The sequence below is a fragment of the Malania oleifera genome, chromosome 6 (assembly GCF_029873635.1).
Source record: "Malania oleifera isolate guangnan ecotype guangnan chromosome 6, ASM2987363v1, whole genome shotgun sequence".
Classification (NCBI taxonomy): Eukaryota; Viridiplantae; Streptophyta; class Magnoliopsida; order Santalales; family Ximeniaceae; genus Malania; species Malania oleifera.
The window spans coordinates 36,680,688-36,824,866 of record NC_080422.1 but is presented as its reverse complement, the minus strand read 5'-3'; the positions used below and the strand labels follow the sequence as shown (position 1 = coordinate 36,824,866).

Sequence of the window (144,179 nt, the reverse complement as noted above, 5' to 3'; positions counted from 1 at the left end):
CTTGTAAACCAAAAATTTTAAAAAAAATATTCAAAAAAGAACAACAATCTGAGTTTTTTCCATTTTTAATTTTATTATTTAATAAAATATTAAATAACAGTTTGATTAGAACAAAATTTTCCGTTTTGATGTGTCTGAAATCTCATTGGATGGTCAAACAAGATTTAAACAAAACTGGCTAGAACATCCAACAATTTTTAAACGCTAAGGGCTCTTCATGTGGTGGCGCGTGGCACTTAAAACCTGTTCGATGGTCCAGCGAATTTTTCTTAAATCTCGCTAAACCATCTAGCAAAATTTGCTTCGGAAATGGAGCAGCATTTGACGCGTGGCAAAACTCGTTGGACCATCCAGTGAGTTTTGCTTGGGCATTTCAAGTCTCTTTCCTCCTCCATTCCTCATAAACTTGCAGAGAGTAGAGGGCAATGGCTTCTGTTTCAGAGAGGACAGTAGCAGCAACAAGCGATTGAACTCGTAGCAACAAGTGACTGTTGGAGGGAGGGAGGAGGAACTCGTACAGGTGACTATTGGAGGGAGGAGGTATAAAAAAGGCTCCATGAGGTATGTCAAAGCTCTAAACACTTTGATTGAGAACTCTTTCAATTGCTATTTTCATTCAAGCATTCAATAGTTTGATTGGATTCATAAATTTGTATTTGGTTTGGAAGATTTATTATTTGGATTCTTCATCTGAAAACCCCCCCAGTTTGAGGTTAGGGTTTCATTCCTTGTTTGTATTTGAATTTGAATTTGTTAATTTGCTATATATATATATATATATATATATATATATATATATATATATATATATATATATATATATATATATTATTTGTTATATATTTAAGGTGTTAATTTGTTGTTATTTAATGTGAGGTTAATTTGATTAACTTGCTGTTAATTAATATGAGGTTAGGGTTGAATTCCTTATTTGTAATTGAATTTGAATTTGTTAATTTGCTATATATTATTTGTTATATATTTAATGTGTTAATTTGTTGTCTTTATATATATATATATATATATATATATATATTATTTGTTATATATTTAAGGTGTTAATTTGTTGTTATTTAATGTGAGGTTAATTTGATTAATTTGCTGTTAATTAATATGAGGTTAGGGTTGAATTCCTTATTTGTAATTGAATTTGAATTTGTTAATTTGCTATATATTATTTGTTATATATTTAATGTGTTAATTTGTTGTCATTTAGTGTGAGGTTAATTTGGTTAATTTTATGTTAATTAATATGAGGTTAGGGTGGAATTCTTTATTTGTAATTGAATTTGAATTTGCTATTTGCTATATATTATTTGTTATATATTTAATGTGTTAATTTGATGTTATTTAATGTGAGGTTAATTTGGTTAATTTGATGTTATTTTATATGAGGTTAGGGTTGAATCTGTTTATTGAATTTTACTTAATTCAATTTTACTTTATTATTCAACTACACAAATGCTCATAGTTCAAAATATTTTGTAATTGCTTAATTATAAATACGCATACTAATAAATATATATATATATATATATATATATATATATATCAAGTGCATTGTACATAATTGTATGTGAATAATATTTATAATCTTAATGAAGTTTAGATATAAAATAATATACTGATATATTGTCATAATTCGGTTTTGAAATATTAAAATATAACCATTCACAATTTTCTTATATTATATTTTGTTTCAAATTATAAAATACAAATATAGATATAAGATGCTATCATGAGATTGAATAAAGTAATAAGGAAGATCTTTTAAAATATAGGATATGGAATATTCGAAATGCTCTAATTAAAATTGTGTGAACTATAAATTTTTTAACATTCATATAAAATAACGTAAAAGTAGATAGTAAGAAAGGACTAAATAGCATTTAAAATAATGAATGAAAGTGCATTTGGGTGAATTGACCAAAAAAAAAAAATCTTATAATCAACCCCACTTACTAGACTTAGCTTAGTGTTATTGTTGTTGTTGTATGCATTGCATCACCTCATCATGGTGCTAAGTAATGGTGGAAACTATAGAGATTTGATTCACGTGTTTTTCTAAATACATGTTATTTAACTAGTAGTTAAATAAGTAATGGTGGAAAGCATTAGATTTTCAAGCAACTTGAAAATCATGTTGAAATTCTAAATGTGGGCATATTACAAACACTAGTTAAATGGTCAAGATTTGATTTTTCAGGTTACGAGTTTTTATTTTAAATAATATTTTAATATTTAAATGAAAAAAAATAATAGAGGAATGAGCCAATTATTTTGATGAATGAGCTAATTGTCACAATAGTTTTACTTCTTAAAATTTCAAAGTATTTCTTTTACAACAGCTATGTTAGAAAACTAAACCTTGAGTTTTTAAATTATAATAAAAGTATATTCAAATCAATTTGAAAGTTTTCTCTAAACCTAAAAGAGGTTTTATGTCATGCGCTTATATATACAATTTTGTTTTTTGTAGGTTTTTACTATTTCCTAAGGGTCGATCGAAATGACAGGAAGCTCAAGTAGTGTTCCGGTGACTGTATTGTTGTATATGGCATCGGGGGGAGTCATTACCGGAGTATAATGTATTAGTTATAGTACTAAGCTGGTTAGACCAATTCGAATTGGCAATAAGACTAAATTAAACATATTGTATGTGAAGATATATAAATATTTGCATATTGATCAAAACCAATATGCATTACGAGTGACCGCAAGATACCCTATATGAGGGTTCAATGATATAATACTCTATGAGGTTGTTCCCGTAATGGATGACTGTGGTTTGCGCATTGTGTTGGATGCACACTGCGCAAGCGTGACATATATAACTATGCAGTTATATGTGGAAATCATTCCTCAAATGAGTGTTGCCGCAGATAGGCGGACGGAGACGCCTGCCGAACATGTGGTTGAAGTGGAGGAAGACACCCAACAAACACCTCATTATGAAATGACTATGTCTGGTTGTATTGAACCATACACGAGTGCGAAGGTTGGTGGGACGCCTGCTGTGGATTTCAATGAAGGTCCAGGAACATCGTTCAAACTACCGACGCATGACTGACCTATTTTTCCACATGGATGAACAGGGAGGTCATGAAGAAGTTCCCACTGAAGGTCCATGATCGTTGTTCGCCATTGCGAATGTTGTGTTATACGAGGGGATGAATATTACGAACTATGTTAATTTAGAAGATGAAGAAATATACGAGTAAGAAACCGTTGAAGGGTTAAATGAGTTCACCGATGATGTGAACCCACCCCTTGTGAAATGAATGATGCCATCTACAACGCCCAGTTTATGGACGAACCTCCAATGTATGCTCAAATTGATGTAGATGCTGCAGATTTGTCACACGAAGAAGAGCTTCCTATACAAGTGACTCGTTGGGATTAATCATCCGAGCTAGGTAAGGGGATGTCATTCCGGTCGAAGGATCAGTTGATAATGGCAGTGCGGATTTATCACGCTCGAACCCACCATGACTTGCACGTTGTGCGATCTAATCTAGTGTTATGGGTTGCTAAGTGTAAGGAGTTCGACTGCAGATAAAGAGTGCATGCAATGCTTTGGAAGAAACACAGTTTATTCGAAATCATACAATATGGTAGTTCGTACACGTTTTTGAATGAACTTCTCTCACAGGATCATAACCAAATCACATCGTCCCTAATTACTAGGGAGATAGTGAATATAATAAGGGGAGATGTGTCTACATTAATCGCCACATTGAAAAGTTCATAGATCATCGCTTCAGCTATTCGATCTCGTATAAGAAGGTCTAGTTCGGCAAACAGAAGGCAATTTCCAAAGTCTTCGGCGATTGGGAGATGTCATATCAAAATTGCTGAAGTGGATGGAAGCGATGTGCGCATACAATCTTGGTACTATAGTGAAGTGGAGGTGGACTCCTATTCAAAGATGCGAAAACATCACAATGTTTGTATTTGTAGTTTGGTCGTTTGCAGCATCCATTAAGGGTTTTTGGCATTGCCCTTCAGTTATATGTGTAGACAGGACACACCCGTACGGTAAGTACAAAGGTAAACTCCTAATTGCGACATTCTCGGATGCGAATAGGCAAATCTTTCCCCTTGCATTTGCTATTGTCTAAGAGGAAAGTCTGGACACATGGAATTGGTTTCTGTATTGTCTTCGTTCCATTACTAATAGGGACAACATTTGCCTGATATTAGATAGGTATCAAGGAATTCATGCTGCGGCGCAACATAATCCTGATTGGCAACCACCACGTGCCCACAGCCGATTCTGCTTTTGGCACATAATCAACAACTTTAATACTAAAGTACAAAGTGTCAATCTAAAGCGTATGACAAAGCGAACGGGAAGGGAGCATCAAGTAAGAAAATTTGACAAGTGGGCGGAGATGATATATGTTGAAGGTGGAGAACCAACAAAGTCATTTTTCGACCAAATCTTGCGTTATATGTGGACTCAGTGCCACGATGGTGGATGAAGGTATGGGAACATGACCACTAACCTTATGGAATGTTTCAACGCTCTCTTGAAAGGAGTTCGTAACCTCCCAATTATAGCCCTTGTACAACTAACATTTTATTGCATTGCACATTATTTCAATAGCCGACGGGAGGCTGCTCGTAAGGTAATAACTAGAGGAAATGCATTTAATCCCCATATACTGCTAGCAATGGAAAGAGGGAAGCTTAAGGTGACTGGACATCGAGTCACGACGTTCAACAAGTCCACTGGTACCTTTAGCATCACAGCTGCGCAACAAGGGCTATATAAACGAAACAATGTCCAAAATTTAAGCATAAATGGACGTAAATGCTTATGTGGGAAGTGACAAGCTTTGCAATTTCCCTTCTCCCACCGTCTTGCTACATATGCTGAGACACGGCTAAATGGTGTCGGGTATATTGAGTCATGCTGGAGCACTACCGAGCACTATGCGACATACATAGTGAATTTTAACCCAATTAGGCACAAGGTATATTGGCCAGCATCGTCGTTTCTGACTTTGCACGCAAATCTTGCGTATGCTAGATATAAAGATCGACCTAGGGGCTCACGTCAACATAATGAGATGAACGCAAGGGAAGGTAGGAAGAAGAGCACATGCATCATATGTCATGAAGAATGACATAACTGCACAAGGTTTCCGAGAAAGATGCAACCTAGGGATGCTACTGGCCCATTGTATTGACTTATTAGACACGTATAGGACTGTTACAACTTTATACGATTTCATTTATGTATTTATTGTATTTCATTAGTACCTTTTGTATGATCGATCCAGCGCCGACCAATCGCACTGTATTTACGATGGGCAAGAAGCACTAGTCTCACAGAGCATGGGCTGAGGGTTACACTAAGCCTTTGTACTGCCGAGGGGGCACACAGAACCTAGAGTGCCTTTTCGATGCAGATGACCGCATCGTTAGATGGATTCGCGATGCGGGATTCTATGGGATATATTGTATTGCCCATATCTAGTTGGATTGACATTTGGTGACCGCTAAGTGGAGTGATGGATACTGAATATGCATACGTTCCACCTACCGCACGGTGAGGTGACTATCACACTCCAGGACTTTGCGGTTTTGTTCGGGTTGCTCATTGATGGGAGGCTCGTCACAGGTCATACTGCTGGACCAGCTGACGGTCCTGCAGAGCGTCAGGGAGGACTCACACTGCGGCGTATGTGTGAGCCTTTGTTAGGCGTCATGCCACCTGACACCAAGTTGGTGGGTGCCTACATCCGTATGCGGTAATGCAGATGCGGAGACTATAGCACGCTACGCACGAGGCCAAATTTTGCGTTTAATATGTGGGATGTTGTTTTGCGACCTATCAGGGAATTTCACACATCTAATGTTCCTTTCACTCCTAGAGGACCTCACACAAACTCGCACTTACAGTTGGGCATCCGTGACTTTGGTGTGGCGGTACAAGGAGATGTGTCGTGCCGCACACCTGTCGAGGCATGAGATATCTGGCGTACTACTCTTACTATAGATTTGGGCCGAGGAGAAATGCCCCTCCTTAGCTCCCTCATGCCTTGGTCAGCTGGAGATTGAGAGGGACAAAGACGATCGTTTGGTTGACCCAGTCCCACTCGCATATCGGTTAGTAACAACATGAGTTACAATGAATTTGTGCTCTAAGTACTATAAATACTAATTCGTAGTACTTATTGTTTGTTACATTCAAATACTTACGCTTTTATTTTGTATAGATGGAAGGCCTACTACGCTTACTATAGATTTGGGCCTAGGAGAGGTTGTAATGACCTGCTTATCTTATCATATAATAACATATTTAATAATAAAGTCAACCCAAACCCATGGGTAACAGGGACACATCTGACATTCACAGCGGAAACCTAAGCAACAGTAAATATAAATCACATTCTCATAACCATAAAATGCGTAATACCAAAGTCAACTACATTCCAAAAATACTGTATTTATATATAATCTTCAAAAATACAAAAATATTTACATATCTAGGAACCCATAACATAAATTTCTTGTCCCTTGATCAAAACATACCCTCCTAGTGAGGTAGTATCAACTTATCTCAACGGCGGCCTCGCTCCGTTGGTTTTTCTGGTTTTCTTGAAAATTATTTAAGTTTGGGGGGTGAGGCACTTTTCAGTTGGGAAAATAAACTAAATACAATTGTGTGACAACATGAATATTTAGTGTTATAATACATATACAATGGAGTACTGTAACCATGTTCGGTCGACTAAGGAGAAAATGAGCTGAGATGGTCGGTCGACCGAGAGGGAGTACGGTAACCATGTTCGGTCGACCAAGGGGAAATCAAAAGGTTCGGTCAACCATAGGGAATATATTCAATGAGGTTCGGTCGACCAGACGGTCAAAGTCAATGAAGTTTTGGTCGATCGGGAGCTTTTACTCATTCAATGCTTGGTCGACCGAGCATAGTAAATCTTCCCGATTTTGCCTCATTTTGATCCAAAGTTCTTCCTTAGGTCCAAATTTGATATATTTCAACAAAAACATGATTCTTAGGGATTCTTGGTGAAGAGATATTACACAATTGAGGTACGTACCAAGACTTGACTTATTGAATGCAGATTACTTCCCTTTAAGTCCAAACTATTTCGACACTGAGCACTAAGGAGTATATGGCTTTTCTTAAACTATGCTCTTTGGTGATTGGAGAGTATCCTTTAGAAACATAAGGATACAAACCAAGGAATGGGTGAAACCTCACAAAGTATGATCGTCGTTTGGTAAGGATTCCCTATAGATGAGATAAACCAGAATTAAAGGTTTTGCAATTTAAACTCAAAGGGACCAATTCCCTAGAGGATACCTTTAATTTGAGTTATAGCTATGAGAGGCACTCAATATATATTAGGCATTTATGATTAATTGTGCTTTAGGCCTAAAGTGATGACTTCAAGTTGTTCAGGGCGTCAAGTTCAAGAATGGGTTCAGGATAATATGGTATATAATGTGAAATGGATTCCCTAAACCACAGACTTTTGCAATGGACAACAGTTGCTTAACTTTCGAGATTTTCATGATAGCATGGGTTAAACATTTAGGATTAAGTACAAGGTATAGATGTCATGTCCATTTGGAAGTGGATGAAAGTCTTAGTATAACAAGATGGTTTAGTGAGTGTGTATACTAAAAGTTTCGTTTTAAGCATCAATCGCTTCCCAATCCTACAGTAATTACAACCCCTACGCCTAGGAACAAAGGAAAGATAACTGGGGAACAGTTTCTATTTGAATCTGTTTTTCCTTAATTCCTACGGGGTTTGCTTCGCTGATTATCCATTTCATTTCCTTTTCTAATCCTCTGGCACTTCTAAGTGAGCAATTAGACCATATGTGCCACACAGTTTTGCTAAATAACCAGGTATTGAATATACGTAAGAGATTGTGCTTATTTATTCCATTTTTCTTCAGTGAAGCTAGATTGTTGGTTCTATGTGAGCAACTTGAACCCTTTTTAGAAAGAGTTTTCTTTTTAGGTCCGAAGGGGTTGTTTAGGTTGTCTTTATCACTTGGGGATTTGAAAAACATTTCAGAAAAGTTTTCACTTTTTCTTTCTGAGCAAATGATTTTCAAAACCTTCTCTATTTTTCTCCTTTCTAGTGTGGCCAGATATTCCTTCAAATCATTTAAGTGCTTTGCCACATTTTCATTTTCATTTTTCAAAAATGTTTTCTTCTTTGATATTTCGACTATAATTCTATGCATTTTAAATGAGGTATTTTCTAGTTTTCCATATGAAGGCATCTCATCAAATGATTCATCACATGATTTATCAAAATGACAGATACATGAATCATTGCATTCATACCATTGTCATTACAAGAAACATTTGAAGATTCATCACAAAGTATATTATAGGATTCAACAGATGAATCATCACATGCAATATTAGTGGAACTATCATTTTGTTCAATGAATAATTCAGCATGTGATACAACATGGCACATAACACAAGAATCATCAATCGATTTATCATTAAATTCAGTGCCTGTTATATAGTAGCATTCACAACAGGGGTCATCAAAATATGTAGAGTGAGAATCATATACCTCTTCAATGATTTCTAGCTCATGATTTACCTCCTCCTGATCACTTGAGCTCGGAGCATTCAGAGGGGTTACTATCTCCTTTTCTTGGGATTCTCCATATTTCTTCTCTAGTTCATCCCAGATTTCTTGTGCAGTCTGACATGCCATGAACTCAACAAAAATATAAGAATCTAATGCAAGATATAACATGTTCATGGCATTATAATTAGTCATATTAAAAACATTTTCATTGATTTGTGCACATCTTCCTTTAGCAGTCACAAGCCAGACCCTCCAGTCCATAGATTTCAAAAATATGGTCATTCTAACTTTCCACGTGGTGTAGTCGACACCACAAAATAATGGAGGACTAGAAAGTGACTGTCCCTCTCCAAATGGGGATACACCAATGTGAGCCATTGCGATCTTTTTGCAAAAACGTTTAAGTCAAGTGCAACGAGGCTCTGATACCAATTGTTACAATTGGTGTATTCCCAAGAGGGGGGGTGAATTAGAATTTTAAACTTTTCTCTTAGGTTGAACTAGATGTTAGCAGAATATAACAACCTAGGGTCTTTCTATGCAGTTCCAAATACACCGATAAATGTAATATATGGAAATTTAAATCAAGCGCATCATTCACATAATAACATACACGTGCGGTAAATATAAAGTGCGAAAATATAAATAAACACACGATATGTTATCGGGGTTTGGCCAACTGTGCCTACGTCCCCGCCTCTAACTCGCAAGTCCGAGGATTCCACTAATAGCTCACTTAAGGGTGGAGCGGCACCGATTACAACCAGGTCATTTAGCACAGGGCTGACCTCAACCTACACGCCTTAAGAGGATGACACACTTAGCTTTCCTAACCAAGTCTAAGCCAATCCAGGACTATTCCAGGGCTAGTCTCCCTCTTCAGACCCGTCCCCGGAAATACAACAAATTTTGCAATCAAATGAAATGGTACAGTGATTATGCTTTCAAGCAAAGCAGATGTGTACCCAACTACGTGCAATTACTTACACCACAATATGATTTAATATGTAAGTTCAGTGTGATCTAGTATTTCAACTCTCAAATATATATTTTTACTATCAGTGTAATGAGTACGTGAAAGTATCAACCAGTATAATCTTTGTATCACATTATGTGCTCAATCTAACAGCTCGCACAAAGATACTAGCTAGACAATATATATGTATATTTCAATCAGCATATTTTCTCAATTGTATGATGCTCGAGTAATATGTATGTTTTGTTTGCAAAAAGAGTTTAATATTTGTATTCAACGAATGATATGAATCAGTGAAAATTGCAACAAAGATTTTTGTCACACAAACAAATATCTCTTCAAAGATTTATCAAGATGAAACACACTAGACATTTCAAAGTGATTTAGAAAGAATTTTTACAACCAAAAACAAATATAAACTTCTCAAGAAATTGCAATGACGATGCAATACTCAGAAGCTCCAACAAAGTCTTCTTAGGAAAGACTTATGAATAAAGTCCCCTAAGAACACTTGAGGATGTGCTCTCAAATAAAGTAATTTCACACACAAGCACAATATTGATAGAGCAATCCTTAAGAAACAACAACACTTAAATCACACTTACAAAAGTATTTTGAGAAGTAACATCCGGTAAGAATAAGTGTTGGAGGCTCAAAGATGAGTATTATGGGTTTTGGGATTTTCAGAGAAATTTTCCCTAATCAAATCTGCTAATCTCATGCTAATCCTAGCAAATGATGGGCTATATATAGACATTGGAAGAATTATAGCCGTTAGGACATGTAGGGTATTATTAATATTGTTTAAGATCATTTTAACCCTAATTAACCCTGTTTAAAAATGTTTAACCGCAGTAAAAATCAGGGCAACCCGAGAGGTCCGATCGACCAAAACCATTTCGATCTACCAGAGTTCATATGGTTCGGTCAACCAGGACACTTTTGAACAGAAGACTCGGTCGACCGAAAGTGCCTGTCCAAAGGGCGATTTTCCATTTTACCAAGGTTTGGTCGACCATGACATTTTGAACTGAATGGTTCGGTCGACCAGACAGTTGGGATTTCTCCCGAAGACCCTCAGTCGACCAGGTAGTTGGTATCCATTTTTGGCCCGGTTGACCAGATGGTCAATTTGTTGACCTCAGGGTGTTTCGGTCGACTAGGGGATTTGAACAACACTGGTTCGGTCGACCAGGACCTTAGTCAACTGTTGACCCAGGCCGGTTTCGATCGACCAGGGCAGAATGAACTGCTTTGGCCGGTCGACCAAAAGTGCACAATGTGTGCATTTCAGTCTTATTATGAATCACACAAACCCTATTCAAGTACCTAACATTCATAGGTACAATGATGTGTGTCCTAGGGTCATTTATGTCCAATTAAAGACGCCGAAAAATTCGGTGTCGGTCGACTAAGGTCTTTCTAAGGTCACTTTAGGTTGTATTTGTTTGAGTTTACGTATTATATCATGCATGTGATGCGTGTGAGCTTATTACAAACCAAAGACCCTAACTTACTATTACAAACCAATTACACAACTGAATATATATTACAATTGAAAACAAGAATTGGTCTTCAAGTTTTATTTGCTTTTACGTACATGTGCATCATAATCTTGACAATTTAAGTTTCTACACAAAATCTCAAGTACCCATTAGATATAATGAGTATTTGTCATAATCAAAATCGGGCGTGACCTATAAGGTCAATATAATACTTTTCACGTAAAATAATATTCATGCCACACAATGCTGAATAAAACCATACATTCTATTCTAAAATCATATTTTCAGGCATTTCTTACTAATACATACATTTCAGTACCATAGTAGTATTTTCCCAAATATGCATTTTCTTAATAATATACAAATATAATACATACTTTCTAGAACATAATTCTTCTATTTTCATGAAAAAATAACTGCTTTAGTTTATTCCCTTACTTGATTACTGAAAAGAAATCCCCCCTAAAATTCACTGGTCCTACACTCGCAAGTTTCCCTGTTCAACACCTTGAAAATGACAACTTTCAGTACCAAACCTCAGTATTTTTTCGTGAATAACATTTCCTATAACTATGGGAAGACCAAATTCTGAATAAATAGTCTTACCTTGAATTAGAGATGAATTTCAAGCTAGCCCCACTGACGATCCACTCCAGTAGATATGTAGAGAACTTCCTTAGGAGTGTTGTGGTGGCTTCAGATCATCAAACCGGCGTAAATCCGACCCAAAAACTTAGAGAGAAGGGATAAAAACTGAAGAGGAGAGAGAGGAGACGGTTTCTACGTGAAAATTAGCTAAAAAATTGCGTTTAGGGCTATTTATACACTGGCCTTCATCGACGAGCGACGTCACCTCATCGACGAGGTCAATAAGGCAATTCGTCGATGAATACTATTCCTCATCGATGAAATTCAAAGTTGAAAAAAAATAGCCTCTCAATATCTTTTCATCGACGAAGCACACCCTCGTCAATGAGCCCAAAGTGCCACGTCGTCGACGAAGTCTGCTACCCTCTTTTACTATTTCCATTTTCCTCTCTCTTTATTATTTAAATACCATTATTCTTCGAGTCATTACATTCTCCCCTCCTTATAAATTTTTTCCTCGAAATTTACTATTCATATAACTCATCATCTCTTAAAGGCAAAACGGCTTACTTATTTTATTACTTTCCCTCACTTATGGCGGAGGAATATCGTGGTTACATTTCAAGTCCTGGGATTTTACATAAATAAAATAAAAATTTCCCCCAAAACTAAAATATTACTTACTAACTAAATTATTACATATACCTTCAAAAGAAACATTATACAATTACTTACATTTTCTTTTATCATGACTGAACCTCGAGGAACAACTGCGGGTATTTCTGTTTTATCTGTTCCTCGAGCTCCCAAGAAGCCTCTTCTATCGCGTGATCTCTCCATAGAACCTTTACCGAAGGAATCTTCTTGTTATGCAATTCTTGTTCCCTTTTATCTAGTATTTGCACTGGTACCTCCTCATATACTAGTGAATCACTGAACTCTAATTCACCATAACTGATAATATGAGAAGGGTCTGTGATGTATTTTATCAACATGGAAACATGGTATATGTCGTGCATCCTGGATAACGTAGGTGGTAAAGCTAACCTGTAGGCAACCAGTTCTACTTTCTCTAGAATCTCAAACGGACCAATAAACCTAGGATTAGGTTTACCCTTCCTTCCAAACCTCATAACCCCTTTTAATGGAGTTATCTTAAAAAATACATGATCACCAACATCAAATTCCAAATTCTTGCAGCGATTATCAGCATAACTTTTTTGTCGGCTTTGAGCTGCATTCATGCTATCCCTAATAAGCCGAACTTTATCATATGCTTGTTGCACTGACTCTAGTCTCACGACTCGCTACTCACCCATCTCGTCCCAATATAGAGGAGAACGACATCTCCTACCGTATAGAGCCCCAAACGGTGCCATGCCAATGCTGGATTGATAACTGTTATTATACACAAACTCCACCAACGACATAAATTGAGTCAAACTACCCCCAAAATCTAATACACAAACTCAGAGCATATCTTCTAGTATCTGTATCGTCATCTCAGTCTGTCCGTTTGACTGAGGATGGAATGTCATGCTAAAAGACAATTGAGACCCTAGAGCCTCCTGCAAACTCCTCCAGAAACGTGGCGTGAAACGCGGGTCTTAATCTAACACTATGGACACAGGCACCCCATGAGAACGAACTATCTCCTGAATGTAGATCTCTGCCAAATAGTTGAGGGAGTAGTTGATCCTGATATGGAGGAAATGGGCAGTCTTAGTCAACCGATCTACTATCTCCCAAATTGCATTCTAGCCATGCGATGTTAATGGTAGCCCTGAGACAAAATTCATAGATATATGATCCCACTTCCACTTTGGGATAAATAGCGGCTGCAACTGACTTGCCAACCTCTGGTGCTCAACTTTTACTTGCTGGCACATTAGACACTGGGCTACATACTCTACAATTTCCTTCTTCATACCACTCCACCAGAAAAACTCTCGCAGATCCCTAGACATTTTCGTACTGCTGGGATGAACTGTGTATAAAGATCTGTGAGCCTCCTCTAAGATAGTCATCCTGATGTCAGCATCAGCAGGAACACACAATCTGGAATAGAACCGTAAAGCTCCGTCATCTGAAATGCAGAATTCCTCTCCTTGTCTAGTCTGCACTCACACCATCACCTCTGCTAATTTTGGATCTTCCTTATGAGCGACTTTAATCCTTTCCTATAGGGTAGGTTGCACTACTAAACTGGCGATATATACCTGAGGATCACTCTCGACCAATTCGATGTCGAGTCTCTCCAGATCCATCATGATTGGATACTGGATCCCCATAGCTGCCAATGCTGATTCCACAAACTTTCTGTTCAATGCATCAGTTACCACGTTTGCTTTCCTGGGATGATAACTGATGGTATAATCAAAATCTTTAATTAACTCTAACCATCTTCTCTACCTCATATTTAATTCCTTCTGGGTGAAGAAGTACTTTAAACTCTTAAGGTCAGAGAAAATCTCACATTGCTGGCCATATAGGTAATGCATTTAAATCTTCAATGTATGTACCACTGCAACCAATTCAAGATTATGGGTAGGGTAGTTATTCTCTCACTCTTCCAACTGTCTCGAAGCATACGCCACCACCCTGCCATGCTGCATCAATACACAGCCAATTCCTTTCAAGGATGCATCACTGTAAATGACATAACCCTTACCCCCTGATGGGATGATCAGTACTGGTGATGTGACTAGCCTCTGCTTCAATTCCTGAAAACTCCACTCACAGCTGTCGTCTCATTCAAATCTGACGTTCTTCCTACTCAGTCGTGTCAAAGACCCTAATAAAGCTAAGAATCCCTCAACAAAATGACGATAATAACAGCTAACCCCAAGAAACTCCTAATCTCCTAGACGTTTCTTGGTCTAGCCTAATTCACTATCGCATCAATTTTACTGGGATCCACAGAAATTCCATCCCTTGAGATAACATGCCCTAAAAACACAACCTTCTCGAGGCAAAATTCACATTTACTAAACTTGGCATACAACTTCTTTTCCCTAAGTGTCTACAAAACTTGTCTCAAATGCATCTCATGCTCCTCATAGCTCCTCGAATAGACCAGTACATCATCAATAAAAACAACAACAAACTAATCTAAATATGGATGGAAGATCCTATTCATCAAATCCATAAATATTGATGGAACATTCGTCAGACCAAATGGCATAATAAGGAACTCGTAATGTCCATATCTGGTCTTGAAAGTCGTCTTCAATACTTCTTCCGCTCTTACCTTTACTTGATGATAGCCTGATCTAAGGTCGATGTTAGAATACACCCGTGTACCTTGGAGCTAATCAAACAAATCATCTATGCAGGGTAGAGGATACTTATTCTTGATTGTTACTTTATTAATTTCCCTGTAATCTATGCACATCCTCATAGACCCGTCCTTCTTCTTCACAAATAGTACTGGAGCTCCCCACGGAGATACACTAGGTCATATGAAACCTTTATCAAGTAAATACTGCAACTGATTCTTCAGTTCTATTAGCTCTACTGGCACCATTTGATATAGTGCTTTAGAGATCGGTGTTGCACCTGGAAATAGATCAATAGGAAAATCTACCTCACGATCAGGTGGCAGACTTGGTAATTCATCTGGAAACATATCTGTAAATTTTTTTCAGTACTAGCATATTAGTAAGCTTCATTTCATTCTCTGACATTTTCTTCACAAAAGCCACGAATCCCTGACAGCCACTCTGAAGTAGTTTCCTCGCCTGAATAGCCGAAACTAACTGAGGTAGAGATTGCACTCATGACCTTATAAATCTGAATTTTGGTCTTCCTAGAGGTCTAAATATCACTTTTCTCGCACGACAATCTATAATGGCAGAGTTAACTGCTAGCCAATTCATGCTTAAAATGATATCAAACCCATGCATGTCCAGCACCTCCAAATCAGCATATAAAATTCTCCCCCGAACATTAACTGGACAACCACGGAGTACCCTACTACACCTCACTGCTGACCCGGTCGGTGTAGCCACTAATAATTCAACATCTAGTGATTAAGTTTCAGCCCCACACAATTTAACACACCCCATAGATACAAACGAGTGTGTGGCCCCCGAGTCAAATAGTGCAATAACTTTAAATAAAAACATATTAACCGTACCTGTCACCACGTTTCCGGTTGTCTCAGCATCACTTGACATCAGAGCAAAAACCCTGGCTGGAGTTATATTCCTCTGTTGGCCTCCACGTGGCGCTTGATAACCTCCTCGAGCAGGTCTAGGAGTAGGAGCAGCACCAATCTGAGCCTGACAAACCCTCATCACATGTCTTGGCTCCCCACACCGATAGCAGATACCTTGCTCGGCACGACACTCCCCTGGGTGTCTCTTCCCACAAGTCAGGCAAGCTGGAATGGCTGCATACCTTGAAAACCACGATTCCTGGTCTCCTGCCTCTAGTCTTTATAGTAGCCACCTCTCTTCCACAAACCACGACCAACCCCCTACTGGGAACCAGACGGTGTGGATCTCTTCTTCTATCTCTGCTCCTCAGCCTCCAACCACTCTCCAATTTCTGCTATGGTGGCCCTATCTACCAACTCAGCAAAATCCTGCAACTTCAGTATCGACACCTACTTATATATTTCTCTTCTCAAACCTCTTTCAAACTATCGTACCTTTTTCGCCTCATCTCGAATAATATACGGGGTAAAGCGAGATAGTTTGATGAATCTCGTTGCATACTGTTGCTCCTTTTGTTGTCCCTACTTCAGATTCAGGAACTCCTCAATTTTAACTTCCCTAGATGAGGCTGGAAAATACCTATCGAAGAATATCTCCTTAAATCGCTCCCATGTCATTTCCATAGGTACTGTCCTCTGCTGCTCTAGGAGTTTCACCACCGCCCACCATCTCTCGGCCTCTCTAGTCAATTTATAAGTAGCAAACAACACCCTCTACTCCTCTGTACACTGTAGCACTGCAAACACTTTCTCAATCTCCTGCACCCAGTTTTTAGCGACTGCAGGATCAGTTCCTCCTGAGAAAGCCGGAGGATTCATCTTAATAAATTTCTCGATCAAGCTACCATGGCTTGCCAACGGACCACCTTGTTCTCTAGAACTCCTAGCGATTTCAACCATGACTTGCTGTGCCACGCTGCACAAAACTGCATCTGAATCACCACCTGCAGCGCCTGAGGGTCCAACACCCTTATTTCCACTGGCATGGGCACTACTACCACTAGGGTCCGTCTTGAAAAACAAATAACTTAACTTAGAACCCCTTCACTATACATATCATCTAACCAATATAGTATATTCCTAATTAATTCATCTCTCCTAATCTTAATTCAAGATTCAATCCTACAACCTAGATACCTAACTCGACGATAGTTTACCATGACTTTCCTGAAATCATCACCCCAGGAAAATCACACAAACCACCATGGAAGTCCTGCATCTATACTACAAAAATAAACCTCAAATTTCCTTATCCTATACTCTAGTATTATTACTGCTGCATTTTAGAGTCTATAGAACCTTGCATCCTAGACTCTGATACCAAACTGTAAGGACCTGCTTATCTTATCATATAATAACATATTTAATAATAAAGTCAACCTAAACCCATGGGTAACAGGGACACTTTTGACATTCACAGCGGAAACCTAAGCAGCAGTAAATATAAATCACATTCTCCTAACCATAAAATGCGTAATACCAGAGTCAACTACATTCCCAAAATACTGTTTTTATATATAATCTCCAAAAATACAAAAATATTTACATATCTAGAAACCCACAACATAAATTTCCTATCTCTTGATCAAAACTTACCCTCCTAGTGGGGTAGTATCAACCTATCTCAACGGCAGCCTCGCTCCGCCGGTCTTTTTGAGTTTTCTGAAAATTATTTACGTTTGGGGGGTGAGAAACTTCTCAGTAAGGGAAAATAAACTAAATACAGTTGTGTGACAACATGAATATTTAGTGCTATAATACATATACAATACATTTCACATGCTAGAAAACACTCATCATAACATATTGAATAATGATATACTTTCATAATTTCTAATAAGCCATACTGATTATGAAATGTCTAATATAACTGATAATATTGAAATTTATCCAGGATGTATAGTTAGCTGATGTCATGTACTACCCCCTATGACGGGTTGTGCAGCCCGAATGCGAGACCCAACAATGGTTGGCCGACTACTGCTGAGTTAAAAATGTCTGTAAGTACAATGGGCCCGCCACACTCTAGTCCAGACTGCCACGTGGACGTCTACAACTCTACACTGAAAGCCACATCGACTATCCATCTCCTACCGCTTCTACTTGTAGGGGCGGTTAGCACAAGTCTGAACATAATAATCTGATCTGTATAGTTACGGTACAGTGCTCCTAAAACTGAACTGAACTATCATCCAGGTTCTGATAACATATAATAGATGATAATATACTTGTCTAACATAAATAGATTGATAGCATTTTTTGTAATAACATACATACATACATACAACCATGTGTCGAATTCTTTCATATTTGTGGCCTTGCGTCGGACATTCATAAATACGACCTTACGCCAAAATCATACATAACACGCGGCCTTGCACCGACTATCAATCACAGCCTTGCGCCGAACATTTCATACATATTATTCTGAATAAATAATTTGTTTATCATGTATTTTAAAACCATAATGTACTGCAATATTCCATCATTTCTGAAAACATACTCTATTCATAAAATTGTCATAACATAATACTTTTCACGTAAAATAATATTCATGTCACATAATGCTGAATAAAATCATACATTCTATTCAAAAATCATATTTTCAGGCATTTCTTACTAATACATACATTTCAGTACCATAGTAGTGTTTTCCCAAATATGCATTTTCTTAATAATATACAAATATATACATGCTTTCCTAAACATAATTCTTCTAATAATTTAATAATAATTTTCATGGAAAAATAACTGCTTTAGTTTATTTCCTTACCTGATTACTGAAAAGAAATCCCCCCTAAAATTCACTAGTCCTGCACTCGCAGCGTTCCCCGTTCAACACCCTGAAAACGACAACTCTTAGAACCAAACGTCAGTATTTTTCTATAAATAACATTTCCTATAACTATAGGAAAACCAAATTCTGAATAAATAGTCTTACCTTGAATCAGGGATGAATTTCAAACTAGCCCTACTGACGATCCACTCCAGCAGATATGCATAGAACTTCCCTAAGAGTGTCGTGGTGGCTTCAAATCGTCGAACCGATGTAAATTCAGCCCAGAAACTTAGAGAAAAGGGATGAAAATTGAAGAGGAGAGAGAGGAGAGGGTTTTTGCATGAAAATCAGTTGAAAAATCATGTTTAGGGCTATTTATACATTGACCTTCGTTGACGAGCCACGTCACCTTGTCAACGAGGTAAAGAAGGCAATTCATCGATGAATACTATTCCTCGTCGATGAAATTCAGAGCTTAAAAAAAAAAAACCTCTCAGTATCTTCTTGTCGACGAAGCACACCCTCGTCGACGAGCCCAAAGTGCCACGTTGTCAACGAAGCCTGCTGCCCTCTTTTACTATTTCCATTTTCCTCTCTCTTTATTATTTAAATACCATTATTCTTCAGGTCAGTACAAAGATGCCCCTCCTTAGCTCCTTCACGCCTTGGTCGGCTAGAAATTGAGAGGGACAAAGACGGTCGCCTTGTTGACCTAGTCCCACTCGCATACCGGTTAGTAACAACATGCGTTACTATGAATTTGTGCTCTAAGTACTATGAATACTAATTCGTAGTTTTTACTACTTGTTACATTCGAATACTTACGTTTTCATTTTGTATAGATGGAGGGACGAGTTGAGGGCGCCGTCAGTTTCGCAACATTCCTTGCCGTGGTACAGGTTTGAGTTTGACATACATCGAGAACATGAGGTATGATCCGATTAAAGTCTAGCATCATCTTAGGTTTTTTCTACCAGATATGTATAGTTCGCTTAAATTTTACTTCAGTTTAAGTGTAGCTCATTGAGGCCCTACATGAATGATGTTATAGCCGACCTATCCATCGATTATGCAGTCAGGAGTGAGTTGTGGATAGCTCGAGTGCCACTCACACACAACTATTCCTAAGCCCGGGTTAAGGAGGAGGGTTGCATTAGGTAGCTGACAGCTAGCGTAAAATTTTTCAGATCACTATGATATGAATCCTTATCGAATATTTGTTGGGGTGTCCCCTACGAGCGACGCGTTGCACTTGAACCACCCGGGTGTAGCGAAAAGTGGGCGAGGGTGGGCTAGGTTGTCGCCCCGAAGCGACGCGCTGTGTCGGCACCCGGGTATGGTGTCAAATATGTGAGGGTTCCTGCATCATTTTGGACGTGGGCAGGTAAAGACGTTAGTTCAGGAAACTAGGATTAGATTAGCAACTTGGAATATAGGGACACTTACGGGTAAAAGCATGGAAATTGTGGATACAATGATTAGAAGAAGAATTAATATAATTTGCCTGCAATAAACTAAGTGGGTGGGGGAGAAAGCTATAGAAATCGATAAATCAGGATTTAAACTATGGTACACTGGAAAAGAAAAACATAAGAATGGAGTAGGCATTATTATAGACAAAAACTTAAAAGATAGCGTTATGGATGGAACAAGCGTAAGGGATAGAATTATAAAAATCAAGATGTTATTAGGACAAGAGATAATAAATATCATTAATGCTTATGCTCCTTAAGTTGGCCTAACATAAAATCTTAAGAGATAATTTTGGGAAGATATGAATAGTATTATACAAGGCATACCAAGAACTGAGAAAATATTTATAGGAGGAGATCTGAATGGATACTTTGGAAGAGATAATAAAAATTATGAGAGGATACATAGAGGATATGAATATGGAGACAAAACTGAGTCAGGGGAGATGATCTTAGACTTTCCTATGTCATATGATTTTAGTATAATGAATACTTGCTTTAAGAAGAGAGAAGAACACTTAATAACCTTTAAAAGTTGACAAAATAGAAGTCAAATAGATTTTTTTTAAACTAGGAGGGTAGATCATTTATCATGCAAGGATTGTAAAGTTATTTCAGGTGAAAGCCTAACCACACAACATAGAGTCTTAGTGTTATATATATATGTATTAAAAAATGGAAGAAAATTGATAAAATAAACTAGTGTAGGAGAATTAGATGGTGGAACCTAAAAGGAGAAAACATAATAAAATTTAAAGATAAAATGATCAAAGATGGGGATTGGACCTTAGAGGATGGGATAGATGCAAATACTCTTTGGAATAGATTAGCTAGTTCTATTAAAAAGATAGTAAAAGAGATTTTAGGTGAATTAAGGGGAAGATTCTCGAATAGTAAAGAAAGTTGGTGGTGGGATAAAAATGTACAAAAAATCATAAAGACAAAAAGAATTTTGTGTAAAACGTGGCAAAAATGTAGAAATAGAGATAACTTTGAAAAATATAAGGAGGCAAGAAAAGATGCAAAAAGGGCTGTTAGTGAAGCTAAATATAGATCATTTAATAGTTTCTATGATAGATTGGGTACAAAAGAAGGGGAAAGAGATATATTTAAATTTGCTAAAGCTAGAGAAAGGAAAAACAAGGACTTAGGAAATGTAAAATGCATAAAAAGTGAGGATGATATTGTCTTGGTTAAGGATGGAGATATTAAAGAAAGATGGCGAAGTTATTTTAGTAAGTTGTTTAACGAAAACCAAATAGAAGGCTTAAATTTAGAGTTGTTAAATGAGGAAAAGACTAAAAATATAAGATTTATTCACAAAATTAGAGTTAACGAAGTTAAGTTTGCACTAAAAAAGATGAAAAATGGGAAAGCTATGGGACCGGATAACATCCCAATTGAAGTTTGGAAATGCTTGGGTGACAACAGAATTATATGGTTAACTAATTTATTTAATACAATTGTAAAAACTAAGAAAATGTTAGATGAATGGAGGAAAAGCACTTTAATACCTATATATAAAAATAAATGAGATATTCAAAATTGTAATAACTATCGTGGAATTAAACTTATGAGTCATACGATGAAACTATGGGAAAGAGTTGTTGAACAAAGATTAAGGTTAGAAACGAAGATCTCAGAAAATCAATTTGGTTTTATGCTTGGGAGATCTACCACAGAAGCTATTTATCTTTTAAGAAGATTAATGGAAAAGTTTAGGGAAAAAAAGAGGGACTTGCATATGATATTTATTGACCTTGAGAAAGCATAAGATAGGATACATAGGGAAGTTCTATGGTGGATTTTAGAAAAAAAGGGTATATGTTGTAGGTATACCAATGTCATTAAGGATATATACGATGGAGTAATGACTAGTGTAAGGACTATAGATGGACAAACTAGAGAATTTCCAATTACCATAGGTGTACATCAAGGATCTGCTTTGAGTCCTTATCTTTTTGCTTTAGTGATGGACCAATTGATTAAGAGTATTCAAAAGGAGGTTCCATGGTGTATGTTGTTTGCAGATGATATTGCATTAATTGACGAAACTAGGGATGGAGTAGAGGCTGAGTTAAAATTATGGAGAGAAGCTTTGGTATCTAGAGGCTTTAGGATAAGTAGAAATAAAACAGAATATATGAAATGTAATTTTAGTAATGATAGGAGGAATATTGGAGACAAAGTTAAACTTGATGATGAAGAAATAAATAACACTTGTAGATTTCGATACCTTGGATCTATTATGCAAGCTGAAGGAGAAATCGAAGATGATGTAATGCATAGAGTTAAAGCAAATTGGGTAAAATGGAGAAGTGCTTCAAGTGTGCTATGTGATCGTAGAATACCCTTAAAATTGAAAGGGAAGTTTTATAGGACAACTATAATACCAGCTATGCTATATGGATTGGAATGTTGGGCGACGAAGAAACATAATATCCAAAAAATAAAAGTTGCCGAGATAAGGATGCTTAGATGGATGAGTGTTGTAATATTGAAAGATAAATTAAGGAATGAACATATTCGTGGTAAGTTAGGTGTAGCTCCTATAGAAGATAAGATAAGGGAGGGACTACTCAGATGGTATGGACACTTGCAATGTAGGCCTTATAGTGCACCTGTGAGGAAGAGTGACTTAGTTACTATGGGGGGCAGTAGAAGGGGTAGGGGTAGACCTAAAATAGCTTGGGAGGAGATAGTGAGTAAGGATTTAATATGCTTGAATCTATCAAAAGAAATGGTCCATGATCACATAAATTGGAGGAAAATGATTCATATAGCCGACCCCGCTTAGTGGGACTAAGGCTTGGTTTTGTTGTTGTTTATCTCCCCGACCGAGTTCTATGACAATTTGGCTATTGCCAGGGCATTCTTGACCCCTTCTTGACGTTGGGGGTAGATGTAGATGGGCAGGACCTACATAACATTGATGGACACGGTCGAGGGGTGATGAACTGGATGGCTGTGCACAAGATGTATGTGACAACATAGGAGCATCGGCGAGAGCATATGATCCCAGTCGAGGCGGAGGATGGTCCTTTGCGTGTGGATGACCCGCACTTTCGTTGGTATAGGTCCATCACTCGACGCTTTGTGGGCAGCACCGTTGCTATATATATGACCCTCGTAAGAACACATTAACCCAAACATTACATTTTTTTATGTGTACGTTACGATGTGAATGTATTAACCAATTTTTTTCCTATATTGTAGGTTGACGTACTGCATGAGGTAGATCTGATCTCTCCAGATCCTGCAGTACAGGGTTTAGTGAGAATTGGATTGGACCTTCTCTACGAGGATGGACAATAGACGTATAAACCTCGGCCTGACCCGAATGCACAAGGAGGTTGATCAGCTCTAGTACGAGGGGGTTGAGCAGCTCCAGTATGAGGAGGACATGCTTTGTATGCCTCCGGTCGTCCATTGAGCCACTCTGGGGAGTCGCCTGCTGTATAGGTAGAGTATGTGTTCGGCTCGTTAGCACTATACACATCTTCTCCAGGAGTTGATATTGCGGGACCGTCGAGTAGACACCCAGATGCCTCGTCTGACTCTGCTACCACCCCATCCATGTCATACATGTTGGACGACATTCTTGATGCGGAGGAGGTGGATGCACCCTCCATGCCAGCTCATTCTTATCTAGATTCATTATATGAGTCATCTCCCCATCTGCTTTGCATTGATACTGATTATGCAGTACCTCTTAGTGGAAATGATAGACATATAGAACGATGACGTGACGGGACACTAGATGCAGATGACTAGCAAGGAGAGGACCAACACAAACGGCAGCCACCTCGACATTGGAGACGACCTCCTTGCGGAACTGAGTAGTCTCATTCTTTTGATTTCATTTGTATAACATTGATTATTTTTATTTCATTTGTATAACATCGTTGCATTATTTATGTATAATTGGGAATGTTTATCTATTTTCCCCAACATGTATATGTGAATAAAAGTTGTGTATGACAATTGTGAATAAAAGTTGTAAGTAAACGTTGTGACCATACTAGTATTGCCGATTAAAATTATTTTCTTTGAGCAGGTGCAGGAATTTGAATATGTGCCCTTATGTATTGTTTCCAAATATGTATATGTGTATGAAAGTTGTGAATAAAATTTGTGAACATACTGGTATCGATTGCCGAGGAAAAATATTCTCTTTGAATAGGTGCATAGATGGATATTGTCATTTTTAAAAGAAGACTCTCCCGAATTTTTTTACAGTAATTTGATACTTTGAATGTGTAAGAAAGTTGTGAAATACAAAAAAAAACAAAGGGTACTGGGGTTTCTCATATCCTTGCACTCAATTCTCTTTCCTCCCATTAAAAAATGAAAAAACCAAAACAAAACAAAACAAAACAAACAATAACAAAATAAATTGAGTTTTCACTAGGTTTTGCTTTCTTTAAATAGCTTCTCTTCATTACATCCATTAACCACATCACATAGAAACTAAACAAAAATAAAAATAAAAAACATTCGTAAGGATAAATAAAAATTATCCTAAAGTGTTGAAAAAACCTACTAAATCATTGATATTTAGAACTAAAGTTCGATAAATTAAAACAAAAGTTAATTAAAAGTCATTGAACCCATTGAAAGTGTCAAGGATGTTAGAAGAAATAACTAAGTTAAAATAAAATTATAAGAATTATCTTAGAGTGTCCAGTAAGCTACTATGAATTTAACAAGGTAAATAAGTGTTCAAAATCTTAAAAAGAAAAAAAGAGAATGGAATATTTGGGTTTTTTTTTTTTTTACTAATTAACTTTTTTACAAAAAAATTGCAAAATCTCCTTGAATGGTATGAAGCAAATTTTGCTAGATGGTGCAGCGAAATTTAAGAAAAACTCGCTAGACCATCAAGTGAGTTTTACTTGTCACGCATCAACACACGAATGATCCCGACCGTTTAAAAGTCCATCGAGTTTTGCTTAAATCTCGTTGGATCATGTAGCGAAATTTGGACGCATAAAAATGAGAAAATTTTTTTCAATCAAATTATTATTTAATATTTTATTAAATAATAAAATTAAAAATGGAAAAAACTCACAACAATCTTCCATGAAACAGCGACGACTCAGCGCAGTTATGCTAAATTGTTAAGACGGTCTCCATTGTCATTTTAAAGACTTGCAATTACGAGAGAACTCGCTTGGTTTTTGCAATACAGAAACGTGCGCAAATTAATTCGCATTTGCCTTCTGCTTCTCTTCTTCGATTGAGAGAGGGGTGAAGTCCCGGCGACGGCTATAGTTTTTGATTCGGATTCTTTTTATTCCCTACTCTTCTTCTTCAGATCTTATCTCAGAAGTGAGGATCGAGAATTTTCACCATTTGATCGTCCAGAAAGTTTCGATCTACTCCTGTGCTTTTTTAGAATCTTTTAGATTCGGATCCACGCGTCGTTGAATTCTTCTTGTAATATATAGGAGGACGAAAGGATTTGATCTGGTTTGATTTGTTTTGATTTGATCTCCCATGGCAGCTCCCGTGCCTCCTCGTGGAGCACCTAGGCCTCCCAATGCACCGCCCAATTATAACCCTAATATTCAGAGAAGTTCTGATCCTCTTGCCGATGATATGCCGAACCTGCAAATCAATCGTCTGACATCGATGCCCAATTCTGCCCCTCGGCCGCCTCCTTTCGGGCAACCACCTCCGTTCCCTTCACAGTCGCCGGCAGTTCCCGTGGCTAGACCTGGTCCACCTCCCGCTGCCCTTGCAAGGGGTCCAGTGCCGCCTTATGGCTCTCCGCAGGCCTCATTAGCTCCTAATATGGCGCCGAGTAGGCCATTGGGACCTCCTGTTAGTCAGCCTCCGCCGCTTCATGGATCGAGGCCGTCATCTGCGCCTCCTGGGTCTTTGCCGCCTTCTCCTTTTGTGACAGGTCCTGTTTTTCCTCCTTCTGGGCCTCCTCGCGCTGCTTTCCTGTCTTCGAGTGGCCAAGTTGTGCCCCCTCCAGCACCAGGCATGGCACCTGGATCCACACCGGCACCAGCACCTGGTGCTCGTCCTGGCGCTTTTCCGTCTCCGCCTTTGACTACGGGTCCGATTGTTCCTCCGTCGAGCTCTCCAGGTCTGGCTAGTAACGGGCCTCCCATGTTCACATCTGGGCCTTTTCCAAGTGCGGCCCCTCTTCCTTCTTCTGGCAGTACGCCCCAGATGCCTGTTGGACCACCACCGACGATGCCAATGAGGCCTCCTACCCAAGTGCCGACAATGCGTTCTTTCATTGCAAGTACTACCGCTAATGCTCCTGCAGGTCCTGCCGTGCAACCGTCCTCTCCATTTTCAGCAGCATCCTCCCCCTTTTCGGCAGCATCCTCCCCCTTTTCAGCAGGACCACAACCACTACCTTCAGGCTCTCCATATGGAACTCAAACTTGGCCGGTGCAACCCCAGCAAGTGAGTTTTAAGAGTTCACAACATAATTTAGCCTCCTTTGCGAGTTTTTAGAGTTCACAGCGTAATTTAGTCTCCTTAGTGAGTCTGGAGAGTTCACAGCTTAATTTAGTCTCGTTGGTAATTACTGTACTGATTGGTATAGTGTGTTTGGAATATACCTTAAGTACAAAGATGGTGCATACCCAAGGCATCTATCACCTTAGAGTTTACCAGAAGACAATAGAATTAACAACAGGAAATATATACAGTATAAGAGGCCGGACGAACAAGCAGACCAGCAGAACTGATTCATATAGCTGGAATTATTCATCTTAAGGCTTTGTTGCATACTAAAAAATCTGTATGTGGATATTTGGGGAACCTGCATTGGGGTAATCTCTTTTGGGGTTTTGAGAAGAGAATCTCGCTTAGGGCTTTTGAAAACAGTGTTGAATTCTTTTGGCACTTCCTGAGAAATTACTATTTTTCTGGTTAATATTGAATTTGTTGGGGGTAAACTGTAGGCCTGTTGATATATTAATGTCGCTAGTTTATTAAGAATAGATGGAAGTGTTGATTACATGATAGCCTTTAACTCTTGGCCGAGTTAATCAGTTTGGATTAAAAAAAACGGATGATGTGGCATTTAAAAACCATATTTGCATGTAAAATATGTTAGTAAACTTTTTTAAATATCTATTACAGTTTTAATAAAATATACACATTGTATGACACAGTTTTCCTTGTTGGATAACTGAAACATGCGTATTATTGTCAATATTTTCATTTATCTTTCTGTTAATGTAATTTAATTTATCTCTTGCATTATTATTATCATCTTGGAAGGGGAGCTTAGGCGCAACGGTAAGTTTGTCGCCGTGTGACCTGGAGGTCACGGGTTCGAGGTGTGGAAACAGCCTCTTGCAAAAATGCAAGGTAAGGCTGCGTACTGTAGACCCATTGTGGTTCGCTCCTTTCCCGGATCCTGCATACGCGGGAGCTTTGTGCACCAGGCTGTGCTTTTATTTATTTATTCATTATTATCATCTTGCTGTTAACATATATTTTTTTTGTACTTTTCTCTTTCCCTCTCTCTCTCTATCTCCCTAATAAAATTCTATTTTATAAAAAAGAACTTTTTAGACAGTAACAAAAACTTTATTTTTTTATATACAAATGCGCATTAAAGTTTAGATCACAGAGGTGCATCAAGTTGCGTCTTTATTTTGTTTTTGATATGACAAAATAGGAATAGATCGGTGCTGAATATTTTGTTCTTTGTTTGTTAGAACTTAAATTGTGGTGTTAATGTAACAAGTTTTTCTTGTCAAGAATTTTGTGGTGAAAATTTACAGATTAGGTTGTATTTTGACTATTGGAAAATCACTGAATAGCACCTGCTGTTTTCTGCTTGACATATAAGACAAAAATTGATCTTTTGGAATGGAAATCTACAGCAAAGGCATTACTTTGAAGGCTTTAACTCTACTAGAACACTATATATGCTCAATTCACCATGTTAGAACACCATATACTTTTTTTTTTTTCCCGGTGGTAATCTTGAGCTTTTGCGACCTTTGAATTTGAGATTTATTGAGAAACATAAGGCTGTACTTCATTTCAAATTTCTCTCAAGAGAATGGACCCCTCAGGGTTCATAAGCTTCCAGAGTGATGGTCCAATTCTATGTTTTCTTTGTGATGATTGCAATATTATTATCTTCTTGTTTTCATTACTTTAGTAAATATTAAGTCATCACATTACATTATCTTATTATTTTTATTACATCGTTTTAGTCAATATTATATGACGATCATATGCATGCACTTGATTTGAATATTGAATTTCATGATTTTGTTTTAGGTGGTTCCTCCTCCACCAATTCCTGGTTCAGCACAACCACCAAGAATGTTTGGAATGCCACCACCATTGCCAAATCAATCCATGGCTACTATACCTCCTGCTATGGGTCAAGCTGGAGCCTCTATGTCAGGGCCATCAAAAATTGATCCCAATCAAATTCCTCGCCCAATTCCAAGTTCCTCAGTGATCTTGTACGATACTCGTCATGGCAGCCAAGCCAATCTCCCACCGGTATTCCTTTTTGCTCTTGCTTGAGCTGAAGGAGGTTTCTTTATTTGATTTAATTTTTCAAAAATTTAGTTGTATCTTCTTAACCTGGATTTGTCATTAGGCTTTGTATTTTCTGCATATGCATTTCACTTTTACTGCCTCTTGCATGTCTTTGTGCCTTGATGCAATTCATGCTTGTAAGGGTGGGGTGTAATTTTATTTTTTCTCCTTTGATGATTATATGTTTTATTGTGTTATAGGAATATCTTATGATGCTGTTTGTTATTCTCTAAATACTTTTTTTTGGGTGTTTGTGAAGCCTGCTACAAGTGAATATATTGTCAAGGACACTGGGAATTGTAGTCCACGTTACATGAGGTGTACCATCAATCAGGTAATTATTAAGAACTTAAAATGCATAAATTCATAGCTCTAATAGTTTTAATCATTGGAACTTAAGAGTGCATAAATTCATGGATTTTAGATCACTATTTTTTTTGGAGTAGTTTTAACTGTTGATTTAATTATTTTTCCCTTCTGTTGATTTAACAGATCCCATGCACTAGTGATCTTTTGACCACGTCTGGGATGCAGTTGGCATTGTTGGTTCAACCTTTAGCCCTTCCTCATCCTTCTGAGGAGCCTATCCAAGTAATGCTGTCATTTTTTTCCCTAAACTTTTTGTGCTGCATTTTTGGTCTTGTTAAGTAAAGTTTTCTATAATTTAAACTTGTTTATCTTTATTTTATTCCAAAAACGAAAAGTTGAATTTGTTGATTAGTTAGTGATGGATTGGAATATGAAGGCTACAACTGTAATAATATGCGTTAGATTTATAGCTGAGCAGTTGGAGTCCTGCTTAAAGCAATGGTTTTTCATGTTTGAGTGATGGGTTTTGGCGTGTTTTGTTTGACATATTTTATTGTGTTCTACTGTTATTTTTTTGTAGTTATTTTGGTGTTTTTGCATAGGAGTGAAGGTTGGTGGCAGTGTTTTTAAAGGTGTTCCTGAGGTGGATGTTTTGGGTTAAACGCACTAAGGTGTATTTTAAAAAGCGTAAATTCTAAAATGCGTACACTTTTGTGATGGGGCGTATGGTTCAGCTGCAAAAGCAGCGTTTTTTATGCCTCAAGTTGGAAGGTGTATGCCTTTTAGGTCCAGCAATTAAATATCCTTTTGTTCGTGCACCCCTTTGACGAATTGAAGAGCCTCTCCTCCCTTTGAGGATTACTCCATTCCTTCAATAGAGAGCCAATTGATCGTCTTTGGTGAGCTCCTCTGATGGGAATGGGAAGAGATAAACTGCCATCACCCACCCTTTTCTCTTTTAGATGGTTGCATGTGAGTAGTTCCTGCAACAACCTCTCTCGGCCTTCCTCTTTCTTTGGCCAGCTTGTTCGATCGATCCTCGTCGTACAATGCTTCAAAAAGCAAGTGTCTTTGACGGTGGCTGACACACTAATTTGACAAGCCCTTCTCTCGCATTAGAAGAGAGAGCCGAGAGAGATGAGGGATGAAGTTTGGATTATTAGAGTTATGTAATGGTCTTGGCCCAACTTTGGTGAAGTATTGTCTGCTTTGGTTCACTATCCTCACGGTTTTATTCTATAAAAGGCGCCTCACATGGTTGGAGCCTAAACTATCCTTATAAGCTGAAGATTTCTCTAGTACATGCCTGGTGGGGGATCATGATAGTGGGCAAAGATAGCTGGAGTTGTGTGAAGATTATGAACTTTCCATATTTCATTTTTTGGATAACAAAAATTCCATTGAAGACCAAAAGAGTACAAAAGATGGCAGTCTATATTTTATATGAGTCTATATGTGTTTGAGAAGTTTGCTAATACAAAAAATGAATTCATGAATGCAATGTCCGTTACCCGTTACATAATATTTGTGATGGCGATAACCCTTACACCACGGCTGCTACTATTATCGTTATTTAAAACAATGGTTGGGATTACTGGAATACTATTTAAGACACCAGTAGGTGGTCTAAGAAGGCGGGCTACCTTGTCATTGGAATGTATGCATGGTAGTCATAGTTGAGAAGGGTGTAGGTTCATTTTATGCATAATTCTTAATGAGGCTTGGGATCATGTCTACTATGGAAGTTTTGGAAGATAGCGTAATTTGGTGGTTGGTCGGACGAAGTTTGGTTTAGGACCATTTGGTGATGTGATGACCGATGAGGATACGAATTGTGGTAGATCCTCTACATCTTGGCAATTAGTGGGCTGTTCATCTTGAGTTGCTATCAAGTCTGTGCAAGTGGAGAGTAGAAGATGGCACATCTGGCTACTGTTCTGTCCTCCTCCTACTTACCCAAATAAACGAAGCATTCTGCAACTGGATATTTCTCAAACCACACACTAATAAAGTTAAAAAATTGCATACCAGATGATAACCTCCCACTACCTTTTTTCGTCTATGGGAATCTGACAGAATTGAAGTCACCTCCAATCACCTGTTTGGGGCAACACAATGCATACTTCCTCTCAAAAATGAGATCTTAAGGTAGGTGTAGAAGGACCAAAAACCAAAGTATCCATCACTATTCCTTACCCTCCACTTCCAACAACACTGACAAGGAAAAAATCCCAAATACAGTCCACTAAGTTAGCCACCTGATTGTCCCATATGAGCAAGATACCACTGGAAGCCCCTCAAATAGATAGAAAATAGCCAAAACTTTGCCTCTATCTAGCCACCAAATTTCCCTAATAATGCCCCTATTAACACATTCTAATTTTGTTTCCTGTGACATTAAGATCTCGTGAGAATATCTAACCATCACTTTGTGAACTAAACCTTTTTTTTTCAGAATCTCCATACCCTTCAACATTCCAGCTCAGCTACCTCATATTTTTAATAATTTTTCCCTGTTTACAAACTCCCCCTCCCTCTCCCTCTCCCACTCCTCCCCCCCCCGGACCAAAAAAAAAAAACAAAAAAAAGAAGAAGAAAATATTGAGGTTATTTTCTTCTTCCTCACATGTCTTTGGCGAAACAGCTACTTTAAGCTCTTTGCCTAAAGGACTCATCAATTTAACCCCATCTTGGATTTGATCATCTCTCACACCCTGAGAAGGGCAAGTGGTTATACTGTTTCATTTTAATTTCCTCCCTTTGGCGCATATAAAAATTCAATAAATTAGGTCCACTACTTGGAGCGGGAAGAACACCTTTCACAGACTTAGAAGCTCCCTTTTGCAGTTATAGTAGAGATCACTAGAGATTTACTCAAACCCCTCTCTGTACTACCCTCAGGAACATCAAAAGCTGAATGTGAGAACAATGGCCAAGGATCATTCCTCAACTACAGCATTTTAAAGGCCAGCATCTTCCTTTAAATGCCAAACACCAACCTGTGTATTCTCATATATCCCTGCAGAGTCCACTGTCATCCCCTCTTGCTGATTAAAAAATCACATTTCCCCATTTCCACAATGTCAGTGCTTGATGCGTCATTATCTTTAAAGCTTCTGTATTTACACATTCATCTCTGAAACGAAAATTTTCAATTAATTAATCCCACAAAGGGCCTCTTTTCACTTCACTCATGCTGTAAAACTCCTCATACTCAGATTCAATGAACTCTTGGGCCAATGGAGAATCATAACCACCATCCCCCAGCATCACCTCCTTCCTTTTTGCTTTCATCACATCTATCTCTTTCTCTTCAAATTCCCTTGTTTTGCCCTCTCTTATTCTTACGATATTGTGATCTAGCTGTTACTCACTGGTTCCTGAATATTTGTCTACATGACTACATCAGGCCCTTGAAAGTGCAAAACATTGGGGGGTAGAATAATCTATACTCCCATCTACCTTTTCCAGATCATCTTTCAAGATTAGACAATCTCCTCCTCTTCGTACCTCTTCACATTCTTCTTCACAAACCTCTTCAGCAACTTTTCCTTGTGCCAGTACGTCATCTGCCTCATTATTCTTTCACAAGTTTAATTACTCTTGCCAGTAGCTTTAGCTGCTTCTGAAAAACTGCTACTGATCTCCGATTTAAGAGAATCCAGCCCAACTTGCACCTGCCTTAGAAAGCTTCTGTTAGGCTTAGACAATGTTTTAAAAGGCGAAGGCGTAAGGCGGGGCGCTCTAACCCTTAAGAGGCGAGGTGTAAGCCTTAAGATGTTGGGGTGTAAGCCTTTTGAGATTTTATTTTTAGGTAAAAATATGTAAATAAGTTATATATTTTAAGAATAAAGAAAAAATTAAGAAAAGAAAAAATATAATGTAAAAACAAAAAATCAAATATACAAAAAAAATTGCTAACTTAAATTCATTATATAAATCATGACAAGAGATAGCTATAACACTACAAAGTTCAAATTATTTTTCAAGATCTAAGATACAAGTATACAACTCAATTTTTTTAAAAAGGTTGAGGTTCAAGAGTTTTAGAAATCAACTCATATTATGAAATCCCTTTTATATAAACATGGAATCAATATTTTCTAGCCAAATATTACTTGAAAATTGCACCCCCAAAATGCATTAGTCTCAAGTAAAAAGGCATAAAAGGCGTGCCTTTTGTACAAATGTGGAAGCTTCAACGTGTAATGTGTTAGCCTTTTTGGGATTTGGTATTTTAGATTGAGCCTCAAGGCGTTTTAGGCATGCCTTGCCTTAAGGCGAGCTTTGATTAAGACTTTTGAAGAACAGCAAGCCTAATACCTGTTGGGCTTTTGTGGAGCCTAGTTGCGTTCAATCTGGATGATGACCCGACTTTTCTTTAATGAGAGATTTCTATCCTAAGGCTTAGTTTTTTGAGCCCGTTTTGTAGCCCATTCGGAACCCTGTGCGCAACATATAAAATGATTGTTTTTGGGTGATTAGGGTTGGTGGTCACACTTCGTGAGAGAGCGAGAGAGAGAGCATTGTACCGCCGCACTCTCTGTATTTTTCTTCCTGATAATAGTGAAATCCCTGCAACTCTGTGGACGTAGGCAAAATTGCCGAACCACGTAAATACTGTCTTGTGCATGTGATTGATTTTTCTTTGGCGTGTATTCTTTCTCTATTTTGTTTCTCACAGGTTTCGGGAATTTGTTGTTAATTCCCAACAATACCCTCATTAATAGTACATGACTGTGGGCTAACTCCTCTAGCTGGCAAGCCCACTTTGTGAAGGCTCATTGAAATGACCAGTAGCAGTTTTTCAGAAGCAGGTAAAGCTACTGGCAAAGGGTTACTTGTGAAAGAATAATTCGGCTGATGATGTACTGGCACAAGGAAAAGTTGCTGAAGAGGTTTGTGAGGAAGGATGTGGAGAGGTACAAAGACCTTGGGGGGATTTAAAATTGAAATTCCTTTGTCATTGTTCCCTGGGCAAATCTCTCTCCTTCAAACTGAATTCTCAGGCAGTATTCTTGTCCACCTTTTGCAAATCCTGGGCTAAGCCTCCTGGCTAAGCCCCCTTCTGTTTCCAGTTGATTCCTAGCTTTGAGGATAGCCACAAACAAATGATTATTCCCCATTCCTTGAAACACACCTGCTCTTGAACTTCCACGATCCAAGGAAACACATTTCCTGCTTTTCAATTGCTCCTCCTGCCAATTATTTTTTCCTTGTCCTTCTGAAATTTCAGCCAATTTGATATAACTTCCACCACCCAGACGCCTCATCTCAAACCTTCTAGAATCAAAAACCTTCTTGACAGAAATTAATTTTCCAATTTTTTTTTGCCAGGAATCTCATTAAAATGACTTCATTTTGGAATCTCAATTTCTTAACCGACGTGTAAACTGATTTTCTGACCAGATTTCCCGAAGTTAATCCTTGCCCAACAAAGTTCATTCATCCCTAAAACTGAAAGAGATATTTTCCCCCAGAGTTGTCCAAAAGTCGCAGCGGATCTGACCCATTTTCTCTCTAAAAAGGGATTATCATCCCATCTGTGTTCATGAAATTGGAGAACACCATGAAATCTACCATCGGAATCAATGGATGCTTCCAGATAAAATGAACTACCTTGCGCCAAACCACTTTTAGCTAATCACTTACCACAAAAATGAAAATCCGCATCAACTTGATGTCAAATTGCTCATTGGATGACACGAGCTCACACCCAAACTATCTATTGGTGTCTAATATGCATGTTCAAGTCCTCCTTAACTGGTTTTCTCTTATTTTACCTTCAAAGTTAACATATCCAAGCATTCTGATTATGTTATTTAGACAATGCCCTTTGATCATCACGACTTCTTCATTTCTGCTTGTGCTTATTCTGTATATTTTTAATTAATTGTGGTCTGGGGATACCTTTGTTTTATTTTTTATTTTTTATCTGTTGGTGTCTAATATGCATGTTCAAGTACCCCTAACTGGTTTTCTCTTATTTTACCTTCAAAGTTAACATATCCAAGCATTCTAATTATGTTATCCATACACTGCCCTTCGATCATCGCAACTTCTTCATTTCTGCTGTGCTTATTCTCTATATTTTTTATTAATTGTTTAGTATTGTGATCCATGTTGACAGAGCTACAGTTACTGGGTATTCTACAGCCGTATAGCAAGCACTATGGATGATTCTCCATTGTAACCATTTGTTTTAATTTTGTGTATACTGTCCTCAATCTCTCGTTCCTGATGAATTGTTGATCCCAAGGAACAAAAAAGATTGTTTTTTACTAGTAATTATTACAAATTGTTGTATGAATTCTTCATTTTACTAAATGGACCCATATGATCTGTCTTGTGAAAAAAAAAAGTTCCTTATAAGCTGTCTCATCCCTAATTGGACATCAAATTTAGCTCAAAGCTTGAAAATTTTGCATCTTTTTTAATAATGGTTATGAAATATCCAAATTTTAGAAGAGTAATAATGTTTTGCATTTGCCTCCATGTACTATCTGGGACAGTGGCTTAGAGTATATGATGCAGGTACTCACAGTGCTTGTTCTTTTTGTCTTCTTTGAGGCCTGATCATTGGGTTTGCGTTTTGGATAGCTCTGGGGTGTTTTCTCATATATCCTTTTTGGAGCATCTCACCTGCGATTCGATTGGTTTTGGGTTCGCTTACGTACCATGATCTGGAAAGCTTAGACCCTTTTCAAAAATGAGGGCTTTATGTGATATGTGGTTCTTAATAGGATCAATACTAATGAGTAATGACTGCTTCTGGTTAGAAGACCCGTTAAAGTTTTGTCTCTCAATCTTTGTGCTCTGTGCTATTAGAGCAGCAAAATGAATGCACATTTATTTTCGCACTTCACTTCTGTCATGGAGCCTCGAAGCAGGATTTTTCGTGTGTTTGGGGAGCATTGGGCATCCTTCTTTTTAGAGTTATTTCTTCAGAGATTTAAGGGTTTCAGAGGTAAGGAGGAGAAGGAAATATTTTGGAGGTGCATAACTTTTGTTGTGGTGTGGTGTGTTAGATTGAAAATTTGTAATGCAATTCTATCAATGGTATGATGATGGCTCCTGAAGGTTTGTTTTTGGATATCACTAGTGTTTCAGCACTTGGTTGTTTTCTTGGATGTGGCTGATTGATGTGCAATGGGACTGCATTATTTTAGTTATTTTTCCGTTTCTTAATAATATGTTTAATTTTATCTAAAAGTCTCGGTTACAAATTTCATGAACTATACACCTGAATGAAAACTATTTTTGCATTGTTAAAGATGCAATCTATAACTCACTTAACCTAAATTTCTTGTGTTGTAGGTTGTGGATTTTGGTGAAAGTGGTCCTGTTCGATGTTCTCGTTGCAAAGGCTATGTAAATCCCTTCATGAAGTTTATTGATCAGGGCAGGCGGTTCATCTGTAACTTGTGTGGTCAGTCAGTATACGTGATAGCGATTTTTCCATTTTCATCTATATTGGATTGCAATTTAATGTATTAGTTGGTTACATAAGTAGTTGTCAAGACTTGCTTTTGTTTATTTTTGTATATGGGAGAAACCTGCATTTTGCTTCCTATTTTGTCTTGACTTGGGATTTGGTGCTTGTCAGTTTATTGATGATTCAAATGTTGTAGTCAAGTTGTGCAGACATTGTTAAAGATTGATATGCATTTTTGGCTCACAATCGAATAACTTAAGCTTTTAGGTGAAGTGTTGTTCTAACATTGTATCAGAGCTGGTTAACGGGAAGTTCTGGGTTCTCGTTGTGTTGCCTGCGCTTATTGTGTGGTGTTTTAAAATTATTGTATTCCCTGTAATGAGTGTTATTTTTTGTTTGTTTATCTTTCCATGTGCTATTGGGCTGCACGTGCAGGGGAGTGTTAAAGTTTGATATACACTGTTGGCCCACAATCAAATAGCTTAAGCTTTTTGGTAAAGTGGTATTCTAACAGACATGTTGTATAATAATATGCTGCAGTGTAATTTAAGGTATAATCTTATAGATAATCTTCTTTTTTGATGAAAAAAGAAAATGTGTTGAGGAGAAGAATAACTAGACAAGGACAGTAAATCCTAAAAAAAAAAAAAACAAAAAAAAAGAGTGAAAGAAACAAACTGTGAAACACCTCTTCAACCCATTCCCATCATAATTTATGATATTTACCAAGCATTGCAGAATAGCTAACTCCTGTTGGCCCATTTTCGTCTTCCTTTTACCCTTATGTAACTAAACTTGATTACCATTGCCTACAGGATTAGACAGCCACATGCCCACATTATCCAGTAGTTTCTGAGCTTCTAAGTTTTTCCCATTTTTCTCTTCCACTGGAGTAGGCAAATTCCTGTCTTTGCACTGCTGTTTTTTTCCCATTCCATCATCCTTTCCCACTGGGTAGAAAGAGACTTCAGTCGGTCTAGCACCCTCACCAGAACCATTACTGTTCTGTACTTTCTCCTGCCCCGTTGTGTGTATCTCATCATTATTCAAAAAAAAAAAAGAAAAAATTGCCAATGGCTATTTACTAATCCCATCATGGTAGCAGTCTTCTCCCACTGAGCAAAAAGAAACTTAAGCCGGTCTCACACACTTGACAGAACCATTACTATTCTGAACTTTCTTCTGCCCTGTTGTGTGTATCTCATCATTAACCCTCGTCCACAAAGATGAAATGCTCTTAGGGGTCGTTTATTTGCACTTAATAGGCTCTAGATAGAGGCGGCTCTAAACAGTTCAAAAAATAAGTCAACTGGATGTGTTTGTTTAAACCTCTTAATAGCCTCCTAATGCCTGTAATTCGGTCAGTGATTCTCACTTTGTTAGTTTGGTCAGAGCATTCTCTGAATGGGTTTTTGACAAATTTACCCCTAATGCAATACACTTTCATCTCTCCCTCTTTCTGCTGTGTAAACAGATTCATGATTCAACGATTCATCTCTCCTCTGTACTGTGAACAAACTCTCCGTCTCCTCTATTTGCTGTTGATGGCCAGTTGGTCTGCCTCTATTCAGTGGAAGATTAGTTAATCACTTCTTTTGCGGGCTTTGGAAAGAACGATAGGGCAGCTCTATGGAAGCGTAGTAAGTATGCTTTATGGGATCTTTGGTTGGAATGTAATGCACGGAATTTGTTTTTGGGAAGAAGTTGAATTTGTATTTGGTGTGGGAAAAGATTGAGTTCCTGACTTCTTTATGGTGTATTGGGTTTGGAATTTTTGGAGAAGCTAGTTTTCAGTATTTAAATAGGGATTGGAAGAATTGGTTGGACTGATTTCTGTTTTTTGATGTTTTAGTTTCTCTCTGGTTTGTTCCAGATTTTTTTGGGAGATGGCTTTTTCCCCCTCGTAAATTCTTTTCCTATAATTGAATGTCTTTTTCTGTCAGGAAAAATAATGGCAAACTCTCATTCCAGATCAAAATTTTATTCCAGATCTGGCTATGGGAGCTGTTGTGTGTCTCCAGAAAATAGTGGGCCAGAACTCAGAAGATAGGGAGGAGAAGGGGAAGAAGGAAGAGGAAGAGTGGGGAGGACCGCTTGGAAAAGTGGAGGCGGGGGCCAGAGTGACTGTCTCTCTTTGATAGTGTTTGTGTTCAATGGCAGCATCACATTTTGGACGACTATGGCGTGAATGATTAACATATTCTTCGAATTACTTCTGGATTTTTTAGGCCTGTTTTAATTTTATTTTTTTTATTTTTTTCTGATTCCAATATTTGATGCATTTTTTTTTATTATCTTTAAATTTAACTCTTGCCATTCTAAAAGGTTAAAATGGGAAAAAAACTTTTATTGAGAGCTTAGTTACCAAATGACGAAAATAATTCGGTACCCACATGCAAAAATTGGTTCTAATTATGTTCCGAACCCAGTATCAGAGATTCTGAACTGTATGTAGCATTTAGTGCTAAATGCTTAATTTTATCAAATGCCCCCCATTTATTCTTCTCCAACTAAGAAACAGTCACATTGGGGCTGCGAGGATGAATGCTTCCAAAAATGATCCTTGACCCCTGTGCGGTACCCCTCCTTAGAAATTGGGCATGCTCTCCGCTTAAGGCATTTGGGGCTTTGGCTTGTCCACTCAGCCATCCTTCCTCAAATCCTCTACTCTCTAATATCAGCCCAACTTCAAATGATTGTCAAGCATTGCAGCCTGCTCCACCCCATCTTGAACACACTCCCATTCCCAAATGAAATACTAGCCACCTCTGCCATTTTTGCTGTAGTCCCCCAGCTCACTGGCAATGGTTGAAAAGGCTGTTTCTGCATCTGCTCCTTGTCCTGCAACATACAGCTTTTTACAAATTGTATTCTTCTCTGCTTGCTACCGGGCTCCATGAATGGCCATGTTGCTGTATTCTTCGCCTGTAATACCATTGTTGGTATGGAAGACCCTAGCTAATGCGCAGACTTTTACAAGTTCTTGAGATCCATTCCCTTTTGTTCCACCAGTAATGCACCGAATAGTGTCTTCCTTTCCATCCCAGCCCTGGCTCAAAAGAAAATTTCTAGTTCTGTTGTTCAATTTGCCACCGATATCTAAAATTGCCAACTCTTAACACTTTGAAACCCCTTCTTAACTTTGCTATAACCAGATACCAATCCCTCTGAAAACCGCTTACTTTGCAGCCGCTGAGGAAGCCTCACCCACTGGTTACAATTTGGATTACATTTCAGAATAAGCAAAACATCTCCCTTTCTCACTTTATCCAGTCTTAGATCAAATATTTTCTCTATGATCTGGACAGATATAAATTGATACTCCTTTCATGGACTGCGGCATTTGTAATGCCTGTTTGACTCTTCTTGTTTTTTATATTTTTGTTGTGATTCTGAGCTTCATAAGTAGCTGGTAGTTCAAGTAAATCTCACTAGGATGAGTACCAAGTAGTTTGACTGTTTTATACCTTAATTATAGTGGTTGTGGTTCTGAAATTTTATCCATGTGCAGGATTCACTGATGAGACACCTCGTGATTACCACTGCAATTTAGGTCCAGATGGTAGGCGCAGGGACGCTGATGAAAGACCTGAGCTATGCAGAGGAACAGTTGAATTTGTTGCCTCAAAAGAATACATGGTTAGTCCATTTATAAGGTTTGCAGTTTCTAGACTAACTGATGTTTTAATTTCTCCTTGCTTTGCTTATAGTAGCTTTCTCCTATGATATTGGTTATTAGTAGTTATAGGCACTTGCTGACTTGGCAGAAGTGCCAACGCCATTAGGATGTCAACATCCAACTTCTTGTGCATAAAAAAAATATGTATGGAATAAAAAAGTTAACGTGCCATTATTTAATTGATACTGTTCAATAGTCTTAATTATTTTAGATTTTTTTAAAATAAAAAGTTTACTGTGTGATGTAGCTCACTGCTGGAACTGGAAAATGGATCTGGATAGCTGTAGGATGGGTGCAATTTTTAGGTTTTATCACCTGATGTGCGTATCCTCTGTTTTAAAAGTGGAGAGGCCTGTTTACATTTATTCTTACATTGCCATTTCTCTTGGAGCCTTTGGAGTAAATTGTGTGGCATTTTTGGAGGGACTTCGGTCGGTGAGCCCTTCCTCCTTGGAAGCTTTTTGTACTTTGTTGTTAAAGGTGTTTGGAAACAAGGGAAGGAGGAATGGAATCTTCGCATGGACAAAAGAGAAGATAGGGCTAGGTCAACCTTTTATGCAGTGCTCAATTTTTTAGCTATTCTCTGGTGTATTTGGTTGGAAGGAAAAGCCACGATCTTTAAGAATTTGGGTGCTCCTCTTAACTTGCTTGGAATAGATAGGTGTTTTTCTCGCTTCCCTGTGGGTTTTGGCAAATGGTTTCTTTCGGCTCTTACATCTGTCAGATCTACAGCAGTGTTGAGTTGCTTTGCTCGAGTAGATATGTTTTGTAATGTTTGTTCTCTGGTTTCCTGGTTTGTTCTTTTTTCTGTTGTGTTGTGAAAATATCTTATCCTCCCCCGTTTTCCTTTTTCCCCCCTTGTGTACTCTTCTTCTCTCTCTAAATTATTTTTTTTAATTAAAAAAAAAAGGAAAGAGAAATGCTGATCCTTATTGTTTGGAAAAAAGCTGTATGCTGGCTCAAATATTTAAAATGAAGTCCACTGCCTCTGAGATCAGACTCATGATTCACCTGGATTGCTGGCTGTGGGGCTGATCAGTCTCCTGTGGGTTTGGGGTTGTGCCGGGGGGTCCGATGTGGCTCGTCAGTGGCTGGAGTTCCCACGTCATAAAGAGTAAAAATTGAAAATGAACATGCCATTTTAAGAGAAGTGAATAATGCATGGAGAATTTCATTATGTTTGAAAAGAACTAAGTATGCCAAAGCAATAGATAATCTGTTAGAGAAAGCCCAGCTTTTGTCTTTTAAAATGCATCAATCTATAACTTTTGGAAGTGCTTCCAAAATGCTAAAAGCTAGCTTTTAAAAGCTGAAAAAGCTGTTATCAAATGTGTTGCACCCAGATTTTGCTTTTTAAAAGGGAGCAGTACATCCAAAGGGGGTTGGGGGTAGGGTGGGGTTTCAAACTCACCACCTAGTGTGTAAAATATGAGCTTGTTTAGATGGCTTTCACCTTTTAGTGTTTTTCAATCTGTACATGGCTTTTCAAGGCATTGTTGGAGTGTTTTAAGGTATTCATTGAAACTGAGATGCCGAAATTTTCAACTTGCCATGACTTTTGGTGCACTTGATTTTTAATGGGTCTCTCCCAAGTGTCCAAACCCTTCTTTACACGGTGAGATATGATAGGAGCATTTTGTAGTTCAAGGAGGACCCTAGTTGTCCTTTATAATTCACTAAATACAATGCTCTCTCTCTCTCTCATCTGTGCCTCTCTTGTCTTTTGTAGCTCTCTCTAATTTCTTGGTCCTATCATGATGGTGCCATACTGCTGTGATAGAGAGAAATCCTCCATGGTGAGTAGTCCTGATTGAAGGTTTTAGATCGAAGGGAAAACCTTCTGTACGAGGTTAGAGAAGATAGAGGTACGGATATGGTGATTATATGCGAGAAGAATGGGTTAAGGAATCTCTGTGTCAAGATTTCTTGCCAGTGGATTATCCAGTGTTTTGTCTTTGGTTTGATTTGGCTGGTTTGGGTATTTAGTGGTCATTATACCAAACTTGAGTTGGTAATTTTTTGGAAGTGGGTCTGATTTCAAAAGAGGAAGGATATTCCATCTTTGTGCTTGAGGGTTTGAAAGGGCATAAGTGTCCTCCATTTTTATGGAGGCATTATAGGGATACTAGGGCAGAAGGTTGAGTCTCTTAGATTTGAATGAAAATCAAAGAGGAGATTGGAAGGATGAGTTGATTAGAATGAACAATACGTGTAAGGGAAATAGTTCGCTGCTTTGTTCTTTTTGTGGTGGGAAAGACCCTTAATATGGAGGTCAGAGTCTTGTGGTGGTGGCATAGAATAACCTAGGGTCTGTTGATTTGAAGGTAGTAAAGAAAAGGGGGTTTGTGCAGTTTTGGGTGAGTTCTGGACAGGTGTTAGTAGAGTTTTCAACATAGTTTTAAAAATTGAGTTTCAAAAATCGGTGCTTAATGGCTGGTATGGACATTATGTAAAGGTATCGGTGGTTTTCAAGATTGTTAGGAGGCAGTATCTAAGAGGTGTGCCAATTCACGACTGTAATATCTGTTACGGTTTGTTATGGTATTGTAATGGACATTACAGAACATTACAGGCGGTTATAGTGCCAAATTAGCTGCGAATGACTAAAACAGGTTTTTAAGTTCATTTTCCCCTTTCTATTCCCTTTATTGAAGCTTAGAAACTCAATTTTAGGTTGGTTTATTAGTTGGTGATATTTTTTTTTAGTAAAAAAATTTCCTTTTTTGGGTTTATTTTCCTTGGCATTTGGCATGCATTTTTTCATCTACCATCATTAAAATGAACCCATCTTTTTCTCTCATTAAATTACGTAAGATTGTATTCTAAGTTCTTTCAATTTTAATTTTAATTTTTCCTGTTTTTCTTACACCTAGTTTGGAGACTAATACATTCTATTGTATGCATTTTCGTTCTTGTTTAACATATGGACATTCTCTATTTTTATTGGACAACAAAAATTCTATTAAAGACAAAGAGTACAAAAGATAGTATTCTATATTTTATATTTCTTTGTATTTATGATTTTTTAGTTTGAGTTCCACTTATAATCTATACAGTAGTGAAAGTTGGCAAATGCATGGTTCTTTTTGCCAATGGCAACTAAAGTAACAAACATGGCGTCCAATACTTGTAGTATATGTTATATTTAAATTGATTAAAATTTACTAAAAATCGTATAAAGCTTTAGAATGTAGGATTTTAGGATCAAAACATGTGTATTTATATGTTTTTAAGACATTTCCTAATGTGAAAAATGAATTCACAGATGCGGCGACTGTCACTCATTACATAACGTCCATGAAGGCGTGACTGTCACCGTTATGTAGACTGTTACATTATTTAGAACCATGGATTTCAAATGTGCCTCATTTAGGCTTTAAGGGTCTCTAGAGTCTAGGCGCAAGGTATGAGGTGATGGTTTGTTTCTCACAAAGGCGAAGTGTACTTTATTAAAATTGTGTGTAAAATGCCTTGTAGAATGGGTTCTAGATTTGCAACAGTGTAGCACTAGTATGTGAAATTTGAAGTACCAAATGTTCAGTAGTTGAACATATATGCATACAAAATATTGATTACGATGCATAGTTCAACATAGGTATGCAAAATACTAGTTACTAAGCATGGTTTAATATATATACATAAGAGTCAACATTAGATGAGCTTTTAGAATCCATTTAAAAACCTAAATTTTGAGGAATATTACACAATGAATATATTACTACAGATTTATAGCAATATGCTATCAATAATTTCACGTATATGATATAAGTTTTATCAAATGGAGAATATTTGTTTTTTCAGGAGACCTCTTATTCTTTCGCCTTGTAAATTCTTTCCCTATTAATGCAATTTCTTTTGTCATAAAAAAAAATAGAGAATATGAAAGAATAGCAGGCAGATGCCATGTTGTGAAAAAAATTAAACTGCAGAAAGGGGAACAATGCAACAGGAAAAAGGGGGATAGAACACACTCTTTATGTTAGAAATTTGGGGAAAAAGAAGCAGAAATGCCATGAAAAACTGCTGCTGAAATTTTAAAAAAAGGACTAGAAGAACATATAAGAGTGGGGAAACAGAAAACTGGCTGTTGGATTAAAGAAGAAAGGAGTAGAAGAAATAAAAGGGACCACAGATTAACAGCAGCTGAGTCTGATCATGAACAGCAGGCAAGAAGAAGGGGAGGAAAACATTGACAAGTTTTTTTTTTGGGGGGGGGGGGGGGGCCCCCGGGCTGACTGTGATAGTGAAGAAGAAATGGAGTAGAAGAAAGAAGAGGGGTCATAGCAGATCTGATTGAGAGCAGCAGGAAAAAAGGAGAGAGAAATTAATGTTCTGGTTGATCAAGGACTGACCTGATTTGGAGAGTACTGGTCCAATCACTGGATTGGCCAACTCATGGGCTCGTGAGAAGCTTCATGCCTGTTTAGTTGTGGAAAACATTTTCCGTTTTCCATTTTTAAATTTTCGAAAGAATTATGAAAATTTTAGCTTATTTTTTTTGTTTTTAAAGATTTGTATTAAAAGGTAGAAAAGAAAGAGTTTGTTTAAATGTACAAAACATTTTCTCATTTTTTATTTTTAGATTTCAAGATAATTACAAGATAACTTGTTTTCCAATTTTCCAAAAGTTATATAAAGAAGCTTTGGAATAATGGATTTTGGTGCTTGAATTTGGATTTGTGTTGATTTAGGACAAACTTTATACATAGTCAATACAAATTGAAGTCTAAGATTCAAATTTCATGCTCCCATACACTTAAGAGTTAGAAATCTAAAAATAATAAAAAATATTTTTTCCAACTTTTCTATATAAATTTGAAAAATTGGAAAACAAGGTGACATTTTGTAATTACTTGAAAAATTAGAAATGAAAACTAAAATTATTTCCACAAGCAAATAGTGCCAAAACTGTTTATTGTTTTTTTATTTATCTCATATAAATGTCATAAAAACGAACAATTAGCTGACTTTTCTATATCTTTTTGGAAAATTAAAAATGGAAAATGAAAACTGTTTTCCACAGCTAAACTGGCCCTTAGGGTTGCCAATGGCCTTTGAACAAGAGAGAGGAGACATGAGAGACATCACGCTTTAGTAAAATCTCTGATCCAATGTTGCTAACATTTTTCTAATAACACTTTCCAATCATAGGGATAGATTGAAGGAGGAAGAAAAAACTGAATAAAAGGTGAATGAGACACACCTAGGTGCTCCTCTTGCCTTACTACATGCCCCTTGCATATTCTCTCACCTCAATCTGCAAGAGGCGTGTAGATCATTACCTCTTTGTGCCTTGTGACTTGGTACATCTTTGACTGCTATGGGTGTTACGGTGGTTTTATATTTGGACTACCTAAAAATTTTAATAAGCTCTAGCATGTTAAATGCTGGATTGTGCTTAAGGGATTTGGTTTGCCTGAACCGTGAACCTTATTATCAGGCACCGTACTTAATAGTGAAGCCCATCATATGAAGCCTTGTTCTCCTCTGCAGCAACAAACCTCCATTCATTGGTCTTTGAGCACCAAGCATTGTTCATTTCAGGTTGAGTTGAGGCAATGTTTAGGTTTGCATCAGTATGAAGGTAAGGTTTTTCCGATGAAGGAAGTTGTTTCTAATAATGGTCATGTCAAATCTTGTCGTCAGAGGATGGAGGACTTAGTATCACAACATCACAACAAATGGACCTGTAACAGAAGTTTAATTGGAATGGGGAATTTTCTAGTGCTGCCTTTTACTTGGGAGATAGTTTCATTCCAACAGTGCATTGTTGTGTGTAAACAAAATATTGTTGGCAAAAAGGTTTGCAATGGTCTAAAAGTTCTTGATAATAAGGAGAAAACTAGCTCTCAAATGTTGCTGAAAGTTGTTGATTAGATTGCAATCAATCTCCGAGACATGTTGTCGGTGTAGTGGATGCTGGTGTTGAGTAATTGGGTAAAATGGAAGACCTAAACTCTCTCCCTCTATTTATAATATATGTAAGTACAATTGGAATGATTACAATACCCTTATTAATTCTCACTTATTACTAAAAAATCTCTAACACATAATAATGCTAAAGGAATAAATGACCATTAACACTCCCCTCAAGCTGGAGCATATATATCATATGCTCCTAGGTGGTTACAGATGAATTTCACATGAGCATCTTCCAAGGCTTTAGTGAACAAGTTAGTAAGTTTCAGACTTCACAAGAGTGGCCGTAATAAGCTTCTGTACAAGTTTCTCCCAAATAAAGTGGCAATCAACTTCAATGTGCTCTGTCCGCTCATGGAAAATAGGGTTGGAGGGAATATGAATAGTAGCTCGATTATCATGCATCAATTCTACAGGCTGAGAATGTGGAAAACCTAGTTCTTCCAACATGTTCTTAAACCAAACAAGTTCACATGTAGTGTGTGCCAGAGCCCTATATTCTGACTCAACACTCGACCTGGCCGCTATAGTTTGTTTCTTACTTTTCCAAGACACCAAATTACCATTGATAAAGTTACAATATCCAGTTGTGGATCTTCAAACGAAAGGTGATCAGGCCCAATCTGAATATTTATATCCTTGAATACGAGTGTGACTCCGATCCTGATATAAGCGACCTCTCCTTGGTGCACCTTTGAGATATCTCAAAATGAGAATTACTGCATCCTAGTGACTTGTTCTCGGGGAATCAAGAAATTGACTCACAACACTTGTTGCGAAGGATATATCTAGTCGAGTGATTGTGAGATAATTGAACTTTCTAACAAGTTTTCGGTACCAACTTGGGTTAGGCAACAAATCACCCATATTTGGAATGAACTTACTATTGGGATCCATGGGTGTATCAATAGGTTTGGATCCCAACAACCCTGTAGATCATGATATTTCTTTTTTGAAAAGACAGTTCTCGTACGAGATCTTGATACTTCTATACCCAAGATGTACTTCAATGGTCCCAAGTCTTTGGTTTGAAACTTTCTCTTTAGAAAAAATATTTAGGTCTTGGATGCCATGATCATCATCACCAGTGATCACAATGTCATCCACATATACAATAAGCAAAATATTGTTCGATAGAGTATGAAGATAAAATATAGGGTGATCTACTGCACACCGATGAAAGGCCAAACTCAAGTAATACATCACTAAAATGGCCAAACCATGCTCTTGGAGATTGTTTTAATCCATACAATGATTTCTTGAGCTGACATACTAAACATGACTCCCTCTGAGCAACAAATCCAGGGGGTTGCTCCATATATACCTCCTCATGAAGATCATCATGTTGGAAAACATTCTTCACATCTAATTGATGTAGAGGCCAATGACAAATGGTGGCTAAAGAAATGAATAAACGTACTCAGGCAAGTTTAGCGACCGGGGAGAAAGGGTTTAAATAATCCAAACCATGCACCTGAGTGTACCCCTTAGCAACAAGGCGGGCCTTCAGACGAGCCACACAGAACCATCAGAATTGACTTTCACATTGTACACCTAGCAACAACCAACCACAGACTTATCAAGAGGAAGAGGTATCAAATCCCAAGTATCATTATCATGTAGTGCACACATCTCTTCAACCATTGCCGTCCTCCACCAAGAATGGGATAGGGCTTTAGAAATAGATCTTGGAAGAGCAATAGAAGATAGAGTACTAACAAAATAGTAATAAGAGGGTGACAAGAAATCATAACAAGCAAAATTAGAGTTTGGATGTTGGGTACAAGTGCGTTTACCTTTTCAAACAGCTATTGGAGGATCAACATCATGAAGAATAAGATCACTCGATAAGGGAACTAAGAGGTACAGTAGTAGAAGCTGGAGGAGGCACTTCCCCCTTGAGTTGCCTTCTCCACCTATTGCCTGCACAGTCGCAGCTACACCACTTCAAATCCATTGTCGTTTTGGTTATCCGTCCTTGTACAAGTTGAAAAATCTAGTTCTTGCATTGAGTTCTGTGTCTATCTTGAGTGTGAATCTTGTCAATTGGGCAAGCATCATCGTGTTCCCTTTGCTCTCCATGTTAGATTACCACTTTACCTAAAAGCTTAAGCTGTTAGATTGTGGGCCAACAATGTATATCAAGCTTTAACACTCCCCCGCATGAGTATGTGGAGAGATAAAGACCCGATAATATAACTCATTATTGGGAATACAATAATTTTTTAAATACCACACAATAAACGTGAGCAACAAGACTAGAACCCAGGACCTCCTGGTAACCAACTTTGATACCATGTTGAGTAATTGGGTAAAGTGGAAGACCTAAACTCAATGATAGATCTCTCCCTCTATTTATAATATATGTAAGCACAAGAGGAATGACCACAATACCCATACTAACTTGCACTTATCACTAACAAAACTCTTAACACATAATAATAATTCTAAAAGACTAAATAACCATTAACAAATGGTATTTTGGCAAATGGAAATGAGATTTTGTAAGCTCTCTAATATTGTGGGAAAACATACAATTTTCCTTTACAATTAGCTCTTACTACAGGAAATTTACTCCTTGTGTGACAACTTGCAGCAGGTTCCCATAGGGTTGTCTTTGTTTTTGTTTTGTGTGTGTGTGTGTGTGTGTCTGTGTGTGGGAGACAACTCTTGGGAGGATTCTTATAATAGAACATAGTTGTTTGAATCTTTTTGACTCACAATTTGATTCATACGATTTGTATCACCAAATTGATTCGAATCTTACCAGTGGATCTGAAAACAACTGAATTGCAGTACAATCTATCAATTCACCGCGTGAATCTATCGAACCAATCTGAATCTATCGATTCACACGATTCTGGACCTGTCATATCCTGACAAACCTGAATAATTTAGAAACCTGAAAACAATATTTATTTCCTTTTTATTGCTTTTATTTTTAAACAATTACCATCATTCCTTGTCTATGTTAGTTTGGTGCTTAAAAAGAGGAGAAAACAGAACCTTTGGTCTTATATTGCCTTCACAAAACCAATATTTACTCTAGAAGTAGTTAAGTGTTTTGCTATTGAGAAGAAGGGGCAAGACACTCACGGACTATGGTGGTACTCATGTTTCACTGTTTTGATTTGACTGGATATTACTAAATTATGATTAATTTTTGTCTTTGCAATGATGGAAAGAAATTATTCATGAGTCGCATGACATGAAATAGGAGTTTTGGTTCGTGTCTCTGATGCTTGTAAGTAGCTTGGGCACTTCTATGTAGTAATGTGTTGGAGGCTCATTTTTGCATGAAAGACCCGGATTGTTGGGCCTAGCCAGCTGGCACGGCTTTCATGAACTTGTTTGGAATTTAATGGAATATTGTCGTTGAAAATTGTTGGACACATTTTGATGCAATGTGGACAATACGTATCTTTCTAATGTTTGGACAGTTTTTTTCTACTGTAATAAGTGTTGTATTCAGGGTAAACATGATAAAAGAGTTTGAATCTGTTCTTTCATCAAGACTTTTTTTTCCCCTAGCAAATCCTTTTTCTTTCATCTTCTCAAATATTCCACACCCAAATTTTTTCATTGGAGCCACATCGTTTGGAAGGCTAGAGTTCATTCAAGATCCAAACCTTTATCTAGACGGTGACTTTGAACAGAATTAACATGCATGATTTGATTCAGATCAGAAGGCCTTATATGACTCTTATGCTTGATATGTGTGTAACGTGTTGCAAGTACAATGAAATGAATGCTCACCTTTTCCTTCATTGTAGGGTTGCTACTCACCTCTGGAGTGTTCTTTTTTTTTCCTTGCTTTTGTTGAACCTGGATGTCTCCTTGGATGGTGGGCCAATTTACGCTTGAGATAGTGAGGTTTTGGTAAGAGCAGGAAAGGAGGAGTGTTTTGGCATAGGGTGGTGCTTGCTATTTTGTGGACGTTATTGGTTGAAAAAATGCGAGAACCTTCGATGATTGCGTAACTTTCCCAGTTTGTTGTAGGATAGAGCTGTCCTTTCAGCCTCCATGTGGGTCCATTCTCTCAGGGGTTTGCCATTGCCTGATCTTGTTAGGGAATAGGCATTGTTGGGCAGCACTTTGTAATTACTTTGTTTTTCTGTATTTTGTTCTCTTGGGTAGACATCTTGTTCTCCCTTCATTCTACTTCTGGTTCTTCTGTTTGTATAATATAATTCATTTTCTTATCAAACGAGAGAGCCAGCATATATTGCTAGTCTTGAGTTCCATTTCCATATGCTGATTGGTTGCTTCATGTACCACTTGCAACCATTGAGAACCTACACACTATTTTCTACAGTATTGATGGAGAATGTAATGAGGGATTTACTACTTTTGCAATGGATCTGTCTTAGAAGGCCCATCAGATGTGGAACTGATTGTGCTGTTTTTACAGAAGTGAAAAAATTAGCTAAAGAAGGGGAACTGAATGTGTCTGTTTCCTGCCTTACTGCGAAAATGTGTACAGTGTCGAGCTTTTATTTTGTGTGATTCATTGATAGGTTTATTCCTGAGGCTTGTGTCAGCTGTGGAAAATATATATCATCTGTCATTGGTGGCATTACATGGTCAGACAAGCACCATATTTTAACATAAGTCCTAACTTTGCCTTTTTCTACGATGAAATCACTTAGCATTACTTAATTTTATAAAGTAGCTGGTGGTATTTTCTTTTTAATTGCTAATTTATTCCTATTGTTCTTGTTTGGTCAAAGGTATTTCTTTTTTATTCTTGTGTTGTTTGGGTCATGGGATAAGTGATCTTTTGCTTGCTTTCTCCGATTTCCAGGTTCGTGATCCTATGCCTGCTGTGTTCTTCTTCCTCATCGATGTATCCCTGAATGCTGTGCAGACTGGTGCCACTGCTGCAGCTTGCAGTGCAATCAGCCAAGTTATCGCTGATTTTCCTGTAAGTTTCTTGTGTGTTTCAGGAATATTGTGACATTTGGTTTGCTTGCTTATTGGACTATTTTGGTCAGATGAACCTTTGGTGTCCTTTATTCATTACATTGGTTTATTGCCTGGAATGGATACATATTGCCTTCAAATCTGATAGAATTCAAAAACAGAATTGTTTAAAAATTGTTATGACCCTTTTCCCAATGCATGTTGTAAAATATTCCAGTAATTATTTAGTGCTTGAGCCCTAGTGATGACGTGAAAATGTTGCTTTATCTTCAGCCTGAAATTTGCAAGTGTGAGGAAATTGCCTTGAAGTAGTGTAAATTTATTTGTAGAACTGTTGGCTGCTATGTGCAAATTTATTTGTAGATATACCAGCAAAGAGAGGCAGGATTGGCAGTAATTAACTCTGCATGATCTCTGAACCTGCTTGAAATAAATAGTTTTTTGGTGATCATTCATTTTTTTCTTTAAGGTTTTTACTTAGGACCAGCTCTAGCCTAACCCAAATAAAATTATGGTGATGTCCTGGTTGCTTGGCGATGCATTTAACAGCCTGAGTTCAACTCTATTAGCATTAATGCGCTTTTAATTGGAAAAGCATTTAATAAATACTATTTCATTAATTTTCTAATATTATTTATGTTTTCTGAAAACTACCATTTTTTTTGAAATATTATAAATAACTGTTACTGTGTTTCCTGAATTTGGTCTACCAGTCATTTTTGATGGCATCCCTGTACTAGAAAGGGTTTGTCTCAGTTTTGCCTTCCCAATTGCACTAGTAACAGGCTGAGGCTTAATTTGAGCATTTGTTGACCCAATGCAACCAAAATATGATATTTCTTCAGCTGAAATGCACACAAATGTAGCCCCCAAAATTGTGATATTGGATGACAGGGAACTTGGGGTCTGTTTATGCAGTCAGGGGCAAGCCCTAGGCTTTTGCATGGTATGGTATCTTTTCTTGGCAACACTGATGTTGCTTGTTGCTTGGATACTCTGGCCTATCACTCAAAGCATTTGATTCATATTACAAGTTTTTTGGAAAAAAAAAAGGCATTTAGTGATCAGGAAGATTAGCTTGGATCAATTTAATACATTGCAGATATGGTGGGGTTGAATAAAATTTTTAGGTCTGCTGCCACATGCCATTTATTCTGCTTACTGTGTTTGGATACTCTAATTAAAGGCACCCTCAAGCTTATGCATTCTGTTTTCCCCTATTTTTCTCGTGGGTGGAGGTATTGATTGTTGTTTGGTCAAACAGCTCTAATTTTTCCAGTAGCACAACACTAGATGTCTATTGTTTCTCTTGCTCTTGTGGGCCTTTTTTTTGAAGGGTTAGGTTAATCTCCTAAGACTCCCTCCCTGTGAGAGGGCCTTCATTCTCTGCCACAATCTTTTATCTCCTTTAAATTTCAACTTCCTAAAACCAATTTTTAAAGTTCTTGAAACCAATATCTTTAAAATTTAAAATTTAACTTCTTGAAACCAGGAACTTGACTCTTTCTCCACTCTTGGAGCTCTTGTTCCCTTTCATTATTTCTTGGCCATGGCTACAGCATCATGAGAGAAGATGGTATTTGGCAAAATGTCCAGAATCCAGATAGAAGGGAAATATTTTGACATGTGGCTAGGGAAAGTATAATAGGTGGGTTTGTGTTTCTGCTTGAGAGAATCAGCACACAATCACTGGGTTAGGGTTTCATTTTAAGCTGCAAAATGGATTGCAGATGCTTGTGGTCATTGTTTGGGAAATTGGGTAGGTTTTTTCCAAACTAGATTTGTGAGGGTTGAATATTGGATGGCGAATAGGTCTACAAAGGTTAATTTTTTGGAACTATGGTTGGGTTGGAACTGGGGTAGGCTTCCCAAGGCTTGGGTCCTTAACTACGAAAAATAATATTTATAAACCTAACTATCCCAAGTTCAGTAGAAAGTGGGTAAGTCGGGTATCGATCCACGGGGACTCAAAGCGCAGTTATCAAACCACTTCCAAAATAGTTTATTATAGCCTTGTTGTGAAAAAGAAGTAAAAATGATATTTTTGGTGTTCTTTTCTATCCAATTACTGAAAGCACTTAAATGAAAGCATGTAAACTAACAACTATTGGAAAGCAATTAAATGAAAGCAAGTAAATCTACACTACTGGAAAGCGAGTAAATTTCTATGTTACTCTACTCCTACAAAGCGATGCTGGGGTCTGAATCAGAGACTAGATGCCATGCCTCTAACTACGCTCCTTCAGACTTCGATCGAAGTACTAACCCAAGCGGGCTAAAGCGGGAGAGGGTCGATCGAGGGCATAGGGTAGCAAGGGTGCACCAACCGTCCGGAGCATGGTCGGGATGCCAAAAGGTACAAGAGAGTGATCGTGTAATATATACGGATAGCACATGAATGCCGCCGGTTGTCATAGGCCGTCGAGCACTTCATGCACACACCGTAACTGGAATGGAAAACTATGCTACTCCTAATCTAACTTGGCTCTCAATGACATCTTAAGTCTGTCACTAACCTAAGAGAGGCCAAAGAGGAACTCATAGCTTGTGTTCTTAGCGAATACTTATAGGCTAGGTTTGTTTTACAAGCTAGGAAAGTTAGCAGCAAATCTTGCACAGAAGATCGTCGCTGTCGACCAAGTTGCCCCTTTGTCATTCTTGTGCGCGCCCTAGTCGGAACTCGCGAGAAGTCAGGGATTTAAATCTTCAATGTCTTCGACTTTGTCGCGCCTCAGGGTCTTGTTGGTCGAGCTGATGGTTGAGATTTGTAGGATATCAGTCTTCAGGAAATCTCAGGAACTCAACATGGTCGCCCCTGAAGGTCTCTTGGTCGAACACTTCGTCGAGACTCTCGATATTTCTGCTCTTAGCTCTGTCTCAGTATCTCGACGTGGTCGCCCCGGCGGGTCACTTGGTCAAGCACTTGGTCGAACCTTGTAGCATTCTGATGTCAGTCTGAACCTTGGAGTCTACAGTGGAAGACTAAGTCGCCCTTATTTTTTGTTGGTCGCGCCACATGGTCGAGCATCATATTTTTGTTCATTCATGATCTGAAGCTTTCGGAGCTTGGCTGGACATCTGAATTCGAACTTTGAGTCTCCCAAATCCTCCTTGGCTTCTCGTAATGCCTAACTCCATGCTTTTAACCTGTTTTTCTTGAAAAGATAAAAAAACCTTGCATAGCTCTAAACAATGATAACTATGTGCAAATACATAATAAAATGAGGATAAATAAAGGTAAATGAGGGTCTAAAATCATGTATTTTAGGGACTCATCAAATTGCATGAGATTTTGTGTGCATATTCTAGGAGGTTTAGGAGTTATTGTTGTGGTGGATGGAAGAAATTCACAAGAGAACGTCAACCAATGGTGGAAATAACAGATAAAGATGCTTCTTATATGGTGAATGGCACTGATCCTGTATTGGGGCTATGAATCCTATAATATTGATCATTGAAGGAAGTTGTCAGCTTTGAAAATGAAAATTTTTGTTTGAAGTGTGGTGAAGTGTGTGCCAGCGGCAGACGGTGAGAAATGAAGAGGTTTTGCAGCCGGCTAGGGCATTGCATGAGATAAGTCAATGGTTGAAGACGGGTTGTCTCTGGGTCTCTCTCTGGGTTCTTCAGAATTATGTTAGATTTGGGACCTTTACTTAGTAAAATGGCTAATTTCTAGTCTGGCTTAAATTTTGATTCAGAGCGGGCCAATGTGTTAGACCAATTGGGATTTTATGGGGCCCAAGTTTCAGGGATAAAAGATAGAGTAAAAGCTGATGCTAATTGCCAAGGCCCATCAGATTTTTTTTTTTAAACTGTTGATAAACACCCAAAATTCAGTTTTTTTAACTTTTATTTTTTGATTCTTTTTCTTAAACAACATAAAGTTAATATGTTTAATTAATTTTTCTTGACTTAGTTACTTACTTTTCATTTCTTTAGGGAAAGATACGAATGAAATATGGTTTTAATTATTGTCAAAATTAAATGTATTTTACTATGTTGCTCATTGTTTGTATATTAATATATGCATGTCATTTAGGATTGATTTTGAAAATTTGTACCGAATCTTTGGATTCAATTCGATTCTTGATTTCCAAAAATTGATTCTTGATTCAAATCTCAATTTAACAACTATGGAGGGGAGAACAAAAATTTATTTTTAAGAAATGTTCGAAGAGGTTTGTGTATTGTGGAATTTGAGTGTTGAGAAGGGGGGGCTACAGATGTGATGGACTATAAGGGGACGAAAGAGAAGAAATGGGGTGATATGTTGGATACTGATAGTGGGGCCACTAGTCAGTTTGATCATGATGGCAGCTTGCTTCTGGAAGCGTTTTGGGAACAATATGGCAATGTTTTTGAATCATTTGATTTACTTTGGGATATAATCATGTATGCTGCCATTTCCAAGTGAAGGTTTGGAGGGTGTCTATCTTTAAAGGATGGTGGAATGGGGGGAGAGAAGCTGTGTATGGCAGCTTGCTTCTTGAAGCATTTTGGGAACAATATGGCAATGTTTTTATGATTTACTTTGGGATATAATCATGTATGCTGCCATTTCCAAGTGAAGGTTTGGAGGGTGTCTATCTTTAAGGATGGTGGAATGGGGGAAGAGAAGCTGTGTATGGAGTGGAGGGGAGATAATCAGGAAGGACTTAGAAGCTCAACGTTTGACAGATAAGATGGGCTTGCAGCTGTTCGCTCCTGACGGTAATGGAGTTCGTTTGGATGGGGGTAAAGACATGAAATAAAGATGAAGACGGATGAGGGAATTAGCAAATCTGCAGTGTTGAGTGAATTATTATTTATGATGTGAGGGGTTTAAGGAGTGGGCTTCTTATGTAGTATTTTTATTAGACTTTAAAATTTTTTTTTTTTCTTGATGATTTCTTGCCCTCTTTTAGGTTGTAATCTTCTCTTTTTTTTTATTTTATATTTTATACTTATTCTTTTATTATATAATAAAGGAACTTATTGAAACCAGCCTCAAAATTTTTAGAGCCACTCTTTCATAATAAGATCAACCTCCCTGTATCTCTCTCTCTCTCTCTCTCTTTCTCACACACACACACACACACACACACACTCCTATTTCTCTGTCTGTTTTTTCGATTTTTTATTATATAATATATATATATATATATATATTTTTCCCCCTTTTTTTGTTTCTCCATGATCCCCTAAATTTCTCTTGTTATTTTTGTTTCTTTTTTCTTTTCCTTTTTGTGATTTTATGAGGATACAGTGTCATCCTTATATAAGGATACGGTGTCATCCTCATATATCTTTTCCTTCTTAATTAATTGCCATTTTTAGCAAAAAGATGTGATTGTGGCATCTGTGTGTGCCTGGGGCTAGTGTGTCCTATTTTTCTTTTTCCGAGCAATAATTTTTGTTATTTCTGGTGATTTTTTCCCTTTTGGACTGAGAGGCTAAAGCCAACCGATAAACACTGTTAACACACTTCGGTTCAAATAATATTTGCTTGTATGTAGTTTATACTTGTTATTATCCAATTCTAATTGTACTTTAATGCCTGTTTGGCACCATTTAAGAAAAAAGTAGGTACTTTTCTTTGTGAAAATTACCTGTTATGAGCTGCGTTGTTCGGTTATTTTATTAGTTTTTAAAGCACTTACAAAACCCTCTTATTTTAAGGATATTTTTTCATAAATAATATGGGAGTGCTTTTGCTACTTATTTTATCAAATGCTTATAGTTGGTTGAACAATAGCTCTTTAAGCAACACTGAAAATATCTGGAATCAATGGTTTGGGAGAAAGCACTCAAGATGATGTCTTGCAACATTTATGCTTTTTTCACTATCTCGCATCTCCTTTGTCTCTCCATCATGAAGGATGTTACAAATAATGAAGGTGACACATGAGGGACAAATTGTTTGATCTGCAATTGGAGAAAGTTGATGTAGTGGGTTTGGACTGGTGGGGAAAAGGAAAATCTATGATGCTATCGATTGATTTAGGTTACATTATTGGCAGATAGATGTATTTCTGAGTGTGCATCTTCTATCTTCACTCTTATTATAGAACTAACATAAAAATCTGTTACAGAGTAGGAGGCCTTTAAAAGTGTTCTTTGGATGTTTGTTTCTTGTGCTTGGATAGCTTAGAGTCTGAATCGCATCTATTTTTGCATTGCTCTTTCTCTTGGGAGATTTGGAATAAGTTACTGGAGTTCTTATGGAGAATTTGTTTTGCCTAGGTTTGCTGTAGGATTTGCTGCATATTTCATTTACAAGTTTTGGGAACAGTGGTGATGGTTCAGCTTTAAGGTCTTGTGGGATCTTTACACTCTTATGGGAAATTTGGATATGCAGGAATTCTCGTATTGTGTTTTGAAAAGAAGATCACTTGCCCTTTGCTTTGGGAACAGATTCATCACTCGGCTTCTTTTTGGTCCTTAGCAGCAGGTTGTTTTAAAGGGGTGTCTTTTGGATTTGGAAGGCAGTTTTTACTTTGATTATAGTCTCTTTGTTTTGTTTTTTTGTTTTTTTATAGGAGGATGTCCTATTTTCACTTGATTGGGGCATTTTCATAGGATGGATCCATTATTGGGTGATGATTCTGCCTACTCGAGAAGGTAGATTTCTTGAGGTGGTTTCAAAGGTCAATGGGTGGTGCTAGTCTACATTTTTTTTTGGAGGATTTGAGCGGTAGGGATCTGGATTTATTTTGTGATTCCCTGTGAGTGCTAGTGGATTGTAAGGAAGTTGAGAAATAAGTGGTCAATGTTGAGTGTGCAGAGTGGATGGTGGCTTGATGTTGGGAAAGTTGTGTGTGAAAACGTCAATTATGACTCAAAGATGTCAGTTTTGTGGTGCTGTAACAGTGGATTCATACTTCGAAGTGAAATAGTAGCGATGGTGGGTGGGTGTAATGTAGCTCTTTGTTTCCTGTGAATAATCCATTGAAGAAGAAGGAAACAATAGTGGGGCAGGAAATTACATGCCTTATGTGGTGGTCTTTGATAAGAATAAGGATGGGGCTTGGGAATCAAAGCACAATGGGTTGGGCTATGAGTGGGCTGGGCAAGGAATTATTTACATTACACTGCAATTGGGTCAATTTTTGGTTAATAATTGTTGCCCTTGATTAAGAACGGATAGACCATTGCTTGGGTTAGCTCTCTATTTCTGAATCCTAATGTTCGAATACCTGTGGCCTGTGGGTGAGGAGTTGAATGAAGGTGCAGATGCCCAGTTTTTGTTAAAGCTCTGCCCATGGGTGAAAAGTTGAATGAGGGCTCAGGAAGTGGATTAGGGTTTCACTGGTGGAGAAAGAGAGGTTGGTTGCATCTTCATTGTAGGCAACTGGTAAGCATCCGGCAGGTTTTGAATGACAGGGTTTGGTAAGGGGTACTAATTGTCCATGTTAATCTGGAAAGTCAGTTTCTGTTTCAGGGTTGTTGGTGGAAGATGTATGTGATCATGCTGGGAGGAAGTCCAGCAAGCTACCTTTGGTGGTTGATGATCTGGGTGATTCTTTCATGGATCAAGAGTTTTGTAGGGAAGATACTAATGGCAAACTTGATGCTATGGGAGAAAATATTGGTGGGAAAGGTAATAGATGTAATAAGCAGCTTGAAGAAAAAAAGCATCAAGATGATGCCAGTCAAGTACAGAGAAAACTAAGAAAAACAAAACACCAATCTCTGAAGTACATCTAGAAAATCCAGAACTACAGAAAAGTCCCTCTCAGATGTATCATTATGTGAACTAGAGATCATGGAAATCCAGTTATCCTTGGCAGCCTGCAGAGAAGAGGCCGTCTCATCGAAAGCCCTTCTGTTTATTTCTTTCCATACTGCCCAAAATGTAGCAAGGGCAATAAGGGAAAGAGCTCTCCTTTTGAACTTGTAGGAGCGGATTCCTTTCCAAGCCCAAATCTCAATTTTAACTGAAGCTGCAGTGATCCAATTCTGATTGACTATGGAAATGATCAAGGTCTGTAGATTCCTGGTCCAGGGGCAGTGAAGGAGAATGTGATTCACAGATTCCACTTCCTCTAAAAAAACAGGAAACACCTATTCACAATGGAGAAGCCCTTTCTTTGAGAATTGTCAAGAGTGAGGATCTTACCTAGAGCAGCCTCTCAGGTGAAAAAAGCAACCTTGGAAGGGGCTGCTGTTTTCTAGATGGGCTTCCAGGGAAATAACTGGTGCACTCCACTGGGCAGCTAAGGTGGTTTTAATAAGTTTTGATTGAGAAAGTTCCTTCGTTGCTTAGGGACCATATGGGTTTATTGGTTGGGTCCTGGATCTGAACATTTTAAAGGCTGCTGTAAAAATTAATAGGAGTATCAATCACCTAATAAAAAACATTCATGATTGGGGTGATGTTCCAAATGGTCCCATGGATTGAGCGTTCCTGGTGATGGAAAATGAGGACATATTTATCTCAGGCAAGTCTGTAAATCATGGGAATGAGTAACTAAGCTGGGAGCCACTGAACCAATTGTCATGCCAAAAAAAAAACACATCTGCCCCATTTCCCATGGTGAAATGAATATGAGAAAAGAAATTCTCCCATCCTCTTCTGATGAATTTCCACACACTTGTACCATAGCCGTTGGTTGCCTCCATAGAGGCCCATCCATTGTGATGAAGGCTGTATTTAGTGGCAATAACTTCCCACGAGAAAATTTTTTCCTCAGACATGAATCTTCAGAGCCACTTCATCAAGAGTGCCCTGCTACCAGTAAGAACAGATCTAAGGCCAAGCCCCCTCCCTTTTGCATGGGTTGTTTGACCACGCCCACCTCACAAGATTATATTTGGATCCCTTTCTTGTGTTCCCCCAAATGCATCTTCTTTGAGTGCCCTCAATCGATTGATCAGTGCACTAGGGATGGGAAACAAAGACATCAAATAAGTTAGGAGATTAGCTTAGCTGCTTTTGATAAGAGTGAGTTTGCCACCCTCGGAAAGGTAGTTCCTTTGCCAACCAGCCAATTTCCTTCCAAATCTGCCAATCATAGGATCCGTAACACCGTTGTCTTTGAACTTGGCTCCCAGAGGATGCCAAGGTAAGAAATAGAAAAGCTTTCAAGGTTGCAGCTTAGGATGCTTACGAGGAGGGGGCCACAATCACAAGGCCCTATAGGAATTATAACACACTTCCTTAAGTTCATCTTTAGACTCATGATTGCTTCAAACCCAAGAAGGATGTTTCTGAGGTTAAGAATTTATTCCATATTGTCTCTGTAGAAGTTAATAGTGTCATTAGCAACAAGGAGATGGGAGATTACATGATTATAGCTGCTCCTTCCGCTGTTAAGCCCCTTAAGTAGGCCGCCTTTGTTTTCTTTAGCTGTCATATGACTCAGAACCTCCATAAGCAAGATGAAGCAACAAGGAGATGGGAGATTACATGATTATAGCTGCTCCTTCTGCTGTTAAGCCCCTTAAGTAGGCTGCCTTTGTTTTCTTTGGCTGTCATATGACTCAGAACCTCCATAAGCAAGATGAGTGAGGGGTTAGAAAGAATATCCTTGCCTCAACTGTGTGAAGATCTGAAAAAAATCCATGGGAAAGCTATAAGCAAGATGAATGAGAGGGGGTAGAAAGAATCTCCTTGCCTCAACTGTGTGAAGATCTAAAAAAAATCCATGGGACAGCTATTAATAAGCACAGAGAATGAAGAGGTAGAAACAAAATGATTGATCCGATAGCACCAAATTTCTCCAAAATCTGGAGGACATATAGCACATGATTCCAATTCACATGGTCAAATTCCTTTTCCATTTCCGATTTACAAACCATTTCTTAACCATATTCGCAATGAGGGCAGCATCCATGATCTGTTTGTTTCTCACGAAGGCATGTTGGTGCTTCCCAACCACTTCTGGTTTTGCCAATTTGAGCTTGGTTGCTAGAACTCTGGAGAGGAGTTTATACAGATTACCAACCAGGTTGATGGGTTGAAAATTGTTGACTCATAGAGCCCTCGCTCTTTTAGGGATGAGAGAGACAAAGGTTGAATTAATGCTAGTTACAAATTTGCTCGAGCTGTGGAAATCTTTAAAGATTGGAATAATAGCTTGCTTGAGGAAGTCCCAAATCCTTTGGAAGAATGCCATGTTAAAACTAGCAGGTCTTGGGGCCTGGTCTCCGTTGCAGCTCTGGAGAGCTAAAACAATGTCCTCTTCCTCAAACGGTCTCTTGAGCCACCAAGCCATGGCGAAACTCAGTTTTTTTTGAAAGAGATGTTGTTAAGAGTTGGTCTCCAAAAATCCTTTTCATTGTAAAGATTTCTATAGTATTTGCGAATTCCCCTTCTATTATCTCCCTCCTCCTCAAGGAACACCCATCTTCCACTTCAACTTTTGTCAGAAAATGGAATCTTTGATGTGCACTAGTTGTTTGGTGGAAAAAAATTGGTGTTCGTATCTCCTTCCTTCAATCAAAGGGCCCTACATTTTTGTCTCCAAGCAATCTCCTTTGAGTTAATGATCTCAGCAAGGGTTTTCTTAAGAGCAACTCTATTGATTCTGTCTTCAATGTTAAGGCTTCCTCTAAATTCCTGTTCGTGAAGCTCCTTTATGTTGCTTATGATCTCATTTTCCTTAGAGTGATATTGCCAATGATATTTTATTCCACCAATTTATCTTCTTTAAACAATTTTAATTTTGGTACAGTCACATGGCTGCCCTTCCCTTCAATCTGCATATTACTCCAGTTCTTAACCAGATTGCTAAAACTTTCATGTTTAAGCCACGTGTTCTTGAAATGGAAGGGGGTTAGCCCCCACTTGATTCCTCCTGTGTCAAGTAAGATTGGAAAGTGATCCGAAATGGGTTGAGGGAGTAAAGATTGTGTCACTTTTGGAAAGTGTTTCTCCCATTCAAAGGAGATAAGAAATCTATTGATACTTGAGTGAGAAGGGGACTCTCTAAAGTTAGACCATGTGAAAGAAGCGTCTATGAATGGGTGGTCAATGGGGTCAAATCATGAAGTCATGAAACTTCTTCATATTGGAGGAGTTTGAGGATCTCCCACCCCTTTTGTGAGGATACATAACCATGTTGAAGTCCCTCCCAATAACCCAGAGGGTTCCCCATTTATTTCTAATATTTTCAAGTTTGTTCCAAAAGAGATGCCTGGAAATGCCTTCACTAGGACCATAGACCCTAGTGTAAATCCGCAAGAAGTTGTCATCCAAATGTTCTTGAGCAGGCATGACACTATGAAGGAATTAATGGATTGATCTAGTAATTCCACAACCAAGTCATTCCATATGATGAGAATCCCTGCTGCTGTCTCTGCAGCTTTTAATGTAATCCATCAATGGCTTCTTGTACCCCATAAGGTATTTACCAACTAGTGATTTAGAGTTTCAACCTTAGTTTCTTGAAATTAGATGTCCCCTCTCCAGTCATCGAGAAAGGATCTAATAACTGCTCTTTTGGCCTTGTCATTTAGCCCCCTCATGTTTCTAGGGATTATTTTCCTCAACATAAGTTCGCAATAGTCCCCATTACTACTAGGAAAACCCATGCTGGAAACTCTATTTGATCTATTGTAATTAATAGAAAATTCCAATCTTTTCTGCTTCTTATTTGTACCTTTCTTGGGATTGCTGCCCCAATGTTTTTCCTCGCCAACCAACCCATCATCTCCTCTTTTTCAATTTCCTCAAAGAGACACCAAGTTTCCTCACAACCTTCAGAGCCAATCCCCTTGCTTGCTAAATTCATTTTGCTGAGTACCCAGTCCTGAACCTTCAACTTGAAGATGGGACAACCAAAATCCAATTTGTTAAAAGAGTGGCTGGAGTCTGCTGCATTTTAAGGATCAAGCTCCTCGATAGGGATGATAGCCAGATTGCCCACTTGATTCCCAGGCAGCAAAGACTGCTAGCGCAGTATGCTAATGCAGGAGTCTTAGGAAAAGGATGATGGAGGCGAGGGATCAAGGTTCCAAAAAGAGGTTTAGGGGCCTTGCCTTTGGATGGGCCAATATAAGAAGGGAAAGGGGAGAAGCCATTGGTCTTTGAAGGAGGATGTGGGAAGGAGATCCAGCTGGGAGGTAGCTTGAAGCTAAAACAAGGAGTGCTGGGGGTAAATTTGCTTGCCAAAGGATAATATCCTACATCTCTGAAACAAGTAAATAATTTGGGCCTAGGAAAGAAGCCAGGAATTTCAAAAAAAATGTTAAGAGGTTGAGCTAATATCCACCACTAACAACATTTGCAAATGAGCGTGTGCCTCCACTTGCTGTCTCCAACGTCTGCAACTTGGTGTTGAAGAAGCCCAAATAGTCACCACAATGGGAGGTGCAGGAGGCTGTCATTGAAGGAGGAGGTATGACCTAAGATTTTGATTGGGGGGAGGAAGCTCGATTAAAGCCTTCGACTTCTCCAAATTGGGCTTGGAGCAAGTAGGGGTGGCCGGGAGACGCGTTTGCCTAGTTTTGACAAGGCAATGAAGAGCTTGCCCTAGAGGAAGGTCATGACCCTCCAACCATCTTTGTTAGTGTATGTTGGGCAAGAAATAAATCAAAACTATTCTTGTGGAGGTCGAGTAGAAGGGTTTTCTTCTTTGTGGCGGCACGTTTCTCCAAGAGGGAAGATATCCCTCCTTACAATAGTCCCAGGATTCCTTGAGCATCGAGAGGAGCCTTTCGATTTCCCCTTTCTCGAGGAATATTGATGTTCTTCTTCCTTTTCGATTCTTACTAATTTGGAGGAGTTCGACCCTGTCCCCTTAGATTGCAAGGTTGAAAGACTTTTCACTCAACAAAGACAATGATTCTCCCATCTCACATGTGGTCTTCTAGGTCTTCAACTGATTTTTATGAATGCCTTAATAGAAATGTCCCCAGTAGGATAAATCCAGTTGCGCCCTCATGGAAGCTCAATAAAAATGGTTACTTCATGGTTAGATCCTTCTACAAACAGCTGCACAGGTGTTCTGTGGCTAGATTTTATTTCCCCTGGAAAGCCCTTTAGGAAATTATTTTGCCATCCTAAAGTTTCTTTTTTCGCTTGGGAGGCAACTTTGGGGAAGATTTCCATTTTCAATGATCTTCGTAGAAGGAGTTTTACTTTGGTTAACACATGGTTTCTTTGCTAAGTTGATGCCGAAACTGTTGACGACCTTCTGCTGAATCTGCGGGGAAGGAAATCTGGCCTAGGGAGGGTATTTCTGCGAGGAAAAAAATCCTCATCCTTGATCCTTCTCACCATCTTTTGGATTATGTGGAGAGAGAAATGCTAGTGCCTATGAAGGAACTTCTAAATCTCCCTCTACATCTCCCACAATCCTCAAGGATAGAGGTTTTATTCGCCTTCATCCTGGTTTAATGCTGGGCACTCATTTAATTTCAATCTCTTGGATACAGTGTGTTACATTTTTTTTGATCAGTAGAGAGAAACTTTTATTAGCTGGGGGGATTAAGGGGATGCCACCACTTGGTACAAAATGTCAACCACTCTTATGGAGTGTCACAAACATCAAGAATTACGTTATGATCATTCACATATGCATACTATGCCAGCTAGAAACAACAGCAATTCCCTGCTCTTTGCAAATCTGAAACGGAGTAGCTGCATCTTTGAAGGCTCTCTTATTTCTTTCTTTCCAAGCATGCTAGAAGATGGCGAGAGTGATGAGATTCGACACATTTTCACTTCTCCTTGGTGTGGCTGTGATACTGTTGATTGATTTCTTTTGTTTTATCTCACTTTCGTGTTTGTAAATGGGTGGCACACCCTTGATGTCCTTCTAATGAATTCTTTTTTCCAATAAAAAATGCTGGGAGGACTTAAATTCATTCTTGTTGGATGGCGATTTAGGTGGGTTCTGAAATGAAAAAATTTCATGATTAGAAAGGATATATTTATATTTTTTTTCCCGTGATGGGGATAAAATCCTTAAGAAGACTCATCGAGTTGAATTTGTATATTATGTAATCTCCAAATATTCAGAAATTCAATTCGGTTGAGGAGGTTAGTAGAAGTGATAGTCTTAAGGAAATAAAGAAAGGGGGTGATGTGTCGAATGATGAAGTTATGGTGCTAGTACTTTTGCTTATGATGGTGTTTTATCATTGGATGAGGTTCTGGAACAATATTGATATGCTTCAGGTTTTCATCTGATTTACTTGGGGATGTATCTTGCGTTTGAGGTAATGTGTCAGATGAGGAGAGAGATGGTGGTAGCGATTTGCTTAGGATGCTGGTTTTTCATTAGATGAGGTTCAAGAGTAATGTGGATATGCTTTGGATTTTCATCTGATTTACTTGGGGATGTATCTTATGTGCCACTGGCTCCAATTGGAGGTTTGGAGGGTGTTTCTATTTTTGAGAAAGATTGCTGAGTAAAGAGCAGCCATGTAGGGATGGTACTTTATCTATGCCGACTGTGAAGATTAATGGGAAATATTTAGAAGCACAACAGCGGCTGAATAGGATAGCTTGTGGCTGTCTGGTCTTAGAGGGAAAAAAGTTTGGTTTGGTAGTGCTAAAAGAAAGGGAAATAAGGTTAGCATGAATAATCTAATTTGCATTGCTCTGTTAATTATATGATGGAATGGGTTTAAAGAGGGCTGTTCTTATTTTGTTTGATTAGATTTTGTTCTTCGCTTTATTTTTTTTTCTTATTTATTTATTTTTTGTTGGGGTTTCTTGTCCTCCTATTGGTTTTATTCCTCTCTTCTTAACACAGCTTCATTTGTTATCAAAAGAAAAAAAAAAATCCACAGTTTTTTTAGCAAGCAATGTTCAAATACAAATGAACAGTGCCATTTAATGGGGTTGATGGAATCAGGTTGCTTTGGCATGAAAAACATGAGTCTTTCAAGGCTGTCTCTTTGTTTCTCAATGGTCTCTTGCACCAACATGGGATAGGGCTGCAGCACGCCTTAGCACCACAAGATTGTTGCCAGCAAATCTTTATCCTCCGACACTGGCTGCACTTAGGTCTCTCTCTCATGCCATTTGGAGATTTTGAAGCCTTCCATCTCTCTCAATTTCAAGGATTTTGGTTTTTCTCATCGGAAGTCTAGATTTAAGCATATTCATGGCCACTTACCACTGACAAGCAGGAAGTGAACCCAGTTAGATTGGTTGCTGCTGGATTTTCTGCACCAATTTTTTAAATAAAAATTTTGGTTGGAATTATGATGATAGAAATTGGGGCTTCAGGGTTATACAGGGAGTTCGATTTCTGAATCTCTCAAGCTGGATTTTGTTTGAAGAAAAGTCCCCAAGATGGTTTGTTTTCATGTTGAAAATAATTATTTGAGCACACGTTTGTGAAAAGTTGGGTTGTCTCACCATGGAAGGCATGTTGGTCTTGTGTACAATTTTAAAGCATGTATGCTCATCTCTTGCGACTTTTATTCATTTTTTCTTTTTACGCTGGCAGCTTGTTTTAGATCTGCTCATGCTTTATGAGCTTGGACAGCTTCTTTCCTTGTTTTGTTATATGGCGATCTTTATTTTTATTTTTAATTTTCTTTTATTTTATTTTTTAAATTCTGCTTAGGTTTTTAATCTCTGGCTTAATTTTGATTCAATGTTTTTTTAATCTCCAGCATTTTGTGTGGGTTGAGCAATCAATTCAAAATGCGGTTCTTGATTCTTCTAATTTGTATCATTTTGGTAATTAGCACAACCAAACTGTATTTCTGCCCTCTAGTAGTCAAAAATTTATTCAATTGAGTACCTTTTCAAATTCAGATGTGGATTGTGGTGAACGCTGGAATGCTATTAGAGGATTCATTTAACTGAAACTGGTGGAACTTGGGGTTTGGTGGTGATGGTGGTGGTGTTGTTGTTGTTGTTGTTTTTTTTTTTTTTAACCTTTTTCAATTTCAGTACTTCTTATCAAGTACTGCAAACAACGATTTGGTGGAAGCTGTTAGGTTTTTCTTTTTCTTTTTCATTGGCTACTTGTGGTTGGTAGTTCATTAATCTTTCCGTCTTTTATAGTCAATCATGCTCAGAGGTGATATGCTATTTTACACATGCAAAGCAGAATTTAATTTCACTTTGGCACTCTTTTTACCCGATTTTTGAGCTGTCAAAAGTTCAGTTAATTGATCTCATTGACCATGAATTATGGGGCTCTGAGTTGAAATCATGGTTATTTCAGATGGATTTGTTTTTATTTTTTTAATATATTTAATTATGCATGCTATCTCAGGTGTCACAGGCAATGAAGTCTGTTGTATATATTTTTATTACAATTATAAGTATTAATGAAGTTTACTATTGCTCCTATGTGCCTTAAGAGAAAGAGAAGAGGAAGAAAAGGAGAATTGTTGAAGGACATTTTATTGATTAATGAATTGACAATATGTTTCAGGAAGGGCCTCGGACATTGGTGGGAATAGCAACATTTGACTCAACAATCCATTTTTACAATCTGAAACGTGCTTTACAGCAGGTTAATTCTGGTGCAATAATTTTCTATTTACTTTTTTCTGTTGCAAACTAATTGAGTGTCCTTACTGCAAGATGCTTCCTTTTTGTTCTGTAAAATTTAAAATTCATATTCCTTTGTTTTTTTTTTTTTGTCTGCGATAACTTAGGTGTAGGTTATTTAAAAGACTTGGTGCAATCCATTGCAATTTTACTCTGTTTTGCAGGAATTGATAGCCTTGCATGTGCACACCCGTAGAACACTCTGCCAAGAAAAAAATTATTTATATTGTGACCTGCTCTCCCATTATTTATGGTTTCTGATTTTGTTTCGTCATCTTATGTGTTAAAATATTTCAGGAAATATGATATGTTAGCCTCACATCAGGAGTCTTATAGAGGCACGAAATTTCTATGAATATAAGTTACTTAGAAACATTAACTGCACTAAGATATAACATTGACTTCTCTGTTAGGTGAGATTTGAAAATTGTGCGAAATTAGCAACCGCTTGAAATTCCTCCTGGGAAATTAAACATTGGTACCTGGGCCTAATGGTGGTACTATACTAATACTATAGTTATTTTGAGGAATGCTGAGATATTGTTAGGGTCCTTAAAGATACTTTGTTTATGGTTTCACAGTAGTTTTATGCCCATGGAATAGAAGGGAGTACTGTTAATTTGACTTCATTTATTTTATTGGTTAAAATGAGTGACACTTTCAGTCAGTTTAGTCACTAGTGTCTGCAAAATTTTAGGGAAGGTATTTTCTAATAGGTTTAGTGGGTTTGTGAGGGACTATGATGGCTTAGAGCTCTTTTCTTGAAGACCATCAGATTTTGAGCTACATTAATGCTCAATTAAGTTGTGCATGATCCAGGGAATCAATGAAGGGGTTGTTTTGAACCAAATTTTTTAAGGAGGTGTGTAATCTGGTTTGTGGGAGGTTTGTTATGTTTTGGAGCAAGGATTTGGAGGGAGACGGAGGAAATAGATTAGTGGGCGTCTTTCTTCGTCTGTTTGTTATTATTAATGGAAAATCACAGTTGAGGTTTGAGCTTTTAAGAGGGTTTGGACCAGGTGATCTGCTGAGAGGGGTGAAAGGTGTTGGGTTGGGGTGTGGTTGGAGGATGTAGTTACTGTCATTTTATATTCTGTATTTTTTCTAAATATATATTTTATATTTTAGCTACTCCCTTTTGTTCATTAATGGATTGATGGCATCATCCTGGAAGCCACATTTTACCTTCCTTGCGCAGATGCTTGCAGGATATCACGCTAATGGCCATATTTGCTTTCTTCTAATCTATGGTTTCATTTCGACTAATAATTGGTAAAGGAAAGGTTTCCTCCATTAATGTTACAGTCGAGGCAAATAGGAAATTTTCTCCTTCAAGTGGGTCTCAGCCTCAAGAACACTCAGGATTGTGGAGACATCTGGAACCAAAGAGTTCCGGTGCTTATTGTTAGGGAATGAAGCTAAACAGATACAACAACAGTTGTTTCAGTTTTAGTCACAGAAATCCAAATATCCTTGGGTAGAAATGAAGAGAAATCCAGGAGAGTCTTTGATCACATGGTTTGTGTTGAATAACTTTGGACCGATGATTGTTATTGAGAAGCTTTTGTAGAAGTGAGGGTTGTGGGGAGGGCGGATATTCCTAGAGAAATCTAGAGGGAAAGTAGGCATCAGGCTGGTGGTCTTTCTGCAAAGCAATGAACGAAGGGGGTGGAAAAATACAACCAACACAGGAAATCATGGGATTAATGTGTAAGGCCCATAGGTCAACTGATAAAATGAAAAGTGAGGGAAATTCATGTGTGCAATAGGCTATCCCACTGACCTAGCTATCCTGAGAGGGTGAAGCATGGAGGTTCTTCTTCACAGCTATGGGGTTTTTTCTGGTGAATCCAGTTGGGAGTCCCAGCAAGCCAAGTCATCGAGTTTGGAAATTTCCAATTCACAAGTGAGTGATTCTCAGTTAGTATATCGGCTCAGATCTTTTTTGAATTTTAGATGAAGGCCTTCAATCACCAAGTCCCTGCAAAATGGGCTAAGACTGGTTGAGGACTTACTTTACATAACCTATTTTCAGCCTTACTTTGAACCATGCCTAACCTGTGGGCCTAGGCTCAGATAAGTGGGCTGGTCGCATATGGATGGGAAAAAAAACCAAGGCCGAATGCTATACAAAATCCCAGAAACATGAGATGGCCTTCAATCAAATGTTTGGGGGCGGGGGGGTGGGGGGGGGGGGGGAGTTGAGTTTACAACCTTCTTAGAAGCATAGAGAAGCCATAGCTGGTGTGATAGGGTTGCAAGAATCATTAAGGAGTGAGGGAGGCTGAGTCACTTCTTAATAATACTAGATTGAAATCACCAAAGAATGAACTCCAGACACAATTGGTTTTGTTTGATCTGAATGACTCCTTATTGAGACAGCAGACTTCGAGGCATTTCTACTTCTTTGATCCGTCAAACTGCAAGTGATGGACAACTATCTACAGACAGGACCATTGCCTCGACAAATATGGCCAGGGTTATGGAGGTTCTTTTGGAGGATCCAGCAGGCCCTGAAACAGACAGAGCTATGCAATTTGGATCAAAGAGAGTAGACACAGATAAGAAAAGCTGCAGCCTGCTGGAGGAACCCAAACTCGGCAGGAAGTTTTCCCATTCAGTCTTGTACTTGAATTGGAAAATTGGTATGTTGAGGAGAACAATTTGCTTCTGGAGTAGATTCGGATATATGAACGTGGATGTTTATTATCATCTCTATTGGAAGATTTGGAAGAATGAGAGGCTGTTGCTGATCCTTAGGACCGTTTGAATGCCAAAGGAAATGATGTTCTGAAGCAAGTGGCATTTTTTGAGGATGCAGGGACTTATAAAAGTTCTTCTCTACCTGGTCATTTTTGGTAATGTTTCTCCAGGGCTTTCTACAGGTTCAAAAAATCTTTTTTTTCATGGAATTTTAGCTGTTGTTAACCTCTTGGGTAGTTCCTTTTCATGTCATTCTACAATTCCTGTTTCAACCATAGTAGTTAAAAGAGCGCTTGAGGCGCAGAGAGGTGAGGAGGCTAGCGCCTCATACCATGCGAGGCGAGGCGACCTGCAAGAGGCACAGTGAGGCGAGATGAGGTGCAGAGGGGCGATAGGTGCAGTGAGGCATGCCTTGAAAAATTTGAGTTTGTTAAATGAAAGAAATAGCCAGAGCCAGAGTTGTAGCCCTCATTCGACTCGAACAAACAGGAGCCCTAGCCCTCTTCGACCCTTTGAAGCCTCACGACCCTTCGCGACTTCGTCTTGCACATTCGAACCAGCAGGAGCCTTCGAATCAGCAGCGTGAGTTCGTCTGCAAGCCTTTGAACCAGCCAGAAGCCTTCGCGAGCGTCTTCGAGCCTTCGATCCAGCACCGTGAGTTCGTCTTTGACATTTCGAACCAGCACGAGTCGCATGACCCTTCATGACTTTGTCTTCCACAATTCGAACCAGCAGGAGCCTTTGCGAGTTCATCTGCGAGTCTTTGAATTGTCACGCCATCTTTGACGTTTCGAACCAGCAGCGAGCTTGTCTTCTTCTTCTTTCTGCTGCCTGCGTACTGCTGCCTGTTTGCATTTTGCTTATGTCACGTGAGGGTGATGGTAGATTTCGGACACATAACCCCCAAATCAATGGATCACAATGGATTTCAAGCTTCTACCATCTTCTTAGGATTGGATTTCAGATACAGCTTGCTCTAAAGAATGACCCCCCACCCCCCCCAAAAAAAAAGGATTTTCAAAAGGTTAAGGTTTAAATAATTCTTATATGATCAAAATTTCTGTACCACTCATTAAAATAATATATACTCACTCTCCCCATAGTATTTTCAAGAAAGTTTTGATATATCAAATGTGACAATTTAAACTTAATTTTGATAATAAATTTTGAGTATTATTTTAAATCATTAGAATCACTTTAATACAAATTCAAGTCGTGATTATTGTATTGTCAAATCTTCAATTATAATTATTGCTGCTAAAATTTATCTAAGAGAATTTGGATCAATCATAATATTGATCGCATGCGAAAATTAAAAGAGAAATGACTTAAGGGACGCAAGTTGTACTTTGTAGAATCACTTCAATGCTTAAATTAGGGAAATCTTTTAAACCTGTGTCTGTCCCATGCAAACTATATTTTATTGTACTCTTTTCTTTTATACATTGAAATCTTTTATTGTTCTCTTTTCTTTTGATGTTGAACTATGTTGAATTTTCCTGGCAATTTTATTAAATTTTCAATTTTGATATTGAATGTTTTGATATTTTAAATTCTAATATTACTAGATATTCATATGTCCATATATCAATTTCCCCAAATAGTTATTTTACACTATTTTAATAATTGTTCGCCTCACCTTCGTGAGGCTCGCGCCTCGGCTTCAAATATCCTTTGCTCCTCGGCCCACCTCGCGCCTCCGACTACTATGGTTTCAACCAATGGTTGTGCTCCTAAACCTGTGCATGGCATTTCTGAATCTCATAGAGTTTTTTAATTCTGTCAAAAGTGTGCTGCCTATACCTGTTGTTGATTTGATTGAAAAGAATTACTTTCATGCCAAACAGAGGGGTTCTGTAGAAACAACTTCAACCATAGATCCATTGAGGGATGAGAGGGAAAGCCTGGTCCCACAGGTGTCTCTGAATAGGATAGGTTGCTCTCTAGTTAATCCATTAGGTCAGATTATTAAGGTTGGTGTTTCTCCTAGAACCTATAAGCACAGGAAAAGGAAAATGGAGAAAGAATTGCGAAAATTGGCTTGCAATATAAACTCTTTTTTTTTGGGGGGGGGGGGGGGAGTAAGGGAGTGAGGTGCTGGAAGGTGGCAGAAAGAAGTTGTTGAGCTGGAATATTGGGGGCTTTGGGTGCTCTGGAATTGTGAAAATTGGCTTGCAATACTTTTTTTTTTTTTTTGGGGGGGGGGGGGGGGGTGGGGAGAAAGAGAGTGAGGTGCTGGAAGGTGGCTGAAAGAAGTTGTTGAGCTGGAGTATTAGGGGCTTTGGGTGCTCTGGAATATATATATCATTTTCTATTGCCCCAGATGTTATTCTTCAAGAATCTAAATTGGAGGTGGTAGATTGGTTTCTTTTTAGAAGCATCTAAGATTCAAGGTTTAAAGATTGGGTTGGTTATAATCTACCGGACTCTTGGGTGGCATTGTGATCATTTGGGATTCCATATTCGCTTGCAAACTGAATGACCTCTAGTATGAGGGGTTTAGTACTTTCATTGGGTGTGCTGTTTTGAGGGATATTCCTCTTTCGAATGTTCAAGTTGCCTAGTTCTTGATGGTAATAGGTCATTGGCTACTAGAATTTATAGATTTCTGTCTACTACAGATTGGGAGGATCTATTTTCTATGCTAACTCAATATTTGCTTCCTGGATTATTTCTCATCATTGCCCTCTGGTTCTTGAATCTTGAGTCTTAACCCTGTTAAATGGGCACCCAAATTTGTTTTGATTTGTAAATGTGTGATTAACAGATCTTGATTTTTGGAGCTTGGGATTCGTGGGAAGGAGTGAATTGTGGAAGGCTGGGAGGGTTTTTGTTTCATGAAAGGATTGAGGTATTTGAAAGATTAGCTAAAAATATGGAATGTGCATTTTTTTTAGTGATGTTTGATCCAGAAAAAAAGGTGTACTGCTGGAGTTGGGATTGATAGATTAGCTGAGAAGGGAGATGAGTTCAGTCATGCAAATGAGTTTGAACAAGTTGTCCAATGACTGAATTGCAGGTTTGATTACTGATTTCTATTGGAACTTTTTACTCAGAGGAGGATGAGGGAAGGGCTATAGTTGAGGGGCTGTATTGCTGCAATATATCAGGAGATAAAGTGGATTGTTTAGGAGACCTTTTGAGGGTGAGATTAAGAGTGGTTTTTCTAGAATGGATGGAGGTACAGCTCTTGGGACAGATGGATTAACTGTGCCATTTTTTCAGAGTCAAGAGTGTTGGGAGTGTTTGATTTTAGACCTCTTCAAAATGATTCATGAGTTTTTTGACAATGGAGTGGTAAGGAGGAGTATGAATTCTACTGTTACCACCGTGGTGCATAAAAGAGAGTGGTTGGAATCGAGGAATTAAGGCCAATTAGCTTTGGTAATTAGTGTCTACAAGATTTTGACTTAAGTGTTATCCAAGAGATTGGCTGCAGCCCTGGGGTGTACTACTTCTCTTAGAGTGTCTTTATAGGTTTTTGTAAAAAAGATTATAGATACCGCTTTGATAGTGGATTAGATGTTGATGCAGTTCAAAGGAAAACGAGGGGTTTGGTGTTGAAATTTGACTTCGAGAACCCTTATAATAGGGTAAGTTGCAGTTTCTTGAACAAGGTAATGCATAGAAAAGGTTTATGTTTGAGGTGGAGGAAATGGATTTAAGGGTGTTGTGTTCTTTTTCAATCTCAATGAGCAGTAGGCTAAGTGTTGGTTTCATGAGGGTCTTGTTATGGGGTCAGAATGTTTTTGGGAGGACATTTGGGTGGGGGGAGGCACCTTTGGCTCTTGCATATCCTCATCTCTTTTGGTCATTAAATCTTAATGAAACCCCAATTTCTGCGTTTCTCCTATTGCAAGGATGGGTGTTCTTGAATCCTATTAGGGAGAAATCTTAATGAAGGAGAGATTAATGAGTTGGCACTCTTGACCAAATTTTATATTTCTTATGTGACTTTGATCCTAATGCTATTACTTTTGCCTTCTACTCCTTGATTTGGAAAGCTAAGGGCTCATTTAGTTGTGGAAAACTTTTTCTGTTTTACATTTTTTAGTTTTCTGATTAATTATAAAAAATTTGGCTTATTTTTTTTAGTTTTTCAAGATGTGTTAAAAAATGTAGAAAATAAAGAGTTCGTTTAAATGTGCAAAATAATTTTTCATTTTGTATTTCTAGATTTAATAATTATCTTTGCAAAAGATAGTTATTTTTCAATTTTCCAAAAATTATATGAGGTAATAATTGGGATCATGGATTTTGGGGCTTGGATTTGGATTTGTGTGGATTTAGAAGAAACTGTATTCATAATCAACACAAATTAAGGTTTGATATTTGAATTCCATACTCTCAGATGCAAAGTATAACACCAACAATTTATGCGATCATTGACCATTTTTTTTGACAAATTTAGGGTCATTAAATCCTTATTATCTCATATCAAATTATTTTAGGTTTATCCCTACCCCTTCTATTGCCCCCCTACAGTAATTAACTCACTCTTCCTCACTAGCGCACTATGTGACCTACTTTGCAAGTGCCCAAACAATCTGAGTCGTCCCTCCCATATCTTATCTTCTATAAGAGTTACACCTAACTTACTGCGAATATGTTCATTCCTTAATTTTTCTTTCAATGTTATACCATTCATCCATCTAAATATTCTCATTTCGACAACTTTTACTTTTTGGATATTATGTTTCTTTGTCGCCCAACATTCCGATCCATATAGCATAGCTGATCTTATAGCTGTCCTATAAAACTTTTTTTTCAATTTTAAGGGTATTCTACGATCACAAAGCACACTTGAAACACTTCTCCATTTTATCCAACCTGCTTTAACTCTATGCATTACATCATCTTCAATTTCTCCTTCAGCTTGCATAATAGATCCAAGGTATCAAATCTATAAGTGCTATTTATTTATTCATCATCAAGTTTAACTTTGACTCCGATATTCCTCCAACCATTACTGAAATTATATTTCATATATTCTGTCTTATTTCTACTTATCCTAAAACCTCTAGATTCCAAAGCTTCTCTCTATAATTCTAACTTAGCCTCTACTCCGCCCCTAGTTTCATCAATCAATATAATATCATCTACAAAAAACTTACACCATGGAACCTCATTTTGATGCTCTTAGATAGTTGGTCCATCAGTAGAGCAAAAAGATAAGGGCTCAAAGCAGATCCTTGATGTACACCTATGGTGATTGGAAATTCTCTAGTTTCTTCATCTATACTTCTTACACAAGTCATGACTCTATCGTACATATCCTTAATGACATCAGCATACCTACTACCGATTTTATGGTAGTTGGTTTATCATATTATTATTTATAGTAAATAATAAATTATGTTATAGTGTTATTATACATGAGATTTTTATTTACATTTAATAAATTACATATTAAAAAATAATACTTATAAATTATAAAATAAAATAAAATATTAATACTATAGTTAAAACTAAATAATATTAAAAATTTTAATAAAATATAATATGGAAAGTATAATCAAGTACGCTATTGTCAAAATGATTTTATTGTAAAATATTTATTTTATAGCTTAATAAAATAGTAGTATGTAATAATTACATATTTATAATGTTATTATTTCATATTAAATTAATTGAATAAAGTTTTTCTAATGTGATGACAATTGATAAGTTAAACTCATTTTGGATTCCTATGTTTATACATACCAAACACTATAGTACAAATTCGATTTTGATTCCTTGCCGAACCAAATATGAGAGAGGAATCTGACATTTCATTTCTGTTTCCAGTGAATACTGATTCCGATTCTAATCTTGATTCCGTTGCCAATTATGAACCAAACACTAGATTAAAATTAATTCGTTTTTGGATGGTTTGTCTTCTATTTGGAGGAAAATAGTATTTTTATGCAAAAATGATTATACTATTCTCTTTTGTCGGATGAATGATTCTCCATTTGTAATATTCTGAGTATTCTATATGTCATTGAGTTGGTTTCGAGTTTTGAGGTTAATCTTGGTAAGTGTGGTTTAGGTGTTCTTAATTTGAGCCTGGAGGTGACTTAATGTTTTGTTTTGCTTGCTGGTTGGGGTGTTAGATTGGCCTTTTACTTATTTACGAGTTCCTTTAGGGGACTAAATTTCTAAACATCTCAGTGGGTGGCAGTGCTGTCTTTTCTCTTTTGGGGGCTGTATCACTCTTATACAGCTCGTCTTTCTTTGATTCTCCCATATTTCTTTGTTTAAAATTCTGCTAAAGGTGATTGATAGATTTGAGAGGATTATGAAGGATTTTCTTTGGTTAGGATTGGGTGAGAGGAGGTCTAAGAGTGAGAGGGGCCTGCGTTTTGGTAATTTGGTGTCCATAAAACATTGGCTGAGTGGGGAAATGGATATGGTGTTTTACCTTGAAAGTGGATTCTCATTAAAATAAAATGATTAAGAGTAAATTTAACTTGCAAAGGATTGGGTTTGATGCTAATATTAGAGTGAAAGTGTATAAGATATCTCAACATTTTCAGCTCAGCCTGTGACAAAGATTCTTGGATCATCAGTCACATACAACTTGCGGACAATGGTATAATCTGGGACATGCCATTTGTGAGGAATGCCTATGATTGGGATATTGATAATCTTGATGAATTATTTAGCAGCTTTTATAAAATTTCTTTTTGTGACACTGCCATTGAACCAAAGTGATTCTTGACAATGCTTGCTGCTTTACACGCAATCCGTTCTACAGGGTACTTATTTGCCCTGCAGTAACCAGGATTAGTTTCCCCTGGAAACCAATTTCTAATTCAATAGGCTGAAAAGGGTGATTTTTTTCTTTTAAATTTATTTTTCTGTGTGGGAGGCAACTCTTGGGATGATTTTTCTTATTACCAACAGATGTTCTGTTTGGGGATGATGCTGAACCATTGAAAATATCCTCCTTCACTGCTTTGGACCAGGAATCTCTGGGATCTGGCCAGTGTTCTTGTCAGGTAGCAGTGTATAACTGCTATGACTGGGGAAAATGAAACTTGGGCCTGGAAAGGGCATTCATTCAAGGGTAAAAAGAAAAACCTTGGATCTGATTCCTCTTGGAATTTTCTGATTGTGTGGAGGGAAAAGACTGGATGAGCGTTTGAAGGATTGTCTACAATGCTCACTACTCTATTAACTGCTGTAGAGTGATTTGACAGGTGGTTCTTTTCTTCTTAACTACTGTGTTTGCTTCGATGCCCCTTTGGTACCCTTTACTGAATTCTGTATTTGCTGATAAAAAAAATAGTAGAGTCAGGGTGACTCATTAGAGCCCATGGAAATTCATTTCATAGACATTTCTTTTTTCTTTCATTGTACCAACTTAAAAATGGGGGATTGTTGAAGGGCTCCTTTGCCTTCTCCTTTTCGTCTTTATTCTTATCATGTGGCTCCTATTTCGCCTTGACTGTTGTATTGTTTCTTTCACTTTTCGCTGAAAATTTAATGGTAGGGAAGTGGTGGTGTTTTCTTCTTTCATCTCTTGTTGAATTCCTATAGGAAGGACAATTGAATTTGGAATTTAGATATTTCCAGGATTTTGTCCTGTAGCCTGTTTTATATGCATCTGATTCAGTCTGCATATATATATATATATACACAATACCAACAACAAAACCAAGCCTTAAGTTCTACTAGGTGGGGTCGGCTATATGAATCCTTTTACGCCAATTCATGCGATTATGAACCATTTCTTTTGACAAATTTAGGGCTATTAAATCCTTATTCATTATCTCATTTCAAGTTATTTTAGGTCTACCTGTACCCCTTCTATTACTCCCCACGATAACTAACTCGCTCTTCCTCACTAGCACACTATGTGGCCTACGATGCAATTGCACCCAAACCATCTGAGTTGTCCCTCCCTTATCTTATCTTCTATAGGAGCTACTCATAACTTATTGCGAATATGTTCATTCCTTAATGCATTTTTCAGTGTTATACCACTCATCCATCTAAGCATTCTCATCTCGGTAACTTTCACATTTTGGATATTCTGTTTCTTCGTCGCCCAACATTCTTATCCATATATCATAGCTGGTCTTATGGCCGTCCTATAAAACTTCTTTATTAATTTTAAGGGTATTTTACGATCATAAAGCACACTTGAAGCACTTCTTCATTTTACCCAACCTGCTTTAACTCTATGCATTACATTATCTTCAATTTCTCCTTCAGCTTGTGGAAGATGAGGTCCCTTCCAAGGCTAAGAGTTTTGTGTGGATGTCCATTGATAGAGCTAACACCAGCAATTTTTGTTGCATTAGAAGGCCTTATAACGTTTTTTCTCCTGATGTGTGTGTTGTCTCATGCCAGTACTGAGACATATGCTCATGTATTTCTCAATTGTTCTGTGGCTTGGGTATTGTGGAAGCTGTTTGGTATGTTTAGAGAATGTTGGGTGTGTCCTAGCACTTTGGAAGATTTTTTGTTGATGGACTGAAGAGGGTTTGGGTGAAGTAAAGATGTGAGGAGTTTGTGGTTGGTACAATTTTTGCTGTTTTGTGGGGTGCTTTGGCTAGAAGATAATGCTTGCTTTCATCATGATCAGACTTCAGCTGTCAATTTGACTTGGGATTGGATTTTTTTTTTCCTGATCAGGATGCTTCAATTTCTAAGTTTCAGTACAAGTTTCCGTAATTGATTCCAAATGACATGCATATATTGATATACAAACAAGCAGCAAAATAGTAATATAAATTTAAATTTTGACAATAAAAAAATCATATTTCATGTGTATGCTTTCTCTAAACAATAAAAAGTATGGGAATGAATGAAGAAAAATTGATAAACAAAATGAAATTTATGTTGTTTAAAGGAATCAATAAAATAATTAAGAATCTGAACTTATGGTGTTTATCAACAATTAAAAAAAAAATCATATTTTATTCATGTTCTCTCTAATTAAAATGAACAGTTAAGTTGAAAAATTGATAATCATTGAACATGCTACGAAAAAAATACAACTTAAGTCTTAACAACACAACAAAACATGGGTACCGCCTTAGGCAATGAGAGTTTGCTCCTTCTCTATGGCAGAACACTATACTCCTCCAAGAGAGATGAATGGTTTTGTAAAGGCAATATAAAATCTAAAGTTCTATTTTTCTCCTCCTTTTTAGCACGTAACTGATGTAGACAAGGAATGGAAGGTAATCATGGAAAAAAAAAACAATAAAAAAAATGAAATTCTGTTTTTGAGGTTTAAACCAGTTGGATTTATCAGGATATGATAGTCTTATAATCGTGTGAATCGTTGGATTCAGATTGATTTGCTAGATTCACCTCGAATAGAAAGATTCAGTAATGATGCAGCTTTTTAATTCACTAGTAATATTTGAATTAATTTGGTGTGGAATTGATACAGTATGGAATCGAATCACAAATTGTGAGATTTTAACTATGATTCGAATTATGAATCATAAGATCCTTTGTATCTTTGGCTCCACTCTTTGCTGGAACTGATGCATTAAAATTCACATTCAGGCTAGATCTAAGTCTCCGGCAGAGAGTGGAATTCCTCAAAACACCTCCATCATGTAATTCATATTTCTGTTGGCTGTATTCAATTTCTAGTGGAAGAAAGACAAAGTGAAGCCGTGAGGTTTGGGAGCTTTGTCATCCTGTGATTCTAAAGTTTTGACTATCTCATCAACCACAGAAGATTTTGTGGTCCTGCCTGCTTCTTCCATTCCTAGCATGTCAATTTCCAATCCATCTAATCGAATGAAAGATTAGTGGTTTTTGATTTTGTAACATTGTTACAGGTGCATCTATCTTTTTCTCCTTGTAAGGTACTGCCATCGGATTAAATTGAATTTTTTCCCCCTGGCTGACCTTAATCCAATGGAAGGATCTAGTGTTCTTGGTACCTTCCTTAATCCAAGTGGCTCTTTTTTGTTTTTGTTTTTTTTTTTTGCCTCCAGTAGATTTCCTCCATATCTTGAATTTTGGTCTGTTCAGCCTTTGCTGCAATTCTCTATTCTCTTTCTTCATCATTCAGTCAATGATGTCAATGCCTGCAATGAGAAGTGATGACTGGTTCCTGGCAATGGGAGTCTGCTCTTTCTTCAGTTCTTAAACATCATCATCATGGTTATCACATCATTTTCTTCTGCTGGTTTTGAAAATCCAATACTTTGTCCAATCCACATGCTGTAGATCCATGTATGTTTTGCATGGGGACCCCTAAGCCAAAGTGCTGTATAGAGGTTGCTGAGCTTTAGGGTTTCTTGTGTTGCCCTAGTTGTTAAAAAAGGGGACATGCTGTAGATCCATGTATGTTTTGCATGGGGACCCTAAGCCAAAGTGCTGTATAGAGGTTGCTGAGCTTTAGGGTTTCTTGTGTTGCCCTAGTTGTTAAAAAAAGGGACTTTGCTTACGTGCTGGTGGGTTGGGGCATATGGAGTTGTTACTTGTCAAATCTTATTTTGGTGCACGTTGAAGGAGGAGGAATGAAATATTTCTGTTGGTTTGAGTAACACTGCTGAAGTAATACTAGTAGTGTTGCTTAGTTGATATGGAAATTGATTTTTGATTCCTTTGCCTACCTAACTCATAAATGGCTTCTTGCAAATTTGCTCCTTTCAAATAGTTGTTTTAGAAAAAGAATATAAAAATGAATCTTACAATTCACAATTTGAATCGTAGCTACGTTGATAATCCTAAAAACTGTCTTTCCATTTCACACTTTGAATATAGCTACTTCTATGTAATCCTTTCATTGTGTATTGCAGCTATTTGTGGACTCTTGCAATTACGGCATTGACCAATGAAAAAGTTTATATATATTTAAAATTTATTTGATAGATATGTTTGGAAAATGATTTGTTTGGTTACTCAGTATGTTGTTTCCCTTTTCTGAATCTTAGCTCTGATTTGGATTTCTTTATTTTGCATCAAGCTTGTTGAATTCAATTTGATAAACAGAGGTCAATTTTTGACTTATTAAATTACGATTTTTATCTGCATTTGCAGCCACTGATGCTCATTGTTCCTGATGTTCAAGATGTTTACACTCCTCTTCAAACTGATGTTGTTGTTCCACTTTCTGAGGTTAGCCCTGATAAGTTTTAGACTGACCTCTTGTTTTTTAGTGGATCTATTCATTTTATTTGATAAAATTGTGTTAGGAGTCTATAACAAAATTCAGATTATTATAAACACCAGATTAAAATGAATGGCTTTTTTATTATTAATGATTAGTAAAATTCATATATGTCAAAAAAAAAAAAAACTGTTCTGATTGGTTAACTTCAGAATGGTGATATTCTGGGTTATGTTGGTTATCTTGTGAGGAATTGGGTCAGGATGCTGGGATTGATTGTGTTTTGTGGTATTTCCTTGGGGTGGACTCATCCTTGGGGATTGGTCGTGAGACTCCTTGGGTGAGGACTCGCCTTTGGAATGGTTCGTTGGTTTTGAGTTTGGTTGGTTTGCAGGGCACTGGTGTTTCTGATTTTTTCTTTTCCTTCTTCTTTTCATGATTTTCTTCAAGTAATTTATTAAACCTTTAAGTTTTAATCAAGTTTGTTTGCTTTGAGGGTTCAGTGCCGTCAGCATTTAGAGCTGTTGCTAGAAAGCATTCCAACCATGTTTCAGAATAATAGAACTGCTGAATCAGCCTTTGGAGCAGCAATCAAGGTATGCTAGTTTTGTAGTTATTATATTTTCTAGTGGGCCATAACTCATGCTTTTGGGAAGTTAGAATCATGTTCGAAGTGGGGTATGGAAAATAATTTATGTTACGTATCAATCAATGTGTTGCCACATTTTGGCATTAAATGATTCATGATGTGCATTTATTCTTGGATGGAACACTTGACATAGTGAAGTAATCATCTGTTTACTGGGGTTTGGTAATATGGTTTATTCTTTAAAATATGTTTAACCCTGTCTGAAGCAGTATCTTTCTTTTAAATATTTTAGCTAGCATGCACATGCATGCATGTGCATCACTTACACAAAGCCAAAGTGTGACTATAAGTAGGGGATATTTTATTTTACCAATTATAATGGAAGGAAAAAGGAATAGACAGGAAAATAAAAATAATAATAATAACATTCGTAGTAGGTAAATCTTCCTCATATTGCTCCAAAGTCCATAAATCTCTTTTCTGAGGAAAATCTGCATCAGGATTTATGTCCAAATGTTTCTGTGATTCTGTATCTGAATCTCTTTCAAAAAATGACTATGGCGAGGAATTTGTTGTGGTTGACTTGATTATTAGTTTAGAATTCCGTGCTCTAACAGGTTTGTTGCTACATCTCATTCAATTGTTCTTTGAACTCCAGAAAAGGATCAATGGCCTCAGATGAGTAAGATATGATGATCCCTTCTATACCAATGTCTTGGAGCTACCTAAAGAGGTTTTTATTTGTGTTTATTTGTGCAAACCTTTCACCCCCAACCTTTTTTGGTGGAGCAGGAGGGGGTTGGGCACTTGGGTTTGGCACTCATGGCTGTAGCTATTTGTAGGATGGTGGAGGAAAATTTTCTTTCAATCTATAAAAATACTCCCTGAAATATTTATGATAAAGAATGCAAAATAGAACTTAATACTTAAATCCATTCGGCCACCTGTTTGGAATGCCTTAAAAAATAAGTACTTATTGAGAAAAGTACTTAAATTAAGTACTTGTGTCAATGAGTAATGTTTGGTTTAAATAAGTACTTATTTCAAAGAATACTTTCCTAAATTACTAGTTTTTTTTTTAAATAGTTTTATGAAAAAAGTACTTACCTGAGAAAACACAATTTTTTTTTTTTTTTTTCAGATAATTCAAACACCACTCATAAGCACTTTTTTAAAGTGATAACTAGTTTTAGATAGATACTTTTTCAAATAAGTACTTTTTCCAAAAAAGTACTGTTGCATAATTAGTTCCAAACAATCTTTAGTGCTGGATGGGCGATCATTGAAGATCCTCTTATATCTTTACTGTCGCAGCAGCTATATAATTGCAAGCATGGTTTTAAAACCTGGATTCGACTGGCCGGTCCGACTAGATTCGACAAGAACTGGCTTTCTGTCTGGTCTGGTTGACTGCTAAAGCTCAGAAATGAATAAACCCACCCGGTAAAGAAATGGGTGACCTGGTGTGAACCTGTGTGAATTGGTGTGAACAGGGGTCAGATCTTGGTCAAACTGGTGCGACTTCTAGAGTCTCACTACCCTCGCCAAATTTCACCCATCGGCTATGAAGCACAACGCTGGTATGATCTTGCTGTAAGCATGCTTGTTGTGGAAGATAAGCGCTAACATCATCAGCGAGGAGCTTTGATCATGATTGTTATATTGTTACAAAAATGATCCAATTGATACAATTTTAGGTGCATCCAAGTGCATCCGGCATCCCGTCTGTATTGGCATGTAAGGGCTCGATCTAGGCCGGTGACGCACACCAATGTGGCCAATACTTTAATTTGAGACAGAGAGATAGAAAGAGACGTGTTGGAAAAATTTACAGATTTCTCCCCAAACATTTAGTAATTATTTAAAAATAAAAAAAAGTATAAAAAAGAAGGTTAAGTAAGAAAATAAAGACCAAAAACATCTATAATAATATGTAATATTTTTAGTGATTAATTTTATACATTTGTATTTTAATTTAATATAAAATATGAACAACTAGTTTTACCTTTGCAAATATATAATTATATTTTTGACATCATGGTGACATCATATCGGTTTGACCACCGGGGATAACCCTTTAGTATGACTAACCCATTGACTTTACTAGATTGGTCATCGGTTTGGTATTCAAAGGGGCTGCTGAAAAACTCTATCGATTCCTCAAACATTTAGCAATTATTTAAAAAATAAAAAAAAAGTATAAAGGAAGATGGTTAAGTATAAAAATAAAAACTAAAAACATGTATAATTATATATAATATGTTTAATGATTTATTTTGTACTTTTGTGTTTTAGTTTAATATAGAATCTGAATAATTAGTTTTATTTTTACAAATATATAATTGTATTTATGACATCATGTTGGCATCATTGGTTTGACCGTTGGGTTAACCCACTGGTCTAACAAAGCCAGTGACTTTATATCTTGATTGGTCCAGATTCAAAACTATGATTGCAAGCATGGTTTGAAATTCTTATAGGCGGCCAACCCAATAAGGCCATTGGGTTGGTCAGACTAAAGTGTCAAACCGGTGGTTGAACTGGTTAGATTAGCATTATATATGTGTATATTTATGTATTTATTAACAATAATAATAATACTAAAAATAATACTACCACAATGATCTAGGATTTTGTTTGGGACAATGAATTTCAAGTTTTAGATTTGATTTACATGGATGTGGATGGAACTTAATATAATTTATACTACATTTTTGTCCAAATCCACAGGAATTTAAACTCACTGTTTGGAATTCATGCTTCCAAACATATGACAATTTAACATTATAAAATGTTGGTTGTAAGCATCTATTTATGACCCAAAAAAAAAAAAACTTATGACAATCTAGATAAAATTTATATATTTTATTTTTTAAAATTATTATATGAATCAAATATAGATTGAAAAGGGAGGCAGAGAGAAGAGTTTGATACCTTGGGTCAATTAATGTTTAACTTAGGTGGTGTTCAGGTACATTAATGTTTCTATATATTATTTATTTACCCGAGTGGTGAACACATGGTTCTCAATGGCATAGTGGCAGCTCGCTTAAACAATCAACCTGAGACCTAGGTTCTATTCCTGCCGCAAGCTGCTTGCATAATGTATTTCTGCACTTTTTTTGTGTGTGTGTGTGTGTGTAGGTCGCCGAGCTTACCCGACTGTGACCCCTGTTCATCCAAGTCAACTTCGAGTTGCTGGGTGGTAATTGGACCGGCCTAGTGACCGGTCCTAGTCAAATTGGGTTGACTGGTTGGTCCAGGTCTGATTTTTAAAACCATGATTGCAAGACATGCAAATTGCAAAGCACCATGACATCTCCATTCACATGTTTTTCATAGAGTTGACGCAACAATCTGTTGTTCATAGTAGAAGGCATTTGAAGGCTTTATCTTTGGATGTGTGTTCTTTATGTTTTGTAAGTTCAGAATCTGCTATTGAGATTTTTGATTAAATGAATGACCAAACATACCGATATGTTTCTCTCTCTATTTATAATACTGCATCAGTGAGTTTGACTGTGGTGGTGGTTTTCTGTTGGATGAGATTTGGGAACAATATGGCTATGTTTCTGATTCCTGTGATGTTCTCAGGGATCAATCATATGTACATCTTGCCCTGATGGAAGGATTGGAGGGGGTTCCTATTTTTGAGAACGATTGTTTGGATAATAAACAGCAGTGCAGTGATGGAATTTTGCCTACACCAGTGGAGGTGATTTCTAGGAAGGACTTAGAAGCCCAAGATCTAATGGATAAATTGGATTAAAATTGTGTGATGCTGGTGGAATCGAAGTGTGCTTTGATGAGAGTAAGTACAAGGCGAAGAAGGGATAGGGGGAGCTTGCAAATTTTAAGTGCTTGGTGAATTATGATGGAATTGGATTGAAAGGGGGTTTTCTTGGATAGGAGTATTTTTTGGTTATTTTTTCTTTTTTATTTTTTAATTTTCATTTTTTGTTATTATTTTTTGTTTTGTTTCTGTTTTTTATTTTTTTAGGTGGATCGCTTGTCCCCTTACGTTGTAACTTCTCTTTCTCAATCTAACATACCTTCCTTTATTATCTTAAAAAAATAATACATATCAAATACACTCTAGTGACCATAATACCCTTACTAACTCTCACTTAGTAACATAACACTAACACACTAATAATATGAAAAGATTCAAATTACCATTAATACTCCCCCACAAGCTGGAGCATAGATATCATATGCTCGTAGCTTGTTATAGATAAATTTAACACGTGCACCCCCAAAGCTTTGGTAAAAACATCAATGAGCTACATATTGGACTTCTTATATGTGGTGGAGTGGTAATGAGCTGCTATACAAGTTTCTCCCAAACAAAGTGACAATCAACTTCAATGTGTTTTTTTCGCGCATGGAAGACTGAGTTGGAGGCAATATGAAGAGCAAGTTTGATTATCTCACATCAACTCCTTAGGTTAAGAATGTGGAAAGCCCAATTCTTCCAACGTGTTTTCCAGGCAAAGAAGCTCACATGTAGTGTGAGCCATGACCCTTTACTCTAACTCAGCACTTGACCTATTCACCATAGTCTGTTAGAAGGTGATCCAGCCTAATCTGCATCAGTATATTCTTCAATTTGTGTCATTATCTCAATATAAGAGACTTCTTCTGAGTGCTTCTTTGAGATATCTAAAGATGTGAATTGCTGTGCCCCTGTGACTTGCCCTTGGAAAATCCAGAAATTAATTCCCAACACTTGTTGCAAAAGATATGTCCGACTGGGTGATTGTGAGATAATTCAACTTTCCAAGAAGTCTTTGGTATTGTACAGGATTAGGCAACAAATCGCTCATATCTGCCACTAACTTGCTATTAGGATCCATGGGTGTGTCAACTAGTTTAGATCTCAACAGCCCAATCTCATCCAAAAGATAGAACATACTTCTTTTGTGACAAAACAGTTCCCATATGAGATCTGGATACTTATATGCCCAGGAACTATTTCAATGGTCTCAAATCTTTGATTTGAAACTAACCTTGATCATCATCACTTGTAAGATCATCATTACTTGTAATCAAAATCTCATCCACATACACGATAAGAAGGATCCTAACCGATGAAGTATGATGGTAAAACACACAGTGATCTGCTCCACATCGTTGAAGACCAAACTCTAATACTATAACACAGAATCGACTAAACCATGCTTTGGAGATTGTTTCAAACCATATAATGCCTTATTGAGTACCCTTTAGCAACAAGATGTGCCTTCAAACGAGCCATAGAACCATTAGGTTTGACTTTCATAGTACATACCTAGTAATGACTAAGCACATATCTGTCAGGAGGAATAGATACTGATTCCCAAGTATTATTTTCTTGTAAGGCATTCATCTCTTCGATTTCAACCATTGCATTCCTCCACATCGAGTGGGTGAAGGCTTTAGAAACAAATTTAGGAAGGGCAACAAATGAGTAGTAATAAAACAATAATAAGGGGTGATAAGAAGTCATAGCAACCAAAGTTGGAGATGGGATGTTTTGTACATGTTTGTTACCTTTTTGAATAGAAATAGGAGGATGAACATTGTGGGAAATATGATCATCAGATGATGAAACCAAAGGCATGGTAGGTAGAAGCTAGAGGGGACTCTCTACCTTGGAGACCTGTTGTAAATAGACCTGCAAAATTTAGGATGATTGAGATGATGAGAAGGACTCAAACTGCATGGAGAGATAGGTGGATGATTGGGTAAGAAGAACAAACTAGAATATGGAAGATTAAGCAAAGGAAGGGACTCATTGAGATTAGAAGCACGCAGGGATTGAGTGTAGTATGGTGTACATCGACAGAAACAAAGAAGCAGTGCAGAGTAAGACTGTAACAGTTGCCCTTTTTGGGTGCTTGAGTTGTCTAGAAACACACATTTATAGCATGAGGATCCAACTTATCCACCCCGGGAGTTAGCTAATGAACAAAGGACACACACCTAAATATATGAGGAGGTAAAGAGAATAGAGGCGAATTAGGAAAGAGAACAGAGTAGGGAATTTTACCAATAAGAACAAAGGATGGCATCCTATTGATAAGAGATCAAGCACTAAGTACAACATCATTCCAAAACACTTTGGGTATATGCATTTGATAAATTAAGGTGCAAGTAATTTCAAGGATATGTCTATTTTTCCTCTTTGCAATCCCATTTTGTTGCGGACTGTGGGCGTAGGATGATTGATGAACTCCTGGGTTAAATCATACATATGTGTAATGTTCCTATAGTATAGAAGCTTGGCATAATACCAAATCTCCTTGCATGTGTCTAAATGCATGCACATCCATGCAACATGGGTGTTCCATCGAGTTCCATGAGAGGAGACAGTCTAAGCATCTTCCTGAATCCACACTTCTTTTCTCTTCTCAATTGAAGGACTACATTGGAACAAGCGGTCAAATTCCCTAATCCTGCTAAATAAACCCTGTAGCATTAGACCACTAAACTTAATTCTTTCCATCCAACTTTTCGGTTGTTATCTATCGCAGTGATAGAGGACACATGTTTTTGGGATTTATAGATTCAATCCGAACACTCACAAACTAGACCACTGTCAAACTAGAGGAATAATCAAACTAACTAGGACAACCACGAATGATGTGAACCACCGAAACAACCACGGACAAGTCACTATCAAACTGGTATAGCACTGCCGCAGCCTCACAAAAACAACTTACGAACATTACCGCTGCTCCAAGAGACTCATCAATGGCCTTTACTAACACTGAACACCAATTGCGAGTGCATGGTTTTTGGCACAAAACACATGCCCAGCAACTTTATATTATGGTCTATGGGAGGAATTGGAACGTGCTGGAGGGAAAAATCAGAAAAAGGGTCTGTAAGAGTTGGGACTGTTGGCAGTTGGCTGACGCATGGGGAGGTGTTTGGTGATGGAATTTTGTAGGGTTATAGTTCAGAGGTTTCTGTTTTTGGCTGTGTGGTTGGTTTTGTGAAATATTGAAGGGTCATAGTGGTTCTGAAAAGGGCAGCCATGGGAGGGTGTTTTCCGGCGCGGCTGAGTTTGGTTTGGTGGTAGGGTTCAGGTTGGATAGTGCCCTTATACCATGTTGAGATTTTTGATTAAATGAATGACCTAAGACAACGATGGGTCTCTCCCTCTATTTATGATGCATATCAAATACATTCTAATGACCTAGTACCCTTACTAACTCTCACTTATTAACATAACACTAAATCTGCTTCTCACCTGTTTTTTCACTGTTCATTTTCCTGGAGGGACTGGCACAAACTAATTATATTATTTTGAGAGAGTTGGGGTTTTTCAGTGCTGGTGGATGCCTTGTTAACTATATCTTTTAAAGGTTTTGGATGGAGTGGAGATGGGTTAGCTTTGTGGTTGTGGAGTTGTGGTTTTTTTGCCATGCTGTGGGATATTTGGATCACAAGCAATGCTTGTATTTTCATGAGGAAGAGGCTGCTCTTTGTTTTGGGATAGGGTACAGTATATAGCATTGTTGTAAGCTTTCACAGTGGTTGTTTTGGATTGTCTTTTTCAGAACTTCTGCGTGATTGGATGGCTGTACTTTTTTAATGTTTTTTTGTTCTGGTTCTTATTTTTTGTAAAGAGGATTTCTTATGCTCCATTTTGTATATTTTGTCCTCTTCAATAAATTTCCCACTTCTTACTGCAAAAAAATGTGATTTGTAGTCGCACTCACCCAGATTGATGACTGTCAGCAAAATATAATGATTGAAAGGGAAGTTAAAAAAATGGATACTGATTAGAAAAGTACAAGTTCTCTGAATGGAGTTTATGACATTGAATATAGTATAATCTGCATGAACCTGTAATTGGAAATCTGATTATTAGTGCAATAATTATTTTCTCAAATGATGGATTGTTGGCATGAATTGTGAACCTGGGTTTTAGAACATATTTGCATGCTATGAGAATGGATCTAGTGTCAGTCTGATGTAGTCTGTAGATTTGTTGTACAAGAAATTGTAACCTGATGAGCTGAGTTGAGATTTGGTGTACTAGTTAAAAATTGTAACAACTAACAGGACTAATACCATATGTATTTCATTGATTTTTCTTTCCAAAGATGTCAGTGACAAATTTGAGAATTGTATGATTATTTTATACATTTAAATGGATTGTTAATACCAACCATAAGTTCATATTAACTATATTAATTTTTACATTACTTTATTTCTGTTGCAGGCTGCCTTCTTATCCTTGAAGAGTACTGGGGGGAAACTTTTGGTATTTCAGTCAGGCAAGATCATATGCTCATCTCTGTTTTATTTTAATTTGCCATTGTAATGTTAATGTGCCTGTTGTGCACTTACACGTGCATTATGATTTCCGGCTGCAATTTTTTTGACTCTCTCTCTCTCTCCCTCTTTTTAATAGTATCCATTGTATAGCTGCAAATATAATAATTAATTTTTTATTATTGTGTTTCTTTTGTTGTTTGTAGTCTTTCTGTTGTCACAACTGATTTGTAGACACACATGCTAACAAATCAAGTACTTATTAGTGTGATGGTGCACCTAAGCCCATCTACAGAGGGTTCAAACATTTGATAAAGGGAAGGAATGGGCATGAGGTTCAAAATAAAGGTAAGGAGGTGATTTTTCAAGCTAGTTGGGATAGTGATAATCCTCAGGGAGGGGGAATTAAGGAAGGTGGTTCCAATTTTGCTCATAGGCTGGTCTTGTTGGGGAAGCCTATGGATGAAGAACATGATTTGGGACTCTGTAAGATAAGATGGGGTTGAAATTGGTTGTCCTCAGTGATCAGGAATTTTGATATGGCAATGTGGTGAACTCGTGCAAGGAAGAAGAGTAGGCGCAGGGATTTAGAAAATTGCTTAGTTCAGTAACTTATGGTTGGTGATCTTTCTAGAGAGGTTTCCTTATTAAGCACTTTATAATTTCTTGCGAATTTTCTCTCTCTGTGGGTTGTGCTATCTTTTTCTAGAACACTTATTTTTCTATAAGAAAACCCCCAAAAAAGTTATGCTATTATATTTACGAAAGAGAGGGACAATCAGGGGAGGGAAGGGGCACAGGGTTGGTCATCAGGGTTGCTGGGTAGGGGAGGAACTGTAAGTGGTAACTGTGGTTGCAGTTATAATAATCCATGCTAGTTGGTTAATTAAACAGTCACATGTGCCTCGAGAATAAGCGAATCAGTATATTATATTACATGATCTCAAATCATGCTTGTCTCAACAGTGTTAAAGATTTACAATTCCTTTCCAGAATGGATCTATGGAAAGATTTTCATCTAAACTAGACGGCATCATTCAGGTTGCTGAATTTGAAGCACTGCAGTTAAAAATTTAAACTTCTTTTCACACCCCAAAACTGTTTTTACATTCAAAGATTTTGTTAGGAAGTCATGGCTCTGCATGAACCTTTTTGTTCACCTTGAGCTATGCTTGCATGAAAATATTTTTTAAGACATTGCATGGCTTGGTATTGACCTTTTCATTCATTTTAGATACAGAAAATCAATCTACTATGAATCTTGTTAGTGCATAAGTTGCTGTACTAATGATGGCTTCTTATATTGTGTTATTTATTCTGGGAGCAATGTACCAGATACTATTCTATAAATTGGTTCGGTGATTAAATCATTAGTCATACATCTGTTGTCATATATTTTGTTTTTGATAGCAAAAGAAAATTTTTTGAGTGAAGAGTGAGATGCAAAGAAAAGGATATGACGCTGCATAGTGCGTAGACTACACTCAACAACAAACAGGCTTCATTTCCCAAAGCCTCTGAAAGTCCAGAAAAAGGTCTTTGGATGGTTTGGATGCACCCAATATTTCCCAAAGAAACCAGGCAATTTATTTGTAAGTTCCAAGCCGCTGAACAATGCGAAGAGATGAGGATGTTACTTGTCAGCACACACATAAGGAGATAAAGCCTTGTGAGATCTCTTAGTTTGTAGTACATTGTTGGGTTAAGGATACCCTACTGAACAGGACCTTGGAGGTATCATTAGCTCTCTGAATGTGATTAAGAACAAGGGAGAGAAGTATATGAAAGAATCAATTGGACGTAAAAATATTTAGAATAAAATGGCTAGAACCATCAAGAATTTTTAACTTGCTTTCCTATTTCCAAAGTCTAGACTACAGTTGTGAATTAGTTTGGCTTTATTTCTTGGTCACAGGTGTTTAATGGTTCCATGCTTTTAAGGGGCAGAATCCGAACTGAACCCTTTATTAAATGGTTCTGAACTTTGAAACCAGAACTATATGGTTACTGGTTCCTGAAACAGTTCCCCATATAATTATTTTTCATGAAATTTGTTTTAAGAGAACAAATTTTTTTTTTTGGTTAAGAAAAAGAAAGATAAATTACCAAATAAAAAGGGCAAGATGCTCAAAGCTGAAACATTAACTTTTGTTGAATAAAGGCACTTATGTTGTATAGGATGACTACACTATAGTTTTTTGAGCTATTTGGATTCAATCTATTATTTTTTTTTCTAAGTGCTATGCAACTAGAAGTATGGGTCATATATTCAGAAAAAGAAAAAGAAAAAGAAAGAAACTGAGACATGAATAATATAACATACAAGCATGTTCTTAGTATTTTGTTAAAACAAGCGCTTTCTTAATTTTAACAGAATACAGAAGAAAAATTAATGAGGTAAAATGAAAAACAGAACTTGTATAATCTGTTGGATTTTTCACCATGATGTCTGTTTGCTGTTAGATAATTGAGAACATATGTGTATGGCTCCACTCACAGGCTTGGTTGAAACCCTCATCCTCAAAATTAAAATCAATTGTTAAAACCATCATCCTGAAGTAAAATCCTAAAACCAAAATATGATTTTGTCCTAAATATCTAATATCAAAATAGTTTGAGCAAATTGTGATGAAGTAGTTTGTGATTAGCTTATGAAAATCAAAAGAACTAGAACAAATATCTCTCCTTCTTTATTGAAGTGTTTTGTCCCCAATTCAGAACTGGCTAGCAAAACATAGAGTTTCTTGATTTAATGATAATGAGAATACTGTTTTCATGAGAACTAACACAACCAAGTTGAATGCTGAACTTGCATCACCCTTCAATATTTGTATGGGCATTGGCTGTAGTGGAAAATTAGATTGGCATAGCAGGGGCTATGCATATTACTTGATGCATTGACCAAGTCATCAACATTGTAGTCAAGGTCAACTGTATTAAAAAGCAAACATTACGTGAATATACAAGGAATTGATTAAAGATAAAAAGAAAAATAACACTTGCATATTATGGCTTTAACATTTTTAGACATTAGTTTAGCGCTATTTTTTGTAACGTGCTCTAGCTTCTGTAATTAAAAAAAATGGATTTAGATATGACTGGAAACAGTAAATGCTAATATATCTTGTCCTACACCAGCAAGATCAGGAAATCACTGTTCCCAGCCCTTCCAAAAGGTGAAACATTAAGGGTTCGTTTAGTTGTTAAAAATAATTTTCATTTTTCATCTTAGTTTTTCAAAAATTACCAAAAAAAAAAAAAAAAAAACTAGCTAATTTTTCATCATTTGTATGAAATAAATAGACAACAAATAAAAAGTTGTCATTGTTTTTTCCTTATGGAAATAGTTTTATTTTCCATTTCTAACTTTTCAAATAATTACAAAATTGCCACCTTGTTTTCCAGTTTTCCAAGTTTATGTAGAAAAGTTGGAAACATCTTTTGTTATTTTTTAGTTTTTTAACTCTTTTATTATGTATGAGAGCATGAAATTCAGATCTTGGACTTTAATTTGTGTTTGTGTATTTTCTTTGAAATCCACACAAATCCAAATCTAAGCCCCAAAATCCATGATCCCAAATACTAACTTATGTAGTATTTGGCAAATTTGAAAGTAAGTTTTTTTTGTTTTTGTTTTTGTTTTTGAAATATAAAATTGAAAAATGTCTGCTCTTTATTTTCTACCTTTTTAATGTGAATCTTGAAAAACTAAAGAATAAGCTAAACTTTTTATAATTCTCGGGACAACAAAAAAATGGAAAATGTTTTCCACAATCAAACAGGCACTAAATTCTTTAAGAGTGTGTTTGGTATCATTTCGTCGTTGGTCTTTTGCTTACACTTCTTATGCAAAAATCATGAACAAAAATGCTTTTGGTTGTTTTGTACTAGGTAAACCCAAAGAAAATGGTTTTCCTGGTTTTGTTAAAATATAAAAAACCATTTTTTGTAGTTTTCATGTTGTGTTTTTATTTTTTATTTATTTTTTTGTCTTTTTAGTTGAGCCCAGGTAGGGCTTCTTGTTATCTCTTTCTGGCAGCTGAGCCCTTTGAGCCAACACCCCCGATGGCAATCCCTGTCACCCTTCCCTCTGTTATCTCTCTCTTCTGCTCCTGCGCATAATCAACAAGTCTGCTGGCTCTTGTAACCAAGGGCAGCTTCATTGTTGGCATGTCTCAAATTCACTTGTGGCAGTTTGTGGAGAAGAAGCTAGTGGAATATTTTATCCATTAAATGGACTTTATTGGATTATTAGTTTTTTTTTTATTCCTTTTTTTTTCCCTCAAATAAATGACAAGGAGGGATGGACATGTATGAAGCTGCAGAACTATTTTTTTTCTTCCCAATCTAGATCATATTTTATATGGGATAGCCAATAAAAATATGCATCATATATAATATGAATTCTGACCATTATGCTACGGGTTTCTTTTTTATTTCTCTATTTTAGCATTATTATTTTTTCATTTTTAAAGCTTAGTTCATACAATAGTTTTTAGTTCTCTTGCCTTATTTTTTAATCCATAGGTGTACATCAAGGATCTGCTTTGAGTCCTTATCTTTTTGCTTTAGTGATGGACCAATTGACTAAAAATATTCAAGAGGAGGTTACATGGTGTATGTTGTTTGCAGATGGTATTGTATTAATTGACAAAATTAGGGATGAAGTAGTGGCTGAGTTAGAATTATGGAGAGAAGCTTTGGAATCTAGAGGCTTTAGGATAAGTAGAAATAAGACAAAATATATGAAATGTAATTTTAGTAATGATAGGAGGAATATTGGAAACAAAGTTAAAATTGATGATGAAAAAATAAATAGCACTTGTAGATTTCGATACCTTGGATCTATTATGCAAGCTGACGGAGAATTTGAAGATGATGTAATGCATAAAGTTAAAGCAGGTTGGATAAAATGGAGAAGTGCTTCAAGTGTGCTTTATGATCGTAGAATACCCTTAAAATTGAAAGGGAAGTTTTATAGGACAGCTATAAGAGCAGTTATGCTATATGGATCGGAATGTTGGGCGACAAAGAAACATAATATCCAAAATGTAAAAGTTGCCGAGATGAGAATGTTTAGATGGATGAGTGGTATAACATTGAAAGAAAAATTAAGGAATGAACATATTCGTGATAAGTTAGGTGTAGCTTCTATAGAAGATAAGATAAGGGAGAGACAACTCAGATGGTATGGAAACTTGCAACATAGGCCACATAGTGCACCCGTGAGGAAGAGTGACTTAGTTACTGTTTTTGGGGGGCGAGCAGTAGAACGGGTAGGGGTAGACCTAAAATAACTTAGGAGGAGATAGCGAGTAAGGATTTAATATCCTTGAATCTATCAAAAGAAATGGTCCATGATCACATAAATTGGCAAAAAAGGATTCATATAGCCAACCCCACCTGGTGGGACTAAGGCTTGGTTTTTTTGTTGTTGTTGTTGCCATATTTTTTTATGCTTTTTTTTTTTTTTTCTTGTTTGAACTTACATGACTTCTAAAAATGAAAAATAGTGTTTGAATTCATTAGTATCACCACATTAATGAATTTATGTGATTGCCTTTTTGCTATCCGTTGGTTATTACAAATTGCAAGGACTAATAAATGTAAGATGGTTTTTGTTATCTTTTAAAAGCGCTTACAATTAATTTGGACTTTTTTTGGAATTTTTATGCAATATTTTATTTATTTATCCTTTTTTTATGATAATAATATGTTGGCCTAACTAGGCTTTTTAAAGTTATCCTTACCTTTGGTAAAGTTATAGATGACCTTTTCTTTCTCTTGAATTTGATTTTTGAGATTATTTATTTCTTGCATAATCTTGCTATCTTCATTTACTTGAGACTTAGCTAATTTTTGAGACACGTTATCTACTATCTTCTCAAGTTCTTCAATCTTTATATCTTTTTCTTCTTCAACAAGTTTTGTAAATTCAAGTTGATTTTTAAGTTGTTCGTTTTGTTCTTTCAAGTTTGTGTTCCTCTTCGAGATTTTAATGAATTTGTTATGTAGAAAGAGTAATTCAGCTTGAAGTTCTTTATAAGATGGCATACTTTCACATGAATTTCTGCAAGACTCATTACACGAATCTTCAGAGAGGGAATAATAAGAGTTTACCTCTTTGTTATGCACCATGAAGCACATGTTCGCAACTTCTCGATCACTTGGCTCACTTTCCGATTCATTCGAACTAGTGTCATCCCAAGTTGCCTTCATTGCAGGCTTCTTTTTCTTTTTTTCCTTCTTGAGTTGTGGGCATTCCGGTTTGATGTGCCCGACATTTTTACAGTGATAGCAAGTGGGAGGATTATTTTTATTTTTGTATTCCTTTTTATTGCTTTCTCCTTTTTCAGCTTTTGATCCATTAAATTTTCTAGTGAATTTTTTGTTTCTTCTTAAGAATTTTCAAAGCCTTTTAGTTATTAGAGCTAAGTCCTCGTCTTCTAATTCACTAGATTCATTATCTTCCTCACTTGAATATTCTTTCAAAGCTTTTAGAGCTATAGACTTCTTATTTTTGTTTTCTGTGCTTCTTTCTTTCAACATCATTTCATAGGTTAGAAGAGATCTCATCTAAAAAAGTTGTTTTAAGATTTCTTCCTTCCGTAATGGCTATGGCTTTTGGTTTTCAAATAGATGGGAGTGCTCTTAGAATTTTACGGATCATCTCATGGGTGGAATAAGTTTTTCCTAAGGCACTAAGTGAATTTATGATATGGGTGAATCTAGTGTACATGCTTGTTATACTTTCATCGGAGTTCATCCTAATGGCTTCATATTCACTGGTTCACATATCGATTCTACTTTCCCTAACATCTACTGTGCCTTCATAGGTTACTTCTAATTTATCCCAAATCTCTTTGGCTGTTTTACATGTCATTACTCTATTGAACTCATTTGCATCAAGTGCACAGTATAAAGCGTTTATTGCACTTGAGTTAATTTGCAACATTTTATAATCTGAGTCATTTAGTTCTTTATCTTCTTTAGCTACTTCTTTTCCATCAACTAGCTTAGTGGGGATTAAATTTCTATTTTACAACATTACATGCCTTCCAGTCCATAGTTTGAAGGTAGATTCTCATTCGTTGCTTCCAGAAGGTATAATTTAATCCAAAAAAAATAGGTGGCCTAGTTGAGGATTGACCCTCACCAAAGGCAGCTACTCCTATTTGTGCCATTTAGATCTTTATATAGCTACTTATTAGGTTTTGCTATAACCTTGCTCTGATACCAATTGAAACCTAAGGTGTAGTTCCGAGAGGGGGGGGGGGTGAATTGGGTATATTAAAAATTTCTTTGATCCTCTTTATGAGCTCTTGTCTCTTTTTACAATCTCTTAAGGTTTTCTCGTATTTTCATTAATTAGGCAATACACACTAACTCCTATTTCCTTTTAATCAATTCACAATCAATAAACACAATCAATTAATTTATCATTCACACACAACAACCACAAGACAAGAAATCAATTCGGAATATTTAAAGGTCCTGCAAATGAATGTTCAATTCTTGTTTTTGATTTATGAATTTGAATATTGCAATGACAACCAAACAGGTTTTCAATATCAGAACTTAATTAAACCTTCAACTAACAAGTTTTGGGTGTTAACCAATCAACGTACTTCCGTTCGGTTTCTGCAAGAGATCGATTAACCAACGTACTCCCTTTCGGTTTCCGCAAGCCCGAGAACAAATTAGGACTTTCTAGGTTTACTTAAATTCTAATAAGTATTACTTTATGATTTCAAGTATTAAAACATTCACGCAAGTTATATTGTTCCTGAAATTAAAAGGAGAGTAAGGAGAAGAGAATAACACCACCACTTTTTACAAGGTTCAGCTTATCCCAGCCTACGTCCTCGCCTTAGCTCAACCACCTAAGGAGTTAACCAAATCTTGTTCCTTCCGGGTGAAACAAAAAACCTTACACAATTTACCCCCTTTTTCAGGAAGAGAAAAATCTCTCCAAGCACCAGCCTGTGCTTGGTCGAACGATCCGATCAATCTTTTGAACCGTTTAAAGTACAAGAGGATGGAAAATAAATCTGCGTACAAAAAATACTCTCAAAATTTAGAGCAGGTTGTACAAATTGAGATCTAAATTGTACTTTTAAAAACCAAAGCAAAATAGAATATATGAAGCTCTAAAGTTTTAGAACTCACCGATGGTTCTAAAAAGAAATTGAATTGCAACCCGGAACCGAGTTTTGATATTTTCAATCTACCAAAATGGTAGAATTCCTCTCTAGCAAAAGATGTGAGCAAATTGAACTCAAGGAGAATTTCTTTCTCTCCAACAAAATGATGTGGGCAGATGGAGCTCAAGGAGAATTTCAGCACAAGAAGAGTTTCAACAAAAGACTTATTAATCTCTCTTCTTTTGTATTCTATCTTATGTATATTTTTCATTACCTAAGGTGGTGTTTATAGGTTTTTTCAAAGATCAATGTCCCCATCAAGTTAGGTAATATTTGAAAAAAAAATGTTGACCTAATTTTTGAATTTCAAAATTTTTCATTACCCAATGAGGTATTTATATGCTTTTTCAAAGATCAATGTCTCCATCAAATTAGGTAATATTTGAAAAAAAAGTGTTGACTTAATTTTAAAATTCAAAATTTTTCATTACCCAAGGAGGTATTTATATGCTTTTTCAAATATCAATATCCTCATCAAGTTAGGTAATATTTGAAAAAAATTGTTGACTTAATTTTAAAATTCAAAATTTTTCATTACCTAAGGAGGTATTTTATATGCTTTTTCAAAATCAATATCCCCATCAAGTTAGGTAATATTTGAAAAAAAATTATTGACTTAATTTTAAAATTCAAAATTTTTCATTACCCAAAGAGGTATTTATATGCTTTTTCAAAGATCAATGTCCCCATCAAGTTAGGTAATATTTGAAAAAATTGTTGACTTAATTTTAAAATTCAAAATTTTTCAAAGAGAACTTCCCGTTTGAGATCTGAAATCTACTCTGCGTGGCAGTCGTCTGCCACGACATGGCAGTCGTCTGTTAAGACACTGTCTTCAGTTTAAAACACTCAATTTTGCCAGTCATCTGTCCATAGACAGACAATCGTCTGTCAAGTGCCTGACTTCTTTTTATTTTTGAAAACTTTCCTTCCTTAAAGACCTTTGTTGTTTTGATTTTAAAATTATATTTTAAGCTCTTTTAACAAGGTGTTTCTTAGTTTCTTTTGATTTGTGAGAGCTTCACATATCTAAATGACATTTGGTTTAGAAGTACGTACAACAGTCCTTCTAATTATGATCTTCTTAAATCAGTAGGTCCTTCAGCCTTCTTCAGCCTCTTGAGGTTCACTTTTGACTTTAGGTTTGCTTGCCCTTAACTTCTTCATTTGTCGTCCATTGCCTTTGATATTCTGAGGAGCTTCCACTAGATTAGCATTGAGCTTTTAGTTTATCAACCTTGAGAGTCCTTTTACCTAAAAACACATTACTCAACACCGCATGTTAAAGCATCATTCATTTTGTTATCATCATAACAACATTGAAAGCCTTGTACAAATTGAGATCTAAATTGTACTTTTAAAAACCAAAGCAAAATAGAATATATGAAACTCTTAAGTTTTAGAAGTCACCGAAGGTTCTTAAAAAAAATTGAATTGCAATTCGGAACCGAGCAAGTTCGGTCTTGAATCTACAAATTGTTAAAGTAATGCTTATTGTAAGGGGGAGTAGAATGATGCTAGTTGTAACGGAGAGATTTTTTTTAATGCGTATTCATATTTTTTTTGCTTCTCATTTGTCATCATAAAAAAGGGGGAGATTGTTGGCCTAACTAGGCTTTTCAATCTTATTTTGATGATAACAAAATGAAGGATGCTTTAATCTGTTGTGTTGAGTAATGTGTTTTTAGGTAAAAGGACTCTCAAGGTTGATAAACTAAAAGTTCAATGCTAATCTAGTGGAAGCTCCTCAGAATATCAAAGGCAATGGACGACAAATGAAGAAGTTAAGGACAAGCAAACCCAAAGTCAAAAGTGAACCTCAAGAGGCTGAAGAAGACTGAAGGACCTACTGATTAAGGAGATCATAATTAGAATGACTGTTGTAAGTACTTCTAAACCAAATGCCATTTAGATATGTGAAGCTCTCACAAATCAAAAGAAACTAAGAAACACCTTGTTAAAAGAGTTTAAAATATAATTTTAAAATCAAAGCAACAAAGGTCTTAAAGGAAAGGAAAGTTTTCAAAAATAAAAAGAAGCCAGACACCTGACAAACGATTGTTTGTCTATGGATAGATGACTGACAAAATTTGAGTGTTTTAAATTGAAGACAGTGTCCTGGAAGACGACTGCCAGTGTTCTGGGTTTAAAATTTAACCATGACAAACGACTGCCTATATTCTGGCAGACGACTGCTAGCATTCTGAGTTTTAGATTTAACCATGGTAGACGACTGCCATGTCACGCGGAGCAGATTTCAGATCTCAAACGGGAAGTTCTTTTTGAAAAATTTTGAATTTTAAAATTAAGTCAAAACAATTTTTTTCAAATATTACCTAACTTGATGGGGACATTGATATTTGAAAAAGCATATAAACATATCCTTGGGTAATGAAAAATTTTGAATTTTAAAATTAAGTCAATAATTTTTTTTCAAATATTACCTAACTTGATGGGGATATTGATTTTGAAAAAGCATATAAATACCTCCTTAGGTAATGAAAAATTTTGAATTTTAAAATTAAGTCAACAATTTTTTTCAAATATTACCTAACTTGATGGGGATATTGATCTTTGAAAAAGCATATAAATACCTCCTTGGGTAATGAAAAATTTTGAATTTTAAAATTAAGTCAACAATTTTTTTTTTTCAAATATTACCTAATTTGGTGGGGACATTGATCTTTGAAAAAGCATATAAATACCTTATTGGGTAATGAAAAATTTTGAAATTCAAAATTAAGTCAACATTTTTTTTTTTCAAATATTACCTAACTTGATGGGGACATTGATCTTTGAAAAAGCCTATAAATACCACCTTAGGTAATGAAAAATATACTTAAGATAGAATACAAAAGAAGAGAGATTAGAATACAAAAGAAGAGAGATTAATAAGTCCTTTGCTGAAACTCTTCTTGTACTGAAATTCTCCTTGAGCTCTATCTGCCCACATCATTTTGTTGGAGAGAAAGAAATTCTCCTTGAGTTCAATTTGCTCACATCTTTTGCTAGAGAGGAATTCTACCATTTTGGTAGATTGAAAATATCAAAACTCGGTTCCGGGTTGCAATTCAATTTCTTTTTAGAACCATCGGTGAGTTCAATTGCTTTGGTTTTTAAAAGTACAATTTAGATCTCAATTTGTACAACCTGCTCTAAATTTTGAGAGTATTTTTTGTACACAGATTTATTTTCCATCTTCTTGTACTTTGAACGGTTCAAAAGATTGATTGGATCGTTGGACCAAGCACAGGCTAGTGCTTGGAGAGATTTTTCTCTTCCTGAAAAAGGGGGTAAATTGTGTAAGGTTTTTTGTTTCACCCGGAAGGAACAAGATTTGGTTAACTACTTAGGTGGTTGAGCTAAGGCGAGGACGTAGGCTGGGATAAGCTGAACCTTTTAAAAAGTGGTGGTGTTATTCTCCTCTCCTTACTCTCCTTTTAATTTCAGGAACAATATAACTTGCGTGAATGTTTTAATACTTGAAATCATAAAGTAATACTTATTAGAATTTAAGTAAACCTAGAACGTCCTAATTTGTTCTCGGGCTTGCGGAAACCGAAAGGGAGTAAGTTGGTTAATCGATCTCTTGTGGAAACCGAAATGAAGTACGTTGATTGGTTAACACCCAAAACTTGTTAGTTGAAGGTTTAATTAAGTTCTGATATTGAAAACCTGTTTGGTTGTCATTGCAATATTCAAATTCATAAATCAACAACAAGAATTGAACATTCATTTGCAGGACCTTTAAATATTCCGAATTGATTTCTTGTCTTGTGGTTGTTGTGTGTGAATGATAAATTAATTGATTGTGTTTATTGATTGTGAATTGATTAAAAGGAAATAGGAGTTAGTGTGTATTGCCTAATTAATGAAAATACAAGAAAACCTTAAGAGATTGTAAAAAGAGACAAGAGCTCATAAAGAGGATCAAAGAAATTTTTAATAAACCCAATTCACTCTTTGTTGTTTGTCATCCTTTGTTGTCCTTCTACCTAAAAACACATTACTCAACCCCACATGTTAAAGCATCCTTCATTTTGTTATCATTAAAATAAGATTGAAAAGTTTAGTTAGGCCAACATAATAGCATATCATTTTATTGTTATATAATGAAGTTTTCTCAAATTTTGTTTTATTAGAATCTCACGAAAAGAAAGTCTTAAAATGGACAACGCAAACAGATTTTCCTGTTTTTGTTTTCAGTGCAATTGTAAACCAAACACATTGACAGTTTGCAGTTTTTGGTTTTTGTTTCTAGTTTTCAGTTTTTGTTTCCATTATTTTTGACAATGATTCGAAAAGGCCCCTTAGTAATATGATACTGGTGGCTCATCCAGATAGTGAGCATGGTCCGACTTATTTGAGCATGTGCTCTGAATCCTGTAGTGAAGTATCGGTCACACTTATTAAGAAGCATACAAATTAAATAAATTAAGATATGCTAGGGCAATAAGAAATTTATAGGAACTACATGTACCTAGATATAAGTCATCTTCAACCTTTTGAGCGTTGCTTTCTAAATGCTCTTCAACATTTGGCATGCCTTTTTATGCTTCAAGCTAAAATATTCAATATAAAGATGTCTTCACGAGTAAGATGGCCTCTTCAGCTGGCAGACCACTACCACTTTATGCTATCATATGCCCACTGAACCATAGTCATTTTGTATTGGGGTTTAATAACCACTGCAACTAATAAATCAACACATAATTCTCCCAATGCTAGTGAAACTTCTTCACTGCTTCCATCATATGCCTCATAAGACATGGTCCTCCTTAATCTTCGCTTTCTTAGGTCGGTTCCTTATTCTCCTTTTTTGCACATTTTTCCTTTGCAATAACATTTTTATTTTCTTTCAAAGAAAACAATCTCTCTAATGCTCATCTTTGCATCAGTTTACTCTTGATTGTTTGATCCCTGTCTTTGTATTCACAATCAGGGCTTTTTTTTTTTTCTTGATAGAAAAGAAAATAATTAAGAGAGATAATATATAATAAGAGAGAATATACTAAATCCTCAAAAAGAAAATGGGGAAAAGAACCTAAAACACAAAGAAAGTAAAAAGAAAAAGCATGATTACACATTTGTGTGTGTCATCAAATTTTTTTTTCCTTTGGATCAAAAGCTAAGAACAAGCCAGACTTTGAACATGCAGCAGTTCTCTTTCTAGGTCTATGTTTAAATAAAAAAAAATATAGAAAATATATTAGAAGGTCCTTGCAAACATGAAATAGATTTGGTTGTGCTTAAGCTAGTATATGAAGTACCATGTATTAGGCCAAACTATATTTACCACTTATATTTGATTTAAAATACCCTTAAGTGGCCTTATTCCCTCTCTCTCTCTCTCTCTCTCTCTGTTTGCGCTATATATAAAACTATTGTTCTTTGTTACATATGTTTATGTAGAAATACTCTTGTATAGGGGCACTTATATATTATGGTGGTGGTGGTGGTTGTTGTTATTATTATTATTATAACAATGAAATTAATCTGTATCTTACATGAAAGAATATTTTCATGAACTGATCAGGTGATATATATATATATATATATATATATATATATATATATATATATATCTATTGTTCTTTGTTACATATGCTTATGTAGAAATACTCTTGTATAGGGGCATTTATTTATTATGGTGGATTATTATTATTATTATTATTATTATAACAGTGAAATTAATCTGTATCTTACATTAAAGAATATTTTCATGAACTGAGCAGGTGATAGAATAAGCAAACACAAGTAAAATCGTTAGTTTAATTTTTTTTGGTCCTTGCCTTGATCTTTAACTCAACTGACTTAATCGTTTACTACTTAATTTTCGTAAGCATTGAAAAAATTCACGTGATTTGGATATGCAATTCGCCTAGCAAGTACAAAATCTCTATAAAAAGTATATATGTATTAAATAAATTTTCTGTTTAAAAATATGAGCATTTTCCTGGAAAACAACTTAAAAATTAGCAATGTGTTTAGTAAAGCATAATATTTTACAACCTTAACAAATTCATACTTTCATATGTAGCAAGTAAATAGTAATAGTGTCTCATTACATGGAGATATCTTTGTCCATAATATTTTGTGCTCTTCATACTGCTAAGTAGAGGAATATTTGGCGTAATCTATACCAATCAGAGGCTGAGGTATGGTTTATATTTTCTGTTCATTTGCATGTCTGATGATTGTACAATGCTTTATGCAGTCTTGCCATCAGTTGGTCTTGGGGCCCTGTCTGCTAGGGAGGCTGAAGGAAGAACAAATATCTCTGCAGGGGAAAAGGTATGCTTTCATGCTTGGGCTTCAAAAAAAAAAAATGTTTGGGAAGGTGGATTTCTTCATGCTTGTAGTTGGCTAATTGGATGTGGAACCCTTTGCAAGATTGGTCCTTTGTGTGAATCTTTTCGTGTCTAGAAGCATAGCTATTTGATTTCTATTGATTATAAGCAAATTTTCCACATTCTCCAGTTCTTAAAAATGATTTGTTCCACATTTTTAATGGTAAGTGAGGAAACTGGAAAATGAGATCAGGTGGATTTCTTCCCACCCCTCCTTTGCCTGTGTGAAGACATCTTTAACAAGGCTGTTTGAGTTTGTTCAACCTTTAGCTGGTGCTTTATGCATGCAAGGTGGAGATGTTGGTCATTTCCTTAGTACCCTGTCTATCCTACTGTCCTATATCTTGCAACTACATTATGATTTTGCTCCCTAGTGGGTTTACAAATGACAATATAATTTTCTTTTTTTCATGGCCTTATGAAGTTTCTTGTTTTTTTTTTTCTTTATTTTTATGAAAATTTTTTAAAAATTTGTTTATTTGAATTAATTCATTATGGCATGGTTCTTTGTCAATTTTTTCCCATGCAATGTGCATAACATGTTTCCCTTCCCTCGTCTTATCGTGTTTATTTTATTTTATTTCTATTTTTGTGTTTATTTTTGTTTTCTAAGGATCGAATGAATAAACACAGAAATTGTGTGCTAGAGATTGTCTTGTAAGCCAGGCGACTATGAGTAGGTCCAAAAGTGAAGAAGGTTTGGGTCTAGGTAATTTGGTGTCCAAAAACATTTCCTTGGTGGGGTAATGGTTGAGGGGCTTACCTTTAAAACTCTACTCTGTTTGGCCCAAGGTACTGTGTAGTTAATTTGGAATTTTTTAGAACAGTTGTGATGCTAAAATTTGGGTTAATATTACCTATTCTAGTTCTTGGAAGTTTGTAGACTAATCATTCATTTTTCCCTCATGTTTGGTATAGCATTGGTAATGGGGAGAGAATTTCTTTTGGTAGGATCATTGGATTTGGGAGGCTCCTTTGGTTATCCTGTATCGCATCTTTAGCTTATCTTCTCTTCTTGATACCCATATTTTTGTTTTCTTCCTCTTGCAAGAGAGTGGTTATTCTTGGGATTTTAATTTTGTGAGGGACCTTAATGAGTGAGACACCAACAAGCTTGTCCCTCCGATTAATGTGCTTCATTGATCATTCTTTTCGGCTCTAGTTGGGGAATGATAGAAAGGAGTTTGGAGTTTAAACATTTTTGGGTATTTTTCTTGTGATCTTTCTTTTCTCACTTGACTCATGTTCCTAGTGCTACTTCTTTTGCCCCTTACTCTTTGATTTTGAAATCTAAAGTTCCTTCTAATGTTTAGGCCTTTATGTGGACAGCAATGTTGGAAAATTTTAATACTAATGACTTGCTTAAGAAACAAATACCTAACAAATCTTTGTTGCCTGTTGCGTGTGTCCTTTGTTTTACAAGTGGAGAGACTTGTTCACACTTGTTCTCACACTGTCAGTTCTCTTGGATCCTCTAGAGCAAGTTGTTTGGTATTTTTTGGAGCTTGGTGTGCCCTTTCTCTTTGGAGGCATTTTGTGCCAGCGTAAAATTTGTCAGATCACTATGATATGAATCTTTACCGAATATTTGCTAGGGTGTCCTCTACGAGCGATGCGTTGCACTTGAACCACCCGGGTGTAGCGAAAAGTGGGCGAGGATGGGCTAGGTCGTCGCCCCGAAGCGACGCGCCATGTCAGCGCCCGAGTATGGTGTCAAATATGCGAGGGTTCCTGCATCATTCTGGACGTGGGCAAGTAAAGACGTTAGTTCAGGAAACTAGGATTAGATTAGCAACTTGGAATATAGGGACACTTACGGGTAAAAGTATGGAAATTGTGGATACAATGATTAGAAGAAGAATTAATATAATTTGCCTTCAAGAAACTAAGTGGATGGGGGAGAAAGCTAGAGAAATCGATAAATCAGGTTTTAAACTTTGGTATACTAGAAAAGAAAAACATAAGAATGGAGTAGGCTTTATTATAGACAAAAACTTAAAAGATAGCGTTGTGGGTGTAACTAGAGTAAGGGATAGAATTATAAAAATCAAAATGGTATTAGGACAAGAGATAATAAATATCATTAGTGCTTATGCTCCTCAAGTTGGCCTAGCAGAAAATCTTAAGAGACAATTTTGGGAAGATATGGATAGTATTATACAAGGCATACCAGGGACTGAGAAAATATTTATAGGAGGAGATCTGAATGGACATGTTGGAAGAGATAATAAAAATTATGAAAGGATACATAGAGGATATGGATATGGAGACAAAAATGAGTCTGGGGAGATAATCTTAGACTTTGCTATGTCATATGATTTTAGTATAATGAATACTTGCTTTAAGAAGAGAGAAGAACACTTAATAACCTTTAAAAGTGGACAAAATAGAAGTCAAATAGATTTTTTTTTTAACTAGGAGGGTATATCGTGTATCATGCAAGGATTGTAAAGTTATTCCAGGTGAAAGTCTAACCACACAACATAGAGTCTTAGTGTTAGATATATGCATTAAAAAATGGAAGAAAAAGGATAAAATAAACCAGTGTAGGAGAACTAGATGGTGGAACCTAAAAGGAGAAAATATAATAAAATTTAAAGATAAAATGATCAAAGATGGGGATTGGACCTTAGAGGATGGGATAGATTCAAATACTCTTTGGAATAGATTAGCTAGCTCTATTAAAAAGGTAGCAAAAGAGATTTTAGGCGAATCAAGGGGAAGATTCTCAAATAGCAAAGAAAGTTGGTGGTGGGATAAAGATGTACAAAAAATCATAAAGACAAAAAGAATTTGGTATAAAACGTGGCAAAAATGTAGAAACAGCGATAACTTTGAAAAATATAAGGAGGCAAGAAAAGATGCAAAAATGGCCGTTAGTGAAGCTAAATATAGATCATTTAATAGTTTGTATGATAGATTAGGTACAAAAGAAGGGGAAAGAGATATATTTAAACTTGCTAAAGCTAGAGAAAGGAAGAACAAGGACTTAGGAAATGTAAAATGTATAAAAAGTGAGGATGATATTGTCTTGGTTAAGGACGAAGATATTAAAGAAAGATGACGAAGTTACTTTAGTAAGTTGTTTAACGAAAACCAAATAGAAGGCTTAAATTTAGAATTGTCAAATGAGGAAAAGACTAAAAATATAAGATTTATTCGAAAAATTAGAGTTAACGAAGTTAAGTTTGCACTAAAAAAGAGGAAAAATGGGAAAGCTATGGGACCAGATAACATCCCAATTGAAGTTTGGAAATGCTTGGGTGATAACGGAATTATATGGTTAACTAATTTATTTAATACAATTGTAAAAATTAAGAAAATGCCAGATGAATGGAGGAAAAGCACTTTAATACCTATATACAAAAATAAAAGAGATATTCAAAATTGTAATAACTATCGTGGAATTAAACTTATGAGTCATACGATGAAACTATGGGAAAGAATAGTTGAACAAAGATTAAGGTTAGAAACGAAGATCTCAGAAAATCAATTTGGTTTTATGCCTGGGAGATCTACCACAGAAGCTATTTATTTTTTAAGAAGATTAATGGAAAAATTTAGGGAAAAGAAGAGGGACTTGCATATGATATTTATTGACCTTGAGAAAGCATATGATAGGATACCTAGGGAAGTTCTATGGTGGGTTTTAGAAAAAAAGGGTGTATGTTGTAGGTATACCGATGTCATTAAGGATATGTACGATGTAGTAATGACTAGTGTAACGACTATAGATGGAGAAACTAGAGAATTTCCAATTACCATATGTGTACATCAAGGATTTGCTTTGAGTCCTTATCTTTTTGCTTTAGTGATGGACCAATTGACTAATAGTATTCAAAAGGAGGTTCCATGGTGTATGTTGTTTGCAGATGATATTGTATTAATTGACGAAACTAGGGATGGAGTAGAGGCTGAGTTAGAATTATGGAGAGAAGCTTTGGAATCTAGAGGCTTTAAGATAAGTAGAAATAAAATAGAATATATGAAATGTAATTTTAGTAATGATAGGAGGAATATTGGAGACAAAGTTAAACTTGATGATGAAGAAATAAATAGCACTTGTAGATTTCGATACCTTGGATCTATTATGCAAGCTGAAGGAGAAATTGAAGATGATGTAATGCATAGAGTTAAAGCAGGTTGGGTAAAATGGAGAAGTTCTTCAAGTGTTCTATGTGATCGTAGACTACCCTTAAAATTGAAAGGGAAGTTTTATAGGACAACTATAAGACCAGCTATGCTATATGGAGCAGAATGTTGGGCGACGAAGAAACATAATATCCAAAAAGTAAAAGTTGCCGAGATGAGGATGCTTAGATGGATGAGTGGTATAACATTGAAAGATAAATTAAGGAATGAACATATTCGTGGTAAGTTAGGTGTAGCTCCTATAGAAGATAAGATAAGGGAAGGACGACTCAGATGGTATGGACACTTGCAACGTAGGCCTTATAGTGCACCTGTGAGGAAGAGTGACTTAGTTACTGTGGTGGGCAGTAGAAGGGGTAGGGGTAGACCTAAAATAACTTGGGAGGAGATAGTGAGTAAGGATTTAATATCTTTGAATCTATCAAAAGAAATGGTCCATGATCGCATAAATTGGCGGAAAAGGATTCATATAGCCGACCCCACTTAGTGGGACTAAGGCTTGGTTTTGTTGTTGTGTTGTTGTTGTTGTGTAGTGGTTGGGAAGGGGAAGGAGAGAGGCTTTGTGGCAGCATTCGATCATGGCTATATTTTGGTGTATATGGATGGTGAGTAATTCCAAAATTTTCAAGAGTATGGCTACTTCTCATAATTTGCTTTGGAATAGTGTGAGGTTGTATCATTCTAGGTTTATGCAAAGGGGTTCTTTCGGCATTTAGCTGCAGAAGATTTACAGCGGGACTGGTGCTTAGCTCCGTGGTGCTGTTTTGTAATTATTTTTTTTTTGGGGTTTTCGTTTTGCTTTGTTTTGCTTTTTCTTTTTTTGTTTTGATTTAAGAGGATATTTTACCCTTCCTGTTTTCTTTCTTTCTTCCTGCTGTTCTTTTAATCTCTCTCTCTCTCTCTCTCTCTAATAAATTCTTTGTTTAGCAAAAAGATGTCTTCTTTTAGCAATTAGCATCATTATTTTACGTGGAGAACTAACCAATGCAGGCATGTCATTGGTTTGATTGGACCACTTGGTCATACTCATACCGTTGGTCGAACCGGTGATATCATTGTGCATTATATTTTATAGTAGGAGTATTATTAAGATAAATATTACTAGCAACAATTTAGATAAAATTTTTATTTTTTTATTTTTATAAAATATTTATGAAACTTATTGTATTATTATGAAGAGTCAAATAAGATATTGAAAGGCAAAGATAATTTAGGAGTATATGATTCAACTATTTGTTTTTTTGAGAACTATGCTTGTCTATTTACATAGACCAGAGCTAGTTGTTTGGTTATTAGGTCAAAAAATTATTGAAATAGGCAAAAGAGATTTAAGACTATGATCTCAATACAAAAATTATTTAAGTTGGTATCCAGGTAGCAGCTGTCTACTGTTTGTGCAGCAGAGAATTAGTCTTAAGCTCCACCTATGCAAATATATTAACGTTCTTTTATTTTATTTTATTTTATTTGTTTATTTATTTATGGTGTGGAGTCCAGATTGATCTGAAAGAAATACTGGTCTAGGCTGGTTCATGCCAGTTCTGACCGGGCCAGGCCAACACTTGTGTGCCGGTTTTCTGGAGTGTACCAGGACTGGCTTGGTGACTCTTTCCTCAGACCAATTGGTCTGGTCCAGGTTTTAAGACCATGGTTACCATCTCCTTTCAAGCCACATTTTCTATGTCTTGCCTCCTCCTTGTCTTGGTTTTGGTGGGTAGAAATCTTTGTAGACAAAGACAAGATAGTGTTACAGATGTGAAAATAGTAGGGGATAGAATCATGAAATCAAAATGTTCTTAGGTCAAGAGATGATAAATGTCATTAGTGCTTATGCTCCTCAAATAGGCTTAGCAGGAACCTTGATAGACAATTTTGGAAGATATGGATGGTATTATTATAAAAGGGATATCAGGGACTGAGAAAATACTTCTAGGAGTTGATTTGACTGGACACATAGGAAAGGAGTATAAAGTTCATGAGTAGATTTATGGAGAACATGGATATGGAGGTAAAAGTATGTTTGCTGATATGATCTTTAGACTTCACCATGTCCTGTAATCTTATTACAATGAAATGATGATTACATGATTTGAGAAGGGAGAAGAACACTTGATTAACTGTTATTGCTTGATATACATTGTTGGCCCACATCTTAACAACTTAAGCTTTTAGACTATAACCTTAGACTGGACAAAGTAAAGTCAAATAGATTTTTTCTTAATTAGGAGGGTAGATCGTTTATCATGTAAGAACTGTATAGTTGTCTCAAGTGAAAGTTTAACTACATAACATAGAGTTTTAATGTTTGGCATACATATTAAAAAAATGGAAGAGAAAGGGAAAATCAGAAGACCTTTAAAAGCTCTTTCTCCTGATGTTTGTGTTCTCTGTTTCAAGGATTTGTGAGACAGGTTCTCATCTCCACACTGTGACTTTGCATGGAGGATTAGGAATATAGATGTTTTGTATTACGTGGGGAAGAGTTGGGTATGCCACTATGTCCTGTCTTGATGGAAGGCTTACTAGCCATTTCTTTGACAGGTTTTGGTGAAAGGAAGGATAGGGCATCCCTATGGAGGTGTGGCCTATTTGCAATTTTATGGGGATATGGATGGAATGTAATGCTCAGATGTCCTTTGGGAAAAAATTAACTTGGGAAGCTGGTCTGGGATAAGATCCAGCTTTCAGCATCGTTGTGGTGTGTTGGGTTTGGTTTCTTTAGAAAAAATAGTTTCCAGGAGATTCAAAGAGATTGGAGAATGTGCTGGCTTGTTGAGTTTTTTTTTTTTTTTCCCCTGTAGGTTCTAGTAGTTTTTTCTGATTTATTGCAGATTTTCTTTGGGAGATATCTCATTCTCCCTATTTTAAATTATTTTCCCATTAATATAACTTTCTTTTGCTATCCCAAAAAAAAAAAAAAGAGTCAGTGCAAGAGAACTAGGTGGTAGAACTCAAAGGGAGAAAATGTAATATTAATTAAAGTTAAAATGATCAGAGATGGTGATTGGACACTCTTTGGAGCAGTTTAAAATTCTATTAAAAAGACAGAAAAAATGATTTTAGGTGAATCTAGAGTCTCATTTAGTAAATAAAGTTGGTGGTGGGATCAAAATGTCCAAAAAACTGTAAAAGCAGACAGAACTTGGTAGGAAACATGGTCAAATATTTCCGTGGAAATTTTTGAATACTATAAAAATGCAAGAAAAGATGCAGAAGCGGCCACTAGTGAAGCTTACGTAGAGGATATAATAATTAATGTGTATATTAAATGCGAAAGAACAAGAAGAAGACATTTGAAATTTTTAGGGCTAGAGAAAGAAAGGTAAAAATGTAAAATGCATTAAAAATGAGGATGATTGTGTTTTGGTTAAAGGAAAATACATGAAAGACGACCATGCCTCTTCAATAAACTTTTTAATGAAAACCAAGTAGAAGACTTAAACTTAGAATTGAAAACTAAGGAAACACCTAAAAATTAGAGGTTTATTTGCAGAATTAGAGCTAATGAAGTGAACATCTTAAATTTCAATTTCAATTTCAATTGGCATTTGAAGCTTTAAAATTTCAATGCGAATTTAAATTCCAATATGTTGGCTTAATGAACCGGTGAGGAGGACTAACCTAGTTACTGCTAGTGGCAGTAGAACGGCTAGTGGTAGACCTAAAATAACTTGGAATGAGATACTATGTAAGGACTTTATAGTCATTAAATTGTGGGAGGAGATTGCCCATGTTCGTGTAAATTGGTGGTCTTGTAGCTGACCTTACATAGTGGGACTTAAGGCTTGGTTTGTTGTTCTTGTATGATGGCTGATTTTTGTTAGAAATAATGTTAATTCTTTTCCTTTAGCTATTTATACCATTCTTATTACTAGTAGACCTGTAACAGGCATTGCTCGTGATTGCAAGTGAATAATAAATTTTATCAATAAATATATTTTCCAAATAATGCAGACTAAAAAACATATTTTAATCAACTTCTTGTATAGTTTCTAAAATAAATGACAATACTTTTTTGTAATTTTTTTATGTTCATTGATCAAAGTTTAGCTAAAATATGATTCTTATAATATAATTACTCATGGATCCTTTTTAAATTAAGAATTTTGAATGAGGTCAGACGTATGTTACCAAATTTTAGGAAAAAAAATTCTAAATCATGTCATATTATTATCTAGTGGGTGTATATATACATAAAAAATAGATAATGTTTTGTTGTGGTTAAATTTAAATTTTTTTTTTTGACATTTGTAATGTCTCTCTCTCTCTCTTCCTGATTAAGTTTTTTTTTTTTTTTTTAAATTTTTTTATTTTATGTGGTACTGTTTTCCCTGTTTGCCATCATGCCTCTCTAGGTTTGCTCATTTACTTTGGTGCTTTGTTCCCATCATTGTGATGGCTAGACATTATTTGTTAAAAGAAGAGTTTTGTTTTGGTTCGTCACTTAAATGTTTCATTTATTTTTTATTCCAGGAGGCCCATAAATTACTTCAACCAGTAGACAAAACTCAGAAGACGATGGCCATTGAGTTTGCAGAATACCAGGTAATTCCCAAGTATTTTTTCCAGTTTGCCCCAGTGAGTTTTATTCTTCTAATGGATACTAATTTAGATTAATTTTAGAAAATTTAGTGCCATGATCTTATTGTTTGTGGTGATATATTATCCAGGTTTGTGTCGATATATTTATCACCACCCAGACTTATGTAGACATTGCTTCTATCTCTGTTATCTCAAGAACAACTGGAGGACAGGTATTTGTCAACAACTTAAACACTATTATTTCGAGCTGTGTTGCTGATGTGGCCTGGCCAGTGGGCAGAGACGGAAAAGGGTTGTGTGTGAGAGCACTTTTTTTGTCAACAAAGTATTTGTAAGAGGACTTAAAATTAAGAACATTAAAATCAACTGCCATTCGTCTTGCTAGTTCAAAAATAAATCATGCACAACTCCAAGGAGAATCTAATCAATTCATCTATTTTCTGGACCTATTAGCAGTGTCTGGAATAGGATTTGTTTTCAAAACTTAGGTTGGTGAGAGCAGGCTTGGTCTTTTATGCATCCTTTTAATCGACTATTTGATGTTTGGGGTTTTGCTGATTTTCAAATCTAATGACATGAAAACATCAAGTCTCAATAATGTGTTGATTCGGTTGAACAACTTTTGTTATCTTTCTTTTTTCTTTATTTATTGTTACATGGAAACCTCAATTAAGGTATCAGGATCTTCCTATTTAACAAATCAAGTTCTAAATTTCTTGGATTATGGCATTAGCAAACTTGTGAATACCTGTCTTTTTGGGACAGTTTTTGGATGGTGTAATGCTTGTGGGAAGATGATTTATTGCTCTTTATACTCACATTTCCTGAGTTGGTCCTTTTTGGTGCTGTTTAGGATTATTCTTATCTGTCAACGAGAGGGAAGGATTGCTTTGGTATATGATTAACTGCCTAAAGCCTTAATATAATTCAGTGACTTAATTTAGCATGCTGTCTTTCTGAGTGAAAGATATTTGTGCCACGAAGATGCTAGTGGTTGGTATCAGAAGGGGATATGAGGGTATTGAGAATCATAAAATTTTTTCCTTACCATATAAATAAATATGAAAATTAAATGTATATGTTTTATTTTCATTAATAGATGTGGAGACTTAGTTTGTAAGTGTTCAAAACTATGAAAATCCCCAGTGAAGTAGCTCAAACTGTAGGGAAACATGGTTTAAATTGTTGCATTCATGATGTAGGTAAAGGAACTTATATTATGTTGGAAGGATAGGGGCTGTACTTCGGAACTGTCGTATTTTTGCAATGCCAGGGGGATTATGGTTGGAGCTTAACCATGGATCTTTTTGGGGAAAAAATTGTATTTGCAGCTGTTTTGGGAAAAGATTCAATACTTGACCTCTTTGTGGTTTTGGGTGCTATTAGGGAGTTAGCTTTACAGAAGTTCAGTGAGATTGGAGGAATCTGTTGATTTGATTTTTCCTTGTTTTTTTTTTTTTTTCATTTTTCTTTTAGTTTCTTTTCTCTGCTTTGCTCCAGAATTTTGATGAGTGTCTTATCTCCTCTTTGTAAATTCTTTCCTATTAATGAAATCTTTTCTTTTGTTATTAAAACAAAACTTATCTTATGTATATCAGTATGGATGCTGCATTAAGGGTGTGAAACATTCAGTTTTGGATAAGAGCTAAAAGAACCTTACTTTTGAAGTTATTTATAAAAATTTATCTGTAGTATATATTATTTATATTGCTTCCTCATGAACAAATAAATCTGCAACCTACTTGAAAGGCTATATTCTATAATTAGAAGCTGTCAAAACTGTAAGAATAAAAATTTTATCTGGTGAAGTTTTTGATAAAAAGGAGCGACAGTAAAATGCATTGAATATCTGCTACTAAAAATCATGGGATTCCCTTTACTGTATGGACAGCCTACCTTGCGGGCCCATATCTCATCATATTTGGGAAAATATTGAGCCTGTTGGGAACCCCTTTGTGTATAGTTTCACATGAAATTGGCTCCACTTGACAATATTAAGAACTAGAAAAATTATGATAAAAACATCAAGCATAGGCAACATGAGGCATTGCTTTGCATAGTCGTATTTTCTTTGTATTTTTAAGATTACGGAAACTTCTTTTGAGTTTGTCAAACTTTAAAGTTAAGGGTAGCAAAAGATCATGCTTTGAACAATTTTCCATGCTTGCTTCTTACTTTTTTATTGCTTGGTGCGGTATGAGTGTTTCTTGAGTTGCTTTAAAGCTAGTAATAGTCAAAAATTGCACAATACGTCTGTCAAAGAAAATGAAAGAGTTGCCTATCTTACTGAATTGAACCTGTTAGGCCTCTGAAGTTTGAGGGGATTTGAATTACCATTCACACGTATTCATCATTTTAAACCTGATATCATTAAGTTTGGTTAGAAACTGATGCACATCCTCTCTGTGCAAATTCACATGGGGTCAGTGTGCCAAAATGCGGATATCTGGAATCCTTTGTTTTGTTTTTTTGTTTTTTCCCCTGGGTTGGTAAAGTAATGCCCAAAGGTTGAGTAGGTGATTGTACATAGCCTAAGGACCACTAAGAGAAACTTTTGACAGTCTAAGAGGGCAATAAGATGTTTACAATCAAAAGGACAAATTTTCCATCCTCCTCTCTTCTAGATGACTAAAATAGGACTTCACCATAATGATCATGAAGTCTCCTATTGTTGGACCCTGTTTTTCCTTAGCTATGTGTCCTGCTTATTCACTTTTGACCTAGAAATGCATCCTACTAGTATAGGGCTCTGAATTTTGATGATTGCCATTCTTCTTGCAGATATATTATTATTACCCCTTCTCAGCTCTTTCTGATCCTGCCAAGCTTTACAATGATCTTAGATGGAACATCACAAGGCCCCAAGGATTTGAGGCAGTGATGCGTGTAAGATGCAGCCAGGCAAGTTTCTACACATACTTTTTGTTTCTCACATTTTGTTGCTCATTTCCTTGCTCAAATATGATATCCACTCTTTTGTAGCCTTAAATATTAATTATTTATTTTAATTTATTTTCCTTTTTTTCCAGGGTATTCAAGTTCAAGAGTACTCAGGAAACTTTTGCAAACGCATTCCCACAGATGTGGATTTACCTGGGGTTTGTATATGGTTTACTTATTTGAATGGCACCGATCAATCTTCTGCTTTTGACAAATTTTTTGTGATGTTGAACTATGGATTTGTTGGCTTCCACTAGCACTGAAGTTATGTTTCAAGCATAAAATATGAATTATCTGGGAGGGCTGTTCATTGAATAACTAAAATAGTTCTATACGAATATTCTCTTAATTTTCAATTTTTATGCTGTTAATTTTCTAATTTTGAACTCAACATGGAATATATATGCATTGTAGTATCTTTTCCAAAATAGAACTTTTATGGTTTTATAAATGATGCGACATATGGTGCAATGTTCCTTCACTTTGGTTTTAAAATTATGCAACGTTGACACTTGAACCAGTGAAGCTGAATAACTGTTACCAAGTAGTCTCTTGTTCAAGTTGTGCATTTCGAGCTAAGTGTTGAAATTTTTAGTTGGCATTTTTTTTTTCAACACCTGTGCATTGTATATGTATCGATTGAATGAGATTTTGAGTTGTGATACTTGTTATTTATTTATTTATTTATTGTTGTAGTGATATTTTATCAATCATTTAATTGCCTCTCCAAAATTACCTATATGTATAAAATTCATTGAATTGGTTTAGTTTTTCATGCCTTTTATATTATATTTTTGCTCCTGATATATAGGTTTTCTGGGTTCTTCCATTTCCTCCCCTCTAATTTTTTTGTTGATTGCTCTCCCACTGTACCAACACCATTTTTGTTTGATTTTGGCTGATGATTCTTTATCAACTATGATTGCGTATTATGCGAGATGTTCTAGTTATTTATACTGTAGCTATTATATGGATTTGGGTATGTGTGTTAAAAAGGGAAAGTGAAGTGTATATGTTTTTTGCAGCCTGCCCTGCATGGCTAATTCACTCATAAAATTTTCATGCAACTCAATGAAGTTTTGGTGGAACTTAGCGTGTTTGGCTCAGGTTACCTTGGAGGATTCCTACAAATTTGGCCTCTGGAATATTGGATACCAATGCTGGGGAGCACCTTGGTAATCCTATGTTGCATGAGTTCAAGATTACCCGAAAATATGGGAATATGAAACCCACCCTCTGCCTTAGGTTATGTAAAATTGTTAGTCATATTTCTTTTTTTATTCTAAATGCAGCACACATCTCTTATTTTGATCCCACTATAACCTAAGCCTCAGCCCATGATCCACCTCTTCAATTTTAACCTACCACAGATCTAGTCAAAACAAGGCCCGAACCATCCAAAGAGGGAAAAAAAAAATGGGTGACATAGTATGAGTTTGATCTAGGGTTGCATTCGATTACACATTGTGATACTCGAACTCGGGTTGACTCAAAATTTGAGCTCAAACTCAACTCGAAGTCAGTCGACCTCAAAACTTTTGAAGTCAACCTCAACCGAGCTCAAGTGCAATTTCTTAAAACTTGAGTTCAATTTGATTATACAACAATATTAAATACAATGTATAAAGTATGTAATAAATATATGAGATATATATATATATATATATCACTCATATATAATATAAAGATAGTAAAAATGCAATTAGGTTTGGTTAGGCTTGGGATTAGTATTGCTTAGCTCAAACTCCACTCTTTAAGCTACTCAAGTAGCTTGAGCTCAAGTAGAATCGAGTTGAATTATAGAGCGAGTTGAGCCAAGTACCTTGCATGCCAGTTTGTCTTACACCCCTAGTCTGATATGATTGCTCATAAAGTAGCTCAATTGAAGGAATGTGCAGGGTAGCAGATCTGAGAATTAACCTCTCAGTCAGCTTCTCTTAACTGTCATGCTGTTACTTGTCAAAATAAAAATTTCTCCAAGTTCAACCAAAAATTTTATCTTCAAGTGCAGGATTTCTACTCTTAAAAAACTATTAGTCTGGATCAATAACAAAAGGAAGTTGTAGATACTGATGTACCTTCCAGCATCCCAAATCTTATTCATGTCCATAACAATGTGCCGACTCCAGTGAAAGCTTATAGCAAGCCAGATTGTGGAATGAGGATCACTTGTGCACACAGAAGAGGGTTAAACAGATACGTTATACTGCTGGTTCAGTAAAAGTGAAAATATCTCGACCTATTGGGTTGTTTGATTGAAAGAAATTGTTGATATAAGTATTATGTGTCTCTAATGTTTGACATGTATTTGGTGGCATTGTTTCATTCATCAGCATTGACTTCAGAGGCAAGCTCCAATCATTAATGGAATCTTATGAGACATATGGCTCAAGAAAAATTCATTTCAGTTACGAGTGTGAGATATATTTCAGGCTGTGTGTATTGGCTGAACATGATTGAGATATTGATGCCCACAAGTGCTTTGACTTTCACACTTGGTTGCTCATTTTTATGAAGAGAAACTTATTATTTAGTACATTGGGAGACTTTGCTAAGGATTGCACATTGAGCATCCTAAAACCTTAACTATGCCACTGCCTTTGCTAGAATTTTAGAGAACAAAAGAAAAATATTAAGGATACTTGTAAGAAAATTCCATGTAAACCAGTTCCTGCCCCTACTAGGCCACCTGATTCAAAGTGGGTTGAACACTTTCCAAGTAATTGCTATGACTATGGGCAGAAGGGACGCTCTTATCACAATTGCCCTATGAGGATGCATCATATGAGATGCAAATAATTTTCATCAATGCTTTATAAGGGAAAGGCGAAAGGCGAAGCATTTTAACTTTAATAGGCGAGGCATAAGCCTTTTGAGAATTTTATTTTTAGATAAAAATATGTAAATAATTTTCATATATTTTATAAAAATAAAGAAAAAACGTAAAGAGAAAAGTCAAATATAATTTGTAAAGTGCTTGTTTGGCCATTCAAAAAATGCTTACTTGAATTCATTACATAAATCATAACAATCGATAGTTGTATCATTGCAAGGTTCAAATTATTTTCAAGATCTAAGTTATAACTCTTGTCTATTTTGGAAAGGTTGTGGCTAAAGAGTTTTAGATATCAACTCATATTATGATTTCTTTCTATATAAGCATGTAGTTAAAATTTTATAGCCAAATCTAACTTGAGAATCACACACCCAAAATGCGTAAGCCTCAATTATGAAAGCACAAAAGGCATTCCTTTTGTACAAATGCATAAGCCTTAGTATTTAACGTTAGCCTTTTCCGGATATGGTATTTCAGATTGAGCCTCTAGGCATTTTAGGCATGCCTTGTCTTGAGGCAAGCCTTGATTGAGCCTTTTAAAACATTGATTTTCATGATCAAAGATTAAACTCTCAATTATTTTGGAAAATGTTGAGGTTCATGTGTAATGCTCAACCCATATTAGGGCATACCTTAATATAAACGCGCAGTTTTAATTTTATAGCCAAATCTAGCTTGAGATTAGCACACCTAAAATGTGTAGGCCTCGACTAAGAAGGTGCAAAAGGCGTGCTTTTTGTGCAAGCACATGCTTCAGTGTAAGGATGCATTGGCCTTTTTGGGATTTGGTAGACTGTCAGTTGTTAAATAGAGATTCAAAATATGAATGAAAATCTCAATCTGAAGAGTCGAGAACCAGTTCATCACATTTCTGGTTCAGTAACATCACCTGGAGGTTGGACGGCGGTCCAGTCTAGGTTTTAAATTATGATCTTAACAATGCAATGAAATATGATTGCCTTAGCCCAGTGTTCTGCCCCTACCAGAATGCTATTCTCCTCCAAGAGTGAAAATGGTTTTGTGAAGGCAATAGAAGACCTAAAGTTCTGTTTTCTCCTATTTCTCAGCACAAAACCAACATAGAGAAGGAATGGAGGGCAATCATGTAAAAAAACAGTAAAAAGAAAGAAAGGCAGTTTTTGTGTTTTAACCCAGTTGAGTCTGATTGTAGGTTCAGAATTGTGTGAATCAGTTGATTCAGATCTTTGTTAGATTCAGGAGGTGATCAATTGATTCAGTTTTCTTTTTTGGTTATCATTGTGAGTTTCAAATCGACTTTGGGTGGAAACAAACTGCACGATGCAAATCACAAATTGTAAGACTCTAACAACTATGCAAAGCGTTTAATGCTTTGTTTTGGAGCAAGCCTCAAGGCGAGCTTTGATTGAGCCTTCTAAAACATTGATTGAGATTGTGAAGATTCAAAAGCAGAGCCTAAAGACTAAGGTGAGCTGTACTGATGATCAGATTGTGAATGCGCTTGAGCTAACGTGTGTGTCCACTTTAAAGTGGAATTTGGGTTATTTATTTATTTCCCCAAATTGAGAGAAATTAATACTTTTAGATCTTAGGATATTTCCATTTAGAAAAGCAGTAATTTATGGGCTGTTTGGTTCACTATCAAAACTTATGAAAAGGAAAATAAAAATAAAAATCTAGAAACCAAAAACAGGAACAAAAAATCAGAAACCAGCAATTTAGAACTTTGATTCAACAAATGCTCATTTTTATTTATTTTTGAACAAAATAGCAATTTAAAAAATGATTAAAATAATAGAAGTACTAGACAATACAAATTAAAAATACTGTAATAAAAAATAAAAATTACTACAATAATATAACTTTATTATTATATTTCAAAACTCCCCCTTCATGTACAATCTTACTGTACATGACAATTAAAAAATATTAAAAATATTTAGTAAATGGATATTATTATTATTTTTTGTATTTTTTTGATTTTTTTAACATTTTTGTTTTAATTATATTTCAAATCCATTTGTTCATTTTTTTTTTAAATTAATTATAAAATATATGTAGCATCAGTGATTTAATCCCCAAAAAAAAAGTTAATTCTGGATATTAAAATATACTAGCAACAAGTTGCCAAAACAATTGAAAAGTAAATCTCGTTTTGAGCTTTTTTGCTGACAAAAATAGACAACAGAAACAGAAAGTGACAGTATATACCAACATAAACAAACATGTATTCATAGTCTGCTTCATTGTACAGAAACAAACAAACCAAAATGGTTACCAAACAGACCCTTTGTTTATTTAGGTTTCTAAAATTAGTTTTCTTATTTCCCAAGCAGTGTGGCCTGTATTGGGCCTCCTATATGTACCATTTTTTCTCTGGAGTTGAATTTCAATTATTTGTGTTGGACACTGGACCTAGAAATTTTTTTTACATCTTGGGATATTTCTATTAGGAAATTGTAGTATTTTAGTCTCTATGTAATGCCTGAATCACATGGGCAGTGTGATTGATGGGTCATTGGTGGTTTTCCTGAGAGATTCCACAAGGCAACGGGTGATACTTGAAACAGGGGTGAGCTGATGAACTGAATCCTAGATTAGGAAGCAAGTTGAATGGGGGAGAATGAATCTAGTTGGGCCATAGTACATAGCAAAAATTGAGGTTGCTACAGACTACAACAGTACCAAATGGAGCCCAAGTTGCACATATATTGTCGTTTAAGGTTGATCTAAAGGTGTTTTGAACAGTGTAATGATTGCAAGTGTGTAAACTGTAAAGCCTTCAACCTGCAATCAAAAGGTTGCTAGGCTTTGGATATTACCTAATTTTCTATGCTGAAAACATGACCTTTTCTGGAACTCTATGATAGATAGGAGTGGATATGTCCTGTGTAATTAGTTTCTTATTTCAATGGTTTAGTGTAAGAATGAATAATGGTTTAGATCAATTTTGAGGTAGCATATGCATATTCTTGAATGTGTTGCATAGTTTTCATGTTATTTTTTAAATTTGATTAGTTTTTTTTCTTATTTTTTTAGTAACAAACTCTTGTGTTTTGCTCTCTGCTTTACCCCCTTCTGCATCTGTTGCAAAGTTTTCCTTTTTCTTTTTCCTTTTAAAGTAGAATTTGGCTAATTTTGATTTCATATATTTTGGTTAATTTTGTTTATTTGTAACCAAGTCTTGCACTTTTGCAGATTGACTGTGACAAAACTATATTGGTGACCTTAAAACATGATGATAAGCTGCAGGATGGCTCAGAATGCACATTTCAGGTACAAAATACTAATGTCTATGCTGTTTCTTTTATTGTTCAATATGATAGACTGACTGCTCTAACATTCTCAATATTTTATTCCCAGTGTGCTCTTCTTTACACCACCGTGTATGGCCAACGAAGAATTCGAATTTCTACGTTATCTCTGCCTTGCACAAGTATGCTAAGTAATCTGTTCCGCTCAGCGGACCTGGATACTCAATTTGCATGTCTTTTGAAGCAAGGTAGTTAATTCTATGTTAATGTGGTCACTCTGTCCAATATACATACCCTGACCAAATTCACTCAGTTTGTAGCTATACTTACTCTTTCATTCCAAAACTGTAAAATAGTAATGTTTCGCCAGAGCATGGTCTTCCCTGCAAGTCCAGCCATACTGGCAGAAAAAACATTTTTTTTTTTTTTTTTTGCATGGATTCTTATGTGACAATTAGTCAAAGATTGCAGGATATCATTATTAATTTTTTCCAGTGATGATTACTGACTTTTCTGCTTGCTCCCTTTGCAGCGGCAATTGAAATTCCTTCCAATCCACTTGTGCAAGTGAGAGATCAAGTGACAAGCCTTTGTATCAGCATTCTGCATTCTTATCGTAAATTCTGTGCAACAGTATCTTCTTCTGGACAACTTATTCTTCCAGAAGCACTCAAGCTTCTTCCTTTATACACCCTTGGTATATTTCTTGTGCACAATATTTTTACATATTGAGCTAAAAATAAATGTGATGGATATTGAGGACTTAATATTGTTATGTTTCTTTAATATCTTAAAAAATTTGGCATTTTGGGAAGACTTTTTTAACTTTGTTTGAATACTTCAATTCAAGTCATAAAAGGAGCAGAAAACATGAGGAGAGTTGGTGACAAGTATGTCAATGTTGCCATTTTTGTTGTTTTTGTCATGGTTGAGGATGTCTTCTTGTTCCATTACCTGCCCTCCTTATATTACATTTGCTAGCAATTTAAGCTGTTGAATTCCTTGAGCTATTTTCATATTCATAAAAAATCAATCTTGGCGCTCTTGTTAGTATAACTCCAATTAGTGTTTAAATCTACACCTTAAATGTAGTTAAGCAACCACAAATGTTTTCTTATTTCTTTTTTATTATTCCTTATTAAAATTCTAAATAAAAAAGGTGCTAGTGTTATCTTTGCATATTTACTTGTTTAATACAAACGCATTTCTTTTTGTATTTTACAGTAATTATCTCGTTTTTTTTTTTTTGCTGGAGGTTTCGTAGTGATTGTTTTAGAAACTCTTCGCTCTACCCATTGGATTTCAGTTTGTAAGATTTATGTTTAATTTCATAAATTGGTGAAATGAAAAGTATGAAGTTACTTATTTGCTATAGAGAAAACATTGCTTCTATTAATAGTAATGATAAGGCAAGTATTTGATTATTATTGCATATTCATTTTTAAATGTTTAAATTGAACCATCAAGGATAATATATTAACTAACACTTGTATATGCTTGGTGGTGGTTCTTAAATTTTTTTTTCATTTTAACTATAATTCTCTCTCTCTGGGAATAAAAGTTGAATTTGAATTGGAATGTCCTAATTTTGGAACTCTCAAAAAATTGCATAAAAGATAGTCCCTTGACTGCTGAGTTGAAACTGCAAGCTTTTGTTGTACAGTTAAGTTCGAGCAATTTTTGCACCGTGGAATTTCTAGTGACATTTTTGTGTCTTGATCTTTGTAGATGAGTCAAGTTCTTGGTGTATCATCAGCTATAATTTGAAAGGACTGGAATGTATATGTTGATCTTGGGCACGTTGCTCATAGGGAATGCTGCGACAAATCCTTAAAAAGGACTGGAATATATATTTTTACCAGTGTCGCCTGTAAAATATTTAAAAGAACTGGTTCATCTTGTACACCAATTTTAACCAAGTGAAATATAAAAAAAAAATGAAATAATTAAAAAAAAAAAAGAAAAAGGAAAGAAAAACCTATTTATTGTTCTTTTTTTTTTTACCTTAGGCTTGCATGACAAGATAGTAAACCTATGATATTTTCTTTAATGAGCATATCTCCTTGTCAGAAATCAGAAGTGAGCTTCTTTAATTTTTTGAGTCTTTCTTCTATTATCATATGGTTTTTTTTTTTTTTTTTTTTGTAAAAAATTTTACAGCATTGGTCAAAAGCACTGGCTTGCGGACTGATGGGCGAATAGATGACCGTTCGTTTTGGATTAATTATGTCTCCTCTCTTTCAACTCCATTGGTGATTCCGCTGGTCTACCCTAGGATGTTTGCAATCCACAATCTTAACTCAAAAGTATGAATAGTGTCAACTGGATATATTTTAACTATGGTTTATAACATGCTCCTAAAATAATTTTGGTTTGCTTCTGCTGAATATTCAGGAGGGTGATGGATCTCTTATACCCACAACAATTCCACTTTCCAGTGAACATGTGAACGACACGGGAATCTACCTTCTTGAGAATGGTGAGGATGGCTTAATATATGTTGGTAACTCTGCAGATCCAATTGTCTTGCAACAGCTGTTTGGCATTTCCTCTGTTGATGAAATTCCCACTCAGGTAATTTTCTTTCAGTTATTTGACACGGCTTCCTTTTAATTCTAGCATTAGAACCATTAGAATGTAATTTCATTTCATGAATACTGGTTTGGCAACTCTCCAAGGTGAAAACCGTTAGAACCAAAGTCTTATATAATATAAACATCTCCTTGGTTCCTGCAGGGGAGGCCAGTTTCCATCACTTGAAAGGCATTGCACGCATGCTTACCTATTAGACAAACATATATTATAATCATATAAGCGTTTTTTATGAGTCACGCTTTTGTCGTACCCAGTTGAACATGAAATAGAAGTTTCATTTTTACAATGTCTGCAATACAATATAATAAATAAAGCGTATGCAACAACAACAACAACAACAAAAGACCAGGCCATAAGTGCCACTAGGTGGAGTCATATACATGAATCCTTTTCTGCCAATTCACATGATCAAGGGAATTTTCTTCGAACAGTTTAAGAGCCATTAAAATCCTTCTTCACTATCTCATTCCATGTTATTTTAGCTCCCTTCCACTATTCAGTAATAGCAATTAGCTCACTCTTCACTAGTGCACTATTTGGCTGTGTTGTAGATGCCCAAACCATCTAGGTTGCTCATGCAGCATGCCCAAAGCACTCATCCATTTTACCAACCTGCTTTAACTTTATGCAAACAACATACACCATGGGATCTCATTTTGGATACTCCTTGTGAGTTCATTAATCACTAAAGAGAAAAGGTAAGGGCTCAAAGCAATATATGCTCTAGAGCTAGTGCAGTAGAGAGAAACCATCTAACCAAGCATTCTTTCTATAACCTGCATGTGAGTCACAAAGCAGGACAGCTCAGATTTGTTTTTAATTTTTTATTAGCCACTCTAGATCTTGCGTGGTTAGATATGTTTTTTCCTTTTTCTGTTAAATAACTAGATCATGATATTTAATTTATTTTGCAATTTTCTATTTCTATAGTTTGGAACTTAGGATGAGGTAGATTTGAACTTTATTTACTATCCGACTATTTTCACACCTTTGTGAAGGTCTGTGCGGCGCTAACTAAAGCACTCTTGCTTAACTAGCCACCCTATCGTTTACCAACATTCATCCACGAAACACTTTCATTAACATTTATTCAAATAGCAGCGGAAACAGTAATCAATTAATGAAAACCATGGCAACCAAACAGTAAATATCGAAGCAAACGTAATTCATTAACAACACCTCTGTTGACATTGTGTGCTTAGCGAGGGAGGCAAGTAGGCTAAACACGTTGACAAAAGTTAGTGAGTTTTACAATGACTGATGAACACTCACCCTCCCCTAAAGAGGTTTTTATGTAATTATCATCCTGACACTAGGAAACATCAAAGTGATCGAGGAGTCATACTGCCTTATTTGGCATACAAAGACACTATTAGTAGAAAATAACCCTACACTAGTATTTACATGATGGAAACCCATTCCAAGCACATGAGACTAGCGGTCACAAGTAAGCATAACGCCCTGAACAAGCTTAGCTCGTGACATTCACATCAAATTTGTTTTAAGTTGTGATTTCTTCTTTCATATTTGTTTCTTCTTTTGCCTGCCCAGTTTGTGCTGCAGCAATATGGCAATCCATTATCCAAGACACTGAATGACGTTGTAAATGAGATACGGCGCCAAAGATGCTCATACCTACGGTATGACTGGTTTTGTTTTTGCACAATTTTTTCATACATTTCTTCAAGGTCAAATAATCCTTTTGTATTATTTCTTCTGCACATATAAAAATCTCTTCATCTATTTCTTTATTTTAATTATCTTTTGCTTTTTTGCAGCTTAAAATTGTGCAAGAAGGGAGACCCATCAGGTTAGTTTAGTTGGAACACCCCCCTGCCCCTTTAATTGAATTTTAAGTCAACAATTCAAATATTGAGGAAATCATCAAGTCAAATAACAGAGTGGGCATTTTCCAATTTGCTTCTAGTTATAGCTTCACACATTTCCATTTTCTCATTATTTTGCTATTTTTATTTCAATCCTTCCATTAAATAGAAGAGTGGGCATTTAGCAGTTGGTGCATAAAGAGGAGAATAAAATAAAAAGGGTGGTGGCATGATGTTTTTTTTTGGCATTATGTTTGGTCCACAAAATACCTTTCCTAGGAATGAGGTGGAATGCAATGAAATATTTTGAAAATTATATAAGTATGTAATAATTTAAAAATGCAAATCAGTTTGTGTCATTCTGTCCTACATATAATAGGGATAAGAATTGACATTCCTATGGTAAAATTGGAAAGTCATTGCCTGTCTGTTCCTTGTTATGGATTCATTAAAAAAAATTAATTGCATTGTTATTTACTTCATGGTAATAACACATGTATGGTCTAAATACCAACTTCTTTGATTATAGCCATTTAATTCCAATTGGACATTTTGCAGTTTAACCAACATTTTTAAATAATAAATAAATAGACTTTGGCCTCATTTTTGCCTTCAAGCCTTGATATTTAAACAGGAGTCTACTGGGAAGCTGCCTGATACAGAATTAGCTTTAGCTGCTCGGAAATTTGTTCATATAAAGTTAGTTGCCTTTTCTTTTCCTGGGATGGAAAGTTGAGCATTTTTTTTTTTTTTTTTTGGGGGGGGGGGGGGGGGGGGGGTGGTTATAGTGTCCTATATATTTGGACCTTTCTATCAATTTTGACACTTGAAGGGCCTAGTCTGCCCCATAGCATTCTGTTCGATAGTGGCCACTCCCCCATATATGGCCCATGTTTTCCTGCTAAAGCAAGGGGTAACTGGATTGCATATTTGAATATTTAGTCAGTTGTTTGCCCTGTTTTAGCACTATTATCAAGATACTTTTTGGGCAAAAAAGAGTTCCTTGGACTGACTTTTCAAGATATGGAATTACTTTTACAAGCGTGATTGAATTTGTTCCTTTTCTTGCCAGGAATGTTGTTCTTCTCATACATGGTAGAAGACAAGAGTCCAAGTGGCCTCTCCTATGTTGAGTTTCTAGTACACATCCATCGGCAGATACAAAGCAAAATGGCGTGATCAATGAGATCTTTTCTGGATTTTGAGTTATCGGTTTTTTAACTTCGTGCATGGGGGAGGTCAAGCAGATGTGAAGTCATACTTCAAACACTATAGTACTGGAGCGGCCTTGTTCAAGTTCTGTGGTTAAGCTCGGTGTTTATTTGGATGGTGTGACTTGAGGTTTTGTTAGTTCTGGTATAGTTAAATATTCAGAGAGGTCAGTAGTGGCAATAAGCTAAAATGTCTACTTATAAATATATTTTTGTTTCTGCTTTTATTTTAGGTTGGCTCTTTTTTGTTGTTGGAGAAGGGAGGGGGAAGTCCATCTTGCTTCCTTTTTGTTCATGTTTCCCTGTGTATTCTAATAGCATAACAAATGTATAAACATGTTTGTTAATCAAATAACTTATGATTCATTGCAAAATGCGCTTGTTTTGCATTTTAATGTGGTGGGTTATTCCCTATTTCACCAAGGTGGATGGCCCTTTTGAGAACACATGATGATATGGCAAATATTGATAAATGATAAGAGGGCTTTTTCTTGGGGAGTCCAGGCGGGCATATCATATCTGTGTAGGTGAATATGGTGATGATGATGATGAGGGTAGTAGTGGTGGTGGTAGTAAAAATGAAGAGAAAGGGATGATCTCATCTTTTGTTTGATAGTTCAGAATTACTAATGTTGTGTTTGGGGTATGCATGGATTCAAAGTTTTGGATTTTGATTTGCAGAATTTGAGTGGAATTCTGTTTTAACACTTTATTTCATCAAAGTAAATATAAATTTAAATTCGAGCTGTAAATTTTAATATTTTAAACTTGTGATAGGAAATGATGCAAGTTCTTGATATTCATGTTTTTTGAGGAAATCGTGCATTGTTAGACTATTAAAGACATGCACATAGTTTAGGTTATGTTTCTGAAAAATTTTAAGGGCTAGTTTGGATTGAAGATTTTGTTTGGTGAAAAGTGTTTATAGTTATTATTATTATTTTTTTCAATTATAGAACCAACAACCTAGTCAAAATAAAGATACTTAAAATTTTTGTAGGACAGTTGATTGGTCATTTATGGATGGCCAATTGGTTCTCTCTCATATGTGTTTTCACCATGTGCTCGTAAGAAGAGGTTGGCAATAGCTTGATAGGCTGTCAACCAGCTCTTTTAGGATAGTCGATTAGTTTAATTAATTTTTAAAATTTCAAATCCTTTTATTCGATTAATTGTTCATTTAGGTTGTATTGTGTCACGTGTTCTAATTATGGACAAGCCCAATTGTTTGTTAGTAATTGATGGTTGGTTTGAATTATGAACTTAATAAAGAATGTTGATGATGTTTGAAATACCAATATCAAGGAAACTGCACTTTGCGCTCTCTCTTCATCAGTCACTATAATCAAGTTCTTCCAGGTGGAATCATTTTCTTCATCACTCGTTATAGTATACTCCGGCACAGAAATAGCTTTAACCAGCCAATTAATTAAGACTGTTTCATGCTTATTTAATTTTAGATTTTTAATATTGGACTAATCCCCACCATTGTGGAGACCATCCTTACATCTGGAATCCCTAAAAGATGTCATTGCCTCACTTTCGAGCTCTATTGTCGGATTATTTAACAGCTATTTTAGAAAAAGAATACAAATAAAAACATCATGTAAAGAGTCCTAAAGCACTCTTCCCTTCAAGTATTTAGGAGATGTCCCTTTTGATTCCATTCTCGAGCTTTGCCTCTTGCTTTCCTAATAAGCAAGCGATTTTTTTTCTCTCTTTCTTCTCAATCTTTTTTGTGAATTCATTCACAATCATCCCACATGCAAGTTAGGGAATTTGTGGAAGCTTTCTTTGATACCCTCCTCCAAGTGGAAGAGGGCACCTCTTCGCTATCAGCTGCTTCTTCGGAGGCGATGTTGGTTCGAGCAATTCAAGGATTATCCTTAGTACTCTCCAATGGGGTTTTAGTTAATTGGAGAAGGAGAACAAGGGGGTTGTTGTGGTTGTATTTGTTTTCTCCTTCATCATGGTGTGGCAATTGCTTCCTTCTCTTCTCCTTTTTCTTTTTCTTCAATTCAAAAGCTTCTACAGACTCATATTCACAATATCTGTACTGGAGGTAATTAGATAAGCTTATAATACTAAGGTGATATTGTTGCTACTACTTTACTATTTTATTCTTTCAATTGCTTATGGTTGTGATGATATATGATGTTGTGCTTTTGGAATTAAAAGAGATGAAGTTACACTAGTGTATAAGAAATTTTGATTTGTTATGAATTTCGTTTGTAGCAGGATGTGCCCCATTAAGTAAGAATGTGATTTTGGTCTTATCCTCTTATGTCATTTTTATGTGATTATATTCAAAGAAATCATCCATGAATGAAAAGGGAAAATTTTTAAATTTCATAGAAATTTGAGCATTCGTTGTTATTTTCTCTTTAAAGACTTGTACGTGTGTTGTGGAATAGCTAGTTGACAATTTCATTTCAAGTAGGAAAACTTCCCTCTTTGTTTCTCTTTCCTCTATATATTCAATCTTCTTCCTTCTTGTTTGTTCTTCTTCTTCTCCCTCCTCTCTTCCTTTCCTATTTAATCTGGACAGATTTTCCTTTGTTCATAGTTGTGAACATTTCACCAAACCAAGATGGTAGGAAAAAGTATGGTGAAGAAATGTGAACTCTAAAAATGTGACCCTCCAATAAATGCACACGAAATTCCCTCCTCGGATGGACTATAAAAAGCAAGGATGAGTTATGGTTTAATTGAGCCTTAATTGGGTACTGAGGAGTTATCCTAGATGAGAATAAGGTCATGTTGGAATATTTTCTAAAATATAAGATTTTATGGGTTTTCGAAGTCCTCCATTTATGAATTTTCTAAAACATTTATGAGGAGTATTTATTGTTATGTGGGTTTGTCCCATATTGGAAAAAATGGAAGAGGAAAAGTCATTAATAAATGACAAGGATCATGATCGGATGGTTAAAAACTAATCTTATATTTTTTTAGATCAAGCGGTGCAACTTGATCAATAGTATCATCGACTGAACATGAATTCCTGAGAGTCTCGACCAGGGGCGAGACTAGGCTTGACCAAGTCGATGCCGGGTGCGACCAGGTCGAATATGCTTCACAATTTGAACAGATGCAATCTTTCAGAAAAAAAAAAAAAAAGGCATAATTTTGTCTATATAAAGACCAAGTTAACTCCACGAAAAATGCATAACTTACATAAAGCTTCCACAAATTTCATTTTTTCAAATCTGGATTCTATTTTCTGCAAAGATAGAATTTCATAAAATCTGTTCATATTATTCTAAGGGTGTTTGTGATCAGTTTTCATTTGTGTATAATGCAAACTGATATCAGATTATATTCTAAACTTCATTGTATTCTAAAAACGTATTTGCTTACTCAATACACACCGATCTGGTAGGGGCAAATAACGTTTTACTTAAAACGACATTGTAACATGCCTTGAAGCATTTTCTAATCTGCAGTATTTTTCCTATCTTATTCCTACAATCTCAAAACATTATTTTGAAATGGCTGTTTCTCCAACCTTGAGGGAATTCGCTGCGGATTTTGTCAATTATAAGTGCATGCTTGGGTATAGTCAAATTTAAATTAATCTATTAGTTTCTCAAATATTTTGTTCCCACTGAGAATATAACTGAGAAATGTAATAATCCTAAAAATGTAGAATAATAATAATGGTCATTTAATTAGTATCAAAACGAAAGTGTTTCTTTGTTAGGATCATTGATTCCATGTTTGATGCTTAAGAAAGATAAGCAAGTGGTCAGAGATAATTATGGTTCAGTAGCTCCCTAGAGGTCGACCTGGTCAAAATGAAATTTCATAGAATAAATAGGGTGGACACTGTTTGTACATGTAAATAAGTACATATATATAAAATAATGTTTTGACTGACATAATAATAATAATAATAATAATAATAATATAGGTATCCTATGTGGGGCTCACAAGATCGTGCGAGATCCACATGAGTCACGCAACCGTGTGGGAGCCACATGAGTCCCGAAACTGTGTAGGGTTCGTAAAATTGTGTGAGAACTACTGGAGTTACGTAGTATCCACTCAGGTCTCGAAGTTGTGTGGGACCCACATGACCATGTGTGGCCTACATGAGCTTTCGAAATTCGAATTTAATTCTCTTTAAAAAAAAACATACTAAAACATATCTTAAAAATAATAGCAATGATAATAATAATGATTTCAAAATAAAAAAATAATAATAATAATTAATTAAGTAAATTAATTAAAACTTAATTAAATGGGATTGTCGGCAAACACTTCCATTTTTTCCACATGTACCCTTATCCCCATCCTATACCTCCCATCCCATGCTCATTCTTTGCCTATTCCTTTATGTTAAAAATATTATAATTTTATTATTCTTCCCATATTTTTATAAATTCAATTTTCTTTTCCAAAATTTTCTTATCAATAGGAAGCTCTCAACTTTCATTTTTTACAAAAAAATTTCAAAGAAAGAGAAGAATTAGTGAGTGAAAGAATTAGTGGTGGAGGAAGAATTTTTGTTTATAATTAAAATTCTCATTTACCCACTCTTTTCAATCTCATTTTTAGGGATATTCGTTGTGACCGTATCACAAGTTTAAGTAAGAGGTAAGTAAATTTGATTATATTCGATTTTTATTAAAATTTATACCCGAATTTATTTGTAAGTAAATTTTGATTATATTAGTTATTTTTCATAAAAAATTCCTAAATTTATTTTTACACGTATTTAATTATACCCATTTTATCTTTAATATAATTGCGTTTATTTTTGAGTTAAGAAATGTTTTAAACCCCTCAGGTGTTTAATTTCTATTTAAGAAAATATTTTTAACACGAAAATCGTGTGACATGAGTTAATTTTTACGTTGCATATTTTACGAAAACATGAGTAAAGATGACATGAATTTATTTTTATGTTACGTATTTTATGAAAATATGAGTAAAAATGAGATCTTTATGATATTATTTTAATTGTATAAATTATATAATAAAATATTTTCAAAACCCCTTATGACTCAGACGATATAGAAAATTACAAATGTTTGGTACCGCAACTTAAAGTTTAAATGGATCAAAGTGTACCCACACTATTTACAGAGTAGTTTTATATGGTAATAAATTTTTCCTGCACACCTAAGTCGGATTAGAGTTTAATAGGAAAAATCTCACTTAATAATTATGTACGTTGATTTAGTTTGGCCGACTAGTCAGATAAGTTCAGTTTTCGGATCGCACAACCTAGTCATGGGAGTAAAAATGACTTACAGCTAATAGGCCTAAAAATGATTTTACAATATATGTATATACATATTTAATTATGTGTGCAGAATTATTGATGATTTGAAGGAAAAATATATGTTTATATGAATATGGTTATTCTTGTACCTAAATGATGATCTAAAGGAAACGTATAAGGAAAAATATATATATGCATATAATTAAATATTATAGTTACAGTTTTAAAGTTAAAAATTTTATTTAACAGTTACAATATATGGTTATAAAACTTTACTGCTGTAATTGATGGTAAAAGTTTTATGTATAAATTTTTAAATTTACATTTATTTTAGAAGTAGTTTTGAAGTTATAGTATTAAATATTATTTTATGAAATTATAAAAACTCATTTTGGCCACACACTATTAATAATCTTATTTACTTACTGAGTGTCGTCTCACTCCAATCATATTTTACATTTCAGATAACTCTGAAAGGCATATCGAAAATTAGACATAGCAAACATGTGGGTGCGAATAGAAAAAGAAAATTTTATTAAAGATATTAGTATGATGACAGATGATTATATTTGTGTAATTTTTTTTCTTTTTAAATAAATGATTGTAATACGGTTAATCAGTACTTTGGTTTAATAATAATCGAGTTTGTTTACTTCTGTTGTAAATCAATGGTAAAAAGTAAACATTCCAGACCCTTCGGGGTTTGGGGTATTACAAGAAATGTGGGGGTTGCAATGTTATAATAGATATAATATTATTTAAGATCTCTTTGACTGAAATATAAAAATTGTGACTTGTATAATTTAGAAGTTTTTTTTTCGCTTATCATTGTTGGTGTTAACTTATTTATTTGAATGGAAGATGCACATGTGCATAAATGAGATGACATTGTTATTTTCTACTATTTCCCCATAGATAACATTTTAATAGTTTGTTATTTTATTTCACTAAGTATAATATATATATATATATATATATATATATATTCATTCCTAATTATATGATTACATGATTTTCGTTAAGCATGTAAATTTATTATCTATAATTTTTTGGGGTTATTAAAAGTGATTTTGATATTCTATTAATGTGTGAAATAGGCAGCGGTACATAAATATGCAATTAATTAATGTGGTCTGTAATTATTACTAATGTTTTTGAAAAGCAAGATATGTGCAAATGAGACACAATTTTTGCAAGGGTGCTGTAGTGTGGTGATGGAATCACCTAAATTCACGAGCCTCAATTAGAACAAGAAAGCAAATTGGAGTGGGTTAATGAATACACATAAATGTGTAAATTTGCAATACATTGTTCATATAGAGACCTGAAGAAATTATAATAATTAAATAATAAGTAAAAGAGAGAGAAGGAGATTGAACTTGGAATTTAAATAGGGTCTCATCGATGAACACAACACGTTCGTCGATGAAGTGGCTTATTAGGATCGTTGATAGGGACACGTGTCTCGTCGACAAGAAGATACCGAGAGACTATTTTTCAATTCTGAATTTCATCGACGAGGAATAAGCGTTCGTCGACGAACTCCCTTCTTGGCCTCGTCGATGAGTGCAGGTGTATAAATATCCTAAACTCGAATTTTCTACAAGATTTTTAAGCAAAAACCCTCCTCCTCCTCTCTTTCTCTCTCTCTCTCTCTCTCTCTCTCTCTCTCTCTCTCTCTCTCTCTCATGTTCACCCTTTCCCCCTTCTCTCTAAGATTTGGGGCCGGATTCTTGCCGGTTCGAAGATCCGAGGCCATCACGACACTTTTGGGAAAGTTCTCTTCAAGTCTACTAGAGTGGATCGTTGGTAGGGTTAGCTTGAATTTCATCCCAAATTCAAGGTAAGACTTTTTATTCAATATTTTGCTTCTCAATAGTTGTAAGAAATGTAGTAGTTGAAGAAATACTGAAGTTTTTCAGGGAGTGTTGGCCTTACAAGGCTTAAAATCTTGTTATCTTATTTTGATGCTAACAAACAAGTGGAATTTAACATATTTGTGTGAGCAATGTTATTTCAGGGTTCACATATGAGAAAGTAAGGTCAAAGTGCTCACAAGGATCATTATGGATTTAAAATGATAAATTAAACCTTGAAGAATATGAGGTCATGCATGATTTGTTGAAAGCCAAGGAATGTTTAAAGTCAAAAGAGCCAAAGAAAAGCAAAGTGAGAGAGCTCAAAGAATATTAAAGCTTGAAGACCAAGAAAGGGCCAAAGCAAGCATGAAAACTTGAGCGTTTAAAATGTTAATGTCTTAGAAGTCTCATGTAAGTGCTTTAATGTTTAAAATATCATTTGAAATATTTTGAAACTCTTAGGTTAACTTCTTGGACCTAGATACCTTTTAACATACTTGGAAAATATTTTTATAGGGTTAAAAATTATTTTAAAAAAGGTTAGAATCATTTTTGGAATGAAAAGCACCAAAAAGAGTTTTTTCAAATGCTATTAGTTTTTATCTATCAAACTCTCCTTATTTTAAAATGTATTCAACATGAAAGTTGTATTATTTTTTCTTAACTTTATTTTGACACCAAGAACACCTAATTTGGAGTTATACAAAAAAAGTTATGGCCAAAACACTAAAGTGGGGTCATAGCTGTCAATCATCTGAACACTGTTCACGGGAGGAACTTCAGCTGACTAAACAGCACTCAGAACCACCTTAAACATCTGAACCCTACTTCAGTCATCTGACCCTGTATCTAGTTAATTTTTTAAAAGGATTTTAGGAACTTTAGATGACTGAACCTGAGACTTCAGTCATCTGAACACTGTTCAAGGGGTAGAAATTTTTAAAGTTTTAATTTTTAAATATCCGTTGCTTGGGCTCCAAATTTTTTAAAATTTTGGGAAACACTCCAAGGAAACTTTAGCAACATGGAAACAAGTTTAAAAGCCTATAAATAAATGGTTTTGCAAATCAAAATAGTCCAAGAATTGAAAAATCTGTTTTGAGAAACTGAAAGCACTCTTGTTCTTCCAAAGTTCTCTTCCTCGCTCATTGCAAATCTTTTTTGCTGAGATATTCTGAAGTGTTAATCCTTCCTTTTCTGAATTCCTACTGCTAAAACTCATCTAAGAAGGATATTGGTGAATTCTACACTTAAGTTTCATTGTATTTCATAGTGATATTTTTCATTCAAGTATATAGTGCTGAAATTGTACTAACTTGCTCTTTGAGAGAGTATACTTGTACGCAAATCTTATCTTGTGTTTCTTATAGTTTTTTGATGTTCCAAGGATCATTTGGATCTTTGGCTAAGAAAGAGTACATTACTTAGAGAGGTGGGCTTTAGCCTAATTAAGGAGTGATCGAACGAGGGGACATTGTTTGGAGAGGCAGACTTTAGCCTAGTGAAGGAGTGTTTGAGTGTGGGGTATCGCTTGTAAAGGTTTTGCTCCACCGGTCAATGGAACAGGTTTAGTAAATCCTTTGGTGGTTTTCCAAATGCGAGGATGTAGGTTGGGTATAAGCCAAACCTTGTAAAAATCCCCGTCTCATTCTCTCTTTCCCTATTCTTTATTTTCAGTTCATATACAACTGCATGGATGTTTTAAATATCTAAATTATACATACTACGCATATTTGGAAATCAAGTAAACTTAGAGTCCAATTTTGATTTGGGTCGCAAAAATCGAAAGGGAGTACGTTGGTTACATGATATCTTGCGAAAACCATACGAGAGCACGTTATTTGGTTAACATCCTAAAGATAAATTTACGAAGAGTTTATTTGAATTCTAAATATTTGGAAAGAGTGATTGGATTCATTTATAAAGGACTTTACATCAGCAAGCATAAATTCTCATTCACTACAGGGCTTGGTTCAAATTTGGCTACTATCAACAAACAACCATTTTGAGTTTTTATATTATATAAGTGTTGTGTATTGGCTTGTTTGTTCACTTTCTAATTATAGTTGATTGGTTTGGTTGAATGATTGGATGTTTGTATGGTTAATGATTAAATAAAGAAACTATGTTCTTGAGTGCTTAACAAATTAAACAAATAAGTCACAAATTGGTTAAAAGAAATAAAATAAGTTTAAGAATTCTAAAAAGAAATTAAAAGAAAATTTTAAAAGTCAATTCACACCCCTCTTGGGAAGTTATTCCTAATTTCAATTTGTATCAGAGCGGGGTTATAACAAATCCTAGTAAGTAGTTGTAAAAAGATCTTAATGGCTAACTTAGGCGTAGCTCCCTTTGGAGAGGGACAATCTTTAACTAGGCCTCCTATCTTTTGTGGTTTGAACTACACTTTTTGGAAAAAGAGAATGCAAATTTATCCCCAAACGATGAATTGGAAAGTATGGGAAGTTGTTATAGATGGAGATCAAATTCCCACTAAGATAGTAGATGGAAAACAAATCCCAAAAGAGAAGAAAGATATGACCGATCAAGATTATAAAATGCTCCAAATATATACTTGATTTCAAATCTTACTTAGATATACACTCTAGATCTGGACTAAAAATATATACTTGATTGAGTGTTTAGCACGCATTAAAGCATTGAGAATATTTACATATCATTTATGCTGGCATTATTGACTGAGCTATATTGGTGCACACATCTTTTTGGGTTGAAGCGCATTTTCGTGTACAAATATTTTTATACACATTGGTTGTATTCCTGGCACTAGCTTGAACAGGGAGACTAGCCTTGTGGAATAGTCCCGGATTGGCTTAGACTCGGTTAGGGAATCTAGGTGCGCCATCCTGTTAAGGTTTGTCGGTTGAGGTTAGCCCCTTGAATTGACCTGGTTGTATATGTGCCGCTCCACCCGTTTAAGAGAGCATTTTAGTGGTAATCCTTGTGTTGGTGTGGCCAAGGTGGGAATGTAGGCGTAGTTGGTTGAACCCCGATAACATATCGTGCGTGTTCGTTACATTTCCGCAATTTACATTTACTGCACGTGTATGTGCGTTTGATGATTGCATAGACTAACCCTAGGCTAAATTACATTGTTGTTAAAATCAGTAGACCTAGGCAACAAATTTTTAAATACCCAATTCACCCCCCCTCTTGGGATTGTGCCACAACTATCATACGAATAATACCAGATTTGAATGGGACGACAGCTGTGAACAGAGTTTTCAGGAATTGAAGCAAAGGTTTGTCACGACACCAGTGTTGATCATCCCGTCAAGGGGTGGGGGTTATGTTATCTATAGTTATGCATGCCCTTGAAGGGATTAGGCTGTGTATTGATGCAACATGGTAAGGTGGTAGCGTATGCTTCTAGGCAGTTGAAAAAGTATGAAAAAAACTACCCTACCCATGATCTTGAATTGGCTGCAGTAGTACATGCATTGAAGATTTGGAGGCATTACTTGTATGGCGAGCGATGCGAAATCTTCTTCGACCATATGAGTCTAAAGCACTTTTTCACTCAGAAAGAACTGAACATGAGGTAGAGAAGGTGGTTGGAGCTTATTAAATATTTTGATTGTACTATTAGTTACCATCCAGGAAAAGCAAATGTGGTAGCTGATGCATTGAGCAGGAAGTCTGTGGGACCAGCGCTGGCAACTATAGAGGTTCAGTATCCAATCATGATGGATTTAGAAAGACTCGGCATAGAGTTGGTCGAGAGTGGTCCTTAGGTATGTATTTCCAGTTTAGTGGTGCAACCTACTTTACAGGAGAGGATTAAAGCTACTTGGAAAAATAATCCAGAATTAGTAGAGGTAATGGTCAGAGTACATAGTGGTCAAGGAGAGGAGTTTAGCATCACAAATGATGGGGCTTTACGGTTATGTTCTAGATTATGTGTTTCTGCCGATGCTGATATCAGAAAGACCATCCTAGAGGAAGCTCATTGATCTTTATACACAGTTCATCCTAGCAGCAAGAAAATGTATAGGGATCTGCGAGAGTCTTACTGGTGGAGTGTTATGAAGAAAGAAATTTTTAAGTATGTAGCATAGTGTTTGACGTGCGAGCAGGTAAAAGCTGAGCACTAGAGGTCGGTAGGCTAGTTGCAGCCACTTTTTATCCTAGAGTGGAAATGGGATCACATATCTATGGATTTTGTTTCAGGGCTGCCGTCAGCATTGCATGGCCAGAATGCAATATGGGTGATTGTAGATCGTTTGACTAAGACTGCCCATTTCCTTCCTATCAAAATCACCTACTCCCTTAACCACTTGGCAGAAATTTATATTCAGGAGATAGTCCATTCTCAAAGAGTGCCAGTGTCTATAGTGTCAGATCGAGACCCGCGTTTCACGTTACGATTTTGGAGAAGCTCGCAAGAAGCTCTGGGGTCTCAGTTATCTTTTAGCATGACATTCCATCCTCAGTCAAAAGGGAATACTGAGAGGATGATCCAAATATTAGAATATATGCTTGGAGTATGCGTGCTGGACTTTGGGGGTAGTTGGACCCAGTTTATGCCGCTGGTGGAGTTCGCGTACAATAATAGTTATCAGGCCAGCATTAGCATGACACCATTTGAGGCGCTCTATGGTAGGACATGTCATTCTCCTTTATATTGGGATGAGATGGGTGAGCAGCAAGTTGTGGGTCCAGAGTTGCTACAACAAGCGTATGATAAGGTTCGGCTCATCAGAGATAGAATTAGTGCGACTTAGAGCCGATAGAAAAGTTACGCCGATAATCGCCGTAGGAAGTTGGAGTTTGATATCGGTGACCGTGTGTTTTTGAAAATAACTTCGTTAAAAGTGGTTATGGGATTTGGGAAGAAAGGTAAACTTAGCCCTTGGTTCATTGGCCCGTTTGAGATTCTAGAGAAAGTGGGGCCGGTTGCCTACAGGTAGCTTTACCACCCATGTTGTCCAAGATACACGACTTATTCCATGTTTCTATGTTGAGGACATACGTCCTAGACCTTTCTCACAAAATCAGTTATCGTGAATTAGAGCTCAGCAATTCACTAGTTTATGAGGAGGTACTAGTACAGATTCGGGACAGGAAAGAGCAGGAATTACATAATAAGAAGATTCTTGTTGACCTTATTGGTCATGCCCAATTTTCATTATGCCAAATACTCATTGTATCTAATGAGTGTTTGAGTTTTTGTGCAGGAACTAAGAATGTTAAGATAAAGATGTGCACAAAGCAAGTAAAGCCCGAAGACCAAAGTTTATTCCATATTGTAATATATTTAATTGGTCTGTAATAGTAAGTAGGCATTTGGTTTGTAATAAGCTCACACATACATCACATGCATGATTTATCTCGTAAGTTCAAACAAACCATGAATGAGAAAATGACCATAGAAAGACTTTAGGGTTTTCCCTTGTCAACCGATACCAGACTTTTTCGGTGTCTTCAAGTTGGACCCCAAGTGACCTTAGGACACACACATTTACACATTTGTTTGTTAGGCACTTGAATATGACTTGTATATTTCGAAACGGGACTAAAATGCACACATGGTGTACTTCCGATCGACTAGCCAAGGTAGTTCAAAAGGCCCTGGTCGACCGAAACGTCCCTAGGTCAAAAATTTGATCACTTGGTCGACCGAACCAGGTAGTTCAAAAGGCCCTGGTTGACAGAAACCTCCCTGGGTCAAAAGTTTGACCACCTGGTTGACTGAACCAGGTAGTTCAAAAGGCCCTGGTCGACAGAAACCCCTTGGGGTCAAAAGTTTGACCATCTGGTCGACCGACCCTTTTTGTACTCCAATTACCTAGTTGATCGGAGGGTCCTTGGGAGAATTCCCAGCAGTCTGGTTGACTGAACCAGCCAATTCAAAATGGCCTGGTCGACCGAAACTCGAAAAATTGGGAAATCGCCCTCTCCTGGTCGACCGAACCCTTAGTTCAATATTTCCCTGGTCGACCAAACCATATGAGACTTGGTCGATCGAACTTGTTCTGGCCTACCGGACCTCTCGGGTTGCCCTGATTTTTTACCGCAGTTAATATTTTTTAAATAGGGTTAAAATGTCTTAAACATCATTAAACTTTCCTAATAATACCTAATAGGTCCCCAACGGTCATATTTTCTCCCATGTCTATATATATGAGTTCATTTGAGAAAATTAAGGGCGATTAGCCACTTTGATTAGGGAAGAATTCTATGAAAAAATAAAAACCCTATACTACTCATTTTCTTACTCAAATCACTCATACTTGTCTTCTATTGTTGCCTACATCATTTGCAAGTTGATTGAGTGTTTTGCTTAAATAGGTTTGCTCTCCTTATGCTACTTGTTTGACACGATTTTCTTGAGAGCCAAACCTAAGGATTCTTAGGGGGCTTTTGCTAATAAGCCTATCCTAAGAAGACTTTGTTTGATCTTCAAAGCTTGCACCTTTATTGCAAGATCTTAAGAAGATTGTATTTGTTTTTGGTTGCAAAAACCTTTCAAACATTTCCAAATATCTACTGCACTTTTATCCCGTAAAATATTCAAAGAGATATTTTGTTTGTGTGATAGTGATCTTTGTTGCAATATTCTTTCACTCATATATCATTTGTTGAATACAAAGAATACACATCTTTTGCAAACCAAACATATATATATATTATTGGAGCATCATATGATTGAGGAAACCTGCTCATTGAAATATACATATTGTCTGCCTAGTAACTTTGTGTGAACTATTATATTGAATATATCTTGTGATACAAAGATTGTTTGTTTGACACTCTCACGTACGCATTACACTGATAGAAAATACTTTGAGAGTTGAACCATCTAAACCACATTGAGCTTACATATTGAATCATATTGTGGTGTTTGTTATTGCTCGCATTTGGGTACATATCTACTTTACACGAAAGCATAATCACTGTACCATTTGATTATATACACATATGTTGTATATTCAGGCACGGGCTCGAAGAGGGAGACTAGCCCTGGAATAGTCCCGGATTGGCTTAAATCCGGTTAGGAAAGCTAGGTGCGTCGTCCTGTTAAGGCGTGTAGGTTGAGGTCAGCCCTGCTAATTGACTTGGTTAAGGTTGAGGTCAACCCTGTGTTAATTTGACCTGGTTGTAAATGGTTCCGCTCCACCCTTAAGTGAGCTATTAGTGGAATCCTCTGGCTTGCGAGCTAGAGGCGGGGACATAGGCATAGTTGGCCGAACCCCGATAACATATTGTGCATATTCTTTACATTCCCGCAATTTATTTATCGCACGTGTATGTTATGGTGTGAATGATGTGCATGATTTAAATTTCTACATCACATATTATCTGCACACTTGGAATCGTATAAAAAGACCCTAGGCTGCAAATATACTGTTGTTTGATTAGCTAAACCTAGGAGAAAAGTTTAAAATTCCAATTCACCCCCCCCTCTTGGGAATACACCATTTCTAACAATTCCTCTAGTGAAAGTTCTGTGAAAAAATGACGCAATAGAAGAAACTTCTTGAGAGCTCGAGGAACATATAAGATGGAAATACCCGCAATTATTCCATGGGGTTCAGTTATGATCAGGTAAAGTGTAAGTAATCATGTAATGTTTCTTTTGCAGGTTAGTCAGTATATGTAGTAACTTAGTTAGTAAGTAATATTTTGGTTTTGAGAGAATTTTATTTTGTATATGTAATCTCCCAGAACTCGGAATGTAACCATGGTATTCCTCTGCCATAAGTGAGGATAAATAATAAAATAAGTAGACTATTTGCTTTTAAGGGATAATGAATCATATGGATAGCAAATTTTGAGGAAGAAATTTTATAAGGAGGGGAGAATGTAGAGACCTAAAGAAATTATAATAATTAAATAATAAGGAAAGGCGAGAGAAGGAAATTGAACTTGGAATTTAAACAGGGTCTCGTTGACGAACACAACACGTTCGTCGACGAAGTGGCTTATTAGGATCGTCGATGGGGACACGTGTCTCGTCAATGAGAAGATACCGAGAAGCTACTTTTTAACTCTGAATTTCGTCGATGAGGAATAAGCATTCGTCAACGAACTCCTTTCTTAGCCTCGTCGACGAAGTGACTTGGCTCGTCGACAAGTGCAAGTGTATAAATAGCCTAAACTCGAATTTTCTGTAGAATTTTCACACAAAATCCTCCTCCTCCTCCTCCTCCTCCTCCTCCTCCTCTCTCTCTCTCTCTCTCTCTCTCTCTCTCTCTCTCTCTCTCTCTCTCTCTCTCTCTCTCTCTCATGTTCGCCCCTTCCCCCTTATTTATAAGATTTGGGGCCAGATTCTTGCCGGTTCAACTATCCGAGGCCATCACGACACTCCTGGGAAAGTTCTCTCCAAGTCTGTTGGAGTGGATCATCGGTGGGGTTAACTTGGATTTCATCCCAAATTCAAGGTAAAACTTTTTATTCAATATTTGGCTTCTCAACAGTTGTAAGAAATGTAGTAGTCGAAAAAATACTGAAGTTTTGTTCAGGAATATATTGTTTCCAGAGTGTTGAACGGGGAACCCTGTGGGTGCAGAACTGATTATTTTAGGGGCTTTTCAGAATCAGGTAAGGGGATAAACTAAGTTAGGATTTTTATGAAATTGTATTCATAATTTTACAGCATTTAATTTTAGATAAATATGTATGTTATATAAAATATGTTGGAAATAATGCTGTTAAACAGAAATATGATTAATATCTCTTTTGTGTGGCATGAGTAAAAGTTACCATGGAAAATGTTAAATGATACAAGGATTTCTCACACCAAGATTTTTATATGATATATCGGGATACGGGTCAAGGGTTTTTTTATGATATATCGGCGTACGGGCCTAGGGTTTTTATATGATATGTCGGCATATGGGCCGAAGGTTTTACGATATGCAATACCGGCGTACGGGTTGTGATTTATAAAATACAAAATGTAGGCGTAAGAGCCGAAGATTTTTATTATATGAAAATATTAACATGATAGATATGATTATGTATAGCCATGTATCATTCTTTAGAAGTATGTTATATGTTATCAGAACCTAGTTGGCTTGGTTTAGGCTTTCACGAAGTATGGTACCATAGCTGTATGATCACAATCATGATTATGTTAGTACTACCATTTTTCGTACAGGGCAGTAGGAGATTGGCAGTCGATGTGGCTTATTGTAGCGTAGGCGTCCCTCTGG

General features: G+C 36.2%; 1 protein-coding gene across 1 annotated transcript; it reads left to right on the top strand.

Annotated features, from left to right (window-relative positions):
- The first annotated feature begins 25,231 nt into the window (after positions 1 to 25,231).
- Positions 25,232 to 128,285, top strand: LOC131157041 (protein transport protein SEC24 C). Its single transcript, XM_058110884.1, has 24 exons — positions 25,232 to 26,567; positions 28,410 to 28,640; positions 28,939 to 29,013; positions 29,172 to 29,270; positions 36,306 to 36,417; positions 39,935 to 40,062; positions 50,826 to 50,945; positions 67,273 to 67,353; positions 81,096 to 81,173; positions 81,669 to 81,761; positions 89,970 to 90,024; positions 104,444 to 104,520; positions 113,202 to 113,273; positions 113,399 to 113,482; positions 116,052 to 116,171; positions 116,300 to 116,368; positions 122,224 to 122,301; positions 122,389 to 122,527; positions 122,812 to 122,976; positions 124,440 to 124,585; positions 124,674 to 124,853; positions 126,426 to 126,514; positions 126,653 to 126,684; positions 127,773 to 128,285. The coding sequence occupies exons 1-24, from the start codon at positions 25,641 to 25,643 to the stop codon at positions 127,877 to 127,879; spliced, it is 3,357 nt and encodes a 1,118-aa protein (XP_057966867.1). The 5' UTR covers positions 25,232 to 25,640; the 3' UTR covers positions 127,880 to 128,285.
- The last annotated feature ends 15,894 nt before the right edge of the window (positions 128,286 to 144,179 follow it).

What these genes read in the sequence shown, in the direction of transcription:
- LOC131157041 (XM_058110884.1), top strand. Translation starts at nt 25,641, where the DNA reads ATGGCAGCTCCCGTGCCTCCTCGTGGAGCACCTAGGCCTCCCAATGCA. An exon ending in TTGTTGTTCCACTTTCTGAG is followed by an intron (nt 81,174 to 81,668) that starts GTTAGCCCTGAT and finishes TTGAGGGTTCAG; the next exon opens with TGCCGTCAGCATTTAGAGCT. An exon ending in TTGAGTTTGCAGAATACCAG is followed by an intron (nt 113,274 to 113,398) that starts GTAATTCCCAAG and finishes TATATTATCCAG; the next exon opens with GTTTGTGTCGATATATTTAT.